Source organism: Zingiber officinale, chromosome 3B (genome assembly GCF_018446385.1).
Source record: "Zingiber officinale cultivar Zhangliang chromosome 3B, Zo_v1.1, whole genome shotgun sequence".
NCBI classification, from domain to species: Eukaryota; Viridiplantae; Streptophyta; class Magnoliopsida; order Zingiberales; family Zingiberaceae; genus Zingiber; species Zingiber officinale.
This window is the reverse complement of record NC_055991.1, coordinates 2,328,844-2,473,022: the sequence shown is the minus strand read 5'-3', so window position 1 is coordinate 2,473,022 and position 144,179 is coordinate 2,328,844. Positions and strand designations below refer to the sequence as shown.

The following is a 144,179-nucleotide window of genomic DNA, read 5'->3' as shown; positions in this document are numbered from 1 at the left end:
TGTTTGAGGGACGAGGTACTGTGGAAGAGTATGCAGGTGGACAAGAAGGAGGCGCGTGACATTTTCGAGGGACGAGAAGCCAGGAGCGAAAGCATGCTCGAGAAGGCCGAAAGGTGAGTTCAGGTGAGCCCTATTCCAGATGGCCGCGATCACCCAAGCAAGAGGAACCAGAGTGGAAGACCCGGATCGAGGCGAGCGAAATTAGAGTGGAAGGCCCGGACTGGAAAAAGTCAACTTGGTTGACTTTTCTAGTCTGGGCGCCCGGAATCCCTCCAGGCGTCCGGAACAGGATTTTATACAGATCACATTTGATCACAATCCGTTGCGAAAGGGATAAAATTTTATCCCTCTCTAGACGCCTGGAACCCTTCCAGGCGCCCCGAGCAGGGCTATATAAGTAGCCTTGCTCCCAAAGCTAAACAACAAGCATTATTCAAGCAACACTTGTACACGCTTCTTTGTCTGTTTTAGCTTCGTCTTTCTATGCTTCATTGCTGTAAAGAGGCTTCTCCGCCTGAAAAAGAAATTAGCACGACTTTATTTCTTGGATTAACAACCTCCCCGGTTGTAACCAAGTAAAATTCTTTGTGTCTATGTCTTTTCAATTTATTTCTTATTTTGTCTATGCAAGTGTTTTATTCTAAGTTATAAGTCCGAGAAAAATATTTGTTTTGTTTAATTTGTGCAGGGGTTATTCATCCCCCCCCCCCACCTCTAGCTAGCCGCCAAGGATCCTAACAAGTGGTATCAGAACCAGAACGCTTCAAGAGGACTAACCGCCAAATGTAGCACATGAGATGGCCGGACCGAGCATCTGCCCACCAAAGTTTGAGGGGGAGTTCACGAGCTAGAAAAAAAATGGAGGTATTCTTTAAAAATGACTTTGAATTACTTTTAATAATGAAATTTGGTTTTGTAGCACCCGAAGACAAGGAAGAATACCAGTGGACGAAAAAGGAGCAGGCCGACTTCGTGGCAAATGATAAAGTAGAGTTCCATCTGTTAAGCGTCCTACCGCCACAAGAAGTCAACCAGATTAGCGCCTACGACTCAAAAGGAGCTTTGGGAGAAGTTGCTTGAGCGACACGAAGGGACGTCCGAAGCCAAGCTCGCGAGACGGGATCTGCTAAGGAATCAGTTAAGCAACATAAAACTAGAAGCAGAAGAAACCGTTGCACATCTTCACTCGAGAATAAAGGAACTAATCACCGGACTCACGAATCTCGAAAAAAAAGGTAAGCAACTGAGATTCGCTAAGGTACACGCTTAATGCATTTCCTAGATCTACTGAGTGGGCATCATTAGTGTTGGTAAGCAACCGGATCTCTGATACCACTTGTTAAGACCCTTGACGGCCGACCAGAGGGGGGGTGAATAGCCCCTGCACAAATAAAAATTAAAATACCTTTCTCGGACAAATAACTTAATTAAAGAACACTTGCATTAAATAATAAATAAACTGAAAAGCAGAGGCTCAGAGGTTTTACTTGGTTACAACCGGAGAGGTTGTTAATCTAAGGAATAGAGTAGTATTAGTTTCTTCTTTAGGCAGAGAAACCTCTTTACAACAATGAAAGCACAGAAAATAAGAAGCTAAACAAAAACTGAGATGTGTATAAGTGTTGTTGCAAGAATGCTTGTTGTTTTTTTAGCTTCTAGGACCAAGGTTGTATTTATAGCCTTGGTCGGGGCGCTTGGAAATGTTCCAGACACCTGGAATGGGATAAAAACTTATCCCCGACGCAACAGTCAAAGACCACGTTGAAATGGCTAAAACTTGAGTTTCGGGCGTCTGGAATCATTCCGGGCACCCCGGACTGCTCCGAGCGCCTGGAATCATTCCGAGCGCCCCGAAGGGGGAAAGTCAACATTTTGTTGACTTTCTCTTCGGGTCTCCAGCTTCGGCTCCGCTTGCTTCGATCTGGGTTTTCTCGCTTGCTTGGGTGATTTCGGTCATCCGAAATAGGGCTCACCCGAACCCAACTTCCGACCTTCTTGAGCAACCTTCCGCTCCGGCTTCTCGTCCCTCGGAAACGCCGCGCCTCCTTCTCGTCCGCCCGCGTACTCTTCCGCAGCACCTCGTCCCTCAGATCCACCGAGCCCGTCGACTTTCTCCCATGCCGTCCTTCTTGTTAACTACGTCTTTTGCTCGACTCCCTGTGCTCCTAAGTTCCTGCATACTTAGACACAAAATTAAACACAACAGGACCTAACTTAACTTGTTTGATCACATCAAAAATAACCTTGGGATACCAACAATCTCCCCCTTTTTGATGTGAGTAATCCAAGTTAAGTTAGGATAAACTAATATAAAGTAAAAATAATAAATTTACAATTAAAGTGCAAAAATTTTAAAAGGTTAAACTACCTCCCCTAGACTTAATCTTTCTTTCTCCCCCTTTGATCACATAAAAAATGAGGTACTAAAAAAAATCTAATGGTTAAATTTTTCAAAAAATAGTAAAGTTTTTTTAAAAAAAAATTGAAAAAACTTATTAAGTTTTTGAAAATTTTGAAAAATAATTTTGATAGCACTAAAAAATTACAATAATTTTAGAAAAACTTTTCTAAAATATCAATAATTTCCTTAGTTTGCAAAAATTAATTTTGTAGAAATAATTTTGGTTAAATAAAAAGAACTTTAAGTTTTTTTCCTTTTTTTAAAACAAATTTTAAGTTAAAAAATTTTGATTAACTATTTTAAGCACTAATTACAATTAAATGTTTTATCAGTTAGTCAATTAAACATTTTATTTTATTAATTGGCTTCCAGGTTGTGGTGAGGCACTAGGCCTTCTTGGTTATTGGAGCAACAACCACTTTCTAAACAAAGTCTCTTAAAGAAATTCAAACATTTAATTTTATCGCTGAAAGCGCTAAGTCTAGTTAAAGTTCAAGTTAGACAAGACTTTGAAATCCAATATAGATTCCAGCCAACTAGATAATTAAGAATTTTTTAGGAACATATTTCTTTGAAAATTTTCTAATTTGTCCCTTATGAAATCTAAGATGTCAGCTTAGACTATTATAATTTTGAGTTCTAACATTCAAGCATGCATGATTTTTCAATTTTTTTATTTCATTTTGTAAATTTTCATTTTCCAATTTAATTTTATCAAATTCTTCTAATGGACAAAATTTTGCTAGAATTAATTTTAACTCTTTAATTTCTTTTTCTAACTTGTAATAATTTTTTGATAAGTATTTTATAAACTTAAATGACTTATCAGGAGGAAGAGTGTTGGTGCAACCTTAGGTCAAGATTGACCTGGTTGACCCGACTCGAGGTGACTTGACTCGAGTTGTATTTTGATGTTTGACTTGGGAAGATTGTCGGTGCAACCTTAGGTCAAGGTTGACCTAGTTGAGTTGCATGTTGATGTTTGACACTCGTGAGAGAGTTCTATTCTTGATGTGAGACAAGAATAAATGGTTGGGAGATTATTGGTGCAACCCTAGGTCAAGGTTGACCTGGTTGACCTGAAAAGTCCAAGTATGGAGACTTGGCACTGGAAAAGTCCAAGTATAGAGACTTGGCACGGAGAAGTCCAAGCAGGGAGCTTGGCACGAGGGAAAGTCCTAACTGGGATGTTAGGCAGCTGGAAAGTCCTGGTGAGTGAAGCGGTGGGAAAGTCCTAACTGGATGTTAGGCGGTTGGAAAGTCCCGTGAGTGAAGCCAAAGGAGAAAGTCCTAACTGGATGTTAGGCGGTTGGAAAGTCCTCGTGAGTGAAGCATAGGAAAGTCCTAACTGGATATTAGGCGAGGTGAAAGTCCCGTGAGTGAAGCCGGGATGAGAAAGTCCTAACTGGGATGTTAGGTAGTGTGGAAATCCTGGTGAGGCTGGTGGAAAGTCCCGTGAGTGAAGCCGCAAGGGAAAATCCAGATAGATCAAGGGTGATCGGACATCCGTGTTGAGAAGTCCAAGTGAGTGAAGCTTGGCATATGGAGTCGGAGAGGGCTCGGTGGCTCGTTTCTTCGAACTAGGTTAGAGAGGGCACTCTAAACCTAGAGTTGGATCGGTCTGCAGACCGATCCAGGAAACTCAGAGTTTCGATCGGTCCGTGACCGATCGATTCCATTCGAGCCTATTGTGGAGTTCCCGATCGATCCTCGAACCGATCAGCGACGATCAGTGAAGAAGAGCACCGATCGGTCCAGGACCGATCAGGTGCCCGATCGGTCTCCACGACCGATCAGAGACGCAGCCACTTCGAGCTCGGATCGGTCCGGGACCGATCAGGAGGCCCTGATCGGTCCCCACGATCGATCAGCCGATCGGTCAGAGCTGAACCCGCGTTCAGCGCGTCGTCGAATCGCGCTAGTTTCTTCATTGTCTTCTTCACGGTATAAAGGGTCGAGAGTCAGAACAACGCTTCTTCCTCTTCTTCTCTGCGACCAGTGCTGCTGGTGCTTGAGCTTTGTTGAGCTCTTCTTCGAAGCTTCGCGTGAGCTTCATTCCACGATTGGATCAGCTGCTGCTGAGTTGCTTGTTGGCATCCGTCCGTGAAGTTGTTGCTTCATCTGGGACTTCAGTCGACAACGAGAAGGCAAGCTAGTGTGGTTGCATTCATATTGTCTTGTATTTCTTGTTGTATCTCGTGTACTCTTTGCTTGCTGTTGCAAGATTTTGTGGCGAGGTTTCTCCACCCAGAAGGAGTATATTTTAGCCGGGTTTCCGGGGATTCATCCACCGACGGATTGATAGGGCTCGTCCACCTTACGGACACGCCGAGGAGTAGGAGTATCATCTCCGAACCTCGTACATCGCTGTGTTAAGGTTTGATATTCTTCCTTTCGTTTCTAGTTTATTTTTCCGTTGCGCTAACGAAGTGTAGGAAGAAACGCGAGCGATTTGGGGTCGGCTATTCACACCCCCCCTCTCTAGCCGTACGAAGGATCCTAACAAGTGGTATCAGAGCGAGGTCGCTCTTCATCGGATCAACACCCGTGGGAGCAAAGCTAGAGATGGATCAACTCGGAGAAGACATCACCATTCCACCCTTCTACGATCGCGACGACTTCGCGTATTGGAAGGTAAGGATGAAGTATTTCCTTATGACTAACATTGAAAATTGGACTTGTGTACAATTAGGTTTCACTCTTCCGATGGATAAAGAAGGAAAACCTTTTGAGAAGAAGAAGTGGACGAAGGAGCAAATCCACCAATCCACAATCAACGACGAGGTAATGAAAATATTTGAATTCTCATTACCTAACGATATATTGTGTAGGATAGATGGATACAACAATGCCAAGGAGTTGTGGAACAACTTGGCTAAGTTCCATGAGGGGAACTCCACTTCAAGCCATGAAGAGGAGTCAAGTGAGCCAAGTAGCTCACATCATGGAGAAGAGGAATTAGAAGTTGAGGGCTACTCAACATATAAGGAAGAAGAGGAGGAGAGTTCTTCTTCAAGAATGGAGCAAGAGGAAGAAGCTTCTATCTCCGGAAGGGATGAAGAAGAAAGCATACATCCCACCTCAACCCTAGGTAACTCAAGCATTTCAATTTCAAATAAATTACACATAATGTGCTTTGAGTGTAGGGAGTATGGACATTACAAGAGTAAATGTCCAAAGAGGGTTAGAAAGACTCCACGGCACCAAAGGTCAAGGAAGCCGGAGTCCCAACACGCAAGGGCAAGGAGCACGTGGTGTGCTTCCAATGCAAGCGAAGGGGACATTATCGGAGCCAATGTCCGAGAGGGAGGCAATCTCACAAGGACAAGAGATCGAGCACATGTATAGGGGGAGCTAGGGCAAACCCTAAGGTAATCTCTAAGGCACATTCTTGCAATTCTAGTAGGATGCATGCTAGTAGCCTTATTGCTATTGTCAAGAATGATAAGCATGTTAATTATAGAAATCGATACACATGCTTAGGTGCCAAACATGTGAGCCTAGATAAGGATAACACTAGGAAAGCCAACCCTAGAATTAACTCATCTAAGGCTAAGGAAAATCTAGGTAGAAATCCCAAATCATCTAGACATATGCCTAGGAATACCTCAAAGAAAAATGACAAATTAACACTTGAGGTATTAGAGAGGGAAAATCAAGTCTTGAGGTCAAGACTTGATAATTTAGAAAAGGCTCTTAAAAACATGGAGAAGTCATCTCTAGGGTTTAAGAGTCAAAAACCCAAGTCTAAGGACAAGAAAGGTTTGGGTCACAAACCTAAGTCCCAAGTGGTCAAGCCCACTTATCATAGTGTTCCATACGATTATGGAACAAAACCTAGGGCTAGGAAGACCACCACCAAGGTCACAAGGGGAGTCACCCCTAGAGTTGATCTTGATGAGTCCCAAATGACCAAGGCTTCAAAGCCTAGGAGGGTCATTAGGAGGGTTGCTAGGGAAGTCATCCCTAGTGAATATTTAGTGAACCCAATGAGCTTACATAGATATTGGGTTCCTAGGAGTATCTTCTCTATCCCATAGATGGGTTAGAGAGTGTCAACTCCAATTAGAAGGGTAGTTAACCCAACTTTGAGGAAATTGACACTCAAGGAGCATTTTCAAGGTTTTGATAACCTTTGAAAATGAAAAAGAATTATTATTTACTCCTTGAAGAGTAAATTGTGCCATATTTGAAAAATATCGATTTTAATCTTATTTGGCACAATTTAAGAAAACCTAGAGAAATACCATAATTGGGATTTTGGTTTTCTCTTAGGGATATATGGGCAATCTAGGGTTAGATTTTAAGTTAGCTAAGGCTAAGGATACTTAGATAGGGAATTTAGGTATTTTATTTGTGCTAACTTGCCATGATTGGTTGCCATATGCCATGCCATGACATCATATTCATTTTATTATCATTTGAAATGTCATGATAATGCTTAGGCTAGTTTATATGTCATGCTTTATTTAAGTTTTCAAACTTTATGCCATGACATCATGACATTGGCACATGTTTTTACTTATGATATCATTATATGCCATGTCATCATCTCTTGCATTATAATCAATGAAATTGATTTGAGGACAAACATATAATTTGATATTGAGATCAAATTGGTGTTTAGAAAATGCATGAGAACTTAGCCTAAGTTGACCTTAACCTATATCTCACATCAAATTGACTTGAATGTGGTTTGATACACCTTAGATGTGTGTGAGATATTAGGATCATGAGTTAGGATCAAGGTGCATTGTCATTGTACCTAGATGACCCTAATTCAAGAAATTAAGGATCATAGGGAAAGCTTGTGTACAAGTCATGTACATCTAGCCCTAAGATTATGGTCCTAAATTCAAATGGTTTTAAAAGTATTTTAAAATTGATTTGAAAAATCTTGATGAAGCTTTCCTAGTGATAGCATTCATCATTGAACATTGTGATACAAAGTTGAGTTAAACTTGAACTATTTCAAAGTTTTTGAACTTTGTATCAAGATTGAAAAATGGAAACTATATTCATAGAAAACTATTTTTCCTTGATAGTGTATGATATGAGGAATGTATCCTCAAAGTTTCGTAATTTTTAGAATTTTCTGTAATTTTCTGTGAGTTTCTGAACTTCTCCCGGAGAGAAAATCAGAAATCTCTGATTTCAGTGGCTGGATCGGTCCGGGGACCGATCCAGGGAAGATCTGATCGGTCTGCGGACCGATCCAGAGTATTGTGGATCGGTCTGCAGACCGATCCAATGAGTTCCAGTAGCACGAGTGAGATCTGGTGAAGGGCTGATCGGTCTGGGGACCGATCAGGGCGTGCCGAATTTCTGATTTTTCAGCTGTTGTCTGAAATTTCAGTTATGGAAGTGGTGTTTTTGGATTTCTAAAGGTTTGGAACTCTCAAAGACATTGTTGGTGCAATGGTCAAAGGGGGAGTTGACCTTTAGGGGGAGTTTTACCTAATTGTCAAGGGGGAGTTGACTTTTAGGGGGAGTTTTACCCTTAAGACTTTTGAGGATTAGTGATATGGGATTATCACTAAGTTGATTGTTGAGTTTAGTATCAAGGGGGAAATTAAGAGTTTCAATGAAAGGTATGGGACTTTCATTAGGAAGAAACTTTTGACCTTGATACCCTCCTTTTTCTTTTTGATGTGTGTCAAAAAGGGGAGAGTGTTCATTGGAGAGTTATTGGAGAACCCAAGTTAGGTTATCGGGTTAACCTAAGCTAGGGGAAGAATGTCAAGGAATGTTCGAGGAAGAACATTGGAATTCTTTTTGATGTGTGTCAAAAAGGGGGAGAATTATTGGAGAACCTAAGTTAGGTTATCGGGTTAACCTAAGGGGAGAATGTCCAGAGAATGTTCAAGGAAAGAACATTGGACATTGGAAGATGAGTGGAAAACCTAAGTTAGGTTATCGGGTTAACCTAACTTGATTATGGGTTTTGTCAAACATCAAAAAGGGGGAGATTGTTGGTGCAACCTTAGGTCAAGATTGACCTGGTTGACCCGACTCGAGGTGACTTGACTCGAGTTGTATTTTGATGTTTGACTTGGGAAGATTGTCGGTGCAACCTTAGGTCAAGGTTGACCTAGTTGAGTTGCATGTTGATGTTTGACACTCGTGAGAGAGTTCTATTCTTGATGTGAGACAAGAATAAATGGTTGGGAGATTATTGGTGCAACCCTAGGTCAAGGTTGACCTGGTTGACCTGAAAAGTCCAAGTATGGAGACTTGGCACTGGAAAAGTCCAAGTATAGAGACTTGGCACGGAGAAGTCCAAGCAGGGAGCTTGGCACGAGGGAAAGTCCTAACTGGATGTTAGGCGAAAGTGAGTGAAGCCAAGCAGTGGGAAAGTCCTAACTGGATGTTAGGCGGTTGGAAAGTCCCGTGAGTGAAGCCAAGTGAGAAAGTCCTAACTGGATGTTAGGCGTTGGAAAGTCCTGGTGAGTGAAGCAGTGGGAAAGTCCTAACTGGATATTAGGCGTGGAAAGTCCTCGTGAGTGAAGCAAGGAGAAAGTCCTAACTGGGATGTTAGGTAGTGTGGAAATCCTGGTGAGTGAAAGGTGGAAAGTCCCGTGAGTGAAGCCAAGCAAGGGAAAATCCAGATAGATCAAGGGTGATCGGACATCCGTGTTGAGAAGTCCAAGTGAGTGAAGCTTGGCATATGGAGTCGGAGAGGGCTCGGTAGCTCGTTCTTGAACTAGGTTAGAGAGGGCACTCTAAACCTAGGAGTTGGATCGGTCTGCAGGACCGATCAGCGCATTCCTCGATCGGTCCGGTGACCGATCGGCCATTCTAAAATGTGTGGAGTTCCTGATCGGTCCCTGAACCGATCAGGCGACGATCAGAAGTGAAGAAAGAAGCACCTGATCGGTCCAGGGACCGATCAGGTGTATGCCTGATCGGTCTCCACGACCGATCAGGAGACGAGTGCGCTCACGGCTGGGAGAGCTGGGATCGGTCTGGGGACCGATCAGCACAGGGCCTGATCGGTCCCCACGACCGATCAGGCTGAAGCCTGATCGGTCCAGGTTCTAGCCGTTGCGTTGCGTTGCAACGGCTAGTTTCTTCGCTGTCTTCTTCACAGGTATAAAGGGGTCGAGAGCTGCTGCTGTAACAACGCTTCTTCCTCTTCTTCTCTGCGACAGAGCTGCTGTTCTGGTGCTTGAGCTTTGTTGAGCTCTTCTTCGCAAGCTTCGCGTGAGCTTCATTCCACGACTGGATCAGCTGCTGCTGAGTTGCTTGTTGGCATCCGTCCGTGAAGTTGTTGCTTCATCTGGGACTTCAGTCGACAACGAGAAGGCAAGCTAGTGTGGTTGCATTCATATTGTCTTGTATTTCTTGTTGTATCTCGTGTACTCTTTGCTTGCTGTTGCAAGATTTTGTGGCGAGGTTTCTCCACCCAGAAGGAGTATATTTTAGCCGGGTTTCCGGGGATTCATCCACCGACGGATTGACAGGGCTCGTCCACCTTACGGACACGCCGAGGAGTAGGAGTATCATCTCCGAACCTCGTACATCGCTGTGTTAAGGTTTGATATTCTTCCTTTCGTTTCTAGTTTATTTTTCCGTTGCGCTAACGAAGTGTAGGAAGAAACGCGAGCGATTTGGGGTCGGCTATTCACACCCCCCCTCTCTAGCCGTACGAAGGATCCTAACAAGTGGTATCAGAGCGAGGTCGCTCTTCATCGGATCAACACCCGTGGGAGCAAAGCTAGAGATGGATCAACTCGGAGAAGACATCACCATTCCACCCTTCTACGATCGCGACGACTTCGCGTATTGGAAGGTAAGGATGAAGTATTTCCTTATGACTAACATTGAAAATTGGACTTGTGTACAATTAGGTTTCACTCTTCCGATGGATAAAGAAGGAAAACCTTTTGAGAAGAAGAAGTGGACGAAGGAGCAAATCCACCAATCCACAATCAACGACGAGGTAATGAAAATATTTGAATTCTCATTACCTAACGATATTAATTTTAACTCTTTAATTTCTTTTTCTAACTTGTAATAATTTTTTGATAAGTATTTTATAAACTTAAATGACTTATCAGGAGGAAGAGATCGTACTTGACTTACCTTGTCGATCTGCTTATCTGTAGCTCCCCCTGAAGTGCTGCTTCCTTCCGATGTCGCTCCCCTTTCATCGATGCTCTCGATGCTCATTTCGGACAAGTTTGCTTCGTTTTCATCGTCTTGATAGCTTGCCATCAGCGCAAGTCCGGAGAAAGCCTCAATCTCATATTCGGACGATATTTCATCCCACGTCGCCTTCAGGTTTTTGTGCTTGTTCGTTTGGACGGGCTTCTTGTTCTTGCCTTTGTCCTTGTTCTTCAATTTAGGACAGTTGTCTTTAACGTGCCCTTCTTCATTGCAGTGGTAGCATCTGATTTTTTTTCTCTTTCTACCCTGCAGATGGTTAGTTTTTCTAGATTTAAATAACTTTTTAAATTGATTTACCATCATCACCGTTTTCTCGTCGTCGAAAGAAGATTCTAACTCTTGTTCATCCATCTTCATCTTGAGGGTAATATTATGCTTGGGCTCCTTCTTTAAATTTGTGCATCTCGATTTATGGACTTCACACGTTGAAAATAGCTCTTCTAAGGTAACAGATTCTAAGTCCTTAGAGATATAGTAGGCATCTACTAATGATGCTCATTTCGTATTTCTAGGGAAAGCATTTAGAGCGTACCTTAGCGAATCTCGGTTGCTTACCTTTTCTCTGAGATTCGAAAGTTTGGTGATGAGCTCCTTAATCCTCGAGTGAAGGTGTGCAATGGATTCATCTTCTTCAAATCGAAGGTTGGTGAGCTGGTTGCGAAGTAAATCCCGTCTCGCGAGCTTGGTTTCGAACGTCCCTTTGTGTAGCTCAAGGAACTTCTCCCAAAGCTCCTTTGCTGAGTTGTAGGCGCTGATCCGATTAACTTCTTGTGGCGGTAGGACACTCAGCAGATAGAACTGTGCTTTGTCGTTTGACACGTAGTCGGTCTACTCCTTTTTCGTCCATTGATATTCTTCCTTATCTTCGGGTGCTACAAAACCAAACTTCATTATTAAAATCAATTTAAAATCAGTTTTAAAGAATACCTACATTCTCTTTTTCTAACTCGCGAACTCCCCCTCGAACTTCGGTGGGTATATACTCGGTCCGACCATCGATTTGATCTTCGATCGGCGGTTAGTCCTCCTGAAGTATCCTGGCTCTGATACCACTTACTAGGACCCTTGGTGGCTGGCTAGAGGGGGGTGAATAGCCCCTACACAAATAAAAACAAAAATACCTTTATCGAACAAATAACTTAATTAAAGAACACTTGCATTAAATAATAAATAAACTGAAAAGCAGAGACTCAGAAGTTTTACTTGGTTACAACCGGGGTGGTTGTTAATCTAAGAAATAGAGTAGCACTAGTTTTTCCTTTAGGTGGAGAAGCCTCTTTACAGCAGTGAAAACACAGAAATTAAGAAGCTAAACAAAAATTGATATGTGTACAAGTGTTATTGCAAAAATGCTTGTTGCTTTTTTAACTTCTGGGACCAAGACTGTATTTATAGCCTTGGTCGGGGCGCTTGGAAGGGTTCCAGGTGCTTGGAGTGGGATAAAAACTTATCCCTAACGCAACGGTCAAAGACCACATTGAAATGGCTAAAACTTGGGTTCCAGGTGCCCGAACTGCTCCGGGCACCCGGAATCGTTTCGGGCGCTCGGACTGCTCCGGGCGCCTAGAATCGTTTCAGGCGCTCGGACTGTTCTGGGTGCCCTGAATCGTTTCAGGAGCCTGGACTGCTCTGGGCGCCCAGAATCATTTCGAGCGCTCGAACTGCTCTGGGTGCCCGGAATCGTTTCGAGCGCCCGGACTTCTCCGGGCGCCTGGAATCGTTTCGGGCTCCTCGGACTACTCCGAGCGCCCGGAATCGTTCCAGGCGCCCTGAAGGGGGAAAGTCAATATTTTGTTGACTTTCTCTCCGAGCCTTCATCTTTGGCTCCACTTGTTTCGGTCCATATTTTTTTGCTGGGTTGGGTGATTCTAACTCTTGTTCATCCATCTTCATCTTGAGGGCAATATTATGCTTTGGCTCCTTCTTTAAATTTATGCATCTCGATTTATGGACTTCACACGTTGAAAATAACTCTTCTAAGGTAACAGATTCTAAGTCCTTAGAGATATAGTAGGCATCTACTAATGATGCTCATTTCGTATTTCTAGGGAAAGCATTTAGAGCGTACCTTAGCGAATCTCGGTTGCTTACCTTTTCTCTGAGATTCGAAAGTCTGGTGATGAGCTCCTTAATCCTCGAGTGAAGGTGTGCAATGGATTCATCTTCTTCAAATCGAAGGTTGGTGAGCTGGTTGCGAAGTAAATCCCATCTCGCGAGCTTAGTTTCGAACGTCCCTTTGTGTAGCTCAAGGAACTTCTCCCAAAGCTCCTTTGCTGAGTTATAGGCGCTGATCCGATTAACTTCTTGTGGCGGTAGGACACTCAGCAGATAGAACTGTGCTTTGCCGTTTGACACGTAGTCAGTCTACTCCTTTTTCGTCCATTGATATTCTTCCTTATCTTCGGGTGCTACAAAACCAAACTTCATTATTAAAATCAATTCAAAATCAGTTTTAAAGAATACCTACATTCTCTTTTTCCAACTCGCGAACTCCCCCTCGAACTTCGGTGGGTATATACTCGGTCCGACCATCGATTCGATCTTCGATCGACGGTTAGTCCTCCTGAAGTGTCCTGGCTCTGATACCACTTACTAGGACCCTTGGTGGCCGGCTAGAGGGGGGTGAATAGCCCCTACACAAATAAAAACAAAAATACCTTTATCGAACAAATAACTTAATTAAAGAACACTTGCATTAAATAATAAATAAATTGAAAAGCAGAGACTCAGAAGTTTTACTTTGTTACAACCGGGGTAGTTGTTAATCTAAGAAATAGAGTAGCACTAGTTTTTCCTTTAGGTGGAGAAGCCTCTTTACAGCAGTGAAAACACAGAAATTAAGAAGCTAAACAAAAACTAAGATGTGTACAAGCGTTATTGCAAAAATGTTTGTTGCTTTTTTAACTTCTGGGACCAAGACTATATTTATAGCCTTGGTCGGGGCGCTTGGAAGGGTTCCAAGTACTTGGAGTGGGATAAAAACTTATCCCTGACGCAACGGTCAAAGACCACATTGAAATGACTAAAACTTGGGTTCCAGGCGCCCAAACTGCTCCGGGCACCCGGAATCGTTTCGGGCGCTCGGACTGCTCCGGGCGCCCGGAATCGTTTCAGGTGCTCGGACTGTTCTGGGTGCCCTGAATCATTTCAGGAGCCTGGACTGCTCTGGGCGCCCGAAATCATTTCGAGCGCTCGAACTGCTTCGGGTGCACGGATTCGTTTTGAGCGCCCGGACTTCTCCGAGCGCCTGGAATCGTTTCGGGCTCCTCGGACTACTCCGAGTGCCCGGAATCGTTCCAGGCGCCCTGAAGGGGGAAAGTCAATATTTTGTTGACTTTCTCTCCGAGCCTTCATCTTTGGCTCCACTTGCTTCGGTCCATATTTTTTTGCTGGGTTGGGTGATTTCGGCCATCCGGAATAGAGATCACCCGAACCCAACTTCCGACCTTCTCGATCAACCTTTCTCTCTGGCTTCTCGTCCCTTAGACACACCGAGCCTCCTTCTCGTCCGCCCCGTGTACTCTTCCGCAACACCTCATCCCTCAGACGCACCGAGCCTGTTGGCTCTCTCCCGCCGTCCTTCTCACTAGCTACATCTTTTGCTCAACTCCCTGTGCTCCTAAGTTCTTGCACACTTGGGCACAAAGTTAAACACAACAGGACCTAACTTAACTTATTTGATCACATCAAAAATAACCTTGGGGTACCAACAATTAGTAGATGTTTACTATATTTCTAAAGATTTAAAAGCTGTCACCTTAGAAGAAATGTTTTCAACATTTGAAGTCCATGAAATGAGATGTGCAAATTTGAAAAAGGAGCCGAAGCACAATATTGCCCTCAAGGTTAAGATGGACGAACAAGATTCAGAATCTTCTCTAGACGACGATGAAACGGTAATGATGGTAAGATAATTTTAAAAATTATTTAAATTTAGAAAAACTAACCATCCGCAGGGTAGAAAGAAAAGAACAATCAGATGCTACCACTGTAATGAAGAAGAGCATGTTAAAGAAACTGCCTAAGTTAAAGATCAAGAACAAGAACAAAGGAAAGAACAAGAAGCTCGTTCAAAAGGACAAGTACAAGACTCTAAAGGTGACATGAGACGAAACATCGTCTGAATCAAAAATTGAAGTCATCGCCGAACTTGCATTAGTAGCAAGTCATCAAGAAGACAAAAATGAAGCAAGCTCATCCGAAATAAGCATTGAGAGCATCAATAAAGGGGGAACAATATCGGAAGAAAGCAACAGTTCAGGGGGAGCTACGGATAACGAGATTGACAAGGTAAGTCAAGTACGATCTCTTCCTCCCGATAAGTTATTTAAATTTGTTAAATTATTATCTAAAGATTGTTGCAAACTAGAAAAAGAAAATAAAGAATTAATTCTAACCAAATCTTGTCTATTAGAAGATTTTGAGATATTAAATTTGAAAAATGATAAATTGAAGACATAAGTAGAAAACTTGAAGAACCATACATGTTTAACTGTTCAAACTCAAAATTTTAAAAGACTAAGCTAGTATCTTAGATTTCACAGGGGTCAAATAAAAAAAATTGCCAAAAGTTATGTGTCCCTAAAATTTCTGATTAATCCTATAGGAAGGAACTTGTATTGGATTCTCAAATCTTATATAAATTGAACTCTAATTAGACTTAGGGCTTTTAGCGAGAAAATTAAATATTTGATTTCCTTAAGAGGCTTTATCTAGAAAGTGGTTGTTGCTTCAATAACCAAGAAGGTCTAGTGTCTCGCCACAGCCTAGAACCCAATTAATGAAATAAAATGTTTAATTGACTAACTAATAAAGCATTTAATTGTAATTAAATAATACTTTAAATAGTTACTCAAACATTTTTTTTGATGTTTTTAACTTAGAATTTAAAAAAAAAACTTGAAGTTTTTTCAAAAATTATTTGTCTATCAAAGTTTTTTTGAAGTAACAGCTTTACTTCACCAAAATTACTCAAATTTTTTTTGCAAATTTGTTTAACTTAAGAAATTGTATTTGCAAAACTTAAAGTTTTTAAAATTATTTACGTTGTAAATTATTTTCAATTTTTTTTTCAAAATTTTCAAAAACTTGATAAGTTTTTTATTAGAAAACCAGAGTTTTTTTATATATAACTAAAAAACTTTCTTATTTTTAAAAAGTTACCCTTAGATTTTTTTTGGTACCCTATTTTTTATGTGATCAAAGGGGGAGAAGGGAAGATTAAGTCTAGGAGAAGGTAGTTTAAACTGTTTTAAATTTTTGCACTTTTAATTGCTTTTACTTTATGTTAGTTTACCCTAACTTAGCTTGGGTTGCTCACATCAAAAAGGGGGAGATTGTTGGTATCCCAAGGTTATTTTTGATGTGATCAAACAAGTTATGTTAGGTTCTGTTGTGTTTAATCTTGTGTCTAAGTGTGTAGGAACTTAGGAGCACAAGATGTCGAGAAAAAGACGTAGCTAGCGAGAAGGATCGCACGGGAGAGAGCCGACAGGCTCGGTGCGTCTTAGGGACAAGGTGCTGCGGAAGAGTACGCGGGCGAATGAGAAGGAGGCGCGCGACGTTTCCGAGAGATGAGAAGCCAAGAGCGAAAGCTTGCTCGAGAAGGCCGGAAGTTGGGTTCGGGTGAGCCCAATTCTAGATGGCCGACATCACCCAAGCAAGAGAAACCGGAGCGAAATACTCGGATCGAGGAGAGCGAAGCCGGAGCGAAAGACCCGGATTGGAAAAAGCCAACTTGGTTGACTTTCCTCGTCCGGGCGCTTGGAACAGGATTTTATCCGGATCGCATTTGACCGCGATCCGTTGCAAAGGGGATAAAATTTTATCCCCCTCCAGGCGCTCCGAGCAGGGCTATATAAGCAACCCTACTCCCAAAGCTAAACAACAACAAGAATTATTCAAGAAACATTTGTACACGCTTCTTTGTCTGTTTTAGCTTCGTCTTTCTCTGCTTCATTACTGTAAAGAGGTCTCTCCGCCTGAAGGAGAAATTAGTGCAATTTTATTCCTTGGATTAACAACCTATTCGGTTGTAACCAAGTAAAATTCTCTATCTCTGTCTTTTCAGTTTATTTTTTATTTTATCTATGCAAATGTTTTATTCTAAGTTATAAGTCCAAGAAAGATATTTGTTTTCTTTAATTTGTGGGCTATTCACCCCCCTCTAGCCAACCACCAAGAGTCCTAACATAAGAAACCTTGCAGTAACTCATGTTGAATTTCTTCATCAAATCAACAACATATTTTTCTTGAGAAACAAAGATTCTTCCATTCTCTTGCTTCACTTGCATCCCAAAAAACTATTTCATAAGTTCTAGATCTGTCATCTCAAATTAGCTTATCATGGCTTTTTAAAAATATTTAATCATCGTGAGATTTTGCCCATATATATCAAATTATCAACATAAAGGCATGCTATAAGAAATTTATTGTACCTTTTGTTTTCACATATAATGATGGCTCACTTGGACTTCTTTGGAATCCATTTTTTAAAATATAATTATCAATTTTGCTATTCCATGCTCGTGGAGCTTGCTTTAACTCATAAAGAGCTTTTTTAAGTCAATATACCATATTTCTTGACTTGTAATTACATATCCTCGTGGTTGTTGGACATATACTTCAATTTCTCCATTCAAAAATGCAAATTTAATGTCTAGTTAATATATCAGCAACTTGAGTTGAGCATCAAGAGTCATAAGCGTATGAATAGTTTCCATATGAACAATCGGTGCAAATGTCTCACCGAAGTCAATTCTAGGCCGTTGACCATAGCCCTTGGCAACAACGCGAGTTTTATGCTTTTCAATAGAGTCATCTTCGTTGTACTTAGTTTTGAAGACCCATTTTAAGCTGATAATGTCTTTGGATGGTGGTTTTTCAACAATCTGCCAAGTGTTATTTTTTCGATCATTTTTATTTCTTCGTTCATGGCTTCTACCCAAACTTCTTCTTTAACAGTATCCTCATAATTTTGGGGTTCACTAGCAACAAAAGTAACATCGCATGCTTCATATATTTCTTGTAATGAATGAGTCTTTCTTGCTGGTGAGTCAGCTGTATTCGAAACCAACTGATCATGACTTGATGATGAAGAACTTAGAGTTTCTTGATTTGGAGAAATTAAATGAGTGACTTCATCATCTTGGGAAGGTGCTGCATGTGAATCAAACTCTGTCTTCCCATTCCCATGCACTTTCTTCATCAAAATTACATCTCTTGATATTATCAACTCTTGAGTGTTAGGATTAAGCAACCTATAGCCTTTGAAATGATAACTATATCCAATAAAGATGCATTTCTCTCCCTTTCCATCAAACTTTTTTCTATTATGGGAAAGAATATAATAATAAACCAAAGAACCAAAGATCTTAAGATGACCAACCTTTGGTTTTCTTTGGAACAATGTTTTATATAATGTCATTTTTTGGATAGCCTTAGTTGGAGATATGTTCAAAAATATACTATTGTATTAACAACTTCTGCCTAGTAGATATTGGGCAAACTTTTAGCTTTCAGCATGCTTTGAGTCATCTCCTCAATGCTACAATTTTTATGCTTTTCAATGTCATTTTGTTAAGGACTTTGTCTAATAGTAAGATGCCTTGTTATGCCCTTTTCTTTGCAATAATTCCAAAATGGCTTTGAAATAAATTCTCCTCCTCGATCTATTCTCAAGCCTTTATGGGTTGTCCAGTTTCTCTTTCAACATAAGCCATAAATTGAAGAAATTTAGAGAAAACCTCATATTTCATCTCAAGAAAATATACCCACATCATCCTTGAATAATCTTCAACAAATAAAAGAAAAAATCTTCTATTGTTCAAGGAAAAAGTTTTGGTTGAACCACAAATATTAGTATGCAAAAATTCTAGTAGCTCTCGATAAAAATTTAGGAAATGACATTCTATAGATTTTTCCATAAACACATCCTTCACAAACTCTTCCACTTACATCAATAGAAGGTAGCCCAATAGTAAAGCTCTCATAATTTAAATGTCCAGACCTTATATGTCAAAGCATTGAATCATTTATGACTTTAGACTTTAAAACTAAATTTCTTTATGAGACATACACATTGGGAATTCTCTATGTGATGTCATAAGTATTACAGTTATTGTTTGATCATTTTCCTTGTCAATAATTGTGCATCTATCCCTATCACATGCCAGCATATAACCATTTTCTACCAATTGACCCACACTCAATAAATTTTGAAATAATTCAGGAACATAAAGCACATCTTTGATAAGTTTAGAAGTACATCCTTTTGTTTTCATGGTAATATCACCTTTGCCTTCCACCTTCACATGCTTTCCATCTCTAAGCTTCACTTTGGATTTAAATGAATCATCTAGTAGACAAAACTAGACTTTATACTTATCATATGGCGACTGCACCAGCTATCGAGGTATCATATATGTATCTCAATCTTCTTGCGTATTCATGCAAGAGTAGAATAATTGTTTTGAGGATTCATCATCTTCAATTAAGTTGGCTTGATTTTTCTACTTCTTTGGGCAATTGATGTAAAGATGGTTAGAGTCTTCACAATCATTACATTGTCGAAACCAACAATCTTTGCTTTCATAATTGCTCTTTTTACATATGTGGCATCGTCTGAATCTTTGTTGCTAGACTGATTTGTCTTCCACTCTTTGCCTTTTTATTCACTTCTTGAATTAGAATTCCAATGTTGATAATTTGGTCGTCTGAATCGATCTTCATTCTTTTTGTCTGTCGCAATCATTTTAGATTGAAGAGTCTACTCTAATGGTTTCTCAATATATCTAGTCATTATATTCTGATGAGTTTCAAGAGAATCCATTAGTTCATACATAATGAGCATAGACAAATCTTTAGATTCCTCAATGACAGTAACATGTATCAAATTAACTATCTTAGTAATTTTTGAAAAAATATCACGTACCCTTTTAGTTGACAAATTATCAAAATTGGTCTATAGAGTCCGTAATTTGATGATAGTGATTTTCTCTAAACCTTAAAATTCTTTATTCAGAACTTCTCAAGCATCCTTAGCCTTTTTTATACCGAAAATGCGAGGATTAACTTGCTCAATCCTTGCTGGATGTATCGTAGTGCAAAACATCCTTTATGGTATTCTCTTTATATTGTCATTGTTGAGCATTTGTCTATATTGGAGGAGTTGTTGACAGTTCTTTGTAGCTTTGTTTAATTACTTCCCAGAGATCTCGTGAGACGAAAAATATTTTCATCTAACTATTTCAATAATCATATTACTCTCCATCAAAAATTAGAACTTGACTTGGAGAGTATTGGAAGAGTCACTACAAGGAAACATGGCTTCAAAGACGAAACAATCTATCTTTGAAGTCCATTTTTCTATCTCAAATAAAAGTTTGAGATGGAAAATTTCGTCTCAAAAATATGTTATTGAAGGTGTCGTCTCTGATTTTGAAATAGAAATTTTCTATTTTTAATTTTAGAGACAGATTATAAAATTGTTTATAAATCCATTTTTAATTTGGTCAAATACCATATTAGTTTCAAATACAAATTCCGTCTTTCATTTTATCTCAAATCCATCATTATTTGATCTCAAATAACATATAAAATATAGTTTTATTTCATTTATAAATCCATATATACAAAAATTTCCATTTATGAATCCATTTACAATTCTATGTATAAATTCATTTCTAATTTTATTACTAAATGTATATTATAATCAAATTCTTATATTTCACATCCACATATCATTTTGTGAAAAACAATAACATATACATATTTCTCAATCCACAAAAGATATCACAATATTAGCATTTATATAAATAAATATTTATATCATTCATGTAAACTGAATTATTGATAATTAATAAAATCATAAGAAATCGAATAAATTTTCAAATCTCAAAAGTATCAAACAACGAGTACATAAATAAATGTGAAATCCCACAACTAATCTAACTTTCACATCATTTATAACATTGTTCATGGAAGTCAATCCTCTTGTAAATATATGATTCATATATCCCACCTCTTGAATCATTTTACGAACCATCTCTTCCAAATTTTCTTCTATCTTTCTACTTTCCTCAATAAGCTTCTCTTCTCTCTGTCTACTTTCTATGATAGCAAGTTCTAATTGCTTCTTACCCTCAATTATTTCTTGCTCCATTCTCTTGGTAGATGCACGCATGTCTTCAATTTCTTTTAATAGTTCTTTATTTTCCTCATTTGAACACATCTCATTACTTGCTTATATAAGTGAATTTCCATTATATACTCTTCCAAAATGACGATTGCATCCATATCCATACACCCTCCCCTTCGATGGGCAGTCCACCACATCACACCATGAGTTGAGATCAAATGAACGTTCAACAGATGGATCATCAACATTTTGTTTCTCTTTGTATTTTTCCTACCAATATTAAAATAAATTATGTTGTCTAATAAATATAAAAACAAATCAATAAAATCAATACTACTTTGCAATTAATATTAGTATAATCAAATTCCAAATTCAATAATGTTCTTGTCTAACTGCCCACATCAATAATTTAGTAACATGACTAAAGTAATCAACTTTTTTTGTACAAGTTAAACTCTATTGTCAAAATATTTATGCTAATAGTTCAAGAATAGTATCATCCCAATAAGGAATAATCTGTGTAATAGACAAAATAAAGGCCAAATGCATAAACATTTTAAATTGAACAAAAAATTAGCCACCAATAGAGTATTTCCATTAGCATTGTAGGGGATACTCACTTTAACAGTGCAATATACTCACTTTAGCTGATTTGTTGTCTACAAATTCTCTAGTACCTTGCCTTCTTTTATGCATCCGTTTAAAAGCTTCAAAGTTATCAACATCTCATCCCAAATCTTTCATCTACAATTAAATATATACAACATTTCAATATAATATCAAATAAAAATGGAATTACATTTTAATGAAATATGAATTCCAAATTTAATAAGAGATGTGACTGTTGGATAATTACTTAGAAAAAAAGGTTTACCATTCTCTCACGGTGTATTCTAAAAGAAATAGAACCCCCTGCATGCTTTGTAATAGATCTGTCCTTCATTGTCATTCGATTATTTCGTGCAACTTCACACTTTATCTTCTAATGTTCTTTATTCCAATGATTGTTAACTAAATTATTCCATACCTTTGAATCCATCCACTCCAGTCCCCTACCTATTATATCTAACATGGTTGGTTCCCTTTCTAACTCTTTGTACGCTGATGATAATACTGCTTGTTTAGCCAAATGAATGGATGATCTATATCTTTCATCGGCATTTTCATCCCACACCTTTTCATTTCTCTATCAGTAATATTATCCCATTTGTATCTCAGCTGCAACATTTCCATTCAGCAATTCATGGTTACAATAATATCAAAACTAAACTAAAACCAATTCAAAAATTATCACTTACCTTAAAATTGTCCCAAAGTATATTCTTATTATCATTAGGCACCTTTTTCCAAGTTGGCCAAGTTTTTGTAATGGCTCATTTGATATCGTTTGTTATATCATGAGCAACCTCAATCTCAACAAATCTAATATAAGGAAATTGAAAAATGTATAGCTATAATACTAACTAATCACAAAAATACTGGTACTTATAAAATTTAAAAGATGAGAAGTTTTACTTACTTTCATCACTGTTTGGTGGTATCCGAGACCCTCGATTAGGTCCTCTTCGACGAACAACTGATGAATTATCTTCATAACAAGCATCACTTGTGATATCGTTTTCTGATGGTGGCCTTCTTACCTCCTCATCCTATGACAATTAAATAAATTATATACATGATTTACTAAACATATATAAGGATACATGAATAAAAAAATAGCTATTTTATGTGAAATACAAAGACAATGATCTCGTGAAACTTCACAATGTTTGTATTGACATTATAAAAAGTTCATGCTCCCGTGTCTCACTATTTGATATTGTTAGGACCAAAAGTAGCTAGAGGGGGGGGGGGTGAATAGCTCGTCGCGTGCTCGTCGCTTGGCGTTGCTTGTTTCTTCAAGGATATGCAGCGGAAAATACAGAAACAAATACAACCACGCTAACACTAGTTGGTTTACTTGGTATCCACCTCACAAGAGGTGACTAATCCAAGGATCCACACCACGCACGCACCCTCCACTATGAAAACACTCCTTTTCGGTAACTACCGAGGGCGGAGAAGCCCTACAAGACTCTCAGTACAAGAAGAAAGGAAAGGGAAACAAAACACAAGCGCAAAGCTTACAATGAGTACAGAAAACCCTAACTCTAGCTTCTCTTCTTGCCTTTGATCCGCCTCTTGACTTGGAAAGCTTCCAAGATCCTTCAAGAACTGGCGATCTGATCTTTGAGAGCGCTGTGGAGAAGTTGGCGAGAGATCTGGAGTGAATCGGTGAAAGAATACTCGCAGCCATCGCACGCCTGCTGCTATAAACGACGCCAACGGTCGGATCCCGATCGATTCAAATGTTCCGAATCGATCGGGGAGGCTTTGGATCGATCCACGGATCGATCCAGAGCGCCTCTGTGCTCTGGAAACGTGCCTGGATCGATCCACGGATCGATCCAGCGCTTATCGCGCGAAGAAGCATCGTCCCGATCGATCGGCTGATCGATCAGGACCTCTGGATCGATCCACGGATCGATCCAGAAGCTCTCTGTTCGCTGGGAAGAATCTGGATCGATCCACTGATCGATCCAGAGCCTGGATCGATCCACGGATCGATCCAGCACTTGGTTTTTGCCCAAAACCAAGTCCCAAACCTCCCTAACCAACATCCGGTCAACCTTGACCTGTTGGTACATCATGCCTAGCATCTGGTCACTCCCTTGACCTGCCAGGACTCCCCACCAAGTGTCCGGTCAATCCCTTTGACCCACTTGGACTTTTACTCGTCGTGCCAAGTATCCGGTCACTCCCTTGACCTACTTGGACTTCCCAACACCAGATGTCCGATCATCCTTGATCCATCTGGATTTCCTTCCTTGCCAAGTATCCAGCCAATCCTTTGACCTACTTGGACTTCCACCAGATGTCTGGTCAACCTTGACCCATCTGGATTTCCTTCCTTGCCAAGTATCCAGTCAATCCTTTGACCTACTCGGACTTCCCAACACCAGATGTCCGATCATCCTTGATCCATCTGGATTTCCTTTGTCTGGCTTCACTCACCAGGACTTTCACCTAGCTTCACTCACTAGGGTTTTCCATCTGCCTAGCTTCACTCACTAGGACTTTCACCTGGCTTCACTCACCAGGATTTCCTTCTGCCTAGCTTCACTCACTAGGACTTTCACCTGGCTTCACTCACCAGGATTTCCTTCTGCCTAGCTTCACTCACTAGGACTTCCTTCTGCCTAACATGCCAGTTAGGACTTCCTTCTGCCTAACATGCCAGTTAGGACTTCCCAGTCAAGTATCCGGTCAACCTTGACCTACTTGACTCTTCTTCGATCAATATCTTATTGTCAAACATCTAAACCCAAACCAAGACTCAGCTTGGTTAACCAGGTCAACCTTGACCTGAGGGATGTTGCACCAACAGATATGTTGTTGATTATTGGTGACACATGTTGCCTTCGTGTAACATCATTAGAGGAAATACTATTCAACTCAATGTTTTGTTCAGATTGTGTGTGATTCACCGATATCAAGTTTGTATTCTCATGTTGCAGCCTAAGTGGTTGCCATCTTCTCCATCCTCTCTCACTTGATCTTCCTCTGCTGGAAACAATTTCTTTCCCTCTGTTGGACATACTGCATAAATATAACAAATAGTCAATTGAAATACTTGAAAAAAGAAAAATACATACTATAAATGAATTTTATACAAAAATGTACATGCAAATCCTGAATTATTATTTGATATATATATATATAACAAAATAATTCCTATAATTAAGAATAAAAATTACAATTAAAAATTTTTTAGAAATAAATAAATTTAATCATCAGTTTCTATTTCATTGACATTATTATCAGAGTCATGGTTTGTTTCAGATTGTGTTTCTTCATCTGATTCGAAGTCTTCAAGTTCTTCCTCTTTACCATCTAAAATAACTCCCTTGCTGTTCACATGTTGAAGCTCCTCAATTTCCTTAGAATCTAACTCTTCTTCCTCATCAAAAACAATGTTAACCTCATCAATGTTTGCATCTCTAATAATAGGATGTGGAACAGATGTATCCTCTTCTTGGAAAGCAGATTCAACATTTGGTGGAACACTTTCATCTGTTCTTGACGTAAAGGGATATCAAATTTTTCTCCAGCTTTCACTTTGCATACTACCATCAAGTTGTTCCTCTCTCGTTTGGTGCTAGGAGATATAGTATAATACACTTATTGAGCTTGGGCAGCCAATATAAAAGGGTCATTTGTGTTCAACTTTGATTTATGATTAATTTCTACAAGACCCAACTATGCACTTTGACCCCTTTATCAGATGTGTCATACCAGTGACACTTAAACAAAACAATCTCATCCCTAAGACCATAAAATTCTAATACTATAATTTCTTCCAATACGAAATCCACTTCATACTCATTAATGGTGCTCCCTAACACACATACACCATAATTTGATGTTGCTTTATAACGCCCATATTCCACAATCTCAAATTTAAATCCATTCACAAAGAATTCTTTATAACATGACATCCATCGATTTGGACCATATGCTAGCTTTTTCATGTCATCATCAACCCCACAAGGATTTTCTTGAATCTATCAAAAAAAAAATTAAATGGATTAAAAAAATATTTATACATTGTTGAAAATTGATGAATATTTTAAAACTAAGTAATATACTACTTACGTGAGAGAGTAACCACTGAGGAAATTGTTGATCACATAAAAATTGAAGTTCCATGTCAGTCATACTTGGAATTTGTTGTTTCTTTTCTTCAATAAATTTCCTATATGTATCAAATTGTTAATGATTTTAATTTATATTTACAAATAAATATATAAAGAACAATAATTAAAACAAAACTTACGTTACAAATGGAATTATCTTGTCACAATTGATCAAAATGTATCTATGGATAGCTTTTAACTCATCGTCTTGTAGATATCTAGTTGTAAATCAAGAGCTAAGTGCTCATCTTGGGTGAGTAAATATTGACAGCTTGCAAGAAGAATCTATTACTCCACCATCATCATTTTGTGGAATTCGATTTAGTCGTGATTATACTTGTGGTTCAAAGTACGATGAACAAAATGTCGTAACTTCCTCTATGATATAAGTTTCAACAATCGAAGTTTCCACATGAGCTCTATTTCCCACTTTTTTCTTTAAATGGTATACAAACCTTCAAAGAGTTTATATTTTTATTAGGTATATGAACAAATCAATATAAATTAGTGAATTTAGATGTAAAAATACCTCTCGAAAAGATACATCCATCTATATTGTACATGTCCACTAACTTTAGTTTCATATGCAAGGTGAATTGGCAAATGCTCCATGGAATCAAAAAAAGCTGGAGGAAAAAATCCTTTCAAGTTTTCATAGTATTTCAATAATATTTGATTCAATTTGCTGCATATGCTCCACCCTCAACATGATTGCACATATATCTCTAAAATAATTGCTTAGTTCTGTTAATACTTCCCAAATTGATTTTGGAAGTAGATCACGAAATGTAGCAGACAACAATCTTTGCATAAATATGTAACAATCATGACTTTTCATCCCACTAAACTTGTGTTCACGCTCATTTACACAATGAGATATGTTCGCGGAATATCATCTAGGAGTTTCAATGATTTTGCCCAATTACACATTTCTTTCATTTGCAATTTACTCAAAGTGTATGCTGCTTTTGGTTTGTAAAATTTATCATTTGTGCCCTCAATTAAATGCAACTCTGGATGGCTACAATGCTGCTCTAGATCTTTTCTAGCTTTAACATTATCCTTTGTCTTGTCTTTGACATCCATGATAGTATTGAAAACATTATCAAACATATTTTTCTCAATATGCATCACATCTAAATTATATCAAATAAGATTTGTCTTCCAATAAGGTAACTCCCAGAATATACATCTTTTCACTCAATTATGTGTTCTGCCAAACCCATTAATCGGTTGGATGTCGTTTGGTGGTTTCCCAAATGTTACATGTGGAAGCCTAATTATTCTTTCACAAATTTGTTCACCCCTTAAACGAAGAGGCGGATAATCTTTTTCAATTTTACCCTTTCGAAACTTATACACATGTCTTCTAAAAGGATGATCACGAGGTAAGAATTGACGATGACAATCAAACTAAGAAATCTTTCTTCCATATTGAAGTTGGAATGACTTTGTATGCTCCATACGGTAAGGACATGCCAACCGACCATAAGTACTCCATATAGACAATATTCCATATGCTGAAAAATCACTAATTGTCCACAAAAGTACTGCCTTCATTAGAAAGTTTTATTTACTGCACACATCATATGTTTCGACACCAGTGGCCCATAATATTTTTAATTCATCTATTAGAGGGCGTAAGAACACATCAATATTTTTTCTAGGACTCTTTGGTCCAGGAATAACCATGTTAAGGAACATGAAGGGCTTTTACATGCACATCCATGGAGGGAGATTATACATTATAATAATCACTGGCTAACATGATTAAGAGGTACTTTAATGGCCAAATGGACTGATCCATCAGTGCATAACCCAAGGCACACATTACGTGAATTTGAGGCAAAAGAAGGATAAGTGTGATCAAAATGCTTCCATGCCTTAGCATGAGATGGGTGTGTCATTTTCCCATCTTTACAATGATTTTTTGCATGACAAGTCATCTGTTTAGAAGTATAGGAAGATGTATAAAGCCTCTTAAGTCTAAGTATCAATGGCAAGTATCGTAAGACACTGAAAGACACTTCTTTCCGTACTCTCGATTTTCTTGGTTTGTATCTAGGATGAAAGCAAATGAGGCATTCTTTGTGGTCTTTGTATTCTTCATAATATAAAATACAATTGTTCACACACACATCAATTTCACATAACCGAGTCTGAGATTGGCAAGTTACTTCTTTGTTTTATACAAATTGGGCTGCAATTTTCAGTTTCTGGTAACATGCCTTTAACAATTGACATGAGTTTATCATAGCACGCCTCGGGCATATTAAACTCAGACTTGAGATTTAATAGTTGAGTCATAGCTGAAAATTTAATTATTGTAGTTTTTGCAATCATCCCATAACAGTTCATCAACATCCTTTAGTAAGTCAAAGAACTTTTGTGCATCCAATATTTAATGAAGTCCAATCAAAACCTTGGTCAATCCCCTCCATGACCATAGTTTTGTAACGAGATCCTTCTTCATTTGAACTCTTTCACTATTAATAGAATGAGAAACTTTCTTCAATGGTTCACCATGTGCATGCCATAGATTATTGCCACCGGTGAATCCATTTTTGACAAGATGATAATGCATGTCTTTTCCAATAAAAAATATCTATTACGACAATCACTGCATGAACACCTTATCTTGTTGTCACTACTGACACAATCTGGGTGTTCATAGGCAAACTTCAAATAGTCTTTAACCCCTTCTACAAACTTATCAACAAGATAACCATTATCATCTTTTCGATGCCACGTCCAATCATGATTTTTAGACATACTTTCTGCTTTATAGATGGTAGTTAACACACGTATACTTATCATAAATAATAATAATAAAAAAATAACTTTGTAACATTAAACTAGAAAACATCAACTTTAGTATAATATCTTCTCATTGTACACAAACATAAACTGAAAAACTAAATAAATAATGATATTTGTATTATTAAAGTATATGCTAATCACAATGTAAACTATCAATTATCATAAAATCATGCTACAATAAACATGAACTGAGAGAGAGATTGACCTTCTCAATTAACAAGATCTATAACAACACAAGAATTTTAACCCAATATTTCACACAAATACCATACTTTACCTATCATATGATAAGAACGAATAAAATAAAATAATCACATCATGAAATTGCAGAATTTTTGAAATTTTATCCCAAAATTTCAACTTGTGCATTAATTTCATATGCTATCCAGAACAGTGTCACTTTTTACCCAAATTAATCAGTACTTAGTAATAAAGTATATAAGTTCAACTTCATCTTTAATTTCTCAAGAATATCCACAGGTTACAAACTAAACACAAGAGAAAATTCCAACCATCCATTTTTGCATATGTACAATATATATCTCTGTTCCAAGGTCACAGACACTAACAACCAGATTAGAATTTAGAGATAATTTGATATTAATAATACTGTAATTATAGCCACATGGAAGTATTGAGTACTACAGCAACATAATAGTTCCCATGGTAGTGAATTTTACATTGATCATATGTAAAAACTTTCAAACTAATAACCCCTTCGCCAACCAAGAGGATATCAAACTATAAAAATCCGGATATATTCTACCCGTATGACAATACGATTCCCACAAATAATGGTTAGAAAGCAAGCAACCCATCAAAGAATAAAAAACATGTACCTTAATGTGCGCGAACTGCGTCCCTTGCATCAAGTGCTACAAGCATACGTCGTAGTACTTCGATCCGCGCAACTCCTCCTCCTACCGGACGCTCCCTTGTGACTCCAACCCTTGCAAGGCCCTCCCCCACAGACCTTGTGGCGTCGGCAGCTACTGCGAATACTAATATGCCTACGACGACAGGTCGAAGATCGTGTTGAATAAGTGTGAATGGAGAAGAGGAGGAAGAGAAGAAATTTTATTGTGCATGGGACTTTAGTCCCACATTGAGAATTTCTTAGCATCTTTGTTGGTTTATATTGATTCACATACATTAAAGATGTGAACAAATGCATTGGGAGAGATTCTTTCTCACGCATGGGTGCGTAGGGGGGGTGCAAATCCAGAGCTCGGATTGCATTGAACTAAGTTGACTCGTGCGCGACTTGCGCACACAGGTGGACCACAGGCAAAAGGTTACGCAGATAACACAACGAAGAAGGCAGAAACTCTCCTCCACAATCCCCTCCTCTGTCGTGCAGCTCTTGTTCGGCGGATGCCACTCAGTTCCTCGCAGGCCTCGATCAGCTTGCCCGGTCAGAATTTGAAGAATTTGACCTCACTTTCGACTCTTCCGGCGAGTACGGTTATTATGAAATTGCAGAATTTGAAGCCCTCCCAACCGTGCCTCTTCCGATTAATTGTTCTTTGAAAATCTTTAATTTAGGGTAACATTTTAATATTTTAAATAATTTATAGAAGAAAACATAAGGGTTATGGGAAAAAATAATAGAGTGTTTTAATATTTTAATTTGTTAAAATAATTTGTTAAACATTTTAATTTATTTATTAGTAAAATAGAACAGCGGAACATTGATTTAACCTATATTTACGTATATTTCATAGACGGATTACGGAGAAGAGCATCATACTCTTCGTGCATGACCTTTATCCAATTTAAAATCTTTGAGCGCCTACGTGACAGAGGAGGGTTCACAAGGTTATGGAAGGCTAGTATGAATAAGGTACTTTGGATTTGATTTGTAGATGACATTTTTAGAGCGAGTTTGCATGGGATGTTGGTTTAGAGAAGCGAGAGGAGGATAGAGAGGCAGTGGGTTAAAGGGTCGATTGCCACCTGCCATATGTACTTTGTAAAATGATCAATAAAGATTAATATTTGAGTCCATCAAATGATGATATAGGAGATGTTCAAACATCAGAAAAGATAATATTCAAAGGAGCATGAGACGAAATACTAGATTTATGAAAAGATAATTTATGACTCTTATTAATATTACACAACGTGCATGAAAAATTAGGCAAAGTATATATCCGCAAGAATGAAAGATCCAAGGATAATAAAAAGCATTGCAAAACACCTAATGATGGATGAGCTAAACGACTATGCCATAAGAAATATATGACGAGACAGACACAGAAAAGCCTGAAGGGGATGATAGCGTAGACGTAAATTTTGGCTAGTAATAGACACCATCTCTATTGATCTCGCTGACCAATGTTGCTCCCGTACGACGATCCAATACCTGAAAATAAGAATCAAAGAAAAGAAATGTAATAGGATTAGTAGCACAAAGTACAACCATAGAAATCAAATTTTTTGACATAGATGACACAAATAAAACATTAGAGAAAACTAAAAGGAAAGATGGAGTGGAGAAAGAGAAAGAACCAGTGTGTGTAATGGGTAGTTTAGAATCATCACCGATGACGACGCTATCATTCTTAGAGTAAGGCTCATGCAACGAGAGAGTATTGAGATCAGTGGTGACATGATGAGAGGCACCAGATTCAACAACCCATTCCCGAGAATCAGACGGAGGTGTAAAATGAACTACAGTATGCGTAAACAATGCACTATACACGGGACGCGAAGCACGCTGAGGAGCCGGTTGAAGCAGAGGAAGCATCGAGGCAGTCATATGATCACACTGGCGAGCAGAGTGACCTTGGACACCACAGATCTGACAACCGCCCAAGATAACTATTGGGGCTGGACACAATTGGATGTGCAGGAGGACGCGCAAACAAGCCAGGAGTAGACAGGCGTAGCTGATGAGGCATAGACGGAACCTGCTAGCGACCACCATGATAGTTTGAATACTGGTTACGAGAATTCTCTGCTGGAGCCACAAGAGCCGTCATTGGCGTCATAGATGGAGATGGTGTCGAGAATTTTAACTAGGCTTCATAGCAGAGGAGCTGCTCGAATAACCCATTAAAGGTAATAGGGGCACCACGAACTTGCAAAGCATGTGAGATATTGTAGTAATCTTGGCTAAGACCATTCAGGACACGAATGGAAAGCTCATCAAAGTCAACTTTGACATTCATAAGCGCAAGAGCGTCAATATTTTTTTTTGATGTTTTGCGTATAATCAGTAATAGATCTATTACCCTGTTGAGGGCTGGCAAGATTTTGACGATGAGTCATAATCTTGCCACATGAGGGAGCAACGTAGGTTCTCTTTGGCATCTATCATGCGTCTCTAGATGAAGTTGATGAAGAAATAAACTGCATAAGAGTAGGATACATCGAACCTATAATAGCATTGAGGAGAAGTTGATCCTAATGGAGCCAGAGAATATGATCAAGATTCACCTGAGAGAGTGTGACATCTGTAGGCGTTATCTGCGCAGAGGGCATGGACGTGAGCCATCAACAAAACCTAGTAAGTCATATCCGAATAAAAGAGGTGTGAACTACAAGCGCCAGGTAGAGTAATTGGAGTGCTTGAGCATTGACGTTGAGAACCACAAGGGCGAAAGATGTGAATCAGGAATATTTGTGAGAGATAGCCGATGAGTGGTGTCGTCGGCGACATCCATTATATAAGACGACCAGTGGGTATTGTGAAGAAAAGAAAAAAATATTGTATTTACTAATAATAATTATTCCCTAATAAAACACACAAAAAACAATACTTTGCCTTCAGAAGAGAGAAGATACATGCGTTGCCGCCTGATTTCTTGACTGAAACATAGAACTTGTCATCATTTCATCAAATTGAGATAGGGATGAGTAGACACACAACAACATCTTGCAGCCTCCTACTTATATCATAACTGACAAAGGTGGGTGTAGATAAACTCTATCAAAGATTATTAGGGTATGTTTGGTAAGAGTTTATTTTTGATAATCTTGATTATCTATTTACCTCAAAAAAAAATTTTATTTTAGAGTTAATGAAATTTTTTAATAAAAAAATCCCTAAAATTTTTTATAATGAAAATGGAAAAAAAACGTAAACTTTACCTTAGTTGATTCTTCAACTAAGTGGTTGAGTAAAAAAAAAAAAGGTAACCTAAAAAATGTAAACTAAAAAATATAACTAAAACAATATTGAAATTAGTTACTAAAAACAAAAAAATATTAAAACAGGTTATATATAAAAAGGATAAAAATATAAAGTTAAAAAATAATAATAAAGTTAAAAAAATTAATATGTATAATTGCTTTTTTAACGGAATATAATATAATAAAATATTAAATTAAATTATATATTAAAAATAAATAAATTTTTATTATATTGAATCAAATAATATTAAATTATATTTTATTTTCTATAATTTTACTTATATAGTTACTTAGTAACCATATAATTATATAATATTTAAACTAAAGACATCAATACGTTTTTAGCCTGGTATCCAAGAGAATCTCAAGAGTAATTGCAGGCAGAGACTTGTGGGCCTTTTTGACTTCCCTCCGCAGTCTTGTGATCGATCTTACACAAGTGCTCAATAATGCCTCGCTTTATGTGATGTCCCCCACGTATTACAGTGGTCGGAGCGTATCATTGCTGCTTTTAACAAGATTCCATGTGAAAAGGTTGAATTCTTATAAATTTGGATAATTCTCCACTGGCCTTTTATGATGCAGAAGAAGAAAAGATGTGGCTCAAAACCCAGACATCGACTGTTCGTATAAATCACTGTCTCTCTCTGAAATAAGAGAGAAGGAAAGGCAGACAAACATAAGTGTTTTTTTATGCTCGCATTGTTTCTTAGCCAGAGATGTGGACGTTGCTTGATTTCCAAATAGGAATCCTCTGCTTATTCAAATTGGAGCACCAGGAACGGTATTCCTAAAACTGCAGCACAGTTGCGTTTGCTAGGGAGAGGCAGTGAGCTTCAAAGGTACAGCAGTTGCGTTTGGTGGTACTTCGATGGAAGTAGCAGCATCCTGGAGAACTTCGAGAGAGGGTTGAGGTATGATATGATTAGATATGGTTCTCTCGGCTGAAAATTTTGTGGCGTGGAACGATTTCCCCAAGGGTCTCAAGGTTCTACTCATGGAGAAAGATGAGTCCTCTGCTTTAGAAACCAAATCCAAGCTTGAGGAAATGGATTACAAAGGTAAAACCTTAAGTTGTGTCTGCTAATCGGATTGATGAAGTGCCCTTTAAGAAATTCTATTCGTGTGATTTAGTTTCACTGTATCATAACGAGGAGGATGCAATGGAGGCAGTTTCAAAGCAGGTCGACAACTTCCATGTTGCCATTGTCGAGGTAATGGCTTAGATAAAGTGACCTTTCAGGTGAAGTTAATTAGTGTTCATGAAATTTAACTTTTGCAGGTGACAAGTAGTGATCATTGTGGGAGTTTTAAGATCCTTGAAATAGCTCAAGACCTTCCTACCATTGGTTAGTACTTTAGCATGTTCCTTGAAATTCATACATGATCAGCCTAAATAGGTTCAGATCTCTACAGAGCAGTCTAACTTTACATGACTGACAACTTTTTCTGTTGCAGTTATTTCTAATGTTCAGTGCTTGAACACCATGATGAAATGCATAGCAGTGAGTCCATCAAACTCTTGGCATGTGATAACTCAGATCGAACAAGATTTCTGAATTCATCTGATTATTTCTGCAGCTTGGTGCTGCAGAGTTTCTCCAGAAGCCACTCTCTGAAGACAAGCTCAGGAGCATATGGCAACATGCAGTACACAAGGTGCATCATTTGACATCCCATATAGGACATACAATTCACACAGCATTGATTGAAGTCAATAAATTCTCTAAGTTAGAGTCGTCCTGCACAGGCCTTCAATGCCAAATCCTTGAAGCTTATCAAAGATCAAAACAACCCCGAAACCAAAGAAAAAGATGAAGATGAAGCTGCAACAGTTACTGACAGGCTATCGGCACCTTCAACTCCCCAGTTGGAACAAGGAGGGAGGTTTCAGCCAGATGAAGAATTCCAGGAAACAACAAACTGCTCGGCCTTGCCTTGTAGTTCTTCTTGTTTGCATAGTGCAGACAACTCGCAGTCCGATTCGGATGGACAAAGGAAGAAGAAACTGCTGCCCAATCCTTCATCTCTAAATGGTGCCAGAAACAGAAGGAAGAAAATAAAGGTAGTGATCCACAAGATGATGTTCAGTTACAGTGATAACAACAGCTAACAGAAATCGATAGCGCAGGTGGATTGGACTGCAGAGCTCCACAGGAGGTTCGTGCAGGCAGTGGAACAGCTTGGAGCAGAGCAGGCCATTCCTTCTAAGATTTTACAACTCATGCAGGTGGAGGGCTTGACGAGGCACAACGTAGCGAGTCACTTGCAGAAGTACAGAATGCAGAAGAGACACGTACTGCCCAAAGACGAAGACCGGAATCCAATCATGGCCTATCCTTCTTCATTTCATCCACACTCAGCTCAGATGTATCCAGTTTGGGGTCATCCAAGCTACCATGGCGTTCAGATTTGGGGTACTCCTACAAGAGGCTTATGGCATCCCCCTACCCAAACTTGGCCCTGGAAATCATATCCTCTGGTTGCTGATGCATGGGGCTGTCCTGTTCGTGCGCAGTATCCCATGTCTTCGCCAGTGAGCTCCCATCTTTCTTTAATTCGACAATAGCAATTGCTGAATTCTCAAAGCAGAGCAAATTGAATTGCAGAGGTCCGTGATGGGCAGCGGTCTCGAAGTTGGTGGAGAAAGAAACGAGGAGGTGATCGACCGCGCGGTGAGAGAGGCCATGAGTAAGCCTTGGCTCCCCCTCCCTCTAGGCCTCAAGCCGCCTTCCACCGACGCCGTGCTGGCGGAGCTCCACCGCATGGGGATCGCCGGGACGCCCTTCACTGACCGTCGGCCGTGAGGGGGCTGTGGCTGCCACACGACCTCACGCTGTAAATAAAAGGCGGCGGTTGTTGCTGGATCATCATGACGTTGGATTTTGTACTGGATTCTATCCTCCATGAATTCACATATATTTCTGCTATCATACATAAATCAACAAACAAAAGATCCAAAAGAACAAATCACATATTAATTAGTGTTTTGATTACTAACTTGTTTCTTCTAAATGTACAATTAGTAAAAGATGATGAAAAAAAATAAACATCCACTAAGTTTTTTTTTTATCTTTTCAGTAGAGATTTATGTGGCCAAACAACAACTAAGAGTACAAATGTTGTTAGTCAGGAAATAAATCCATCACTTGCTTCTTTAAATTTGTTTCTTGCATCAAATTTCCAATTCCTTTTTATTGGATTTTCATGTTCATAAGATGTATGTGCTTCTCTTGCATCCTTCTTCCATTTTCTACCACTATACATTTGCGACTCCGATCGTAAAATCGGCATATGTTGAGTGTATGGTATCGGAGGAACTTCAAGTTGCCAAGAATACAAATGAGAGGAGTTTAGATGCATCAATGATGCTTTATTTTGCAAACTTGGTGACTGCCATAGGAAGAATGAGCTCCTCGTCTCTGATTTAAGACGCTTCCTTGCTCGATATCGGCGTTGTCGCTCTCTATTCTTTAGACGCCGAGCCAATATGTCATCACTAGCTAGCATTGTGGCAAAATGATCTGTATGAAGCTGAATTACATCAAAGATTTTCACAAGAATATATATATTATTCATATGCATTGAGTACTATCATATGAATCTCCATATTTTCATTGCATGATGGATGATCCATGCTCCCAAATTCTCATCTGGAGATTTAGACAATCTTTTCTCTGTAGACATCACATGAACTACTGCAAACATAATGCTCAATATTGAATGATAAGCTAAACTATCCTTAAGAATCCTATCATACAAGCTTATACTCCTAAAGCACTAATAGATAATGAATAATTTCTCTTTCCACAAAGCATTAATTAATAGTTGAGGTGTCCTAAAAGTTCCAAAGAGGCAATTAGATGAGGGATCATAATTCCCTTACCTTATGTAAAATACAAGTTAAGAAAAAAAATTGCAAGATTATGGAGAAAAAAGAGACCTAGGACTTATTCTTCTCCTCAATATTAAAAAATATGCCAAGCAATGACAAGATATATGAGGTGATAATGGGGAAAATGAAGAATAGGTGTTAAGCATTAATGCTACACGTAGAAAATGAAAGGGTGGTGAGCAACAATGAATGGCTAAATATTCGGATGTACAAATTATTTTGTCATAATTTTGGAAGGCTTAAATCTATGGACATCGTCAATGATATAAATTTATAAAATATTGCCAAAAATAAAAGATGGCGTGCTGAATTATAGATGGTAAACTTAAATCAAAGGTTTGTTTTTTTTTTAATTTTGAAAAAAGTAATTATTGCTTTATTTTTTTAGAAAGCAAAATATATATATATAACTCAAGTATAATTACTTTTTTTTTTAAAATAATCCAATTGTATCATGATTCTATCCGAGATCGTGAAGCTGAAAAGCTGGGGATGATATGACTCGACTAACTGGAAGAAGACCTTGCTCCTTTTTATCGCCGCATCACAAGCCTCCCCCTCAAATCTAGTCCAAGGAGGCCACAAATCCGACTGACTAGACAAATGATGCCTTAGGTAGTTTCCCCATCCGCTTGGACTGTGCTCGGTCATCGTCCGCTCGGATTGTGCTGGGTCCCTTACCTGGATTAGAGCATAAGCCAATGCCGATCGGCTTCGTAGTATCAGATGGACGTTCGGCCATGTGACTCGTTATCTGTGCCGATCGGGACAATGAGCTGCCACAATTGGAAAATCTTCCTTTCCCTGGTCTCGGTTGTCATCATCCATATTTCTCGAAGACTGTGCAAATCCCTGCACATTAAGGTCAAGCACGCGACCATACTTTTTAATTAAGGTCATTAAATGCAGTCCGCTGACCGCATGCCATGTGTCTCACTTTCTGTCGCCGCATGCCTAATATGACAGGCGGATATCTGCTGCTGACATGACCAGAGCCTTTTTGAATTTGACAGTCAGATCTTCTGACCGATTTTCACTGTTAGGACCGTTGGCCGACAAGAAGGGGGATTGAATAGCCCCTGTACAAAATCAAACCAAAGAACCTTTCTCGGATATATAAATAACTTAATTAAAGAACACATGCATTAAATAATAAATAAACTGAAAAAATAGAGGCTCAGCGGTTTTACTTTGTTACAACTGTTGGTGCGGAAAACATCCTACGATCAAACCAAGTTTTGATAATGGCAAAGGGTTCAAAGTTAAGGTTATTTGTGGTCTAACAAATTACAATGAGATTGCAGGAAAGTCCTAAGGGTACTTAGACAAAAGTCCTAGCTGTGGTTAGGCAGGTAGAAAACCCTAGGAGGTGGTAACCCTAGGTGGTGAAAACCCTAAGGGGCGGCAACCTTAATTCCTAGGGGGTGGTAATTACCCTGGGTGAAAGAAAACCCTAGGGGGTGGTAACCCTAGGTCTTAGGGGATGGTAACCCTAGGTCTTAGGGGGTGATAACCCTAGGCTAAGGAAAACCCTAGGGGGTGGTAACTCTAAGTCTTAGGGGGTGGTAACCCTAGGCGAAAAAGTCCAGTCGGTTTGAAAGACCGGTCTGGCAACAGGTAAATTCTCCTAAGTGGAGTAGGTAAGGAAGCGCTCCCCGGTGAGGGAACAATAGGCGTCGGTTCGACCTAGGGTTTTCGAATGGAAATCCGAAGTCAGAACCGGACAGTCAAAGGCTGTTATAATTTCATATTACATTGTTTTTGCCTGGACTAACTTTGTTTTGCAGAAAACAAGGAGCTGGAGAAAGTTGGTCCGGGCGCCAGAAAGGGGTCCGAGCGCCCATAATTGGTCCGGGCTCCCCGAGCTGGTTCGGGCGCTTGGAGTCGGTCCGGGTGCCGGGAGTCAGTCCGGGTGCCGGGAGTCAGTCCGGCGCCCAGAGTCGGTCCGAGTGCCCAGAATCCAAAAGTTATTGGGAAGCTGATGTGGCGCTCGCGAAGTGACCGAGCCACATGGTCCAGGCGTGCGCTCGGAACAGCCTATATAAGGAGCTTCAACCAAAAGCTGCAGAACAACATAATGAACGACTTTCGCTTCTTTGAGCTGCTCAGAAAACACCTCCTCGACGCTCAAAAGTTGCTCCAACAACCAACGTGCTGAAGATTCATATTTCCGAGTTGTTGGTATTCTTTAAAAGTTTTCTTATTACTTGTAATCAATCATTATACTTGTACTTATTCCAAATTGATTATTGTTTGCCCATCAAAAGCACTCTTATATGCGGGCCTTGAAGTAGGAGTCGCCACAAGCTCCGAACCAAGTAAAATCTTGGTGTTTGCGTTGTGTGTTTTCTTTTCCGTTGTGTGTTTTACTTGGAGTTTTCCAAAACGAACGAAACAACCACAAGCGCTAGCGCTTTCGATCCTATAATTGGTATCAGAGCAGGGTCACTTCGAATTGGTGAAACCACCATTCAAGCAGTTTTTTCGTGGTAATTTTTTTTATTTTTCGGAGTCGATTGGAATCAGTATAATTGCCGCCTTCTGATATGTTTTCATCGCAATCAAAATTTTCGCTCGAAGCTGGTGCAACATAACACCACTCAAGTTCGTGTATTTATTTTTAATCCCGCACTACTAATCCAAGACCAATTCTTGGAACAAAGCTTCTTATTTTTGTTTGTGCGAGATTTTCTTCCTCAATGGCCCATCAAGAAGACTACAGCACAACCTGCCTACCTCTTTTCTCCGGCGAGGACTTTGGCTACTGGAAGAGCCGGATGGAATACCACCTCAAGACGCAAGTTGAGATGTGGATAATTATCCAAACTGGATTCGAGCTTCCACGAGACGACACTGGAAAACCAGTCTCATGCGTGAACTGGGACACCAGCTTAATGAAGAAGATTGAAGCCGACGCCAAAGCAACTTGCAAGCTACAATGCGGGCTGACAAAAGAAGAACTGAACAAAGTTGGCCCTTTCTTAAGCGCGAAAGAGCTGTGGGAAAAATTGATCGAGCTGCACAAAGGCACCTCCGATACAAAAGTAAGTAAGCACGATTTAATTTTGAATAAATTATATAACATAAAAAATGTAGGAAGGTGAGACGTCTAGCCAACTTCATGCGCGGATTCAAGATCTACTGAATGGACTCCACGCGATCGGACAGGAGGTAGGAAATTGAGACATAATTAAGTATACACTAAAGGCTTTTTCGAGGAATACTTTATGGGCATCTATAGTAGATGTTTACAAAGTATCCAAGGATCTTTCATTAATTAAGTTAGATGAGTTATTTTCAGAATTTAAGTTACATGAACAGATTAATGCACATCCAACCGAGAAATGTATTATTTTGGTTAAAGGTACAAGCAGAACTCGGGAACCAAAAGCAAAGCACAGAACCGAACCCGAGTCCTAAGACGAATCAGACTCAGAAGATGACGACGACGAGATCACGGCGGAGATTGTCAACCTAGTACGCAAACTCTACAAAAAGAAGAAAGGATTCACGAAGAAGGACATCAAGAAGGCACTTCAATCTAAGACAGTGCAAGCCAGTCCAAAAGTCAAGTTCGATGTAACCTGCTACGGCTGCAACCAAAAGGGACACATCAAAGCCAGCTGTCTGAACCAACATGAAGCAAAGAAGCAAAGGAAAAAGAAAGTACTACAATCAACATGGGATGAGTCTTCTTCAGAAGACTCCGACGAAGAGCTCGAATAGACGACCTTCCTCGCACTGACGGCCCGGGAACAACTCGAAGATTCAGAAACCAAGAGCGAATCGGAAACTAAGTCTGAGCGAAGCCACGGATCCGTATCCATTTCTGAAGGGCCTAACCCCACTGTAAGAGATTCTCATTTAATTAAGTTGCGTAATTTAGTTAATTACCATATGCATAAATTAGCCAAATCCAACCTCCGAGTCAAGTCACTCCAAAAGGAGGTAACAATCCTTAAGGAGGAGACTAAATTAAGTTCTTTGGTTAAATCAGTTCAAATTGGAAGTTCAACTTAAGTCCAACAACTTGAGGAAGAAAATTTCAATTTGAAAACTCAAGTCAAAGAACTTAAAGACACGTTGGAACAGTTCACTTTGGGTTCCAAGAATCTTGATCTGATTCTTGGAAAACAGAGAGCCGTCTACAACCGATCCAGACTTGGATTTAAGGCTAAACGAAAATACAAGTCTTACCTATCACTTGTAAATAAAACTAATAAAAAGGTAGTCCAAGCATGGGTTCCCAAGTCAAACTTGATTAATCAAGTTGGACTTGGTTAATATTGGGTCCTGAAGGATCAAATCCATTACCTTGATAGACTTTATCGAGGCTATAATCCAGGGGGAGCCAATAGAAAAACCATTTTTCCTTATAAATAGAATTGTTTGATGTTTGTCTTACTATTTTTATTATACATGCTTAGATTAGGCTAGATAAGGACCTAGGCGTGATTTACACTTGACTAATTAGACCTAGGGGTTTCAAAAAAAAATAATTAAATATCTAATTTCTTTGAAAGACTTTGTCTAGAAGTGGTGGATGATCTCATATCCAAGAAGGCCTAGTGCCTCGACACAGCTTGGAAGCCCATCTTTGAAATGAATATTTAATTGACTAATTGAAAAATCTAAGTCTAACTCAAATGTAAATTAATCCTTAGATGATAACCTAACTCAAAGATTAAACAAAACCATCTCACAAAAACTTATAAGGTTCCCTGATTGATAATTTTAAAAATAGTGAGATGGACCTAAGTAAAATTTAAATAAATTAACCTAATTGATTACTTAACCTAATTAATTAACTTAACTTAATTAATTAACTTAACCTAATTAATTTAAATAACTTAACCTAATTGATCCTGTCCGAAATCTGAGTCCGACGGAGGCCAGGTGAGTTGCTACTGTCGTTGACCGAGGGGTAATTGAGATGTCTTTCTCGTATGCGCTTCCTCAGATGAGCTCCTATGTGGCGCTAATGGACAACGAGGACTGAGCCGACGGTACCTAAGCTCAGCGCACACTCAAACGAGCACACGGGCGTTAGAGGCCAGAAACCAGGGGAAAAGTCCTTGGAGCAGGCCCTTCGACGCTCAAGTCAGATACTTTTTCCCCAGAAAGACAGTTATGAAAGAGAAAGAAAGTAGAAAACAAGTGTGAATGTGCGAGAGAGCGTACCTGTATGAGGGAAAGAACCTCCCTTTTTATATGACAATGCGTACCTTCTGGAGGCTGATATTGATGTTAGAGAATGTCAGGTGTCAGGTCTTGTTGGGCGATGGAGGACACGTGGCATCCTCCTATAGGCAGGAAGAAGGTTCCATTTGTAGGTGGTTATAGACCGTTGGAATATTTCCTGACACTCTAGCAGTTATTCTCTAATAGGCGGTTATGATTCCTTGACCTTGTTGTCATGTAGCGCCTTTTGTCCCGACCGGATATGAATAAGGCAGCTCGGGATGATTATAACACCTGGCCTAAACCTTGAGGGGGGGGGGCGCAGGAACTATAGAGAGAATATCTAACAGCCGACCAACCCGACCCAAGTCAGGTGCCACCCCAACTGTCTATCAGGCCATAGACCAAGGTATCTCCAGATCGGGAGTACGGGTCTGTGAGAACCCGCCCGGGAATCATGTTGCCGACGTCGTCACCCTGTCCTACTTCTCTTTCCAGACCTTCTGATTATTACATCCCCTTGACTTCTAACTATCACGTCCCCTTGACTTCTGACTGTCACATCCTTTTGACTTTTAAGTACCACATTCCCTTGATGGACCCCACTATTATACACCGTATCGTTAAAATTTTCTAGTTTGCAGAAAAGTTAAAAATTTTCATCGAAAGAAAATAACTGACATGTTGTCGAAAGAGAAAGCTACCTTATAATGTGTGAGAACATACTCAAATAGTTTGAAATCTAAGACACATAGCTTAATTTACTTTGGTTGGTGTAGGTCGATACCTTGTAAACCAAGAACTAATCAAAGTCCTTTTTAACAAAAAAGAAGAAAATGTGTGGCTCATAGTCTTTCAGAGTTGATGCATTTGATGGGTTTCTGTCTTACTGATCGTGCCTCCGGTGATGAGGTTAGTGGCATAAGGGTGGTGTAAGCACAATGCACTGTGTCTACATAATTGCAATTAACTGCTCGTTGTATATGTCCTCTATCTTTGTATTTGTATCGTGCTCTTCTTGGGGCGAAAAAGAAAGGCCACTGTACTTGGGTTAGGTGGGCGTTGGTCTGCATCACTTAGCTTGTTTCAGCGAATCTTTCATTAATTGAAACTGTGTGTTTGATATCCCTGGCCTGGGCCAATACGGTTCACTCAGTTCCGAGCTCGGGTTGTGCCTGACATGACGTATTTAAAGTCGAGTCGTCAAACATAACATGGAAAAGATCAGATTGAATAGGCCAAAGTTAGCTTGCTCATCCCTCAAGTATCCATTCATTAGTGTAAATCCTCTGTTTTTTTATCTTTTTTTTTTATATTTTATCTTGCTTTTTAACTAGTACTTAGGAATGATATGAGATAAAATGGAGTAAGTGATAAGCATTTAATTTATATATTTGTCATATAATGGAGAAATTAACTGTCTTAATTTTCTCTGATCGGCCAGATATCTCGATGAAGAAATTAGGAAACATGCAGTTATTTAAATTTTTGTGCTGCAACTCAATAATTTTATCCGACGGAGAAAATAACTTCAAATGATTACAATTCACCATTGCAAATCAAATCCACACGAGGAAAAATAAAGCAATTCTTATAATGAATTGCCACGAAATCCAAGTTTTAGACACACAAATCATGAATTATATATCAAGCTGATATTTAATAAGAAAAAACATAGAATTACTTGTAGAAACGTTTAAGGGTATCCAATGACCTGGAGATTCCCGTGACGGAGAAGGGCAAGGCGAAGAGGAAGGGAACCAGTAGGAGCTCGAGCAGCAGCGTCGCCAAGTCGGTGGGGGACTTCCTGTTCCCCCATAGATTTGCAGGTATATGTTGCAAGCGAAGGCAACGATGAAGGCGGCCACGGAAATGATCAGCAAGAAGCACGCCACCAGGTAGTGCCGCGGCAACTTCCGCCGGAAGTCCTGATTCATGAACGTCGTAATGGCCAGCATAAGGAACATGACCAGCGAGGTCGCGGCGCAGGAGAAGCCCACCACGTACACGTGGGAGAAGATCTTAAAGGCCAGTTGGTTGCTGTCCCGGTTGTGCTCGCTGGGGATGTAGAAGCTGGAGGACAACACCACCGCTGCCAACAGCGGGGAGCACGTCCGGCCAATATCTTTCAGTTGTTTCCTGCATTCCTCCAGCATATCCTCGTGCTCGTCGTCGAACACCTCCTGGGCGGTCTTCCCCTTTTTGTTTCGGTAGTTCGACAGCCCTTCAGGAACGATACGGTTCATCGTCTGTACGTAGAAACACCGCCGCCGGTGATTACAGCTATTATTTTTGACGTTAATTTAGCACACTATTCATAAAATATTAATTTCGTCCATTATTTTTTACGTTGATTTGATGATGATGAATTTTGAAGTTAATTTAATTATCGATCGAGTGCTAGATTTGAAGATTTTACTAATTTATAAGTACTTGCTACCTGGAACCATTCGAGTTCATCTTGCAGGCACAGGGGGCCTGCTAATTCCTTCTTGCGGTTCTGGGAATTGTAGGAAGCTGCGATATGGAGAACGGTGTTGTCGGTGAGGGGCTCCAGAGCGGTGAACAACCACGGCGGCAGCAGCTTGTTAGCTTTGATGGTCTCCACGACTAGCTTCCGGCGATGCTTGACGGCTGCCTGGATCACGTTGCTGCCATCGTAATCGACGAAGGTGGCTGACCATGGGGACAGTTTGAGGATTTCGATCACGAATTCGTCGATGCCGAGCCTGATGCCTGTGATCAACGGAGACAGCTCCCATCTTTTATTACCGTCCGCGTCCACCGACCCGTGCGACTGGGAGCTCTCCGCCTGCTTTTGCTCCTGCTCTTTCAGCTCCTGCTCTTCCAGCTCCCGCGTAAACTTAGCCATCAATTCACCATGCTCAGCAGTATTGCTCGAGATGCTTCTTTGAGCTTTGGTTCCCCCGAAGTAGAATGATGAGTCGTCGACGTCGCTCGGGACTAAGAGTTTGAGGAGCATTATTTTCATTTCGTAGTCTTCCACATCTCCCCTGTCGATCAATATATATATATATATATATTAAGGATTCGGCAACGAATAAACATTATTAATTATTTTTTAAAAACATTTTCTCGGAAACGAAACTCACGTAGATTGTTTTGGACTTGGATGATGCAACACTTTCTCTCTTCCAAAAACAGTAGAAGTTCTTTGTTGTGACGCCGTCCAACAGCTGTCATCGAACAAGTTAATTTTATTTTAGATGTTAAATACTCAATGACATCAAAAAGGTCAAAAGTAAAATTCAGACCGATGTTAAATTTGTCATATCGTTAGTCATACTAGAAATATATACCCTAAAAGACTTAATTGGTCTCTGGTAAAATGTAAAATTTATCTCGAAATTGGACATTTTGATATTTAATGTCCTAGTCCATTTGACTCAAATTTCATTGGTGGTCCTACAACCTCAAGACAACCATCTATTTCACAAGCATATCCTAAAGTCCTCTCATCTGTGCCTACTTGTAGTAAAACCCTAGAGTTTTCATCTACTGATTGGTATATTGACACTGGAGCAACTCATCATGTCACATCATATTATAATATCCTTACAGACGTAATATCATATTATGACTCAGATACGGTTCAAGTAAGCGATGGTTCAGGTTTGTAAATTGTTCATCTTGGAAACACATATGTTCATTTATCTAATCGAACTTTTCACATGCGCAATGTCTTTCATGTTCCATCTATCACTAAAAATTTACTTTCTACACGTTAGTTTTGTCTTGATAACAATGTCATTTGGGTTTATAAGAGAAAGATATCTCCATTGGTATAATACCTTTTGGGTAGAGCCTAAGAGCAAAACCATGAGGGCTTAGGTCCAAAGTGGATAATATCATGCCATTGTGGAGATATCTAAATTATTTTCGATCCTACAATTGGTATCAGAGTCCAAACTGCCAGAATGACTAACCGCCAATTGTGCACAAGATCCATGGTCCAATCGAACCATGTGGGTGGAATATTGACCTCGAACGAAGAAGTAGAGGCTCCCGTGTCCGGATCAAGAGAACCAGACATTAGACAGGAGGTCCTAGTAGGTCGGATGGACCGAGGCGCAGGAAGTCCTAGTTGCGGCTAGGCAAAGAAGTCCTAGTAGGTCGAGTGGACCGAAGGGGCAGGAAGTCTTAGTTGCGGCTAGGCAAGGAAGTCCTAGTAGGTCGGGTGGACCGAGGGGCAGGAAGTCCTAGTGGGTCGAGGATCGGACGTTAGGGAGCTTGTGGTCCTTTGTTTGAGGGGGGATTGTTGGGGTTGTAAGGTTGCAAACATAGTCCCATATTGAAAACACATGGGAAAGATCATGAGTTTATAAGAAAAAGATATCTCCATTGGTATGAGGCCTTTTAGGTAGAGCCCAAGAGCAAAACCATGAGAGCTTAGGCCCAAAGTGGGCAATATCATGCCATTGTGGAGATATCTAAATTCTTTTCGATCCTACATTGTTCATCGAGTTTCTTGTCCTCACACTCCAGAACAAAATGGCTCTGCTGAGAGAAAACATAGACATATAGTTGAAACTGCCTTAGCTCTTCTTTATCATACATCGGTTCCACGTAAATTTTGGGATGAAGCTGTTAGCACTACAGTATATCTCATAAATCAACTTCCTACTCCATTACTCAATCATAAGTGTCATTTTGAAAAACTTTATAATCAAACCCCTTGATCCTGTCCGAGAGTCAAGGCGATGGATGTTGGGGGGCATAACGCTCCCGTTGCCAGTGCGTGGACATCGAATCAAAGGGCCGGACTTGCAACCACAACAAGGTCAGTGCCGATCCAGGGAAGGGGTCCCCGGCGATGACCCTCTGACGCTCAAGGCAGCCTCTGGTGAAGTAAGAAGAAACAGGAACAATAGTGAAACAGTGGCGCAACAGTAACGATAGCTAAAGCATACCCCCGCTGATGCTTGGACCCCTCCTTTATATATGACTCCGGAAGCGCGTGTGCACGTTTCCCAAGGTGAGCGTACTTCCCAAAGCCTTCCCTGAAAAGACATATCAGTAAAGTGCCTCTGACACCATACCTTAAAGGACCGAGCATATCTCTAAAGTGACAGTGGAAGCTTCCATCATACAATCCTCTGTCTGACCATGCCGCTTGTCCACGGCACGAACTCCTAGGGCAATATCCAAAGATCTCCTGCTTTTGTCCTGTAGTTGGCCAAGCGGAAGAGCTGCTCGGCGGGAAACCCATTGTCAGGCCGGCCAAGCAGGTGGGCGCTCGGGCAGAAGTCTATTGCCTCAATCGTGGTCATGGCCGAACGGGGAGCCGCTCGGCCAGAGGCTCGCTGTCTGTATGCTCGGGTAATGTTTCAGATTGTTGATTGGCCGAGCGGGGAAGCCGCTCGGCACAAGTGTGTCGCCCGGCTGAGCGGGATAGCCGCTCGGCTTATACATATTTTCCCTTGAGTGTCTGTTGTTTGGTGCTTCGTATCGAAGGCAGCTAGCAAATCGAAGCCACCTTCCCAGTTAGGCATGCCTCTCCCAACTGGTCGATGCCATGTACGCATTGACCTCGTTGACTTTGACTTCTTTGACCTCCATCATGGTCGCTCGGTGGGGCCCCCATTACCACCGCATCACCCCTGATTACACTTTCCTTCAAATTTTTGGTTGCGCATGTTATCCATGGTTACGCCCCTATTCTAAACACAAACTTGACTCTCGTTCACTACAATGTGTTTTTCTTGGTTATAGCAATTTGCACCATGGTTATTGTTGCTTACATATACCAACAGGACGAATTTATATTTCACGACATGTTACTTTTGATGAGTCTCTATTCCCTTTTTCGATAGCTTTTACTATCTCTCCTCCAGATACAAGTGACATCTTCTTGATGTCACCTAATATTGTCTGAAGTGATGGCATCCTAGGTCCTGCTCCGGAACTCTATAATAACTCTCCTATACCATCAGAATCACCTCAGGTTCCTGCTCCAATCTTGGAAGCCTCGCCGGTCGAAGATAATATGCTCTCTAGTTCTGGATCCTCGGATAATGCAAGTCCGTCATCTACATCACCATGTCAGCCTACTTCCTCGTCGCCATCAACAAGTGATTCAGATGATAATGCTCCTCGTTGCATGCTTCCCATTAGTGACATTTATGAGCATTGTCCACCAAATGCAACTCGATATCCCCTTCCACGAGTTCTAATGGTCTCTTCAAAATCTATTGAACCAACTTATTTTACACAAGAAAGCAAGGATCCAAACTGGCATAGTGCAATGACTACAGAATTTGATGCACTTCTTCGAAATGGAACATAGAGTCTAGTTCCACGCACTCCTTCAATGAATGTTGCGGGCTCTAAATGGGTATTCCGTCTTAAGCATCAAGCTGATGGTTCTCTTGAATGACACAAAGCTCTACTTGTAGCTAAAGGATTTAGTCAAGCTGAATGGTTCCGTCTCAAGGATTTTCTAGATCAAATACTGACTCATCTCTATTTCACAAATATAATGATGGATCTATGATATTTTTTCTTATTTATGTGGACGACATTCTGATAACCGACACTGATCACAAGGGTATCACAACTTTATTAAATCTTCTCAATCAAGAATTTTCTACTCGAGATTTGGGTATTACTCGTTTTTTTCTTGGATTGAGCTTATTCCACATGAGGATGACTATCTTCTCTCTCAGAGCAAATATATTACTGGACTTTTTCAAAGAGACAAAATGGATGGAGCACGTCTGGTCTCTACATCAATTGCTATAAACAACTCTCCAACTTCATCCTCTCCTGCTATGTCTGATCCATAGATTTATCGAAATATTGTTGGAGCCTTACAATATGTCACTATCACACATCTTGATATTACTTTTACGGTAAATCGTGTTTGTTAATTCATGCATGCTCTAATTGAACAAAATTGGGATAATGTAAAAAAGAATACTTCGATATCTCAAAGGTACTATTCTACATGGTCTTTTTTTATATCGCCAATCGTCTCGAGATTTACATGCATATAGTGATGTGGATTGGGCAAGTTCTCCTGAAGATAGACGCTCTACTAGTGGATATGCAATATTTCTTGGACGAAATCTTATCTCATGGAATTCGAAAAAACAACCTACAGTATCTCGTTCAAGCACCGAGGCAGAATATAAAGCTGTAGCAAATACAACGTCAGAAATTATTTTGCTTCAATCACTTCTCTTTTAACTTCATCTTGCATCAAATATTGTACCAAAAATTTGGTGTGACAATATTGGAGCAACATATCTCACAGCAAATCCAATCTTTCATGCTCGTACAAAATATGTGGAAATTGATTTTCATTTTGTTCGTGAACGTGTGGCAACTCAGCAATTATCCGTCTCTTATATTTCGGTTGAAGATCAAATCGATGATATCTTTACTAAACCATTATCCAGACAACGTTTCAACAAGTTAGCAAGCAAACTCAACATCAAAAATCTCCTGTTAAGTTTGTCGGGGGTAAAAGAGATAAAATAGAATTATCATAATTGACCGGATCAAATCACCAAATCAAATCAAATTAGTATTTGGATTATTCTAATAATTCTGTTATAATTATTAGAATAATTCTCAGAATTATTCTTAGAATAATTCTCAGAATTATTCTTAGAATAATTCTCAGAATTATTCTTAGAATAATTCTATTATTTATTAATTAGTCAATTGACCAAGTACTTTTTGAACATTATATATTGTATTGTCTTTAGGGCAAATATCAATCAACAATAGATTTTATTGCTCTCTCCCTATTCTTCTCATTATAGTCCAGACCTACACCCTCGCTGTCAGCTTCGTCGGAACCCCCTCTCCTGCCGCCGTTCCTAAGCACAGATTCGGCTACTGCTGTCGTAGGCCCTACTGTGGCCAATCTGATGGCGTTCCACTTTCGTTGTGTTCCGGCTTTCGCGCTGATTTGTGTGTGTTATGTCCCGACCATCGCACCGATTTGATTTACGTGTCATGTTCCGTCTTGCGTGTCGATGTCCTCTCTCAGCCTGCGTGTCGATGTCCTATCTCGGCCTGCGTACCGATGTCATATCCCAATCTATATGTCGCTGCTAGGTTCTAGCCTGCATGTTGTCTTACGGATCCAGGTCGCGCTCTACTAGGTGCTGTCAGATCTAGCTCCTCATCCGTCTTGCATTCGTTAACTCTTTCGGGTCATGACAATTCGAGCAGCATCCCGACCAGCTCATCGATCCACCAGAGGGCGCCCCCTAGGCCAGGGTGTGTTCTTCATTCTTATTCTATACGCATTTCATTATTATACGTCTTAGCATGTTTCTTATATATTCATCGGATCTGCCTCGAGCATCGGGGTACCAGAGACTGGGACGACTCGATCGCTGGCTGTAGGTAGCATTGACCAGAGGACTTCTGATAACTTGGTTAACATAGAAGTCATCTCAGCATACCCCCCCCCCCTCTGGGATATCATGATTCGGTCAATATTCCCTTCACTTCACCCGATGGCCCCTCTGACTCAGATTCCGGGCAGGACCACCAATTTCCTCTATTTCTATGCATATGTCCCTGAAAAAAAGCAACCACTAATAAAGTATATATATATATAAGAGGAGGGGCAGGGTGGTCTTTTCACTGTATAGGGTTTTAAGGAGGAAGTGGGAACACTGTTTAGGGGGAGCTCCGTTGGTTTCGGCCCGCCGCCAGGAGACTTTACGAAGGAGGCTCCATCGCAGTCCGCTCTTAGCCAGCGTCGATGGCCGCTCTTCTCCTTTCCTTTTCCTCGATGCCAACGCCACTCTGTCATTGCCTCTCTCTTCACGCCGCTGTCGTCGCCACCTTCTCTCTCATCGTCGGTGAACCATCTCCTCTCTCTTTCTCTCGCTTCCTCTCTTCTCATGGCCAGCACTGCCTTCCGTCCTCTCACCGGCCGACATCGCCAGGGGACTGGGCTGCCTCCTCTCCTTCTCCTCCTATCGCCACAGCCACCTCGAGCAGGGGGAGGGGAAAGCTCTTTTCTTCCTCGCGCTGCCGCCTTAGGGGCATTCGACGGGACTCGTCGCTCGCTGGACCACCCGCGCCGCACGCACGTCACACACCTGTCGCCAACCACGCACAGTAGCCCCTTCGCCGGCAGTCTCCACTTGTCGCAAACTCCTTGGCCGGCAGTCACCACACGCCGGCAGTACATGTGTCGTCAGTCCCCGCACCGATCTCGTACCTATTTCAGCTTTGTGTTGTAGTTGTATTTAGACCTTCATACCGTTGTTACTATCCGGCGCTCAACCTGTCATTATCTCGGTCTCCGGGGTCGTTCTGGCATCCTGGCCTACGCGCCAATATTATATCCCGACCTGCGTGTCGATATATTGTCCCGACTTGCGTGCCGACATAGCATCTGATTTCTTGCTACTGTGTTCGGCTCCTCGTCGTCAGATCCAACTCTCCAACCTGATCAGAGTCATCAGTTCTTCCAGGTCACGATAACTCGACCAGCCCCCCCCCCGCGGGGCCAGGGTATGTCCCTGTACTCATCTTGTATTTATTTAGTTGTTCTACAATTATTCGACTGCTTATATGTTCGTGGGACCCGCCTCGAGCATCGGGGTACCAGAGACCGGGGCAACCCTGTCGTTGACTGCAGGTAGCGTTACCGAAGGTCTTCCGATGACTTAGTCAACACAAGAGACAGCTCACCATCCGGGTCATGGAGATGCGGTCATCATTCTAAGCATATCACACTGGCAGTTCCGTCTTCTCAGATTCCTGACAGGAACATAATTGGCATCGTCTGTGGGAACTTCGCCTAATCTGGAACGTGAAGATGGACGACGCTGGAAAATTCTACCATACTCATGACTTTAGTGGGTTTCGACGAGCGTACCATATTCTCCTCACTCCACGGATATTCGAGAGTCGAGGAATTGAGTCAGATCCTCTGCTGGACGGCAGATCAGTTTTTCCGTTATATTTTTTCTTTCGATCATAGCATTTGCCATAGTTCTCCAGTCGAACACTCTCGTGTCGATTGGTCAAGTTTGTCTTATATTAGAGTCACAGGCTCGTGTCGAAGACTCCCGTGCCGAGCGGCGGAGCTTGTCATATATTAGAGCCACAGGTTCGATGTCGAAAACTCCTGTGTCGATCGACCGGGTTTACATTATATTAGAGCCATAGGCTCGATGTCGAAGACTCCCGTGCCAATCGACTAGATTTACATTATATTAGAGCCACAGGCTCGGTATCAAAGACTCCCGTGTCGATCGACCGGATTTACATTATATTAGAGCCACAGGCTCGATGTTGAAGACTCCAGTGCCAATCGGCCGGGTTTACATTATATTAGAGTCATAGGCTCGGTGTCGAAGACTCCTGTGCCAATTGACCCGGTTTATATTATATTAGAGCCACAGGCTCGAAGTCAGAGACTCCCGAGCCGATCGGCCGGGTTTGAGTTATATTAGAGCCACAAGCTTTAGAAGTCGAGTGACAACTATAAACTCATGTGAAGACCGTCGAGCGGAGACGTTAAACCCAGGTCTCCACCAACCGTCGAGCGCCGACGTTAAACTTGTTGGAACCCCAAGGTGTTTTGATGTGATCAAACAAGCTAAGTTAGGTCCTGCGTTTGTTTAACCCTTGTGTCTAAGTGTGCAGAAGCTTAGGAACACAGGAAGTCGAGCGGAAGACGCGGCTAGCGAGAAGGACGGTACGGGGAGAGAGCCGACGGGCTCGGTGCGTCCGAGGGACGAGGTGTCCGCGGAAGAGTACACCGGTGGACGAGAAGAGCGTGCGCGGCGCTCGAGGGATGAGAAACCGGGAAGGAAGGCTGCTCGAGGAGAAGGCCGGAACATGGGTTCGGGTGAGCCCTATTCCGGAAGGCCGAGATCACCCAAGCTAGTGGAGTCGGAGCGAACAGACCCGGACCAAGACGAGCCGAACTGAGACGAGTTGAACCGGAGTCGAAAAGTCAACTTATGTTGACCTTAGGGCTCCGGGCGCCCGGAATCGACTTTTCAACAGGATCGAGTTTTGACTCGATCCAACCGTTGGGGGATAAAATTTATCCCCCCCAGGGCGCCCGGAACCCTTCCAGGCGCCCGGACCAAGACTATAAATATAGCCTTGGTCCAGAAGCTTAAATAGAACGAACTACTTGTAATCCAGTGCTTTCATTTGTTATTTCTTTCTGTGCTTTCAACGCTGTAAGAGGCTACTCCGCCCAGAGGAGAATCAATTAGTGCACCTTCTTTGCCTTGGATTAGCAATCCTCTTATTGCAAACCAAGTAATTCCTCTGTGTCTACTTTCTGTTTTAATTAGTCTCTGCCTTTTTAATTACAAGTTCTTTTAAGTTAGTTGAATATCCGAGAAGGGTTGTTGGTTTTATTTTGTAGGGCAATTCACCCCTCCCCTCTTGCCGGCCTCCAAAGGGACCTACAAAACTTAGGTCTCCACCAACCGTCGAGTGGCGACGTTAAACCCAGGTCTCCACCAACGGTCGAGCGACGACATTAAACCCAAGTGTTCTTCAAATCGTCAAGCGGCGACGTTAAACTCAGGTCTCCACCATCGGATCTCATATCTTCCCCATTCAGGGTCGAGTGATCGTCACATATCGGATCTCCTATCTCCCCCGTTCGGGGTCGAGCGGTCTTCACTTATCACATACCAGTCTTATTGGATATTCTATCTCCCCCGTTCGGGGTCGAGCGGCCTTCACTAGTCACAGACCAGTCTTATTGGATATTCTCTCTCCCCCATTCGAGGTCGAGCGGTCTTTACTAGTCGCGGACCAACATATTAGATATTCTATCTCCCCCGTTCGGGGTCGAGCGGTCTTCATTGGTCGCGGACCAACATATCAGATATTCTATCTCCCCCGTTCGAGGTCAAGCGGTCTTCACTGGTCTCGGACCAGCATATCATATTTCCTTATCTCCCCCATTCGGGGTTTCAAGTGATCTTCACTGGTCTTGGACCAGCTCATCGAATCTCATATCTCCCCCGTTCGAGGTCAAGCGGTCTTCACCTTCACTGGTAACGGACTAGCTCATCGGATCTCATATCTCCCCCGTTCGGGATCGAGCGGTCTTCACCTTCACTGATCACAAACCAGCTCATCGGATCTCATATCTCCCCCGTTCGAGGACGAGCGGTCTTCACTAGTCTCGGACTAGTATACCATATTTCTTTATCTCCCCCGTTCGGGGTTGAGTGATCTTCACTGGTCTCGGACCAGCTCATCGGATCTCATATCTCCCCCATTCGAGGTCGAGAGGTCTTCAGTGGTCACGGAACATATCAGAGCAGCTTATCTCCCCCATTCGGGGTCGATCTATCTCCAATGGTCGCGAACAAGAGTATCTCCACTGGTTTCGGGTTAGAATATCTCATAGGCTTTGCGCCCGCACAACTCACGACTTTTTCTCATAGGCTGTGCTCATCTTGTATTTATTTAGTTGTTCTACAATTATTCGGCTGCTTGTATATTCGTGGGACCTGTCTCGAGCATCGGAGTACTAGAGACCGAGGCAACCCGGTCGCTGGCTACAGGTAGCGTTGACCGGAGGTCTTCCGATGACTTGGTCAATACAAGAGACAGCTCACCATCCGGCTCAATAAGATGCGGTCAACATTCTAGGCACATCACACCAGCAGTTCCGTCTTCTCAGATTCTCGACAGGAACAATATATATAGTTTATTTTTTTTTTACTCTAGAGTTAAGAATTTTGCAAAATATAGTGTTAAATTTAACAAAATTTAAAACTTAAAAATGCTAGATGTTCACGGGGTATAATATTATGTATTTAGGATATTTAGAATCTCATATTTAAAGAATTTTTAATTTAAAAAAAAAATAAAATAATTTTTTTTAAAATGGATTAAGAAAAAAAATCGAGACGCCTAATCAATTCCAGATGCCTAGACTAAGTTGGCACAGACCGTTTTGCAGCAAACAGTCCACAAGGTTAATGTATATAAATTTATTGACATAACCGGAGCTTAAAAAAAATAAACAAAACAAAAAAGTAAAAGTAATTCATACCCTACGATGCCAGTTTCTTCATCTGGTTTCCTTTGCTTCTTCTTTTTCGAAGATCGATCTGAAACACACAGATGAATGTAACTCAACTAATCAATGTATATATAACCAAGCATTCATCCCTTGCTAGCTAATTAATTATATAACATGCTATCCCAACTAATACACAACACCAATTTTCAGGGCTAAATGGGCTTTACCTTTACAAAGAAGAGAATTCAAAATTCCAGTTTCAGGCGTTTTTTCGAATAAGTCCACCATTAAGTGCAACGGGGTGGCCCCATAAGCATTTCGTGTCGGTATCGACTCTGGAAATTGCTTTGCGATGACCCAAGCGTCCTCTGCGCGTAAATGACTTGGCCATTTTAATTAATAATAGCAATTCGTCAAATAGATAATTAAGATAGATAAAGGAGCGAGCAGTTGTTTAAGAATAATTAAATAATAAACTCGATCGTGTAATTCTTTATTACAAAAGTGAAACATATAAAATTAAAGCTAATATGGAGAGTACTACTTGTCTTCTTGCGCATGATGGCGTAGTGCAAGATGTTGGAGCCGTCATTGGTGCGAACCTTGGCCATTTCCTTGCCTACCGCCTGGATCATGATGTTGAACACGTCTAGGTGGCCGTGCAGCACCGCCTTGTGCAGCGGGGTCTCCCCTTTCCTATCGATTGCCGAACCAGACAGCTAAGTGAGTAGTAGTATCTGGTTAGCCTATCGACTCGATCGATCGTTAATTAACACGCACCTGTTTATCATGCCCGCGAGCCCTTTGTTCTTCTCTAACAAGGCCTTCGCCACCTCTCCGCGGCCCATCTCGGCCGCGATGTGCAGAGGGGTGTCTCCGTCTTTGTTCTGGTGGTCCAAGGCTTCCGGAAGGTAGATGATGGCGATGGCCAGGGGGTTCTCCTGATTCTTCTCCCTGGCGATCACCTCGTGGAGCACCGAGTCGTTCATCAGGTTCAACGGCGCCTTGTTGGAACGCGCTTCCTGACACACCCTCTTCGCAAGATCATCATAAAACGCCCTCGTCGAAAGATCATCATTAAACGGTGGGGTTTCATCAATGAGTTCCACCACTTTTGTGTACTTGTCCTTATCGAAGTTATGAGTTCGATCCTCCTCCTCCTTCTTCTCTTTCTCCGGCAACTTCGGCTGCGGCACTTCCATGGCCATAGATGTATAGGAAATTCCTTATATCCTGCGATATGTTTCACTTCAACAATCGATGTCTGTGTATGTATATATATATATACACGAGTCATGCGCGCGATCGAGCAGGTTAATTAAAGCGTAAAGCCATGCATGCATGCACAGAGAATAAATTAAATTAATCGCAGGCACGCATTCTCTTTATCTGATCTGATCTGATCTCTTCCGTCGCCGAAGTGCTTCTTGTCACAAAAAAGCTTCGTTTAACTTTCAACTTTTTTCTTTTTCTTTTTCTTTTGTTTTTTCATTTTTTTTAAGGTCAAGTTTCCCTTAATTTTCATAATTTAGTGATTTTCATCAACTTCCTCTCTATCATTTTTCATATTTTATTAAATTTAAACATCACTTTTTATTCATCTTACCATTTTCATTATCTTTTATTTTTTTATTATTTTTCTCTCTTAGTTATTTTTTTCTCTCTTTCTATATAGTATCTATTTTTCATTACTCAATTCATACCCTTTATTTTTTTTCTCTTCTAAATTAAATATTTTTTTAATATTTAAGAAACTACTATTTATGATTTTTTTTAATTAAAATATAAAATTTAAGATAAATTTTATATTTACGGTGGATTCTCTTGGTCATCAAATTTCCGTAACCTTGCTAATTTAGAGTACCGCAGGCTCTTCGTCACAGCTTTGCTTCTTGTCGGGGGTTGCATTAAGTTCTGCCAGACAAAAAAAAACAAAGAAAATAAAGGGCATTGTTTAACTTTCAACTTGTCGGCTAGTATTATTATTTACCATACGGATTTAAATTTTATATTAATAATGGTTACTTATTGTTTTAATATTTTTAGAATTTTATTATTGTCTCAATTATCTAAATATACTTGTTCCTATCCGGAATCTGAGTTAAATGAATTATCGGATGAGATGGATAAAATGTTGATTGAATCACGATGTCACGAAGGGGGGGGGAGGTATACCGAGATGTCTTCTATGTTGACCAAGTCGTCAGAAGTCTTCTGGTCAACGCTACCTACCGCCAACGACCGGGTCACCCCGGTCTTTGGTACCCTGATGCTCGAGACAGATCCAACGAATATATAAGTAACAGACTAAGATGTATAATGATGAAATAAATACAGAGTTAATACGGAGAACGTGTCCTGGCCCAGAGGGGCGCCCTCGGGTGGATGGGTGAGCTAGTCGAGACGCTGCTCGAGTTGTCGTGACCCGGAAGAGCAGATGACTCCGAGTAGGATGAATAGTTGGATCTGATGGCTCCTAGTCAAGTATAACCTAGATCCGGCTAGAATACGACACGCAGATCGGGACCTAACAGCGACATGCAGGCCGGGATATGATATCGGCACGCAAGCCGGAATATGACTCTGGCACGCAGGCCGAGATAGGACACTAGCACACAGATCGGGATAGGACATCGGCGCGCATGCCGAAATAAGATCTCGGCACACAGGCCAGGACACGACACACGGACGGGATCAGTACATAGGTTGGAACACAATGCACAAGTCAGATCGACCCGAAGGTCGGAATACAATAACAGCACGAAGGTCGGGAACAACAACGGCTCACAAGCTGGAGACAGTCTAAATGAAAGGGACCAAGCGGAATGCTGGATCGTCGTCAGACATATATGACCAGATGGATTGGAGGGGCATGCGCTAACAAGGACGGTCCGGAGGACATCGTCAGCCGCCGGAGACGGTGTCGCCCCGCTGTGGATGGTGTCGACCGGCTATGAATGGCGTCGACCAGTTGTGAGCGGTGTCAGCCACGGCCGGTAGGATCGGTCGGCAGCGTCGCGACACGAGAGAAGCGGTATGGGCTGTCGGCGGGTGTGTGAGAGAGAGGCAGCGCTAGAAAGGGGAGAGCAGCGGGGCAATGCTGGTCGACGAAGCATCGTTTGCTGTGGATGCGATGAAGGCGGCGTCGAGGGTTGTGCAGTGGCTCCGAGGTTGTTGGCTGACGGAGGCAGCGGTGTCACGGCAAGGGAGGCGATGAGGGTTCTTGCGGCGGCGACATTTTGCAGGGGAGAGGAAGGAGGTGCGGCGTGAGCGATGCCTGCAAGGAAAAGAGCCTTAGACAGCGGCATTGGCGGGGAGAAAGGAAGGTTGACGACAAAGGTGGGAGAGGGAGGCGACAGCCTCCTCCCCTTGGCGATGGCATGGTCGTCAGCGACGAGGACTTGAGAGAGGGAGAAGATGAGGGGGGAGGGATGATGAGATTGCTGGTGTGCGTGCGATGAGAGGAGTTGACGGATGACCAACAATGAGGGACTCGCCTGAGGGCGTGCTCTCCCTGGCGGCGGGGGAAGAAAATAAGAAAAAACCTCCTCATGAACAGTGCTTCCTCTGTCCTTAAAGCCCTACCTAGTGTAAAGACCCAAATACCACTCCTTCTCCTAGTTTCTTTTCCACCCATAAGATACATCCACATTAATACTCTTTATAGTTTTATTGTATTTATTTTAATTGCACTGAATTAAATTCAACTTATAGTAGAGATGACTTGAGCGGATAATCTCATGCTGCTAGTAGGGGCTAGTTTTTGCTCCAAGCTGAGAAGATCGGTTGGGCCACTAGTCTGTGTTGCCGAGCGGGCGGATCGGCCAAGCACCTTGAAACAGATTCGCCCCCACCTCCGGCTGTGCTTCGAGGCTTATTTGGGTGATTTGTTTCCCAGGATACAACTGAGTGGTACCCTAATGCTACCGCGGGCAATCTGCCGAGCGCACAAGTCAACTTGGTTCAGTGCAATCCAAGCCCTGGATTTGCACCCCCCCCCCTACGCACCCACGCGTGAGAGAGAGTCTCTCCCCATGCATCTGTTCACATCCTCAATGCATGTGAATCAATATAAACCAACAAACTTGCCTTGAAACTTCCAATGCGAGACTAAAATCTCATTCACAATGGAGTTTCTTCTGTTCCACCTCTTCTCCATTCACACTTATTCAACAGTAATTTCATAATTCTATAAATATTGTGGAAATATTAACTCACAAATTTTGACCCACAAATTTTAATGATCATTATAGATTCACCTCCTCCCAAGATTCACCTCCTCCCAAGAGTATATTGACAATACTTAGGAAGCTAACAAGTTACAAGTTTGAGAACTCCATGTATTTTGAGCAAATTTTAATGATTGTTATGGATTCACCTTATAGATTTGAGCAATTTTTCTCTCAGATAGCATAAACTTAAACCTTAATTATGTTATTCTCATTTTTTTTATATGCTTTTGTGCTATTCTAGCTACCAAATTAATGAGTAAAACTTGATCACGTGAAGAAAGTTATTTAAAACATTTTAAAGACACTAATTTTGAATGGAAGATTGAGTGGTTTAAGATGGAAAAATTGAACAGGTAGTAGTGATAGAACCATCTCTAATTAATACTCAATAATTTAGAATTCGGGTGGCAAAACTACATCACAGGCAATTAAAACATTATTTGATGGCAACAAAGAACTTCAAGTTAATCAATGTTGTATTAAAAGTCAATGGGTTCAAGTCGGATACGAGGATTGGCCCATGGGTCCAGTTCAACTAGCACAAATTAAACAAGGTGGCCCATGGGTGTAGTGGCCCGTCACTAAGATGGACATGGACTTAATTTTTATTTAGGGTTTAATAATAATTATTAAATATATTAAAATGGTACTTAATAGATAATCAATATTTAAATTAATATCAAGATTTTTATATTTTTAAGATTTTTTAAATAAAAAAGCTAATACCAATATTTAAATTAATTATATTATATATATAATCTAACTTAGAGCCAACTTAAAGTCTAAGCTAAGATAATATTAAAATCCTAGTCAAGATTTTATCATACATATATCTATTCTAATTTTATCTTACAAGATAAATACTATATGTGTTTTAACTTTGTGTTTATAAGATAAATACTATATATGTTATAATTTTGTTTTAAGGATAAATACTATATATGTTCGAACTTTGTTTTGCAAGATAAACAATGGGTTCCATCGATGGATCATATGGATCAGTCAAGGGATTAGTGACTTCAACAACATAAGATCAGAGAGAAAAAGAAACATTGGGTTTCGTCGACTGATAAGCATGTTCTGTAGAATTGAGACGTGCTAGAGTGAGGGGGGTGAATAGCACATGTGGCTATTTCTCGTTTTTCATAAAAACACAGAATGAATCGCAGTGGAATAAAGAAAGAGAAGTAAAATAATATTAACATGTTTCTTTTATTTGGTTCGGAGTCTGTGACGACTCCTACTCCAAGGCTTGCGATCGTTGATCGGTTTTGTTGGGCAATCACTATAGATTCGGAAAGTTACAAGAATGATTACAAAGATGAAGCGTACAAGTACTGCATAAAAAGAAATTGGTTACCGACGACTTGGAGAAATTAATCTTCTGGCATGATCATTGTCAGAGCAACACTTAGATGTTTCCGGAGTGCACGCAAGGGCTCAAGTTCTTCTGAAAATCGTTGTTTCAAAGTGTTGGGTCGAGGCTTCCTTTTATAGCCAAGTTGAGCCTGATCTAGATCCACTGATCTCAAGATCAGATTTGACTCGACGCTAATCGATCGATCAATCCCCTTGATCGGTCTACTGAACCTTCTGAACCTGCCCAGCTTCCCGTCCATATTCTGCCGCTTTGGATAAAGCCTTCGTTCAGTCGACCGATCCCGCTGGCTTATCTGGTTCGATCAACCCGATCCGATCGAGTTAGTGCTTATCCACTGTTCGGTCGACTAAATACGAGGTTCGACCGACTGAACACAAGGTTCGGTCTATTGATCCTTGGTTGAAACTTAGCCACAAGATGATCTGATCTTTGGGGTTTGGTCGACCGATTCGGAGGTTCGGTAGACCAATCAAGGTCGCAAACTTCAACATGCAGAATGTTAGTTTCCTGCAGAACATAGTTTAGAAAAATAGTCAAATAGTATAAAATATAACTTTGACAGTCTCCGGACTATCCGGTCATGATTTTGAGTTTCGCTGAAACTCTAGGTTGGACCGACGCCTACCATTCCCTCTTCGGGAAACACAACCTCACTTACTCCTCTCAGGAGAAACTACCTTTTGTCAGACCGATCCTCCAGACCATCTGGACATTTGCTCAGCGTTCAAGCCTTCAGGACTTCATGTTGAACGTCAACTCCTCAACTCGTCTAGTTTTCCACCTGGTGTCCGCGACTCTCAGGATTTTCACCTAGAGTTCTCGACTCTAGGATTTCGCCCAAAGTCCTCGACCCACTAAGACTCTGCCCAATCCCCCGGACCAGGACTTCGTTGGATAACCGCAGCTAGAACTTTTCTATTACCTAAGGTTACCTTCCCTTAGGACCTAGGGTTACCTCCCCCTAGGGTTTTTCACCTGCCTAGAATCCACTAGGACTTTTACCTAAGAACACTTAGGACTTTCCTGCAAGCTCGGTCACACTTGTTAGATCACAAAACAACTTAACTTTGAACTCCTTTGCTATTATCAAAACACAGATTCGATCATCTGGTACTCCCTGCACCAACATGTTCAGTCGACGGATTATTAAATTTATCGAGATCAGAGTTGATTTGCCAAATTCAGCAAAAAGGAAAGCTTGGGTTTAGTCAACGGATAAAGTGGTTCATTCGATGGATCAAGTTAATTTCATATCAAGAAGCTGGACGTGAACCTGAGAAGATACTTTGGGTTTCGTCGATAGATCAGCATGATCAATCGACGGAACAATGACAATTTTGGAAGATTTGCTAAATCAGTGGGATCAGATCGACTGGTGGTTTGGCTACAAAAGCAGTTTCGAGGTCAGATGCTCGACATTAGTTTAGACAAGAGCCAACTCTTTCACTTTGTGCTCTCATTCTCTGTGCTAAGATCATCTTCGAGGAAGCCTCCATGCGAGAGCAGCCAACAACGAGCTTCAATTTCTTCTCCACTATTGTCGGTATACTTTGTTTATTCTTATTGCATAATTGAGATTAGTAAAAGTTGTTACTATCTCTTTCATTTTTTATTCAATCTCTCCTTTCGAAGTTTCGAAGGAGATTTTAGTAAATTGCCTAACGTATACTATCCAAGGGATCGTAGGTTTTGGAGTAGGAGTCAGTTGGGCTCCAAACTAAGTAAAAAATCCAAGTGTGATCTCTCTCTTTGTTTTCTTTATTTATATTCTATTGCATACTCATTTTCCAATCAATTTTGTTTAAAATAAAAGTTTTTAAGCGATAAGATTTACCCTCTATCTTGTTCTCAACGATCCTATAATTGATATCAGAGCAAGGACTCTTGATTTTGGTGCAACCACCAATCAAAAATTTACTTTTCTTTTCAGTTTTATTATTCATTTTTTCCCTTCTATTGCACTACTTATGCCAAGATGAAGTCTTGGAAATTATCTCTCTTTAAAAAATTGTCGTTGCAAGCATAATGGCACAGTCCGAGGGATATTCCACTGTATGTCCTCCACTCTTTAGCGGGAAGATTTCCCATATTGGAAAAGAAGAATGGAAGTCTTCCTCAAGATGGGCATCGACCAATGATTCGCTATCTAGCGCACAACACCGGTCAACTAGATCGGAGAAATTTTTGACCCAGAGAAATGGATAGACAAAATGAAAAAGAAAGCACAAATTGACTCGAAGACACTCAACACTCTACAATGTGGCTTAATAAAAGAGGAACTCAACCGAGTCAGTCCCTGGAATAATGCAAAAGAATTGTGGGATAAGTTAGTCGAACTACATGAAAGGACAAATGACACAAAGATAACAAAATGTGACCTTCTATTAAATTCCTTACTAAATATTAAAATGTTAGATGGTGAGTCAACAAACCATCCACACACGAGAATGAAAGATATTCTCAATGAACTACATCTCATCGGTCACCTACTCAAGAACTGTGGCATAATCAGGTACACTCTTAACTTGTTCCCTTGAAACTCCTTATGATGATGATTAACTAGGTTGGGTAACATCGAGCCTGGGGTGACCGGTCCGGTTCCACGGAAGTTTCCCACCGACCACCAGGGTAAATAGGGAAGCGCACGTGGCGGTCAGCCCAGAAGTCCAACATCCTTTGATTACGCCCCCCATTTGGAGGAAAAATTCCTACAAATACGTCGTAGCTGGGGTTCGAACCACGAGTGCCTGGGAGACAATCTAGATGTCCTACCACGACACCATGGCTCCGGGGACCCTTGAAACTCCTTATGAGCATATGCTTATAAAGTCTCAAGGGACCTTTCTAAAATTCGATTAGATGAACTTTTTTGTGAACTTGAACTACACGAGCAATCTAACTTGAGTCAAATCGCGAAAGGTATTATCTTTGTTGCAGGACCAAGCAAGGAGCCAAAATCAAAAGTTTGATTCAAGCACGAATATGAAGACATGTTTGATTCCGACTCAACCAAAGAACAACTAGTAAACATAAATACTATATCTATTCTAACTTTGTTTTACAAGATAAATATTATATCTGTTCAAATTTTGTTTTACAGGATAAATACTGTATTTGTTCTAACTTTGTTTTGCAAGATAAATACTATATTTGTTCTAATATTATTTTTTTGGTGTTCCATCAAGGGTAAAATAGGCTCGATTGGCAGATCCTCAGAAGGTTCCGTCGATGGATCATATGGATCAGTGACTTCATCAAGTTAAGATCAGAGAGAAAGGAAACAATGGGTTCCGTCGACAGATCATATGGATCAATCAATGGATCCGTGACTTCATCGACATAAGATCAGAGAGAAAAGCAAACATCGGGTTTCGTCGATTAATAAGCATGTTTAGTCGATGGATCATCAGATTAGCTGAGATCGGAGTTGATCAGTCAGATTCAGCGAAAAAGAAAGCCTGGGTTCAGTCAATGAATAAAGTGGTTCAGTCAACATATTAAGCTAATTTCATATCAAGAAGCTGGATGCGAACTCGGGAAGATACTTTTTGTTTCGTCGATGGATTAGCATGATCAGTCAACAAAACAGTGACAATTTTGGAAGATTAGCTGAATCAGTGGGATCTGACTGACTGGTGGTTCGGTTATAAAAGAACCCTCGAGGTCAGAGGTTCGACATTAGTTTTGACAAGAACCAATTCTTCCACTTCGTGCTCTTGTTCTCTACGCTAAGATCATCTTCGAGCAAGCCTCTGCACCAAGAACAACACCAACAATGAGCTTCAATTTCTTCTCTACTATTGTCGGTATACTTTGTTTATTCTTATTGCATAATTAAGAGAGTAGTAAAAGTTATTACTATCTCTTTCATTTTGTATTCGATCTCTCCTTTCGAAGTTTTGAAGGAGATTCTAGTGAATTGCCTAATGTATACGGTCCAAGGGATCTTGGGTCTTGGAGTAGGAGTCGGCTTGACTCTGAACCAAGTAAAAATCCAAGTGTGATCTCTCTCTCTCTTTTTTTTTTCTTTATTTCTATTCTACAACATACTCGTTTTTTGATAAATTTTGTTTAAAAGAAAAGTTTTAAAGTGACTAGATTCACCTCCTCTCTTATTCTCAACGGTCTTATACAAAGTTCTCTCTAGTGCTTTGATGATTTTCTATAGTAAAATAGCTCAAGTGGTCCTCCTTAGTATTAGTCTTTCTTCGGATCTTTTTATTATCCTTAATCTTTTACAAGAAGAGATAAATATTCTACAAATAACCATTAAAGAGGTTTCTGTTAATTTAGAAGAAAAAAGAATAGAGTAGGATTAATGCTATTATAATTATAAGAATAAATAATCTCTTAGTATTATTGCTTAAGTATAGTACAAGATTATGACGTTTCATAATATTATTTATTCTACGACCATTTCATTTTTTCTTCACATTGTTTTCAAAAGATAGAATATTTGAATAGTAGTAATAAAATACAAGGATAAAAAAACTAGAGTTGAATAATTAACATATTGTTAATGAGAATTTTGCATATGTTAAGAAAATAAGTCCAGTCCAATTGTAATTAGTTACAAAGCCAAAGTTTTAACACTAAAATATCTGATCAAAGTAACAACAAAAAGTCCTACAAACCAATTATTATATGAAAAAGGTTAGAAAAACTTAAAACTATAGTCTTAGAACAAATTAGTTAGGAGGCCATGCATCTATAATTATTAGTTAAGAGGCCATGCATCTATAATTTTCAATCAACTTTAAAAGAATCGTAAAATAAATAATAAAAGTTATCTTCAATGAAATCCAAGATTCAATTAGATAAGAATATCGAAACATTTTTAACTCATCAAATTTAATGCACTACCTTAAACAGAAATTACTATTACCACCTATCTAAGCATGAGATTAGATCATAACCATATCATTCTTTTTCCAACTTGAATGGTGCGGTAGTGGTGTAGAGGGGTGTCAGGGTGGTGGGGACGACAAGCAGGGCCCCCTGTTGCATCTCCAACTCGTTCAGCTATTGCTCATGGTCCATCTCCATAATAAGAGGAACTACAAGGATGAGAAAGATGGAGCCAACCCACGCGTGTTTTCCGGTGCTATGAAAGTGCTTCGTAGTCATGGTGGCAGCCTTGGCGGCGGCGGCGGCCCTACCTCGCACGACAATCATAGATTCCTAGACTGTTAGTATTAGCCCTAGTATCAATCATGAGATGATTGACAAGACACTTTTTATATTATATTTCATTAATTAATAAAAGGCAAAGTTATTTATTATATTTACTTTAATTCAATGTTGAATGAATAAGTATAATAATGTCCTAGGATAGTAGATTCTAATCTACAACATATCAATTGGTTGAATTGATTGTGAAATATTATAGATTTATATAGAACACTACTCTTAACTATTACTAGTCAAACATTAATATATAAAGACAATATTAATGTGTTGAGACTAGCATGTAGGTCAACGGATGCCTTAATCTCACAAGTCATGGATATAAGATATCATGTTAACATATAGGTATATATTAGAGAATATGTGCTGAATGATCCGTCATGAGAATATTTCATGGATCATTATATGAGTATCATAAACATTCTCATGTGACTATTGGTATGAATAATCCTTAGACCTGAAGTCACTATGGTTTCCTACATAAGGAGTTGTATACTTTGGTATCAGCAAACGTCACCTGTAACAAGGTGGACTATAAAGTTGATTACTGGGTATGCAATAAGTTATGCGGAGGGATGTGAATAATGTAGATGAGATCTATCTCTTCCATATGATGGAAGCGATATCTATGGGTCTCTTGATTAGTAGGACACAAGAATGCATGACCATGCTTAAATAAGTCAATATGAGATATTGAGCTTATTTGTATGAGTGCCTACTTAGAGATCAAGAAACACAAAGAATTATCAAAGGATGACACAATCTATGCCTCATTAATCAATCTAGATATCAAGGATAAAAGAATTAAGTCATACAAGATAATAAATACGGAAAGGTTAAGTCAGATCTCGACATTCTCGTTACTTGAGTAGCAATTATGCTTTACTAGATGTCACTCATTGTTTATGTATCTAAAAATGATTTTAGAGACATTGCCAAAGTTACGAGAACCTATTGGTCACACACAAATAACAAGTTGATTTGGAGATGAGTTCATATGATGAATCATTGGATTAAGTCTAATTCAAATTGGACTCATTGAGTTAGACTCAATTGGATCCAACTATTGAATTGAGTCCAATTTTAATGAGACTCATTGAGTCAATTCGGATTAATAATGATTAATGAGTTAGACTCATTGAGTGATTTAATGAATTTGAATTCATTAAGGAAAAGAAACTGTTTAATTTAGAATTGATCATGTATTGAATGAAGAGCAAAAGGTGATCAATTTTGAATTGATCATGCATTAGAATTGACCATGCATTGGATGAAGACAAATATTAATGTCAATTAAGGCAATTGACATTAAGGCAATTTCATGAATGAGTACAAATTAAAAGGGGGTTTGATTCATTTTCATGAATAGAGATTTTGTGTTCTTGCTCTTCCTCTTCTCTCTTCCACCTTTGGCCGAACCTCCTTTTGTGGTTGTTAACACAACATTGGTTGGTTCTCTTCTTCACTTCTTGAGTTCGTGAGACGGGCGGAAGATTTATTCATGGATACCATTAGAGGCACGAACACGTGATCATGTTGAGATCCTTGCTGTAAGGAGTTTGTGTACACACACCAAAGATATAACTCCTTTTAACAAACTTAGTATATAGTTTTCCTTCGCATGGATCTTCTGGAAAGGAATTAGCTTTTTCACTATGCTTCTTGTGTGTTTAGAGCTCTAGTTCCTTACATAGACGAAACTCAACATGCAGGAGAGCAAGCCATCAGCCCACTTTGTAAGTGAACTTTTCAAAGGAGACGAAAGATTGAGGAGATTAATTTTTTTTTTTTTTAGAAAAAAATAGAGTGGTTGAGGGTTTTTTTCCCAGATGAATAGTAAAAAGGAAGAGGGGGGGGGGGGTATTATAGGAATTAAAATGAGCAGGATACGTGATTTGGTTAATTTCAAATGGGTATGTTTTTTGGATAATATGCAAAAGTAGCTACGTTATTTGGTAAATCACCGAAACAAAGTTAATCAGAATTTTGGCATCCATAACACACATTTACAATATTAATTGCTAATTTGTTGGTTCTAAGTTTATCTTTTTAGTAGAGATTTATGTGGCAAACAACAACTAAGAATACAAATGTCGCTAGTCAGCAAACAAATCCAACACTTGCTTCTTTAAATTTGTTTCTTGCATCAAATTTCCAATTCCTTTTTATTGGATTTTCATGTTCATAAGATGTGTGTGCTTCTCTTGCACCCTTCTTCCATTTTCTACCACTACATTTGTGACTCTGACCGTAAATAAGTGTATGGTATCGGAGGAACTTCAAGTTGCCAAGAATACAAATGAGAGGAGTTTAGATGCATCAATGATGCTTCATTTTGCAAACTTGGCGACTGCCATAGGAAGAATGAGCTCCTCGTCTCTGATTTAAGACGCTTCCTTGCTCGATATCGGCGTTGTCGCTCCTTATTCTTTAGACGCCGAGCCAATATGTCATCACTAGCAAGCATTGTGGCAAAATGATCTGTATGAAGCTGAATTACATCAAAGATTTTCACAAGAATATATATATATTATTAACATGCATTGAGTACTATCAGATGAATCTCCATATTTTCATTGCATGATGGATGATCCATGCTTCCAAATTCTCATCTAGAGATTTAGACAATCTTTTTTCGGTAGACATCACATAAACTACTGCAAACATAATGCTCAATATTGAATGATAAGCTAAACTATCCTTAAGAATCCTATCATACAAGCTTATACTCCTAAAGCACTAATAGATAATGAATAATTTCTCTTTCCACAAAGCATTAATTAATAGTTGAGGTGTCCTTAAAGTTCCAAAGAGGCAATTAGATGAGGATCATAATTCCCTTACCTTATGTAAAATACAAGTTAAGAGAAAAAAATGGCAAGATTATGGAGAAAAAAAAGAGACCTAGGACTTATTCTTCTCCTCAATATTAAAAAATATGCCAAGCAATGACAAGATATATGAGGTGATAATGGGGAAACTGAAGAATAGGTGTTAAGCATTAATGCTATACACGTAGAAAATGAAAGGGTGGTGAGCAACAATGAATGGCTAAATATTCGGATGTACAAATTTATTTTGTCATATATAATTTTGGGAGGCTTAAATCTATGGTAGATGGTCAATGATAGAAAATATAAAATGTTGCCCAAAAATAATAGATGGCGTGCTGAATTATAGATGGTAAACTTTAAACAAGTTTTTTTTTTTAATTTTAGAAAAAAATAATTATATTTAGTTTTTATTTTTACCTTCCTTCTATATTTCTTTTTTGAGAAAGCAATTTTTTTTAAAAATGATCAAAACATGATTTCTACATCCACTTTTGTTTTTAAAAATAGATCTTTATTTTCTATGTCCTTATTTTCAATTTTGCTGTGGTAGCTCTGAAACATAATTGCTACAATATAAAATAAATATTGTAAATCATAATATTATTAATATTGATTAGAACTTGGCAGAGTCAAGATTTATGGACGGAGTTAGTATTTATTTTTATTAGTTAAATATTTATTATAAAATATTAAATTATCTTTTTTTTTTTAAAGACGAAGGGGAGTCTGTCATTTATACGTGTTCATGTATTACACGACTATAAGCTAAGCCATTTATAATTTTTGTGGAGTAGTCTCATCTCAATTTTTTCTAAGTTTAATTAAAAATGTATAAAATTATAAAAATATTAAAGACTTATATTATAAAAAACATAAAAAGTAGAAATAATATTAAAAAATTATAACTATTTTCTAGCCGAATTCTTCTTCCTCCCTGCTGTTGCGTGATCGCTAGTATTGAGTAAAATTAAAATTAAAGCTTTCATATTATAATAGTAATAAACTATAATTATTATAATCACGTTGAAAATAAAAGACCACCGCTTGACAATTCTAATAAATAAAAGGAGTGTCTTTAGGGTCTTGGTGTCACAGTAAAATATTTAGATTGTCATTTAAATATCTATAGTTTGAATCCTAATTATAACGTATTTATAGTAATTTTTTTTCAAATAAAGAATGTAATCAAAATATGTTAAATTTCTGAATTGATGTCTTGTACCGTGAAAAACTTCCATCAGATCATACCATCACCAAATTATTATTTTTTAATAAATAAAAAAAAAGAGTGCTTCTTTCTCAAATTTTATTATATTATAGTAAGCTTTCTTCTAATATATATTTTTTATTAATTAATAAATCTTTTGACGTGTATTCTAAGGAGTTTAACATGTTGAAAAGCATGATTCCAACTTGATCACCTACATTTTCTACTAACTTCATGAGAGGCTGACAAACGTCGACCAACGTCCTTCAAACTTGATCGTGTCAATCTTTCAAGATACTCTAAAGTCAACGCAATCTAAGAGGGATGGTGAGGAGGGTCCTGATTGAAAGCAACATGACACTGTTCATGGTAGCTGCCGGCCGGCTCTGGTCTCAGCCCAAGCTCCTCCTCCAAGCACACGAACCAGTTATCGCAGGGATAGTTGCTGATCTCCAATGCCGGAGCAAATGAACAGGCATCATCGTCCTCATTAATCATCATGCTCCAAATGTTTGGATCGATCACTTCGTCCGAAATCAAAGGTTGATGATCTCTGGTGACCAATTCTTCTTGGGCGAGGGGATCACGGTTCATCTCCTTGACTAGTTCTATCGATGAAGAGGAGCTTGGCGTTATGTTGGAGTGGCTATCGTACTCGAGCATGCTCCACAAGTCCATGTTAGCGTCGATGGGGATTTCGATCAGCTCGTCGTCGACGAGACAAGTGTTCGAGTTAAGAATTTCAGTGCAATCTCCTTCTTTGTCAGGCTTGCTTCGATCTTGCTCATGGCACGAGGCAGAGGAGGAAGAAATTGTGAATGGCGAGGCCAATCTCTTCTTCAAATGTGTGTTCCACACGTTCTTGATCTCGTTATCAGTTCTTCCTGGTAACAAAGATGCAATCTTGGACCATCTGAACAAAGCAAGATGTTGCATCGAGAGATTGAGTTAATCTGCTTAATTAAGGTGGTTAGTAATTGTAAACATGAGCTTACTTGTTCCCTAACAAGCCATGTAGCTTGATGATGGCTTCTTCTTCTTCCTTGGTGAAGTTGCCTCGTTTGATGTCTGGGCGAAGGTAATTAATCCACCTCAACCTGCAGCTCTTGCCGCACCTCAACAAACCTTAAAAGACACACACAACTCCATGTCAATCTGAACAAGCTGGTAACCACTAAAGTGAAACAGAGAGCAAATTTATGATCATGTTTGTCACCTGCAAGTTTCGGAAGAGCTCGCCAGTTTCCATGGCCATGCTTATGGATGTAAGCGACCAATCTCATGTCCTCCTCCTGCGTCCATGAGCCTTTGTTCAGGCCGACCTTGGCGCAGCATGGAGCTCGGCCTCGTCCCATTTGTCTCTCTTCCGCTCTCTCTCTCTCTCTCTCTCTCTGTTGTAATCTTCAGTAGCTGATTCATGCATATATACAACACTGGAAGAATGAGACAGGGGAGGAAGAAATTCAGGTGGCACTATGACAGGATCGATTTCACCAACCTCGGACCCACATTGGACAATGGGCAACAGCAACATCTGAAAGGACTCGAGAGCCTCCATTGGAGTGATGAAGGAGATTCTGTTGATAGTACAAATCAAGTTACTGCAAGATTTACCTTCGAACTCTTCAACTGACGCACCAACTTCTGATTGACATTAATCATCTACTTTAAAGTGTACTAGATATTGAAGGGCATGTCCTGCAAATGATTTCGCTGTGGTCTTCAGATTAAATTTTATCATTTTATTAGATAAGCATTTGGTCAGGAGTACGTGTCACTTGAGACTGCCTCCCAATCCATGTATGGTTTCGGTTAATTAATTGGTCGACTTCAGTGGAGAAATTTGTATGTGTACTCTGTACTCTCCTTCTCCATCCATTCACATTTTCAACGTTCGTTTACCAACACTCTTCACCTCCTCGCTTCCAACCAAACTTTGACATGGTTTCGAGATTCCATTACATAATTAATTTGCAGCCTCGTCGTCATACATGAAGCACACCTCATCCGCAAATTAAAGCTAATATCGATCGGCCTTTTGTAGTATGAATACCATTCAGTTTCAGAGTAACTCGCTGAACGTAGCCATATATTGGTGTGAAAGAATTCGACTAACTTGTTGACTCTCTGTTTTTCCATGTTAGATTGGGGACAATCAACTTAACAAAGAAAAAAGAGGTCAAACATGAGCAGTGACCAGTGAGTTTATTGTCAATGACTCAATGGGGAAAAAACTTAAGCCAATTGCCACACAGTGTTAAAGCTCGCAAGTCTAAATTTTGACCTCCAAGCATGCATTCTGCACTGAGCACAAGTATGTCATAGCTGGGTCCGTATTCATCGTGATTTATTCCCTCTCATACTTGTGGGGCCGGGGTGAGGGGGCCGCTGGGTTGGCGGTTCCAACCTTTGCAGCATGCACTGAGCACAAGTAAACAGGGGAGTATACATTGAGAAAATGTATGGCTCATAGTCTTTCAGAGTTGATGCATTTGATGGGTTACTGATCGTGTCTCTTGTGATGAGGTTAGTGACAAAAAAGAAGAATATTGGAGAGCTCCCTTGCAGTTAACTGCTTGTTGTATATGTCCTCTTTCTTTGTATTTGTATGGAGTCATGGGGGCAAAAAGAAGGCAAATGTAGTTGGGTTTGGTGCTCGATATCCCAGGCCTGGACCACTCATGTTCATTCTGTCCCGAGATTGGGTTGTGCCTGACATGAACTATTTAAAGTCGTGTCGTCAAACATAACATGGAAAAGATCAGATCGAATAGGTAAAAGTTAGCATGCTCATCCCTCTAAGTATCTCCATTCATATGCAAATCCTCTGTTTTTTATTTTTCTATATTATCTTGTTTTTTAACCAGTACTTATTGCAGCAAAAATATGAAAAATCCTGATCTGAGGCGGGCGCTCCAAGATTGTCCCATGCTACGTGGAACCATGGAAGGGTGATAAATTATAAAGGGTTCATCCAAAATAATGACCCTTTTATGGAGTCAGATGACCAGCGAGACTTTTAATTAGTACTTATAAATTGAAATAAAAAGTCATATTAAAAATCCTAAGCGGATATAATTAAATTTTTAATGTAACTTAGTCTTGATTATATGATTACATTTGGTAATGTATATGTAATTTTTTTATTAAAAGGTAATTATATTTTTTATTTGGTATTCATTATTTTTTATAAGGAATATAATTCGTATTATTATAAAATAATAAAAATATCATGTGACCTTTACCAGATGCGACGGTCGGTGGCGGCAGTGGTTGCACTTCTGCCAGAGGCGGCGGTGGCTTGCGGTACTAGCCAACGGTGACCGGAGGTAGCGCTCGGTGGTGGTGGCAACGACGTCGGTGACCGACGGCGGTGGTCGACGGCGCCTGGAGGTGGTGGCCGGTGGTGGCGCCCAAAGGCGGTGGTGGCCGACAGTGCCAGGAGGCGACGGTGCTCGAGGCGGTGAGCGGCGGATGGTGGTCGACGATAGCAGCCAACGGTGGTGCCCGGAGGCGGTGGCCGACAACCGACGACCGACGGTCGGCCGACAACGACCAACGATCGGCCGACGGCGATCGGCGGTCGGCCGGCAACGGCCGACCGGCGACCAACGGCTACGGCGGAAGTGAAGTCAGTGATCGGTTAATGCCGAAAATGGACTAAGGGTATATTTAATTTTAGTTAAACGGTGACCTTATAATGTAATCAGATTACATTGTGTCTGTCATGTAATCTAGATTACAAAACTTTATTCCCTTTGTAATCCAGATTACATTACATTATAACTTTAAAATTGTACTAAACAAAGTAATCAATATTGTAATGTAATCTTGATTACATTACAAGGCAGATTACACCATACCAAACGTAGCCTAAGTGGTCAGTATCATTGGTCCCATTACAAGATACAGATAGATAAATCATATTAAGGTATTTTGCTCTAGTGTAGTGACACTTTGCATGTAGGAGGTTAGACACCTAACTGGACACAGTGCATCAAAACATAGCAGGGCCTCCTATGCTCGTTCTCGCTAGTTGCATCTTTCGCTCGACCTCCTGTGTTCCTAAATTCCTGCACACTTAGACACAAGACATTAAAACATAGCAGGACCTAACATGACTTGGTTGATAACATCAAAACTACCACGGGGTACTTACAATACTGAATTCTTTTACATTCCGAACAACTAATGTAAAGGAATTTAGTCTTTTACATTCAAGGGTTCTATACCAATTGAAGGATCGAAAAGAATTTATATATCTCCACAATGATATAATATTGTCCACTTTGGGCCTAAGCCCTCATGATTTTGCTCTTGGGTTCTATCCAAAAGGTCTCATGTCAATGGAGATATCTTTTTCTTATAAGCTCGTAATCTTTCCCTTGTGTTTTCAATGTAGAACTATATTTGTAACCTTGCAATCCCAACAATCTCCCCTCAAACAAAGGACCACATAGTCCTCCTCAAGTATCAGGTCACTCTTAATTTGCTTAGGGTCTCCCCTCAAGCATCGAGTCACTCTTGACCTGCTCAGGGTCTCCCCTACTTTGTTTAAGGTTTCACCCTCATGGTTTGATCATGGATCATGACTCTGGGTTGTGCTTCTTCTGGTGAGTAATCCAGTGAAGAGTGACCTCACTCTGATACCAATTGTTGGTCCTCTTGGCAATCGGTTAGAAGGGGGTTGAATAGTCTAAAATAAAAATAAAACCTTTCTCGTCTTTTCAAGCTAAATTAAGAAACACTTACATTAAAAAAACTTAATTAAAGAAAGAAAGAGACATATCATTTACTTGGTTACAACCTACGTGGTTATTAATCCGAGGCAAGTAAAGCTTACTAAAAAGTCTCCTTTAGGCGTAGAAGCATCTTAAGGCAGTTGAAGCACTCAATTACAAAGCTAAACAGAAAGAGAATTGATTGCAAGTGTTGTTCTTTAGCTTATGGGATCAAGACTGTATTTATAGTCTTGATCAAGGCGCTTGGAAGGGTTCCAGGCACCAAAACGTGGATAGAATTTTATCCTCGTCCCAACGGATCGCACCACGTCGCGATGTGATAGAATTTCTAGTTCGAGTCTTCCGCTCCGGTTCCGCTCCCTTGGATGATTTCGGCCATCCAGAATAGTGCTCACCCGAACCCACCTTCCGGCCTTCTCGAGCAACCTTCCACTCCGGCTTCTTGTCTCTCGAAAACGCCGTGCTCTTCTTTCTCGTTCTCCAGTGTACTCTTCCACAGCACCTCATCCCTCGGATGCACTGAGCTCGTTGACTCTCTCCCGTACCGTCCTTCGCGCTAGCTATGTCTTTCGCTCGACCTCTTATGCTCCTAAGTTCTTGTATACTTAGACACATGACATCAAAATATAACAGGACCTAACCTGACTTGGTTGATCATATCAAAACTACCACGGGACACTTAGATTTAACTTTTCATTTCTTAACAAGTGTTTGTTTAACTTAGTCCAAAGATCGAGAACGAGTATTTTTATAATTTCAGACAATTCACCCCCTTTTATCGGGCGCCTGGGGACCTACAATTGGTATTAGAGCGAGGATGCTTTAGAAGGACTAACCTCCTACCGAAGTAAAGAAATCAATGGCCAGACCAAGCCTCAATCTGCCAAAGTTCGAGGGGGAGTTCACACACTGGAAACGTTGAATGGAGATATTTCTAAGAACAGATTTTAAAATTCATTTGATAATAAAGTATGGTTTTGTAGTTCCTAAGGATCAACAAGGAGAAGAGAAAGAAGAAAATCAATAGACGAAGAAGGAACAAAGTGACTTCGTAGCCAATAGCAAAGCGGAATACCACTTGCTAATTGTGTTACCACCTTAAGAAGTCAACCGCATTGGAATCTACTTATTAACCAAAGAACTTTGGGAAAAATTCTTGGAGATCCATGAATGTACATCCAAAGCGAAACTCGCACGACGAGACATTCTTCGAAACCAACTAGCAAACATCCGTTTGGAAAAAGGTGAGACAATAGCTCAACTACACGCAAAGATCAAGGAGCTAATCACCAGACTGATCGATCTCGATGAAACGGTAACCAACCGGGACTTGGTCTACTATGTGCTCCATGCCTTTCAAGAACTCCAGAGTGGACCTCGATCATAGCCTACTACATATCAAAATACCTAGAGGTAAGTACAATAAAAAGTCTATTTTCGACATTAGAATTACACGAATCTAGATGTGCAGGCACAAGAAAAGATTCAAGCCAAAACTTGGCACTAAGAGCCACCAAAAAGGATGAACTCAAGTCATACTCAAATATTGATGCAGACTAAGAAGCTTATATGGTAATAAAATTTTAAAAGATTTTCAAATCTAACAAATTTAAAGAAATACATGTTGGATCGTGATGTACGTGAGGAGGAGGGGGGAGGTGAATCATGTGGTTTTCAAAAATGTTTCTTTTTCAATTTTAAAAAATACGAGTACGCAGCGAAAAGTAAGAGAAGAAACACGAGGAGAACACAAGCGATTTTTACTTGGTTTGGAGCCTTCGGCAACTCCTGCTCCAAGGCATAGGTTCAGCGGACCTATCGATGGATAATTCACTAAAAAACCTCTTCCGGTAACCCTGGAAGAGAGAATCGAGTACAAGAGAAGTTAGGTCAAGTGCAATACATTGCACTTGTCCTTTTATAGTAATTAAGTATAAACACAGATATTACCAATACTTTTTAGGAATTAAAATGAGGCACTTTGTGTTAATGTCTATTTGCCGGGCGCGATCGGAACTCCTTGGAGCAGTCATCGGGCTTAACAGCTTCACAGTAGAGTCGCAGCAGGAACTGTAAGCAATCGAAAGCTTCAATGCACATGTAGTAGCTCGTATGTACTTGATAATGAAGTGCCTACTCGAGACTTCCTTATAAAGGGTTTGGAGGGCACCTTTCATAAGCATGGAAGGCACCTTCAATAAGACAAACTCTATCCCGAGCAAATCGACACTTATCTGTGACTGATTCTAAAAATTATCCTGCTGAGGGTGCCTTCCATAACCATGGAAAGCGCCTTCTATGAACAGTACCGAGGCACCTTCTATAGCTATGGAAGGCGCCTTCGGGTACTGTTCACCCGAAGGCAATGTTTCTTTCTTGCCCTGCAAACATTTGTTAGTCAAAATAACCTATAAGACAAGTGTTAGCACAAATATGAATAGTAGTAATTAGTTCATGTTAGTGCGAGAAGCATCCGACGATCGAACCTGTGTTTTGATTATGTCAAAGGGTTCAAAGTTAAGTTGTTTTGTTATCTAAAATGCTTGAATGAGTTTGTAGGAAAGTCTTAAGTGTACTTAGGCAAAAGTCCTAGCTGCAGTTAGGTAGGTGGAAAACTCTAGGGGGAGGTAAGCATAGGTCTTAGAGGATGGTAACCCTAGGTGAAGAAAAGTCCTAGCTACGATTAGGCAAAGGAAAAACCTCAGGGAGCAGTAACCCTAGATCCTAGGGGTGGTAACCCTAGGCGAAAAGTCTTGGAGGGTCGAGAGCTTCGGAAAAAATCCTAGGGGGTGGTAACCCTTGGTTGAAATCCTGATGTCACGAACCAGGTGGAAGACTGGATGGGTCGTGGAGCGGACGTCTAGCATAAAGACCAGAAGCATCGAACACTGAGCAAAAGTCCATTCAGTCTGGAAGACCAAACTGACAAAAGGTAACTTCTCCTGAGAGTAGGTGAGGATGCGTTCCCCGGAAGAGAGAACAGTTGGCGTCGGTTCGACCTAGGATTTCCGGTCGAAAATCCGAAGTTAGAATCGGACAGTCCGGTGACTATTAGACATTTACATTTATGCTATTATTATGTGCTAACTTTGTGTTGCAGGGTATGCTTGGTATTTTGGGACTAACATATCTTGCAGGGATAAAATAACGTGATTTTCCTTGGATGAATAGTACCCGAGGCGCCCTCCATGGAGCTTGGAGGCGCCTCGGGTGCAAGAGCTGGGGAAACTGGAGGCACCCTCATGGAGTGCTGAGGCACCTCAGACGGGCTTGGAGGCGCCTTCAAGGGCATCGGAGGCGCCCTCAGGTGGATAGGCTGCGAAGGAGTCAAAGCTCATCCACGCTGCGAATCCGTCGGTAATGGAGGCTCCCTCAACGGCTTATATAAGCCTGTGTCTACTAGCAGTTTGAAATAACACAGTTTTGGCAATCCTTCTTCAGCGCACTGCTAACGAGACGATCTGGCTGAGCTACAACAAGACCCCGACGACCCAAAGCTGTGAAGTTTCAATTCCTTGTTGTCAATATAGCTTTTTTAGTACAGTTTTGTAATAATCTCTTGTAACCTTTTGTGCAATTATAGTTGTTGCCCAAAGTAAACGCTCAATGAGTGTGGGCCTTGGAGTAGGAGTCACCACAGGCTCCGAACCAAGTAAATCCCTGTGTTTGCTGGTGTCCTTATGTGCATTGTTTCTTTATTATTCCGTTGCGTTATTCGATAAGTTTTAAACCAAAATGTGAAAGCCACGAACACTATTCACCCCCCCTTTTAGCGCGTTTCGATCCAACAATTGGTATCAGAGTGGTGTCGTTTTGATTTGGTACAACCACCAATCAAGTATTTTTTTTCGTAGTGATTTTCAGTTTTTCAGAGTCGATCGGAATCGGTATTATTGTCGCCTTCTGATCTAGTTTTTTTTTGTAATCAAAATTTTCCTCGAAGTTGGTGCAACACCACTCGAGTTCGTGTAATTTGTTTTTAACCCGCACTACTAAATCCAAGATCTAGTCTTGGAATCTTCGTTGTTTATTTTTCTGTGTGTGAGATTCATTTCTCAAATGGCCCATCAAGAAGGCTACAGCACAACCCGCCCTCTTCTCTTCACCGGCGAAGATTTTAGATACTAGATAGGCCGAATGGAGTCATACCTCTAGACCCAGTTCGAGATGTGAATGATCGTCAAGACTAGGATCTTGCTTCCACTCGATAGCTCGGGAAAGACAGTTTCATGCAAGAGCTGGGACGCAAGTACAATAAAAAAGGTCGAAACCAACGCCAAAGTGACCTGCACCCTCCAATGTGGATTAACGAAGGAGGAGTTGAACCGCGTCGACCCGTTTTCGAGCGCCAAAGAATTGTGGGAAAAGTTGATCGAGTTACACGAGGGCACGTCTGACACAAAGGTAAGTAAGCGTGACTTACTGTTTAATAATCTATATAACATTAAAATGCAGGAAGGTTAGACGGCTAGCCAGCTTCATGCCCGTATACAAGATCTGCTCAACGGACTCCACGCAATCGGACAGAAAGTGGAGAACCGCGACATCCTAAGGTACGCCCTAAACGCCTTTCCGAGGAATACCTTATGGGCATCCATGGTAGATGCTTACAAGGTATCCAAGGATTTATCTTTAATTAAACTTGACGAATTATTTTCTGAATTTAAATTACATGAACAAATTAACACTCAATCGTCCGAGAAGGGTATAGCTTTGATTGTAGGTACAAGCAGAGCGCATGAACCAAAAGCAAGACGCAGAATCGAACCGGAGTCAGAAGAAGGATCGGACTCAGACGATGATGACGATGAAATTACCGCTGAGCTCGTGAAACTGGTCTGGAAGATGTACAAGAAAAAGAAAAAGGCGATTCAAACGAACACGAAGGTCAAGACTGAAGTTACTTGTTACGACTGCAACCAGAAGGAGCACTACAAGCCGGATTGTCTAAATCAAAGGCAACGAAGAAGGAAGGTGTTGAAGGCAATATGGTTCGGGTCATCAGACGAATCTGAATCCGACGAAGAAGAACAAGCAAGCTTTCTCGCTCTACCGGTACAAGCAAATATTATCAAAACCGAGTCCGAGTTCGAGTCCGAAACCGAGAGCGAATCAGAAACCGAGTCCAAGCGAAACCACGGATCCGTATCTGTTTCCAAAGGACCTAACCAAACTTTAAGCTCTCATATTTCTAGTATTAATTTAGAAAATTTAGTTTCTTATTTGTTAAAGAAATTAGTTAAATCCAACGTCGGGGTCAAATCACTCCAAAAGGAGGTAACTGTTGGTTGCTACTCGGAATATCGTACCGGTTCCCCTGTACAAAAATTTTGTACAAGTCCTGAACCACTCCTAACAACCTATTGTGTTCTTTAGAAATTAAATTTGGAATCGCAAACATTATTGATTCCAAATTCAACTTATCTGTTCTTAGAGGTTTAGACTTGGATTGCAAATGATACTTAACATTATTAATCCAAATCCACCCATGTTACAAATTTGATTAAATATTAATTTCAGAGATTGGCTTCCAGGTTAAACATGGCGAGACACTAGATCTTCTTGGGTATGGGATCATTCGCCACTTCTTAGACAAAGCCTTTCAACAAAATTCAATATTTAATCTCCTTACAGTAACCCTAGATTTAACCATTAAGAACAATCGAATCACAAGATCGAAAAACAAAAGAAATACAAAATTGAATCATAAATTCGAAACCTAGAATCGTTAGCCTCTTGTGTTTGATATTTCAAAATCCATACAAAGAAAACTAGTATGATGCGGAACAAGACAACTAGTTATATCTTTCTTTGTAGCTTATAGACCTCACGATCTTCTATTGTATTCCTCTTCTTATCTCGGACATCGTGTGGGTGACGATCTACGGAGATGAGAATCCACCCAAGCCTCCTTCTTCTCCTTGTAAGTTTCGGTCACCAACAACCTCCTTGAGATGAAGAACTTTGGCCACCAACTAAGCTTCAAGGGACGCTAAGAAACAAAGCCTCCTATCTCTCCTTCTTCCTCTAGCAAGATCCGGCCACCAACAACTCCTAGAGATGAAGAACCGTTGGCCACCAAGGAAGAACAATAGGGGAAGAAGAAGGATGAGGGCCGACCACCACCAAGGAAGAGAAGAGAGGAATAATAGACGTGTTGTTGTAAGGTGAGGCACCGCTACCCTATCTTTTATATTCCTTGGTCTTAGCAAATAAGGAAAGTTTTAAACATAATTAAAACTTCCTTATATTCCTTTGCCAATGAACAAAAGGAAAATTTAATTAAAATTTCCTTTTATTCTTTTAATGGACGACCCCTACAAGTCCTCCAAACAAAGAAAGTTTAAATACAAAATTAAAACTTCCTAATTTGTTTCCGGAAATTTTTAAAATAAAAATTTCTCTCTTTAAAATTCCCTTCATGGTTGGTTATAAAAAGAAACTTTTATAAATTAGAATCTCTCTATTAAAACATGTGGATGATTAAAGTTTTCTCCAAAATTAAAATCTCCTTTTAACTACAAATAAGGAAAGATATCAAACCTTTCTTTTAATCATTTGTAGAAACTATAAAAGCAAAGATTTAATTTAAAACTTTCTTTTAAAAACATGGTTTCCACATAAGGAAAGATTTTAAAATTAAAATCTCCTTTTAATTTTATTGTGGTCGGCCACCTATGCAAATCCTTTTTCCCTATAATTCTCAAAAAAAGAATCAAGTCCTTTCAATTGTTTCATTGTAACATCAATTCGCATCGTTTCAGATTGTAAGGATTTATTGATCGAGTTTATATTGTAGAGAATATCATACCAAATGCAAGCTTAACAAAAATTCAAAGTTGCTAATTTCATGTGTTGCTAATAATCTAGCATCCCTTGATAATCTTGCATCATCAGTTAAATCAGCTACCTTAAGTAAATTAGGAAGCATGCGGTTATTTGGATTGAGTGAAAAATGTTAGTAAAATAATTTTTTTTTCAACTTTTGTTTGGATAATCACTTTAAAAGTCCTCCGTAAATTTGTATTGCAATTCAATACTTTTATCATTCGGAATTATATTACTTCAAATGATTACAACTCATCAATGCCAATCAAATCCACACTAAGAAAAACAAAGCAATTCTTATCATGAATTGCCACGAAATCAACAAGTTTTTGACACACAAATGAAATCATGAATTACTTGGCGAGACGTTTAAGGGTACTGAATCTCCAGGAGGTTCCAGTGAGGGAGAGCGCCAAGGCACAGAGGACGGGGACGAGGAGGAGCTCCAGCAGCAGCTTCGTCAAGTCGGCACGGGACTTCCTCTGCTTGCCGTAGATTTGCAGGTACATGTTGCAGGCGAAGGCGATGATAAAGGCGGCCAGGGACATGGTCAGCAAGAAGCACGCCGTCACGTAGTGCCATGGCACCACCCGCCGGAAGTGCCGCTGATTGAACGGCCTCAAGGCCAGCATCAGGAACATGACCAGCGAGGTGGCTGCGAAGGAGAACCCCACCACGTACACGTGGGAGAAGATCTTGAAGGCCAATCGGTTGCTCTCCCGGTTGTCCTCGCCGGGGATGTAGAAGCTGGAGGTGAACACCACCGCTGCCAACAGCGGGGAGCAGGCTCGGCCAGTCTCCGCTAGCTTGTCACTGCACACCTTCAGCGTCCTCTCGTGCTTCTCGTCGAACATCTCCTGGGCGGTCATCCATTTTCTGTTTCGGTAGTCCCACAGGTTTGAAGGAACGACGTCCTTTTTGAGCATCTATGAATTGAAATTAAACATTTTTGACGTTAATTTGTTTAGCACAACATCAACATTCATAAGTTATTTTTGAATGATGAATTTATAAGTTTATCGATCGATCGAGTGCTAGATTTAATTTGTAGATATATATATAATTGCTACCTCAAACCATTCGAGTTCATCTTGCAGACGTAGGGGATTTGCTTCCGTATCGGAGATCTTGTTGGAAGCTGCGATATGCAGAAGGGTGTTGTTGGTGTCGGACTCCAGATCGGTGAACAACCACGTCGGCAGCCGCTCGTCCTCTTTGATGACCTGCACGACCCGCCTCCGACCATACTTGACGGCGGCCTGGAGCACGTTCGTGCCGTCGTAATCGACGTAGGTGGCTAACCATGGGGAGAGTTGGAGTATTTTGATGACGAAGTCGTCGAGGCCCAGCTTGACGCCGGTGATCAGCGGAGACTCCTCCCATCTTATCCTATATTTCACGTCCGGCGCCTCGTCCTGCCGATCAGTACTTTCTTCTGCAATCGACACAGCGGAATCTGTTCTGGGAAGCCGCATATGGCTACCTCTAGCTATGGAGGGCCGCTTGATTGAGCTTTGACTTGTGAACCCCATGACGTAGAATTCGAAGCCTTGGGCCTGCCGGAGTAAGCGTTCCAGGAGTTTCATGCTCATTTCGTAGTTTGACATATTCTCCTCTCTCGCTTTCACCATTCTTTTTCCTGAAGTGTTAATTTCAGCAACTAATATAATTAATAAACATTACATTACTAATTATTGTTTTAAAAAATTAATTATTTTTAATTTTCACGGAAACGAAACGAAACTCACGTACGCTACGTCGATTGCTAATGACTTGGACGATCCAACATTTTCGCCCAGCATCAATAAATTTAGTATTAATTACTTTAAAAAGCACAATTAATTAATTAGTTGATAGCAAAAATATACATAACCATATACAAATAGACAACAAATACGAAATGTATGTGTACATATGATAAGTACCTGCAGGAAGGCGCCACCACCAATTTACTCGATCTGGGTCTGGGAGCATAATTCCCTGAAAAGCGCCAAACCCATATCAATTTTAATCCTACTATATATATCAATTTCAAATTTAATGCAAGTAATTCATACGGCTGTGATGCCTCTTTCTTCATCTATTGTCCCTTCTTCCTCCAAACTGGCGATCTTTTGATTCTTTTCCAAAGGAATATCTGAAACACATGCACACACCAGGCAATTTACCATTAATGTCTGGTATATTCAGCGATCGATCAGAACATTCATACAATCTCAACTAATTAATTTTCAGTATATATATATATATATATATATATATATAGACACACACACTACACACACACCAGTTTTCAGGGTTGGACGATGAGCTTTCCAATTGTTAAGAAGAAGAAGAAGAGAATTCAAAATTCCAGTTTCGGGTGGTTTTCTGAAATAGATCGCCATCATTTGCAACGGGGAGGCCCCATCAGCATTTCGTGTCAATATCAAATCTGGAAATTTCGTTGCGATGTCCAAAGCTACCTCTGCACATAATTAAATGACTTGGCGATTGATTTCGTAGCTAGCTAGCAATTGTTTAAAAATAATTAAATAAACTTAATTGTCTAATTATATTCTTAATTACAAATGTGAAATATATAAAAGCGATCGATGTGATCGAATTGAAGCGATGGAGTACCTGTCTGGTAGTGCATGATGGCGCAGTGCAAGATGGTGAAGCCGTCGTCGGTGCGATCGTTGGCTATTTCGGAGCCAACCAAATCAATGATGCTGTAGAACACCTCCAAGCGGCCGTACTTCGCCGCCTCGTGCAGCGGCGTCTCCCCCTTCCTATCGATTGCCCGCTGTATGGTAAGTGAACACTAGTACGTACATGGTTACGTTAGATGATCGACTCGATATATCGTTAGCACACACCTGTTCCTCTCGTGCGCGAGGCTTTGGTCCCTCCGTAACAAGGCTATCGCCACCATGCTATCGCCCTCCCTGGCCGCAATGTGCAGCGGCGTGTTGCCGGAGTAGTTCCGGTGGCGGAGATTAATGCGGCTGTTGATGTCATCCGGGATATTGATAATGGCGACGGCCAGGCTGGTCTTCCTCCTGGCGATCACCTCGTGGAGCACCGAGTTGCCATTAAGGTTCAACGGCTCCTCGTTGCTACACGCTTCCTCAACCACCCTTTTCGGAAGATCAGATGTTGGTTCTTCATCAATGAGCTTCGCCACTTTTTCGTACTTTTTCTGATCGTATTTATGAGGTCGATCCTCGTCCTCTGACAACGACAGCAGCTGCGGCGGCGGCGCCTGCAGAGCCGGCAGCTGTGCCTGCAGCAACCATGTCGGCGACCACGGCGGCGACTGCGACTGTGGCCGTTGAAATGATGGCAACTGCGACTGCGACTGTGGCCGTTGAAATGATGGCAACGGCGCCTGCGACCGCGGCCGTCGAAACGGCAACAATGCCAACCACGGCCTCATCCGCGACCGCGGCGGCATCTCCGACCGCGGCGGCGTCTCCGACCGCGGCGGCGACTCCGACCGCGCCGGCGTCTCCGACCGCGGCGGCGACTCCGACCGCGGCGGCGACTCCGACCGCGGCGGCGACTCCGACCGCGGCGGCGTCGCCCACCGCCGCTGTCGCCGCGGCGGCGACTGCCACCGCGCCATGTATATATATATATATATATTTTTTTTCACTTCTACAGTGCTACAGTTCTACAATTGTTGTGTATATAAACACACAAGTCGTTAGCGCGATCGAGCACGACAATTAAAGCGTAAAGCCATGCATGCACAGAGAATAAATTAATTCCACGCCAGCACATATTCTCACTAGCGAATCCGATCTCTTCCGTCGCCGCTTTGCTTCTTGTCGGGGGATCGCTTTCTTCTTGTCCGGTGATGGCATTAGCCAGCTACTGCCAGCTAAAAACGCATCGTTTAACCTTCAACTTAACTCTATTTTTCTTAGAGGGTAAAATAACTCTATTTTGCCCCCTTTATTATAAAAAAAATAATATTTAATCCTCTAGAAATCTCAATTATATCCCTATCTTTTTTTTTATTTTTCAATAATAATAAAAGAGAAAAGTACATTGAATTAATTATTATATCTTTTAGTAAAAATACTTACAAAATATATATATATATATATATATAAAAGAAAAATGATGCAAAAATAAGAATATAATTATCTTTACTATTTCTTACATCTGACTTTTTGGTCAAATTAGAATTAAATGATATTTTTTAAATAACAGGAGATCACCTTTATTTTTGGATTGAAAAGGAGAAGATTATACATACCTTGGATTAGTCATCTAAAGGAGATGGAAACTAAGTAAATTGAAGAGTTAATCTTATTTTCTTATTGTTTTTCATTTCATTATTTCTTTTATGCTTCTACTAACAAATTGTAGGTCAAATTAAAGAATGACAATTCACCCCCTTCTAGCTGGACGCAAAGGTCCTATCACGAACTTCCAAAGCTTAGGTTATTACTTCAGGCACAAGTGCAAGGATGATCGGCTTAAAGCACCGATCAGATCTCTGAGGGCTCATTCCCTATTCTTCAGAAGCAAGTATCGTAACATATGGACGGTCAGCCATAGAACCGGTCGGACCTATGAGACTTGGGTCTCTTTCACTTCATAATCAAATCCTCAACATCACAATATACAGTCGAACGATTTTACAAGACTCAATGTTTTGCCTCCTATATATCAATCTGTCCAAATAATGTATATCTGGTCGGCTAAAAGTTCGGCGGACAATATAATATTATCAGATAATCATAATAACATATCAAAGACTAACAATCATTTAACAATCATTTGTCAAAGAATTTTTCTCAATTAAAAAATCTTCTCACGAACAATCATATAACCATCCATCTAACACACCATCTCTCTAACTTTTATATAGGATCACACTTTAATTTTTTTTTATTTATTTTTCTTATTTCGTTGGTCATCAGAGAATTTTGACCGTCGGAGGGTGTCTTCCTTTTTACATTGATTCTTTGGGGATGGGATGGGATGGATGGAGATGGGATGAGGATGGGATGAACTGACCAATATATTAGCAGATAGTGTTAGATGTCAAAGTAAAAATAATGAAATTATCGAAGAGCACAAGCGTAAAGCCCTGCATGTACAGGGAATAAATTAAATCGATCGAGCACGACAATGAAAGTGTAAAGCCATGCATGCGCAGGGAATAAATTAAAGCGTAAAGGAATGCACATGCACACACACACACGCACAAGGAATGAATAATTAAATCTACGCCGGCAGCATTACTAATTTAGAACAGACAAAATCAAAAGCATTGTTTAATCTTCAACTTTTACCTTCTTTATTTATTTCTTTCTGTTTTTGAAAAGTTCATAAAATCAATTTATTTCATTTTCAATATAATTTTTCTCTCATATACCATATACTTAAACGTTATATTAACACATGTGTAGTAAGTACTCCATACTTATAAATGGGATTTGATAAGAATACATCAAATCCATACAATAATATAACATAAAGACAACATGATGGATTGATTAATCAAAAAAAATTTCAATAATACATGGTAGCTGAATCTCGAACTCTATATCCTTAATTGATTAATAAACTTTAAAATTATTTTTAGTATAAAAAGAAAAAAAAATAATATTAACGTAATTTAATTTTAGGATTTATCAAATTAATTGAGAATTAGTTGTTGATAAAATAAAATAGTAAGATTATTTCCAAATTTTTTATATACTTTTGTGCTATTCTACCAAATGAGTAAAAGGTCGAACCCACATTCGACAATGGGCAGCAACATCTGTAAGGACTCGAAAGCATCCATTGAAGTGATGAGGAGACCGATTTGGCTGATAGTACAAGTTACTGCAAGATTCACGTTCAAACTCTTCAACTGTCGCACCAATTTCTGATTGACATCAATCATCTTATCGAAAGTGTATTAGTTTGATTGAAGGAAGGACCGGTCCTACAAATGATTTTAGCTGTGATCTTCATATTTTATTAGGGCAGCATTTGGAGTACGTGTTATAAGAAGAAGAATAGGGAGAGAGTATGAAATAATATAAAAATAATAAAATTTATTGTTCATTGATGTTTGTCATAAGAACAATATAATATATAATGTTCACAAAGTAGTTGGTCAATTGACCAATTAATAAATAACAGAATTATTCTAAAAATAATTTTAAAAATAATTCTGAAAATAATTATAACAGAATTATTAGAATAATCCAAATACTAATATGATTTGATTTGGTAATTTGATCCGGTCAATTCTGTTAATTCTTTTTATCTCTTTTACCCCTCCAACAAACTTAACGGGAGATCTTTGACGTTGAGTTTGCTTGCTAACTTGTTGAAACATTGTCTGGATAATGACTTAGTAAAGATATCAGCAATTTGATCTTCAGCAAAAATATAAGAGACGGATAACTGCTGAGTTGCCACACGTTCACGAACAAAATGAAAATCAATTTTCATATGTTTTGTACGAGCATGAAAGATTAGATTTGCTGTGAGATATGTTGCTCCAATATTGTCATACCAAATTTTTGGTGCAATATTTGATGCAAGATGAAGTTCAGAGAGAAGTGATTGAAGCCAAAAAATTTCTGACGTTGTATTTGCTATAGCTTCATATTATGCCTCAGTGCTTGAACGAGATACCGTAGGTTGCTTTTTCGAATTCCATGAGATAAGATTTCGTCCCATAAATATTGCATATCCACTAGTAGAGCGTCTATCTTCAGGAGAACTTGCCCAATCCGCATCAATATATGCATGTAAATCTCGAGACGATTGGCGATATAAAAGAAGACAATGTAAAATAATACCTTTGAGATAACGAAGTATTCTGTTTACATTATCTTAATTTTGTTTAGTTGGAGCATGCATGAATTGACAAGCACGATTTACTGCAAAAGTAATATCAGGGCGTGTGATAGTGACATATTGTAAGGCTCCAATAATACTTCGATAAATCTGTGGATCAGACAGAGCAGGAGACGATGAAGTTGGAGAGTTGTTTATAGCAATTGGTGTAGAGAGTGGATGTGCTCCATCCATTTTGGCTCTTTGAAGAAGTCCAGTAATGTACTTGCTCTGAGAGAGAAGATAGTCATCCTCATGTGGAATAAACTCAATACCAAGAAAAAAATAAGCAATACCCAAATCTCGATTAGGAAATTCTTAATTGAGAAGACTTAATAATGTTGTGATACCCTTGTGATTATTGCCGGTAATCAGAATGTCGTCCACATAAATAAGAAAAAATATCATAGATCCATCATTATATTTGTGAAAAAGAGACGAGTCAGTCTTTGATCCAGAAAATTGTTGAGCTTGTAACCAATTAGATAGTCGATGAAACTATGCACGAGGAGCTTGTCGAAGACCATATAAGGATTTCTTAAGTTGGAAAACATGAGATGGAAATTGTGGATGAATGAACCCAGGTGGTTGTTCCATAAATAAGTTTCCTCAAGATGACCATGGAGAAACACATTTGAAATGTTCAATTGTCGTACAAGCCAATTAAAACTAATAGGTATTGATAATAATAGTATGGCAGATGTAATTTTGATGACTGGGCTAAAAGTGTCATTAAAGTCAATACCTGGTTGTTGACTAAATCCTTTAGCTACAAGTCCATCTTTGTGCCGTTCAAGAGAACCATCAGCTCGATGCTTAAGACGGAATACCCATTTAGAACCCACAACATTCATTGAGGGAATGCGCGGAACTAGACTTAATGTTCCATTGCGAAGAAGTGCATCAAATTATGTAGTCATTGCACTACACCAGTTTGGATCTTTGCTTGCTTGTGTAAAACAAGTTAGTTTAATAGATTTTGAAGAGACCACTAGAACTCGTGGAAGGGGATATCGAGTTGCATTTGGTGGGCAACGTTCATAAATATCACTAACGGGAAGCATGCGACGAGGAGCAATATCATCTGAATCACTTGTTGATGGCGACGAGGAAGTAGGTTGATTTGGTGATGTAGATGACGGACTTGCATTATCCGAGGATCCAGAACTAGAGAGCATATTATCTTCAATCGACAAGGCTTCCAAGATTGGAGCAGCAACCTGAGGTGATTCTGATGGTATAGGGAAGTTATTAGAGAACCCTGGAGCAGGACCTAGGATGCCATCACTTCTGACAATATAGGTGGCATTAAGAATGTGTCACTTGTATCTGGAGAAGAGATCGAAAAAACTACCGAAAAAGGGAATAGAGACTCATCAAAAGTAACATGTTGTGAAATATAAATTTGTCCTATTGGTATATGCAAGCAACGATAACCATGGTGCAAATTTCTATAACCAAGAAAACCACATTGTAGTAAACGAGAGTCAAGTTTGTGTTTAGAATAGGGGTGTAACCATGGAGAACATGTGTAACCAAAAATTCGAAGGAAAATGTAATAAGGGGTTTGATTATAAAGTTGTTCAAAAGGACACTTATGATTGAGCAATGAAGTAGGAAGTCGATTTATGAGATATACTACAGTGCTAACAGCTTCATCCCAAAATTTATGTTGAACCGATGCATGATGAAGAAGAGCTAAGGCAGTTTCAACTATATGTCTATGTTTTCTCTCAGCAGAACCATTTTGTTCTGGAGTGTGAAGACAAGAAACTCGATGAATAATTCCACAAGAGACAAGATGACGATGGAGAGCTTGATATTCGCCTCCCCAATCAGAATGAAAAGAGAGTATTTTACGATTAAAATATCGTTCAACTTGAATTTGAAAATTACATAATATATAAAATAAATTAGATTTCCTTCTTATAGAATAGAGCCAAGTATATTTACTAAAATGATCAATAAAGGTAACATAATATTGGAAACCTTGATTAGACAAAATAGGTGCAGGGCCCCAAACATCAAAATGAATTATTTCAAGTGGAAAATTAGAAACATGATCAGATGAGGAGAAATGTAGTTTATGACTTTTAGATTCCATGCAGGTCCTTCATGAATGAGATGGAGAGAAGGTAATGGAAATAGGTAAACCATACCTATTGATGATTGACTGAACAATATGAAGGGAAGGCAGACCAAGTTGAGCATGTCAAGCTGGTTTATTTGTGCGTTCACCAACAAAAGCTTTGATTGAAGAACTCTGAAGATAGTAGAGGCCATTTTTGATTCTCCCATAAAACACAATAGCATTTGTTCCTCTATCCTTTATAAGATAATGATTATGATGAAACTCAAAAATGATATTGTTATCAAGACAAAACTGACGTGTAAAAAGTAAATTTTTAGTGATAGATGGAACATGAAAGACATTGTGCATGTGAAAAGTTCGATTAGATAAATGAACATATGTGTTTCCAAGATTAGCAATTTGCAAACCTGAACCATCGCATACTTGAACCATATCTGAGTCATAAAATGACATTACGTCTGTAAGGATATTATAATCTGATGTGACATGATGAGTTGCTCCAGTGTCAATATACCAATCAGTAGATGAAAACTCTGGGGTTTTACCACATACTTGTGAAATAGATGGTTGTCTTGAGACGGTAGGACCACCAATGAAATTTGAGTCAAATTGACTAGGACATTGAATACCAAAATGTCCATTCCCAAGACAAAGTTGACATTTTATCCGAGACCAATCAAGTCTTTTAAGGCATAGATTTTCAGTATGACCAACGATGTGACAAATCTGACATCGGTCTGAACTTTGCTTTTGGCCTCCTTGATGTCGTTGAGTATTTAACATCTAAAGTAAAATAACTTATCTTGTACATGATGTTGGCTTCTGCATATTGTGAAGGAGAGGAGCTTCAACCTTGTGGTCGGTAGCTGTGGATCCAAAGAAGAAGTCCGGCTTTGTTGTCCGTTGATTTGGTTGGCAATCCAACAGTTTTGGAAGCCGACGAGAAGGGAAGCTACTCGTCGGTACAGAGACAGCAGCACCTGGTTGAGATAGTAACGGCGGCGATGGCTCTTCCGGAGACAGCAGTATCTTTTACGATTTCTTACATCTGACCTTTTGGTCAAATTAGAGTTAAATGATATTTTTTAAATAATAAGAGATCACCTTCGTTCTTGGATTGAAAAGGAGAAGATTATAATGAAGTTTGATTGAGTATGTGTACTTTGGATTAGTCATTTCAAGGTGATGGAGACCAAATAAATTGAGGAGTTAGCCTTGTTTTCTTATTGTTTTCCATTTCATTATTTCTTTTGTGCTTCCGCTAATAAATTGTAGATCAAATTGAAAAAAGACTATTCACCCCTTTTCTAGTCGGACGCAAAGGTCCTATCACGAACTTCCAGAGTTTAGGCTATTACTTCATGCACAAGTGCAAGGATGATCGGCTTAAAGCACCGATCAAATCTCTCAGGGCTCATTCCCCATTCTTCAGAAGCAAGTATCGCAGCATATGGACGGTCAGTCATAGAATCGGTCAGACCTATGAGACTTGGTTATCTTTCACTTCATAATCAATCCTCAACATCACAATATATAGCCGAACGATTTTACAGGACTCAGTGTTTTACCTCTTATGTATCAATCTGTCCAAATAATGTACATCTGGTCGGCTAAAGGTTTGACGGATAATATTATCAGAGAATCATAATAACCTGTCAGAAATTAATAATCGTTTGTCAGAGAATTTTTTCAATTAAAAAATCTTCTCGCGATGAATCATATAACCATCCATCTAACACACCATCTCTCTAACTTTTATATAGGATCACACTTTAATTTTTTATTTATTTATTTTTCTTATTTTGTTGGTTATCAGAGAATTTTGACCATCGGAGGGTGTCTTCCTTCTTACATTGATTCTTTGGGGATGGGATGGATGGAGATGGGATGAGGATGGGATGAACTGACCAATATATTAGCAGATAGTGTTAGATGTCAAAGTAAAAATAATGAAATTATCGAAGAGCACAAGCGTAAAGCCTGTTGGTCCCTTTGGAGGCCGGCAAGAGGGGAGGGGTGAATTGCCCTACAAAATAAAACCAAAAACCCTTCTCGGATATTCAACTAACTTAAAAGAACTTGTAATTAAAAAGGCAAAGACTAATTAAAACAGAAAATAGACACAGAGGAATTACTTGGTTTGCAATCAGAGGATTGCTAATCCAAGGCAAAGAAGACGCACTAATTGATTCTCCTCTAGGCGGAGTAGCCTCTTACAGCGTTGAAAGCACAGAAAGAAATAACACAAATGAAAGCACTGGATTACAAGTAGTTGTTCTTGATTGATAATTGCTTCTGGACCAAGGCTATATTTATAGTCTTGGTCCGGGCGCCTGGAAGGGTTCCGGGCGCCCTTGGGGGGATAAATTTTATCCCCCAACGGTCGGATCGAGTCAAAACTCGATCCTGTTGAAAAGTCGATTCCGGGCGCCCGGAGCCCTAAGGTCAACTTAAGTTGAGTTTTCGACTCCGGTTCAGCTCATCTTGATCCAGCTCATCTCGGTCCGGGTCTGTTCGCTCCGGCTCCGTTTGCTTGGGTGATCTCGGCCTTCCGGAATAGGGCTCACCCGAACCCATGTTCCGGCATTTTCCTCGAGCAGTCTTCCTTCCCGGTTTCTCGTCCCTCGAACGCCGCGCACGTTCTTCTCGTCCGCCTGTGTACTCTTCCGCGGTCATCTCGTCCCTCGGACGCACCGAACCCGTCGGCTCTCTCCCCGTGCCTTCCTTCTCGTTAGCCGCGTCTTCCGCTCGACTTCCTGTGTTCCTAAGCTCCTGCACACTTAGACACAAGGGTTAAACGACGCAGGACCTAGCTTAACTTGTTTGATCACATCAAAACACCTCGGGGTTCCAACAATCTCCCCCTTTTTGATGTGAGCAACCCAAGTTAAGCTAGGGAAAAACAGATGCAATAAAAACAATTTATTTGTAATTAAGTCCAAAGATATTTCATAAAAAAAAATTTATATACCTCCCCCTAGACTTAACATTCTTCTCCCCCTTTGATCACATTAAAAATAGGGGTTCTTTAAACAAGTCTAAGGTAAACAAAATTTTAAGTGAATATTCATAAAAAAAAATTTCTAAGGCAATTAATATTAATTTGTAAGGCAAAAATTTTTAAGTTATTTTTTATAAAAGATTTCTAAGGCAATTTTCAAAGGAAAAATGTATAAGACAATATTCATAGAAAAATTTCTAAGTTAATTAAAAAAAATCTAAGTCAATCATTTTCAGAAATTTTCTAAGTCAATTAAAAAAAATTATTTTCCAAATTTTTTTTTTAATTATAAATTAATTTTAAATATTTTCTAACACACATTGAATAACTCTTTTAAAGCATTAGGTAAATTAAATTAATGCTTTTTCAGTTAGTCAATTAAACTTTTTATTTCGATACTTGGCTTCCAGGTCGTGGCGAGGCACTAGGCCTTCTTGGTTATTGGAGCAACAACCACTTCCTTAGACAAAGCCTCATAATGAAATTAGTCGTTTAATTTCCTTGCTGAAAATGCTAAGTCTAATTTTAAATTAAACAGGTTTTTGGAACCCAGTAAAGGTTCCTACCTACAGGGTTAACCAAGTATTTTCTAGGTACATAGATTTTTGATATATTTCTAATTTGACTTTGATGAAATCTATAATACCAATTTAAACCTCTATAATTTCTAAAAGTAGAAATATTTGAACTTTTATATTTTTTTCAATCTTTCTATTTCTTCTTTTAGTTTTTCATTTTCAATTTTCAATTTATCAAAATCCTCTATAAGACATGATTTTGCTAAAATTCTTTTTGTTTCCAAAATTTCATTTTTTAATTTGATATTTTCATTTTCTAATTTATACATGGATTTAGTCATTGCCTTAATCCCAGAATAAAGTTGATCAGGGGGTAAAAGGCATACCTCACTTACCATATCGGACTTGAAGCCTGAATCTCCCCCTGCTTCGCTGCCTTCATCTGAGGTCGCTCCCCCTTCATCGATGCTAGGTTCTGATGAGCTTTGGCCTTCGTAACTTGCCATCAGCACTATCCCAGCATATTCTTGAGCTTCTGATTCGGATGAAGAAGTGTCGTCCCAAGTTGCTTTTAGGTTGTGTTTCTTGAGTGTCTTCATTTTGACCTTCTTGAGTTCTGGGCAGTCTTCTCTTAGGTGTCCCTCCTTCTGACACTGGTAGCATCGTACCTTTCTTCTACCTTTTTGATTCTTTTTATTCTGCATTTTAAATTTATTAGATCTAAAAACCTTTTTAAAGTTTCTTACCATGTACGCTTCTTGATCGTCTTCGGAGTCTGACTCGGGTTCATCCTTGTTGGTTGCGTTCAGCGCCATAGTCTGGCTTGTGTCCTTTGATATCTCTGCATATCTAGTTTCGTGTAATTCAAGGGTAGAAAACAACTCTTCTAAAGTACTTACCTCCAAGTCTTTTGAGATGTAGTAAGCATCAACGATTGATGTCCACTCCGGAGTTCTTGGAAACGCGTTGAGCGCGTAACGTATAGTGTCCCGGTTTGTTACCGTTTCACCAAGGTTTTCGAGACTAGTAACTAGTTCTTTTACCTGTGCATGTAGACCGGCTACTTTCTCACCTTTCTCCAGACGGATGTTCATCAGTTTGTTACGGAGGATGTCCCTTCTAGCGAGCTTTGCTTCGGACGTGCCTTCGTGGAGTTCCAAGAACTTCTCCCAAAGTTCTTTAGCAGATAAATAGTTTCCGATGCGGTTGACCTCTTGAGGTGGTAACACGCTCAGCAGGTGATGTTCCGCACGGCTGTTTGCTACCGACTCATTCTGCTCCTTCTTTGTCCAATCGCTCTCTTCTTTTTCTTTTCCATCTTTATCTATTGGAGCTACAAAACCATATTTCATAATAAACCGAATTTCAAAATCTGTTTTTAGGAATACCTCCATACGATGCTTCCAGTCTACGAAGTTCCCCTCGAATTTTGGTGGGACGATGCTTGGTCCGGCCATCTTGTTGCTTCGATCGGCGGTTAGTCCTCCTGAAGCGTCCTTGCTCTGATACCACTTGTTGGTCCCTTTGGAGGCCGGCAAAGAGGGGAGGGGTGAATTGCCCTACAAAATAAAACCAAAAACCCTTCTCGGATATTCAACTAACTTAAAAGAACTTGTAATTAAAAAGGCAGAGACTAATTAAAACAGAAAATAGACACAGAGGAATTACTTGGTTTGCAATCAGAGGATTGCTAATCCAAGGCAAAGAAGACGCACTAATTGATTCTTCTCTGGGCGGAGTAGACTCTTACAGCGTTGAAAGCACAGAAAGAAATAACACAAATGAAAGCACTGGATTACAAGTAGTTGTTCTTGATTGATAATTGCTTCTGGACCAAGGCTATATTTATAGTCTTGGTCCGGGCGCCCTAGGGGGGGATAAATTTTATCCCCCAACGGTCGGATCGAGTCAAAACTCGATCCTGTTGAAAAGTCGATTCCGGGCGCCCGGAAGGGTTCCGGGCGCCCCGGTCGGTTCCGGGCGCCCGGAGCCCTAAGGTCAACATAAGTTGACTTTTCGACTCCGGTTCAGCTCGTCTCGATCCAGCTCATCTCGGTCCGGGTCTGTTCGCTCCGGCTCCGTTTGCTTGGGTGATCTCGGCCTTCCGGAATAGGGCTCACCCGAACCCATGTTCCGGTATTTTCCTCGAGCAGCCTTCCTTCTCGGTTTCTCGTCCCTCGAACGCCGCGCACGTTCTTCTCGTCCGCCGGTGTACTCTTCCGCGGTCACCTCGTCCCTCGGACGCACCGAACCCGTCGGCTCTCTCCCCGTGCCTTCCTTCTCGTTAGCCGCGTCTTCCACTCGACTTCCTGTGTTCCTAAGCTCCTGCACACTTAGACACAAGGGTTAAACAATGCAGGACCTAACTTAACTTATTTGATCACATCAAAACACCTCGAGATTTCAACAAAATCCTACAGGCACACTGCACAGGAAATAAATTAAATCGATCGAGCACGACAATGAAAGTGTAAAGCCATGCATGCGCAGGGAATAAATTAAAACGTAAAGGAATGCACATGCACACACACACGCACAAGGAATGAATAATTAAATCTACGCCGGCAGCATTACTAATTTAGAACAGACAAAATCAAAAGCATTGTTTAATCTTCAACTTTTACCTTCTTCATTTATTTCTTTCTGTTTTTGAAAAGTTCATAAAATCAATTTATTTCATTTTCAATATAATTTTTCCCTCATATACCATATACCATGTACTTAAACGTTATATTAACACATGTGTAGTAAGTACTCCATACTTATAAATGGGACTTGATAAGAATACATCAAGCCCATATAATAATATAACGTAAAGACAACTTGACAGTACATATTTCCTAATTAATTAATAAAAAAAAAATTAATAATACATCGCAGCTGAATTTCGAACTTTAGATTTTGAATTGATTAATCAGAAAAATTCTCAATAATACACTGCAGCTGAATCTCGAACTCTATATCTCTAATTGATCAATAAACTTTAAAATTATTTTTAGTATAAAAAGAAAAAAAAATAATATTAACGTAATTTAATTTTAAGATTTATCAAATTAATTAAGAATTAGTTCTTGATAAAATAAAATAGTAAGATCATTTCCAAATTTTTTATATACTTTTGTGCTATTCTACCAAATGAGTAAAATTTGATCATGTGAAACTTACGATGAAGCATCTCTAATGCTCTCCAATAATATAGAATTCGGGTGGGAAAACAACATTTGAGGCAACTAAAACATTTGATGGCAGCAAAGAACTCGAAATTAATCACTCTTACAAGAACATTCAATGGGTTTGAGTCGGATACAGGTATGGGCCTAGTTCAATTAGGCATAAACATGGCCCGTCGTTAAGATGGACTTAGTTTTTATTTACAATTTAAGAATAAATATTAAATATTTTAAATGGTATTTAATAAAAATATTTTAAAAAAACTTATTTTATCGAGTTTTTATATTTTAATATTTTTATTTTAAAATATTTTTTAAAAAAATAGAAGGTTAATATCAACATTTAAATTAATTATATTTTTTTATTTTTTTATTTTTTAAATAATATATTTTTATTTTTTTTTCCTTTTTTATTATTATTTGTATATTTTTTCAACTCAACTCACCAAGCTTGTGTGTCCGAGCTTAGGCCAACACTTTTCACTCAAACCGAAGCTCATGTTAAACAAGACTAATCGCTTTTTCAGAGTGCACTTAGTATGACCTATTTAAAATAGTTTTAAGCAAATTTAAATACAATATGAAAAAATGGTCAAATTAGCATGACTCATTTACACCTCTAATTATCAACATTTAGTACAAATCCTCTGTTTTTCATTCTTTATTTTTTATTTTGTTTTTTAAATAATCATGACGACATTTTAAAGAAAATGTTGCTAAAGATTAAAAAAAAAAAACTAGTTTTAGTCTAGAATAATGGTAAGAAGTGGCTGTGGAACATAAAACATTATATGAGATATAATATTGGAATAAGTGATGAGCATTTAATTTATATATTAATGGAGAGATTAACTGTTTTAATTTTCTTTGATCGCTCAGATATCTCGACGAAGAAATTAGGGAGCGTGCAGTCATGTGGGAAAAAAATGTTTCCTGTTTTTTGAAAAATTTATGACGACATTGGATATATGTGTGTGACAGTGACAAAAATTTTCAAAATTTTTAGAAGGATAAAAACAAATTATTTTTTTATAGCAAAATGAGTCTTTCATTTTTAGACATTCAAATTATCAAACAATAATTCCCATAATTTCTCTGAAAATTGATCACTATTTCAATAGCCCTTATAATTTTTCTTAGTTTTTTTCCAATGATTACCCATATTTTTTTAATATTATCAAAGGGAGAAAAATATGATTAAGTCTAGGGGAAGATCCAAATTATGTTAATTTGCAAATTAATTGCACTTAATTTTTCATATTTATTTATTTTACTATTTTGGATTAACCCCAACTTAATTTGGGTTGATCCATATCAAAAATCGAGAGATTGTAAGTACTCCGGGATTTTAATGTGATCAACTAAGTCAAGTTATGGTTTGCGTACTTGATGTCTTGTGTTTGAGTGTGCAGGGATTTAGAAACACAAGAAGTCGAGCAGAAGACGCGCGAACGAAAAGGATGACACAAGAATCAAGTCGACGGGCTTGATACATCCGAGGGATGAGAAGCTGTGGAAGAGTATATTCGTGGAGCGAGAAAGACGCGTATATCGCTTCCGAGAGACGATAAACTGGAGTGGAAGACTACTGAGGAGAAGGTCGGAGTTGGGTTTGAATAAGCTTAACTCTGGATGGTTGGAGAATCATCCAAACGATTGAAGTAGAAGCAGGACAAGTCAACGTTGACTTGTCCAAGCACTTGGACCATGTACAGGCGCCCGAACCACCTTGGGCGCCTCTTCAAACACAAGCTGCTGCGGATGACGTTGAGGTCCACGTTAGTAGCACTTTGAGCGTCGAGACTGGTCTAGGCGGCCGAACAAGTAACCGTTGCGAGCAAATAAGGGGCACAGCTAGGAGCGTCCGGAGAGGGTCCAAGCGCCCGGAGATGCCACGTCAACAAATGACTATTTTCGACCAATGGACTATAAATAGAGCTCCGGTCTTCTTCATTCGAACAACACACTTACTTTAAACTTCTGTATTCTTTTGTTTTAATTGTTCGCGCTTTCAACACTTTAAGGGGTTACTCCGTCTTCAAAAAAGGAGGTTGTTAGTGAGCTAAAATTTTCCTTGAATTAGCAACAACTCAGATTGCAAACAAGTAAATTCCGTGCGTCCCTTATCTTCTTATTATGTTTTTATTGCTTATTCAGCTAACGTTTATTTATTTTTCATTTACAGACAATTCACTCCTCTTCTTGTCGGCCGTGCGAGACTAATAAATAATGCCTACAAGGCTGAGGGAGTCCGAATTGATACTCAAGTCAATCTCAAGTAAATTATATGAAGCAAATAAAGTCGAGTACATAAAGACTAAATGTAAAACAAACTAGGCCCGCAAGAGTGAGTCGGAGGTGGCATGGAACCAGAAGAGGCGTGTAACCTGAGGGCTAGAGGGATCTAGAGACGGGAACATAACAGCGGCTCGCAGGCCCGAAGCATAACAGCGGCTCGCAGGCTAGATGACGCAAAGGCCGGATGGCTCTCTGGTCGGGACACTATACAGCAGAGGCGGAACACGGTCAGATCAGTGAAAGCGGGGTCTGCGGCAACGGTGGTCGGATCTGTGCTGGGGGCGGCGACAGCCACAGGATCGGTGCTGAGAACGGCTGTGAGGGGAAAGGGGAGGGGCGTAGCCAGCAGTGCCGGATGGAAACCCGGCGCCGACAAAGACTCTGGTCGGCGATCGTGAGGGAGATCGCGTGAGAGGGGGAGCCATCCGCATGAAGGGAGGGGAAGGAGAGGAGCGGCGGCCAGGGAGACGAAGCTGCCGGTGTGCAGAGGGAAGGATTGGCAACGCCGGAGGCGGCGTGGTCCCGCTGACGGCGAAGTAGGCGAGAGACGGAGGAGGCGTGCGAACGCCTCGGCGGCGTGAGCCTCGAAGTCAACGTGCGAGAGAGAGGAGGAAGAGAGGAGATCTCGTTGCCGGCAGCGTGGCCTGCGGTGTCTGTCGTGGAGGGGAGAGGCGGTGTTGGTGGCGGCGTGATCGCGCGTGAGGAAAGAGAAAAAAATATTTCCTTTCCTCCTTCGGCATAAATCCTTCAAAATTCAAAATCATCAAAATCCCTAAAATACCCCTCCCACGTGTCCTCATCCCTCTTCACCGCATCAACTTGCTTTGTCCTTTTTTGGATAATAACTAAAAAAGAAACCTCCAGAAAATTTGTGCTGTCGCTCAATAATTTTATCAGTCGGAATTGCTTCAAATGATTACAATTCATCATTGCCAATCAAATCCACACGAAAGAAAACCAAAGCAATTCTTATCATGAATTGCCACAAAATCAAGTTTTTGACACACAAACATGAAGTATCGAGTTCATATTTAATGAGACATAGAGAACATAGACATATTTAATTTTATCAGTCCTTCAGCGTCTCCTCGTGGTTGTCGTCGAACACCTCCCAGGCGGTCTTCCCTTTACTGTTTCGGTAGTCCAACAGCTTCGGATCAGGAACGATCTTTTTCAGCATCTGTAAAAAGACAGCCGACGGCCACAGCTCTTTGACATTATTTTCGACGTTTATTTAGCACAATATTCATAAATTATTTCGTTCATTATTTTTGACGTTGAATTGATGATGGATTTGTAAGTTTATCGAGTTCTAGATTTGAAGATTCTACTCATTTATAATTGCTACCTCAAACCATTCGAGTTCATCTTGCAGGCGTAGGGGGTTTGCTTCCTTCTCGAAGTTGTTGTTGGAAGCTGCGATATGGAGAAGGGTATTGTTGGTGCCGGACTCCAGAGCGCTGAACAACCACTGCGGTATATTCTCGTCGTCTTTGATGGCTTCCACGACTAGCCTCCGGCCATACTTGACGGCTTCCTGGAGTACGTTCCTGCCTTCGCGATCGACGTAGGTGGCTGACCATGGGGATATTTTGAGGATTTTGATCACGAAGTCTTCGATGCCGAGCTTGATGCCGGTGATCAGCGGAGACTCATCCCATCTCAAAATATCATCCGCGTCCACCGACCTGTGTGAGCTCTTGGCCATCTTCTCTATCACCTCGACAAGCCGATTAACAGTATTAATGCTCGAGTTGTCTCTTATCATATAATCAGCGCGGGGTTTGTTTGAATATCTTTGAGTATTGAATCCCTGGAAGTAGAATGATATGCCATAACCGTCCGGTATTAAGAGTTCCAGGAGCTCCATTCTCATTTCGTAGTTTGACTTCTCTCTCGCTTTCACGATTCTTGCCCCTAAAGAATATATATATATATATATATGGCACGAATAACATTACTAATTATTGTTTTACAGAATTAATTAATTTTAATTTTCTTATCGGAAACGAAACTCACGTAGATTCTTAATGACTTCGAGGATCCAACATTTTCCCCACCATCAATAAATTTAGTAGAGATTAATTAAAAAGAGCGATTAGTTGATAGAAAAATATACCAAAACCTTATACAAATACATAAATTCTGTGTGTGGACATATGATAAGTACCTGGCAGGCGTCCCCACCAACTTCCTGTATTTGGGGTCATACTTTCCTGGAAAGAGTAACCACTAAGTAATTAAATATGTATTTGTCCTTCATTTTCAGGCTTATATATACATATGATAAGTGTTTGAATTTTAAAATATATTTATATATCAATATAATCCTTATTTGTGTTTTTGCTTTTAAGTGTCTAAAATTCACTACTATCTCACTACAAAAAAACAATAATTTAGGGACGAAAGTTTGGGACGAAAAATTTTCGTCCCAAAATCACAATAATTTTGGCGACAAACACAAAATTTATCCAAATTAGAAACGAAATCTGCAACAAAACATTTTCGTTGTAAATTCCCAACGAACATTATTTTCATTGCAAAATTCGTCCCAGAATCTGGAATTCGTTCCATAATCGAAATTTATTTTAAGAAAAAAATGAAAAAATGGGCCAAAATCTGGGACGAATCCAGAATTCGTCCCAGATTTTGGAACGAATCCAGGATTCGTCCCAGATTTTGAGACGAATCCGGAATTCGACCCAAATTTAAGAAAATAAAAAATAAAACACAAATCATTTGGAAGGCCTAAATATGGATCTAACGATCTCAGAATTTTATGAAACAAGTTTCTATGGGTTTTTAATTTTCTCATGATCTTAAAAATATCCTCATCCATAATTTTAACCTCATATATTTAGTATGGTGATTTTTTAACCCGAATTTGACCTAATTCATAATAAAAAATTCACCGCATTTAATATAGTATGTTAAAATTATGAATGAAGATATTTATAAGATCATGAGAAAATTACAAATCCATAGAAACTTGTTTCATGGAATTCCGAAATCGTTAGAATGATTTCTTTTATTTTTTATTTTTCTTAAATTTGGGACGAATCCAGGATTCGTCCCAAATTTAAGAAAAATAAAAAATAAAAGAAAATTTATTTGGAAGGCCTAAATATGGACCTAACGATTTCGGAATTCCATAAAACAAGTTTCCATGGGTTCCTAATTTTCTCATGATCTTAAAAATATCCTAAATTTAAATTTTAACCTAATATATTGAGTGTGGTGATTTTTTAATATGAATATGACCTAATTCGTAATAAAAAATTTACCGCACTCAATATAATATGTTAAAATTATGGATGAAGATATTTTTAAGATTATAAGAAAATTAGGAACCCGTAGAAACTTATTTCATGAAATTCCAAGATCGCTAGGTCCATATTTAGTGAAACATAGATAGTTTAGTATTAATTAAGTATGTTAGCGTTTACGACATGTTTGAATATGTGTTTAAAACTTAAAATATAGATCTACAGGTGTCAGAATTTCATGAAACAAGAGTCTATAGGTTTCTAATTTTCCCTTAATCATAAAAATATCCTCATCCTAAATTTTAAAATAATATATTGAGTTTCATGTTTTTTTACCTGAATTAGGTCAAATTCGGGTTAAAAAATTACCACACTAAATATATGAGATTAAAATTATGGATGAAGATATTTTTAAGATCATGAGAAAATTAGGAACCCAAAGAAACTTGTTTCATGAAATTCCGAGATCGTTAGGTCCATATTTAGACCTTCCGAATGATTTTTCTTTTAATTTTGATTTTTCTTAAATCTGGGACGAATCCTGAATTCGTCCCAGATTTTGGGACGAATCCAGGATTTGTCCCAAATTTTAAAAAATAAAAAAATAAAAAAAATTATTTGGAAGGCCTAAATATGGACCTAACAATCTCGGAATTTCATGAAACAAGTTTCAATGGGTTCCTAATTTTCTCATGATCTTAAAAATATCCTAAATCTAAATTTTAACCTAATATATTGAGTGTGGTGATTTTTTAACATGAAGATGACCTAATTCGTAATAAAAAATTTACCGCACTCAATATAATATGTTAAAATTATGGATGAATATATTTTTAAGATTATAAGAAAATTAGGAACCCGTAGAAACTTATTTCATGAAATTCCGAGATCGTTAGGTCCATATTTAGTGAAACATAGATAGTTTAGTATTAATTAAGTATGTTAACGTTTAAGGCATGTTTGAATATGTGTTTAAAACTTAAAATATAGATTTACAGATGTCAGAATTTCATGAAACAAGAGTCTATAAGTTTCTAATTTTCCCTTAATCATAAATATATCCTCATCCTTAATTTTAAAATAATATATTGAGTTTCGTATTTTTTTTACCTAAATTAGGTCAAATTCGGGTTAAAAAATCACCACACTAAATTATGAGATTAAAATTATGGATGAGGATATTTTTAAGATCATGAGAAAATTAAGAACCCAAAGAAACTTGTTTCATAAAATTCCGAGATCGTTAGGTCCATATTTAGGCCTTCCGAATGATTTTTCTTAAATCTGGGACGAATCCAGGATTTGTCCCAAATTTAATAAAAATAAAAAATAAAAGAAAAATTATTCGGAAGGCCTAAATATGGACCTAACGATCTCGAAATTTCATGAAACAAGTTTATATGGATTTCTAAGTTTCTCATGATCTTAAAAATATCCTAAATCTAAATTTTAACCTAATATATCGTGTGTGATGATTTTTTAACATGAATATGACCTAATTCGTAATAAAAATTCACCGCATTTAATATAGTATGTTAAAATTATAGATGAAGATATTTTTAAGATCATGAGAAAATTATGAACCCATAGAAACTTGTTTCATGAAATTTCGAGATCGTTAGGTTCATATTTAGGCCTTCCGAATGATTTTTCTTTTAATTTTGATTTTTCTTAAATCTGGGACGAATCCAGGATTTGTCCCAAATTTAAGAAAAATAAAAAATAAAAGAAAAATTATTTGGAAGGTCTAAATATGGACCTAACGATCTTGGAATTTTATGAAACAAGTTTCTATGGATTTCTAATTTTCTCATGATCTTAAAAATATCCTAAATCTAAATTTTAACCTAATATATTGAGTGTGGTGATTTTTTAACATGAATATAACCTAATTCATAATAAAAAATTCACCGCATTTAATATAGTATGTTAAAATTATGGATGAAGATATTTTTAAGATCATGAGAAAATTATGAACCCATAGAAACTTGTTTCATGAAATTCTGAGATCGTTAGGTCCATATTTAGGCCTTCCAAATAATTTTTCCTTTATTTTTTATTTTTTAAAATTATGAACCCTTATTCGGAATTTCATGAAACAAGTTTTTATGAGTTCCTAATTTTCTCATGATCTTAAAAATATCCTAAATCTAAATTTTAACCTAATATATTGAGTGTGGTGATTTTTTAACATGAATATGACCTAATTCGTAATAAAAAAATTTACCGTACTCAATATAATATGTTAAAATTATGGATGAAGTTATTTTTAAGATTATAAGAAAATTAGAAACCCGTATAAACTTATTTCATGAAATTCCGAGATCGCACTACAAGAGAACATGGCTTCATAAATAGATTTTTAAAACGAAAATAAAATCTGTTTTAAATTTTAGTAAATTATAAACGGATTAGCTACGAAATTATTAATCCGTTCTACTTTAAAAAAATAATATAGAAAAATATTTTTAAAATGGAATTTAAAATAAATTAGAAACAAAATTTCTAAATTAATTTTTATAAACAAAAATAAATACGGATTAGTAACGTAATTTGATATCAATTCCTATTAGTTTATAAATATGTTTTAAAATATTTTAAACAGAAAAAAAATCGGTTTATAATTTATATAATTTAAGAAAAAAACTATTAAGTAATTATAAATATATTTTATTTTAATTAATAAAAACCCAAACCCTATTCTAATATAAAAGTTTACGTTTTTTTTTCCCCCAAATCTCGCACGGTTGCAAGCCTGCAAGCGCGGCGATTTTCTTCTCCGGCTGCACGATTTTCTTCTCCGGCTGCACGCGATCTTCTTCTCCGGTCCCAAATCAGGCACGGCTCTAAGGCAGGTATGGCTCTGACTTAAGGGGTAAGCAATCTTCTTCTCTGGTCCCAAATCCTGCACGACTCTAAGGCACGCAACGCTCCGGCTTAAGGCGCTCGTGATCTTCTTCTCCGGAGCTCTTTCCACGATCCACCGAACAAGCTCAAGTTCAGGTAATCCTAATTTTCTTCTCCATCCTTCTTCTCCTTCCTAGAACGTGCAGCACTAGTTGCGTCCTACTCATGCGATGGAGGTCATGACCTAATCGCGCGGTGGTTGTCGCACGGGACGCCAATCGCTCGCGCGACCTAATTGCGAGGTGGTTGTGCCTAGCCATTGCCGTAACCACCACATTGTTGTATCCTTGGTCATCTTGGCTGCTGGAAGCGACAGCAAGGTCAGGGACGCCAGCAGATAAAGTCTCAGCTTTCACTTGCTTGGTCGAGGATAACCCCATCGCAAATATGAGGGCACTCGATTCCCTTTTGTGTGAGTTATTCTGCTTTCCTTTCATCACATTAACACACTGTTCAAAGTTAAATCCATTATTTAAAAGATCGTACTTTAGTTTATGGACATTTGAATTATGTGTATGGTCTAGTTTAACTTTCGTAACATTATTTACTATCTTACTTTTTTACAAGTATTAAGATGTACAGTATGTTCATGCTAATCATTTACTTGACAACTGAACGTCATGAGCTTAACCAACACTCATAGTCACCTGCAGCCAAGAAATCTCTTACTATAATTGATTTATTATCACCACAAGCAAGCTTCTAAGTGGTTAACTTTCTTTAAATTGTTTTCTAGGCCTGGGAATCCTTCAAGTATACCTTGGATTAGTAGTTGAAAATGAAGAGTGCAGGAATTTGATTTTTCTCATTGGTGTATGATTCATCAGCTATTTGTTTTTTTTTGGGAACGGTAAATATATATAGATGAATTTAAAGAGACTATATAAGCACTAGATGTATGCAAAACGATAGAAGTCTGCACTTGGTGCATATTCATAACAAACATGACAACAAAAAAAGGAAATGTAGTTTACTAGGAAAGGCACAAGAAGCATAGTTCATTGGGTTGGTACTGGTATCAATATGAGTCTGGCAAAAATTTATGTATCACCCTTATTGGAAAAGAATGATAGAATTGATAAAGTTACAATTTGATATGAAAACTGAAAGACAAAAAAATTGTTTAATGTATGAAATTATATAGAATTGTAATGAGAGGATTTAGATCTAAGTTTACCCTGTTTAGATTCAAGTGCATGAATAAAACACAAAAAAAATTTCCAATGAAAAAAGGAAACATAGTTTACTAGCAACCACGGATTTATATCATGAGCCATGCCAGAGTTTGAGTCTCTATCTAGAATGATATAATTTTGGTATTGCATTATGCCGTGTTGATATGGATGCGATGATGATTTTGTTTGTTCTTGAGTAAATCAATGACCTTGATTGATTAAATTATAATTGATTGGATTATTTAATAAATTAATTAGATATATAGTTCTATCAATACCTTATAAATTTATCTACCGTCTATTAAAATATTATATAATTGATTCAGTGCAATTCTAGAAAGCAACGTACGATAGAATCATTCATGGAGCTCTGATCTAGACTTGGTAGATTGATTAAACATAAGAGGAATCACATAGACCAAAAACAACTAGATAAGGGACTAAATTTGACGAGGAACACGAAGCAACATCTCAAGTTGCTAGTAGTTGTAGGAGGAAGCTAGCTAGTGATAGAGTGCTCAACTTCTTGGTTGTCTTCTGCTTATTGGACTCATCTATCCTCCCTCTCATCTCTCTGTCAACATGAAACAACATGGCCCCAAGTAGAACTCAAGTCTGATGAGCACATTTGGTATTCAAACTGATTTGATCACCTCCCCAAAATTATGTCTCAAATCACAGTTGGACTTGGATTCACAATATTCATTCTAGATTCTTTGTCTCTATGTCATTCCTTTTTGCGGTTGCTGCTAGTTCACCTTTTCCCCTTCTCACTCTATATAATTTTATCTCCTCCACATGATTGACACACAAAATCAAAGGATGAGTTACTTCACAAAATCAAAGGATGAGTTACTTGAAAATATCTTACTTCGGCTAGTTTTTAATGTCATTAGCTAAGGCAAGCTTTGCCTCAATCAATCCTATCAAAACTGTGTGGCCTGTGGCATAATAATGCTTACCTATGTCTTTGATTGGCAATTGGAATGATATGTTTTGCGCGGTCTGATACCGATTGACAATTAAAACCATTCATAGGGTAATGAATTTATTATTATTGTTGTTAAGGTATATATTGTGATTGTTAGTAATACTATCATATTCTTAGGTAGAAATTGCAATCATAATTCATAACAACCAATATCGTTGATTGCTGCAAAATGTTGAACCAGATGATTTGGTGAAAACATTGGTACTATTTTCAATATTATTAGTATTATTGAGGTATCTATTTTGCTATTAATATTATATCCTAAGGTTGAGATTGAAATATAACAACCATGATAGTTGGCCTTTTCTGTAAAATTTCTATTAGATGATTTGGTAAAAATCTTTGTACTAGTTCTAACTGTTTTTCAGTTTGCAGCTCTTGGATCCACTAAATGACTAATTTGCTATCTTATTGTTGAAGCATGTGATTTGATGCATTATATACCAATTGTCTATGCCTAATACCATTCAAGAGTCTTACCCTTATGTACTTTTGGTACTGAAATAACTAAAAAGTTTCTTCATAGAGTTGCAGCTATGGTGACATCCAAGGTAGGGAAATGCTATGCATTTACTGGCTTTGAAGCACTGAAGGAGTTGTTCCTTTTGAGGTAAGATGTCCTCCCTAAATGCACTTCTTTCTATTGTTTCATCCTCATGTTACCATTAATTGGATTTGTGGGTATATATCCTAAATTTATGTTAATATTCTAAAGACTAGCTCCAGTTTGCAGATAGACCAAATACCACATTATTCCAATAATTTAAACATCTGATAAATTTATTAAATATTTGACATTTAGATATAAATACAATGTATCTCATTTGTTCTATTTTATATTGACATATATTATGTATAATTGTAGAAAAAAGATTTGGGACGAGATATGGATGAATTTGAGGTTTTTGAACGAATACATCAAAGAAAGCAAGGTACTGGAGAGTTTGTGGATAACAAATCGGCTCGAGTTAGTGTAAGTCAACATAATTAATTATTCATTAATTTTTTATTATCTTATATTGATTCTTACTTGTTTGTTTTTATATTTGTTAAATTAATATAAACTATTGTAATATGGACAGGAACAATATAAAGAGAGACAAAATGTTGATGATCAGTCTACTCAATCTTCATTCAATCTCAAGTCATGGTGTGATGTGGTGGGCGACCCATGCAAGGTGAGAGTGTACGGATTTGGATGCAATCAACACTTTAGAAGATCATACAATGGAAATTCCAATGAAATGTGCTCCCATGAGAAGAACAAGGAATTATTTCAAGAAATTGAAGACATGCGTGCTACTAACAAGAGGATGGAGGAAGAAATTACTGAAAGTAAAAATAAATTGGAACTTATTATCAAAGAAAATAGACAGATGGAAGAACAACGTATCTAGGAAGGTACGCAAAGAGAAGAAAATCTAAAGGAGATGATTCGTAAAATGATTCAAGAGGTGAGATTTACAAATCATTTATATCTAAGAGGATCTGGTCCTCGTGAGTGTTGTGATAAGTGAAATAAAGATTAAATTACTTTTCTTTGATTAATGGTTAAATGTATTTAGGTGGTGTGAATATTTATTTATTTCAATATTAATTGTATGATATTTTGCATTAAAATTAATTGTTTTAAATATTTTTAATTTGTTTGAAATGTGTTATTGTTAAAAGTATTATGTAGATGAAAAATATAAAAATATAATATAATATAAATTTAGTAATAAATTTTAAAATGATTATATTCGAATTTATAAATAAAATTATAAACAAATTTATAAACAGATTAAAATTATTTTTGATATGTTATTTGAGACAGATTAATTGGGAATTTAAAATAAAATTTAAGACAAAATTTATATACGAATTTATAAATAGAATTATAAATGAATTTATAAACAGATTAAAATTATATTTGTTATGCAATTTGAGACAGACTAATGACGGATTTAAAATAAAATTAGAAACAAAATTTATATTTTTAATTAATTTCATTTGGTCAAATAAAAACAGATTTATAAACAGTTTTTTAATCTGTTTTTGAAATTAGAGACAAAATATATTCGTCTCAAATTTAGCTACGGGGCTTTCACTAACGGATATTTGAAACGGAATATTCCGTCTCAAACATTCTTTAGAAACAGAAAAGTGACTTTCAAAGACAGAATTTTTCGTCACTGAAGTCCTGTTTTCTTGTAGTGTCGTTAGGTCCATATTTAGTGAAACATAGATAGTTTAGTATTAATTAAGTATGTTAGCGTTTAAGGCATGTTTGAATATGTGTTTAAAACTTAAAATATAGATCTACAGATGTTAGAATTTCATGAAACAAGAGTTTATAAGTTTCTAATTTTCCCTTAATCATAAATATATTCTCATCCTTAATTTTAAAATAATATATTGAGTTTCGTGTTTTTTTTACCTGAATTAGGTCAAATTTGGGTTAAAAAATTCCAAAAATAAATATATTTGGTAGAAAATATTTTTATGGATGTATTTACGATCAGGACAATGATACAAACGTATAGAAACTTGTTTCATCAAATTCCGATATTTTTAGGTTCGTATTTAAGGCGTCCCATTTTGTCCTATTTTTTTTAAATAATTAACTTTTTGGGACGAATCTTTGGATTCGTCCCAAAGTTTGGGACGAATCCAGAGATTCGTCCCAAAACTGAAAATATTTTTTAAAAAATAAAATCAAACATCGAAGGTTTATATCTTGACCTAGAGACATCGAAATTTGATGAAACAAGTTTCTGTGCGTTTGTATCGTTGACCTGATCATAAATATGTCATCATCCATAATTTTAAATTATTATTTTTAGTGATTCAAATTTTTAACTCCAAATTAGGTCAATTTGGGATTAAAAAATTCTAAAAATAAATATATTTGGTCAAAAATATTTCTATTGATGTATTTACGATCAGGACTACGATACGAACGTATAGAAACTTGTTTCATCAAATTCCGATGTCTTTAGATCCATATTTATTCCTTTTGATACCACTTGTTAGGACCAAAAGTAGCTAGAGGGGGGGTGAATAGCTCGTCGCGTTCGCTCGGTGCGCTTCGTTGCTTGGCGTTGCTTGTTTCTTCTTGGATGTGCAGCGGAAAATACAGAAACAAATACAACCACGCTAACACTAGGATTTTACTTGGTATCCACCTCCAAAGGAGGTGACTAATCCAAGGATCCACACCACGCACACACCCTCCACTAAATAAACTCTCCTTTATGGTAACTACCAAAGGCGGAGAAGCCCTACAAGACTCAATACAAGAAGAGAGGGAAAGAGTACAAGAAATAGAAGCTTACAAGCTTACAATAAGTGCAGACCCTAACCCTAGTTTCTTCCTCTTGCAATGGATCCGCCTCTTGACTTGGAAAACCTCCAAGATCCTTCAAGAACTGGCGATCACGTGCTTGTAGAGAGCTGTGGAGAAGCTGGCGAAGAGCTGAAGTGAATCGAAGAAGTGATACCGAAGGAATCGAGCGCCTGCGGCCTTTATCGACGCCAACGGTCGGATCCCGATCGATTCAAATGTTCTGAATCGATCGGGGAGGCTTTGGATCGATCCACGGATCGATCCAGAGCGCCTCTGTGCTCTGGAAATAGCGTCTGGATCGATCCACGGATCGATCCAGCGCTTGTCGCGCGAAGCAGCATCGTCCCGATCGATCGGCTGATCGATCGGGACCTCTGGATCGATCCACGGATCGATCCAGAAGCTTTCTGTTCGCTGGGAAGAATCTGGATCGATCCACTGATCGATCCAGAGCCTGGATCGATCCACGGATCGATCCAGCACTTGGTTTTTGCCCAAAACCAAGTCCCAAACCTCCCTAACCAACATCCGGTCAACCTTGACCTGTTGGTGCATCATGCCTAGCATCTGGTCACTCCCTTGACCTGCCAGGACTCCCCACCAAGTGTCCGGTCAATCCCCTTGACTCACTTGGACTTTTACTCGTCGTGCCAAGTATCCGGTCACTCCCTTGACCTACTTGGACTTCCCAACACCAGATGTCCGATCATCCTTGATCCATCTGGTTTTCCTTCCTTGCCAAGTATCCAGTCAATCCTTTGACCTACTTGGACTTCCCAACACCAGATGTCCGATCATCCTTGATCCATCTGGATTTCCCTTGCCTGGCTTCACTCACCAGGACTTTCACCTAGCTTCACTCACTAGGGTTTCCATCTGCCTAGCTTCACTCACTAGGACTTTCACCTGGCTTCACTCACCAGGATTTCCTTCTGCCTAGCTTCACTCACTAGGACTTTCACCTGGCTTCACTCACCAGGATTTCCTTCTGCCTAGCTTCACTCACTAGGACTTTCCTTCTGCCTAACATTCCAGTTAGGACTTCCCAGTCAAGTATCCGGTCAACCTTGACCTACTTGACTCTTCTTCAATCAAGATCTTATTGTCAAACATCTAAACCCTAACCAAGACTCAGCTTGGTTAACCAGGTCACCCTTGACCTGAGGGATATTGCACCAACAATTGCAAATTAGCCTATTATCATGGTATTTGATGCTAATATTTGTTTATTATTTTGTAGGCATCAAAAGGGTCATGGACCCGATCAGATTGGACCACACTTGGGCTCAAATCTAGGGCTAAACGAAGCGATCAAGTCTTGGAGTGTTTTGGACCATCCATTGAAGATCAAGCAGATTCGGGCCATCCGTTGAAGATCTGGTCAATCCAACCTAATGAGAAGCACATCTCAGTCGTTGATGAAGATCTAGAGCTTTCTATTTCGATCTGAGACATCTCCATCGTTGATCAAGCCCGAATTAATATGGACCATCTGATTAGATTTGAAACCGATATATAAGCTTTGAGAAGCTACAGTGAAGCTTGGGCTCGGCTTCGTGACATTTCCACAGTAGCTTCGTCTTCCTCTTCCTTGCGGCCGAGTTCCCTTCCTCATTCCAGATCCACGAGCAAATTTTCTTCATCGTCGGCGATCCCCTAGCTTCCGGTGTTCATCATCCGAGGTTAGATTGCGCAGGAGGGTGTTTCCCAGTCCGTGAGCTCGACTTTGATTCCCATCCGCGATCCAAGCAGAGGGTGGTTCCCATGCGCTGCGATCTTCATCAACCACCGGAGCTCGAAGGGTGGTTCCCAGAAGCATCCGGATTCCATTCCATCTCCATTTCATCTGCTGAATTCGCACCGATCTGATCAATCGGCCGAGTGATGCAAATTTTTAGAGTTGAGCATTGATCTTCGTGTGCTGTGAGTGTTAGCCGATTCGTGAGCCCGAAGGATGTTTTCCAGAGGTTGTGATCGAGAGGATGCACTAGTTGGAAGCTTTGTTCTTCGCTGGTGGTCACCCAAAGGGTGTTTCCCAGAGGTTACTATGCCTTTCGGCAGAATGAAGAAGATTTGTTCCAGATTGGGTTTGTGGAATGCTATAGATTAGGTTTTCATTATCTTTGTCTTTGAATTGTTCATCACATTGCTCAGATCCTCAGATATGATTCTTTACCTTTTCGTTTGGTTTTTGTTTGAATTCCTGCTGCAAATCCATTTCAAATAACTTTCTTTGAATTGGCCATCCGCTCACCGCGCCTCCTTGCGCGCCCTCCACCCGCCCGACCGCCGGCCATCTGCCCACCGCCGGCGGCCTCCGGCTGCCTGGATCCACCCACACTATAGCCCAGGGGGTGAACCCATCGGGGATCGCAGCATGGATTCCGCCGCTACAATGTCCTTATTTTAACGTATAAAATCCTTATATATATATATATATATATATATATATATATATATATATAAACAAAAGAAAAACTTATATTTAAAAAATAAAAAAAAAATATTAAAAAAAATCAAATTGTGGGTCGCGGACGAGTCCGCATGCACATGTATGTATTTTAATATATATATACTAGTGATCGTGCACACGCGTCGCGTGTGTAATATAATACATTAATAGAGTCATTAAGGTAAAGTACATGATTTTTGAAAATCTGAATTATTTGGGTCTTTGAAAATTCGAATTGTTTGGATTTTCGAGTATCACCCTTACGACTTTCCTATGAAAAAATTAATTTAATTTAATATTATATTTATCTTAGTAAAAAAAATTAAGAAAGTATATTTTTTAACATTGTCGGCCTAAAATATTTATAAAAGTTTTTTGATTATAGTGTTGTCAATTCTAAGATGTGGGACTAAAGAGAACTATATTTTTTTATATAAAACAACCAGAGAAAATTAATGATGAGAAAAATTCATAATAATATGTCGCAGCTGAGTTTCGAACTCTAGATCACTGATTGTTTCGCTTGTGGAATTACTAATAAACATTGGAATTATTTTTAGTGTCAATAGAAAAAAGGATATTAACGTAAATTCATTTTAGGCTTCACCAAAATTAATTAGTAAAGGGGGGAGATTTTTAATAAAATAGTAAGATATATATATATATATATATATATATATATATATATATATATATCCGCATAAACAACAAAAAAAAAACAACAACATTAAAAGGGATAATCAATCAAAAACTCATTCCATCACACTCATCAAATAAAAAAAACATCAAAATTTTAAATTGATGAATCAAAATCAAATGAAAATAAAATAAAGTTCATTATTAAAAACCTCCTCTCATCATCAAATGTAGCATATAATGAAGATGGATTGAATTTGATTCATCAATTTAAAATTCTACTCTTTTTTTATTTGGTAAGAGTGGTGGAATGAGTTTATGGCTAGTTATCCTTTTTAGAAATACTAATTTTTTATTGTTTATGTAGGTGTGTGTATGAATTTTGTGAGAATTTTTATTGAAATATATAATTTTTACCAAAAGATATAATGATCATTTAATATGTTTTTTTTCCTCTATAGGTTATTCACAAAATAATAAAAAAGAAAAAGGCACAATTATTATTTATACATTGTCTGCCACATTTAATCATGGGGAGGAGATTTTTAATGATTAACTTTGTTTCATCTTAATTTGATTTTGATTAATCAATTTAGAATTCTGACATTTTTTTTGATTGGGTGAGAATGATTGAATGAGTTTTTAGCTTGTTATCTCTTTTAAAATTGCTCATTTTCTATTGATTATATATATTGATATATGCATAAATTTTATAAGAATTTTTATCAAATGATATAATAGTTAATGCAATATATTTTTTTTTCTTTTATTAATATTGAAAAAAGATACAAAAGATAAGAATATAATTATCTTTTACTATTTCTTACATCTTACTTTTTGGTCAAATTAGAGTTAAATGATATTTTTTAAATAACAGGAGATCACCTTCATTTTTGGATTGAAAAGGAGAAGAATATAATGAACCTTGATTGACTATATATGTTTTGAATTAGTCATATAAAGGAGGTGGAGACCAAGTAAATTAAAGAGTTAACCTTGTCTTCTTATTGCTTTCCATTTCATTATTTTTTTTTTGTGCTTCTAACAAATTGTAGGTCTAATTGAAGAATGACAATTCATCTCCCCCCTTTCCAGTTGGATGCAAAGGTACCTATCACGAACTTCAAGAGCTTAGGTTATTACTTCAGGCACAAGTGCAAGGATGATCGACTTAAAGCACCGATCAGATCTCTCAGGGCTCATTCCCCATTCTTCAGAAGCAAGTATCGTAGCATATAGATGGTCAGCCATAGAACTGGTCGGACCTATGAGACTTGAGTCTCTTTCACTTCATAATCAAATCCTCAACATCACAATATACAGCCGAATGATTTTACAAGACTCAGTGCTTTGCCTCCTATGTATCAATCTGTCCAAATAATGTACATCTGGTCGGTTAAAAGTTCGGCGGACAATATAATATTATTAGAGAATCATAATAACCTGTCAGAGACTAACAATCATTTGTCAAAGAATTTTTCTCAATTAAAAAATCTTCTCACGATCAATCATATAACTATCCATCTAACACACCATCTCTAACTTTTATATAGGATCACACTTTAATTTTTTATTTATTTATTTTTCTTATTTCGTTGGTCATCAGAGGATTTTGACCGTTGGAGGGTGTCTTCCTTCTTACATTGATTCTTTAGGGATGGGATGGATAGAGATGCATGGGATGAGGATGGGATGAACTGGCCAATATATTAGCAGAGAGTGTTAGATGTCAAAGTAAAAAATGAAATTATCGAAGAGCACAAGCGTAAAGCCCTGCATGCACAGGGAATAAATTAAATCGATCGAGCACACGCACACGCACACGCACAAGGAATGAACAATTAAATCTACGCCGGCAGCATTACAAATTTAGACCAGACAAAATCAAAAGCATTGTTTAATCTTCAACTTTTACCTTCTTTATTTCTTTCTGTTTTTGAAAAGTTCATAAAAATCAATTTATTTCATTTTCAATATATTTTTTCTCTCATATACCATGTACTTAAACGTTATATTAACGCATGTGTACTACTTCATACTTATAGAGGTGTAATCGAGTTGAGCCGAGTCAAATTCTTGAATGTTTGAGTTTGACTCGTTTATAATCGAACCGAGCTTGAGCTTTATTTAACGAATATATTCATGGCTCACGAGTTTATTCGAATTTTTATCAAGCCTAAACGAGCTTAATAAATATAAATTATAAATTTAAATATTCATTAAAAATTAAATTATATATTTTTTAAAAATTATAATATTCTTGTTAAAATTTATAATTTTATTCTTGATCTGGTAGTAAGAATATGGGACCCCGTCCTGCGGAGTCAACGCCACGTGGAAGTCAAAATGGCAGTTGTCCATCCGGGGAGGGCCGGGTCCGACCGACCGGTCGGGCGTCCAGTGGAGTCGAACGTTCGGAAATGAAGGGGTCCGACCGACCGGCCGACCGCCTGGGGTTCGACCGATGGTTAAAGGCACCCTGTCAAAATCAGGGTTCCGGCGCTCAGTGGAGAAGGTCGCAGGACTGAGTGGACTGCCCGCTCGGCCAAAGCCATAAGGTGACGTACTGCTAATAGTCTCCACAAAGCACGTGACGGAGAGTCTCCCCAAGTAAACCATCGCATATGTCCGGCCGGATGTTGAGGGAACCGTCCGGCCGGACGCCCGATCTGGAGTAAAGGGGAAAAGGACAAGGGATATCTTTTTCTGACAGCAGGTATGTTTTATGCGTAGATCGTACTCCAAATCTTCTGACGGGGGGTGCTGCTGTCCCATCGAAGACGTGCTTGGACTGTAGCAGTATGAGGTCAGGTAAGCTCACTGATAGGCCTTTACTATGGTATGGGCAGAGGACACGTGTACACCTCGGTATGTGTGCACCTGTTTCTCCACAGCCATATATAAAGCCTCTCATCTTTCGCCAGAGGTACGCTTTCTACGAGTTTTGGAGCCACTTTTTCTCTCTTGAGCTTCGCCTGACTTGAGCGTCGGAGGGTCGTCGCCGGGGACCCCTTCCCGGCCCGACTTCTGTGCAGGTTCGCCGGAGCTTCGTGCCTCCAGTCGAAGATCCACGTCAGCAGTCGGAGAGCGCCCCGTGCCCAGCGTCCGTTGATTCGGCCTTCGGACAGGATCAATTCTAATAAATAAATTTAATATATTTGTCTATGTTTTTCATAAGTAGAGTGTAAAATTTATAAATTCAATATCAAAATTATTAATTTTTTTATTTAAAAATTGATTTATGAACTTAACGAATATGTTCATGAGCTAACGAGTCGAATATTGTGAAATTTGAGCTTGATTTATTTTTCTTAACGAGCCTCATTAAATGAGCTTAAACGAACTTTTATTGAATCGAGTTTTGAATAACTCATGAGCGATTTGACTCATTAATTTTGCTACTGCTAGCTAAAAAAAGGCATCGATGGTTTAACCTTTTGCTTTTGTTTGCGTGACCATCGACTTAAAGTAAAGCGGATTAAAAATAATATACTAAGATATAATAATTTTTACGATATTAAAAATAATAATTTTAATTAAAATAAATATATTTTTAGATGAGATATTATTTTAATGTTTTTTTTTAAAAAAAACAATGTACTTTTATTCATGAAAACCGTTATAAGGAAACTCGTTTCATTTTTATCCTAAATTAATTAAGTATGCCCACTGAGAATTTTCATAAACTATTATCTAGATCCCCGAAAAACCCAATTGAATATTATATATATATATATTAAAGATTTTTTTTTTCAAAATCTATTAACTCTTATTGTTGATATTAGAAAGAGATTATATAGATGTTTAATCTATTTTTTTAATTATATATATATATATTTTAATAGGATGTTAATTTTAATATATTTTTATTAAATAATAACAATTGGATAAAAAGGAAAAAAATTATAAGTATAGAAGATATTTAATCATTTAATGAATATGATTAGACATCTACTAAGTTGGGATTATATTTTTCATCAAATTAAAACGAAGAGTAAAGAAAATTTAGACATCCAACAACAATTAATTTGTTCAACAACTGTGCCCTTTAATTTTATCCAATAGATGGTTTACCATCTTTCCTATAACTTAGAATGGATATACCTAGTCTTCGAGCATGGTATCACAGTAGAATATTCAGGTTGTTATTCAGGTACTTACGGTTCGATCCCCAGCTACGGTGTATTTGTAAAAATTTTCCTCCAAATGAGTAGCGCAATCAAAAGATGTTGGGTGTCGAGGCTGGCCACTACGTGCGCTTTCTGATTTATCCTAATAATCAATGAAAAATTTTCGTGAGACCAAATTGATCATCAAAGATAATTAATGAAGCTAATTGAAAATATATTTTTTTTAGAATGGATATACGATTGTGAGAGACGTCAGTCATCCTTTTAATTAGTTACAGCCAGTCCCCAATTTCGTACTGCTTAATTTCCTGAGACAATAAACACAGTCATGTAATTAACCCCCTGACCACCGACGGTCAGAGATGAAGAATCAGGCAGTAGTTTCTTCTTCATTTGCCCAACCTTATCAGACGATCTTTATTGTCTCCACTATGCAAACAAGCAGAATCACAAGGCAGAGAGCTTTCTTTAACTTCACTTCATTCATCCATTTCTGATCTGTCTGTCGAGTTGAAATGGCATCTTCTTCTACAGCAATGAAAGCGTCTTCAATTTTAGGAGGTGATGTAGAAGGATCCGTAGGTTGTTATTATTATTGATACAGTATGTTAGATATGTATGAATAGAGAAGAGGTGCAAGAGGATAGAAGTTCCATTATGAATGAGACTTTAGTCTCATATTGAGAGTTTTATGGCATGTTAGTTGATTTATATTGATTCACATGTATTGATGATATGAATAAATACATGGAGAAATATTCTCTCTCACGTGTAGGTGCAACGGGGTGCAAATCTATGACTTGCATTGCATTAAACCATGTTGACTCGTATGCGGGCACGACCTGTGCGCGCCGAATTGGTTGTGGCAAAATTTGCCCAAGTGGAATAGCTAACGTTTTGCCACATTGCTTGGTGGAGTGCCCGTGATAGAAGTTGGGTACCACTTCATTCACTTAGCTTGGCTGCTCCTCCCGTCCTGTAATAATTCATTCACTCAACTGTTCCACCCGTCCTGCAACAACTCACATGGACTGTCTGGTTGACCAATCTACTACTTGCTCGCCCTACCCTTCATCCAACAGTGTGTAGTGGGTGGCCTTGGGAGCAGTGTAGGGCATGGAGTTAAGGTGATGTTGTGGTCAGAAGTCAAGAAGAGGTGATAGTCAAGGTCGAAGAGTACTTATCCAAACGGTAATTATCCTTGGTGCATAGATCCCCTCTTACTTCTAGGAGCAACTCCCAATCTTTTGTCAGTCGGCCATAGGGTGGTCGGGCACCCAGGGCTCAGACCCTCACTTCTAGGCGCAACTCCCAATCTCCTCTCTATCGGCTCTATCAATTCCCTGTTTCTCATGGACATGACTCTCAATCTATTCTCGGTCAGTCCTAGTGTCGATCAGACTTCCATGCTCAATTCTCTAATTTTCATAGATATTACTCTCAATCTACTTCCGGTCGATCCCAGAGTCGATCAGATTCCAGGCTCAATTCCATGTTTCTCATGGGCATGACTCTCAATCTACTCCCGGTCGGTCCCAACACAGGTCGAACTTCTAGGCTCAGTTCCATGTTTCTCATAGGCATGACTCTCAATCTACTCTCGGTCAGTCCCAGCGTCAATCAGACTTCCAGGCTCAGTTCCCTATCTCTCAAGGGCATGACTCCTAGTCTCTCCTGATCGGTCACAGAGTCGTCCGAACTATCACAATGAGATAACAATGTAAGGGAATCACAACAACCAATCAGAGAATAACAATCATTTGTCATAGAATATTTTGGTGCTCTGCCACATGCATGCTACGGAGCCTTCCTTCACCCAATGAAAGTATGTCGTACATCCTACATCACTCGGACATACTGTGACACCGGATATTCTCGAACCATCTCATTATTGCGAAGGTTATGAGAGGCGATATAAAAAGGGGGCATCTCCATTGGCCAAGTACGTGCATATACGCATGCATCTACTACTATTCATTTTCTTCTTCGCACTTTTGGCTCTGGTTTTGACTTGAGCGTCGGAGTACCTGCACCAGGGACCCCTCCTTGGTTCTCGTTCTAACGTTCCCGTGCGACTTTCCTTGTGGTTTGCGTAGGCCCATGGTAACACCGATAATGGTCTTTCCTTTGCCCCATATGAAGGTCCGAGGTTTCCGGCACCTCTTCGAGTCTTAATCCTCAGGTCCTCTCTCAATCGACATTCCTACCCTTGTCACCTGCCTCTCCGTCTGACTTAGTTTCCGGACAGGATTACATTTAGCGTTATCTGTGGGAACACATTCACCTGTCTCGGAATGTAAAGATGGAGGATACTGGAAGAATTAATGTCACCATGGCACTTGAGGAATATTCAAGGAGGCCAAGGCACGAGCGGCCTTAAAAAAATTGACCGCATATTCTCACTTGCACTGTGCACTTGTGGCCTTAAAGGACGAGCCCTCCACTTGGATGGAAGGTCCAAGAGGAAGTAGCTATGGGACTTCTCCTGAGCATTTATCAAGCACCTGGAGAAGGCTGCACCAAAATGGAGTGATCTCGGACTTCCTCACTGAGAACTCGCCCCCAAGGGACCCGAAGAGGGGAAAGGCCCTAGCCATTCAGGAGACGCTTGAACAACCCAACATTCCTTTTTCTCAGGAAGTGCTGGATGAGAAACTACCCAGGGGTTTTAGACCCCTGCCTATTGGAGAGTATGGAGGCAACAATGACTCGAATCACCTCTGAAAGTTCCAAAATGCTACCTTACTGCACCAGTATATCGACGCAATAACGAGCCAAATGTTCTTGACCACTCATTCAGGCTCGGCATTGAGATGATTCGATAGGCTACCGGTCGGATCTATCACTGGCATGCTTCAAAGATTTCAAAAATACTTTCCTACATTGTTTTTCCAGTAGCAGGAGGTATCAAAAAATCAACCATAGTCTTTTCATGCTCAAGCAAGGAGCGAACGAGTCCTTGAGGGCGTACATCAAGAGTTTCAACCAAGTGACATTGGATGCCCCGTTTGCCACCTCAGAAATATTAATAAGTGTCTTCTCTTAAGGCCTATTAGAAGGTGATTTCTTTCGAGCCCTCATCAGGAAGCCCGCGAAGGACTTCGATGACCTGTTGGGAAAATCGGCCAAATACATTAATGTAGAGGAAGCTCAGACCACCCGGAGATTAAGAAGAGTTTGGTGGATTGCTTGGTACAGAATCGGGATGTCTTCGCCGGGTCTCCTAAGGAAATAATAGGAGTAGTCCCATCCGTAGTTGAGCACAAGCTCCACCTCATGCTTGACTCTCGGCTGATCAAGTAGAGGAAGAGAGACTTCTCACCGACTAGAATAAGATCATCCGATCGGAGGTAGACAAGCTCTTCGAAACAGGAGACATCTGGGAGGTGAAGTTCCCTTCTTGGCTCGCCAATATCATCTTGGTGGCCAAGTCTAATAATAAGTGGTGAGTCTGCATTGACTTCTGCAACCTCAATAAAGTAAGCCCTAAAGACTGTTACTCTCTCCCCTAGATCGACCAGATAGTTGATTCCACTTCGAGGTGCGAATTGATCTGCATACTAAATGATTATCAAGGATACCATCATATCCCCCTCGCCCAAGAGGATCAGGAGAAGGTTAGCTTCATCACTACGGGCGGTACTTTCTTTTATATAGTTATGCCATTCGGACTAAGAAATGCAGGAGCAACGTATCAACGGATGATGAACAAGATTTTCCAGAAGTGGATTGGGAGGAATGTTGAAGTTTACATAGATGACATCGTCATCAAGTCTATCCGGGAGGTAGACCTCATTATGAATGTGGAAGAAATGGGTGTCATCCTCTGACAGTACGGGTTAAAGTTGAACCCAATGAAGTGTCTGTTTGGAGCTAAAGGGGAAAATTTTATGGGATACTTGGTCACCAATCAAGGGATTAAGGCCAATCAGAAGAAGGTACAGGCGCTCTGAGACATGTAGGCCCCGAGGAATCTCAGGGAAGCCTAGAAGTTGGTGGGTCAGATCACAGCGTTATCAAGATTCATATCCCGATCGAATGACGGGGCTCTCCCATTCTTTTTAAATTGATTAAAAGATACATATTATTTTAGTATTTATTAAAGGAAACATCTTTTCAAATGCACTTCTCGTTCTACCCTCCTGACAAATCTAACTTTTTTTATAATTTTTTTCTAGATCATTTTCCTCTCTCATCTCTTTCTTCTCTTCTATGCATGCAACTTCCCGTTTATTTTTCCTTTTCTCTATTTTCTTTCTTCTCTCTTTGCATGGATGAATAACGTATGGATAATATTTTATAAGGTTTAATTAATTTTTTATAATATTAAAATATATTTAGAGAAGCCGAAATAAATAATGGATAACATATTTGAACTCCTTGCAATCTTAGAAATCCACATGAACTGAAATGAGTGCAATCAGAACTCTTTAGGTCCATCAGTGGGTTTCGGTCGAAACCCACTGATGGACCTAGAGAGCTCCGATTGCACCCATTTCAGTTCCTGTGGATTTCTAAAGTTGCAAAGAGTTCAAATATACTATCTATTATTTATTTTAGCTTCTCGGAGGTGTTCAAATATAATAAGAAAAAATAGCTAAAATTCTCATCATTGGACCTAATATGTATGATATCAGGCCCAACGTGAGTCTGATATGAAATCATATCAAATCCAAAATCCACTGATAGATCTAGAGAGCTCCGATTGTACTCATTTCAGTTCTTGTGGATTTTTAGGATTGTCAGGAATTCAAATATGATATGCATTGTTTATTTTAGCTTCTCGGGGGTGTTAGAATGCAATAAGGAAAAATCGCCAAACATCTCCACGTTGGGCCTGATATGATTCCATATTAGGCCCACGTTGTGCTTGATATGATATATATTAGACCCACATTGGGCCTAATATGATATATATCAAGTCCAAATGGGTGCAATCGAAGCTCTCTAGGTCCATCAGTGGATTTCGACTGAAACCCATTAATGGACCTAAAGAGCTCTAATTGCAACTAAGGTTGTAAGGAGTTCAAATATACTATCCATTATTTATTTTAGCTTCCGGAGGTGTTAAAATATAATAAGAAAAAATCATCAAAATTCGCCATATTGGACCTGATATGTATGATATCAGACCCAATGTGGGTATGATATGGAATCATATCAGACCCAAAATCCATTGATGGAGCTAGAGAGCTCTGATTGCACTCAATTCAGTTCTTGTGAATTTTTGGGATAGCAAGGAGTTCAAATATGATATCCATTATTTATTTTGACTTCTCGGGGGTGTTAGAATGTAATAAATAAAAATCTCCAAACATCTCCATGTTTGGCCTGAAATGATACATATCAAGCTCACATTGGGCCTGATATGATTCCATATCAGGCCCAACGTTGAGAATTTTGACGATTCTTTATTATTACATTTTAACACCTCCGAGAAGCCAAAATAAACAATGGATAGCATATTTAAACTTCTTGCAACCCTGGAAATCCACAGGAACTGAAATGTGTGCAATTAGAACTTTTTAGGTCTATTAGTGGGTTTTTGTCAAAATCCATTGATGGATCTAGAGGACTCCGATTGCACTCATTTCAGTTCTTATGGATTTCTGAGATTGCAAGGAGTTCAAATATGCTATCCAATATTTATTTTAGTTTCTTGGAGGTGTTAAAATGTAATAAGAAATATTCACCAAAATTCTCAACGTTGGGCTTGATATAGAATCATATCAGGCCCAACGTGGGCTTGATATGATTCCATATCAGGCCAACGTGGAAAATTTTGACGATTATTTTTTATTATATTTTAATATCCTCGAGAAGTCAAAATAAATAATAAATAACATATTTGAACTCCTTGCAACCCCAGAAATCCATACGAACTGAAATGGGTACAATCGGAGCTCTCTAGGTCCATAAGTGAGTTTTAGTCAAAATCCACTGATAGACCTAGAGAGCTCTGATTGTACTCTTTTCAGTTCCTGTGGATTTCTGAAATTTCAAGGAGTTCAAATATGTTATCCATTATTTATTTTGGCTTCTTGGGGGTGTTAAAATGTTTTTAGAAGAATCGGTGTACGAAAGAGAGGAAAGGAAAAAGAAGACGGGAAAGAGAACAGTTGTTGCATGCATATGAGGAAAGAGAAGAGAGAGAGAAATGATAGAGAAAACAAATCGAAAAGCAGTAAAATTTGTCAGGAGGGCAGAGTAGGAAGAGCACTGTAAAAAGGTGCATCCTTTGGTAAATAACAAAGTTGTATGTGTCTTTTGGTAAATTCAAAATCCTATATACGCCTTTTGGTAAATTGTCGTTTCCTATATCATTTTTCAAGACATTTGAACTATATTTTAATTGTTTTAATTTAAAAATAATATTGATGATTCGGATGTTGATGGCGTTAATATTTTTCTCCCTCCGTCTCTCAGTGCATGCAAACCTAATATTTTTTCTTAACTCTCCGATTGTAAAAATCTAGCACTTTGTTTTAATGGCAAGATCATTCCCCCATCGAAAGCCTACGCAAGTGACTTCGTGTGTCCCTCAGGCGGCGTCAAGGGTTTTCGACGAAATCCATATTGATCGCCTCTCTGCAGTGAATGGTTTAGGGTTTCCATTAATACTCTCCTTTCAGAATGACACAAGGAAGTGTGGTGGGTGTTTTAGCCTCTACTGTTCAATTATCTACAAAGGTGACATGTTCACCTTAGAAACTCATAGGACCTGACTAGGTAAAAATAGCATTGCTGCTAGATATATTCAGAATAATGTGCATCTAAATTTGGAAAAGCTCAATCAGCTTGGGTTTGGTTGTTAATAATTTAAGTTTTAAAAATTGTAGGCTTCAATTGATGTTGAATAGAATGTTTGGTCACTTTAACAGTTTTTTTTCAAGCATCGTGAATGGTTTAGGGTTTCCATTAATGCTCTCCTTTCAGAATGACACAAGGAAGTGTGGTGGGTGTTTCAGCCTCTACTGTTCAATTATCTACAAAGGTGACATGTTCACCTTAGAAACTCATAGGACCTGACTAGATCAAAATAGCATTGCTGCTAGATATATTCAGAATAATGTGCATCTAAATTTGGAAAAGCTCAATCAGCTTGGGTTTGGTTGTTAATAATTTAAGTTTTAAAAATTGTAGGCTTCAATTGATGTTGAATAGAATGTTTGGTCACTTTAACATTTTTTTTCAAGCATCCACAATGAAAGGAAGGCATCATAGATATGCTATTTTATATGATTGACACATAATGATGATCAAATAGACCTCTTTTAGTATTTTCTTGGACACAACATATCCATGGTATATTATTGGTCAATATATTTCAAAATTGGGATTCAACTTCTCAAACCTTTAGATTCTCAGGTATAACTTATAATTGTGAATTTTAAGCACGAAGTAGTAAGTAGTATAGTAAAATATCTTAATATTTTTTCATTTTAGTAAGCAGATGGCCCCGGTATTGCGATGTCATGTTCAACGAGGGCCTGAAATGATCCTATATTAGGCCTAACGTGGATCTGATATGTTGGGCCTGATATTATCCTATATTAGGCCCATCGTGTCGTAGAAGATAACTAATCATTTAAGTTTTTTTAGTGTATCAATTGCCTTCACTAGAAGAGATATTCTTTGTTGCTTGGTATTACATACCGAGGTGTTTCGATTCCTATCAATTCAACTAAAGCATTAGGTGACCTCTTTCTTGCTTACTCCCCAAATAAAAAAGAAGCTGACAGATCAAGAATTGAGGAGTTACTTAAATTTTATGTCAATCGTGTTGAAGTAGATGATGATGTTTTATTATTTTGCAAATTCTAGATTTTGTACATATCTATTTATGTCTTATTTTCTTCTAGTACATATAAGGTCTCTTTAGGTCTTGTAGATATAGTAGATGATTTTGACAATCTTGTTAGATTCAACTAGGGTGAAGCCATACATCAATTTATGGCTCCACAATTGCCTAAGATTGAGGATATATTCTCATCAACTTAGACATATCACTTCAACACCAACCTTCCTTATCTAAAGGGATTTACTGATCTTTTGGCAGTGAGTTTATTTTTTATGTTAAATTTGATAATATTTTACGGACATTTATGAATATGTAACACTTGTTATGATGAATCAGGCATGATTTTTAGAGCAGGTTCCAATCCAGAAACCATACAATATTGAAGGAGTACAAATAAACAAATGGAGAATATTCCTTCACATATTATCTATGATCCCATCATCCATCAAGCATATAATAGGTGGCATATGACAGTCGGATGAGTTAGACTACCATATACTCTACAGATGTTCAGTATTTGCTCATCATCTAAATTATACCTTGCATTTAAGCCTCCAGGTTGCCTAGAATATCAATCCACGACTAAAGAAAATTATAATCTCACGTGAAATAATAACACTAAAATCATAAGACAAGTGAGTAATCATGACATAGCACATTGACATAAAAGAAATAATCAAGGCACCCAACCAATTTTTATATTGATTAAAAAAATAAATACACAATATAAAAATAAGGAAGAAAATGCATAATAAAAAACAAGAAAGAAAATATAAAAAGGAAAAAAAAAAGTCTAAAGTAACTTATATGCTAATCAATTAATATTAATCGAAAATAGTCTTCGGTAATGGTGCCAAAAACTTGATGTGTACAATCCATAAGTGCACGATTATCGTTAAGTAATAAAAGATATTGAATCCATAAGGATTAGATATAAGCACTAGAGATTAATCACAACGAATTAGCTATACGATCAATGATTGAGAATTTATGACTAAAGTAAAGAGAAGATTGAGAGAAAGAGCAAGAAAGAGAAAAGAGATTGAGAGAGAGAGAGTCGAGGATTTTGGTTGAAGGAAACGTTCTAGGAGTTCGGTTTCATTGTGATGCTAATCAATGTACTAAGGATCACCAATTATCCATCCTCTGTCTCAATGCACATGTAGGAAGTTTAATTCATTACCGATACTTCCCCGCGGTGGCAATGTTGGAGTGACATCTTTATTAACATCCAATGTTATCTAGTGGAAGTGATTCCTATAAAGTCTGATTCAAAGAATTCCCTTGTCATTAGGGCTCCCCGGTCATACATCTATAAGAATACATAAATCACTTGATAATATAATATAGAAATAACCCAATAAGCCTAATTCTACACTTCCTTGTAGAGATTTACTCCCCCTTTCAAGGCGATGCTTTAGATGTCCGGTTAAAGAGTTACCCTTATCATTAGAGCCCCCAATCATACAATTTAGGACATCTCCTCTATGGGGTGAACAAAATCATACCATCATTCAATTATACATGAGATTTAAGCACAACAAACCACACAAACATAAGATCGAATGAATACAAGGCATAAACAATGTCATATAGAAAAGAAATTAATAAATCTAAGAATATACATTAATCACACATCACAATTACACTCCCTTAATCCTAGAACAATAAGATCTACTCCATAATATAAAGGAAAAAAAAATCCAATCTCAAGACCCAATCTAAAGAAAATAAGGAAGAAGAAGCTTATCCAAGACATCAAGTGATTTTCGGATACAATCTCACGCTTCCGGAGTCGAAGGAGATGATGAAAACGACTTCAAATCTTCAATCAGAGTGCAGAGAGGGCATAGATCTGAACTAAGATGATTTTTCCAAAGGGAAGAACCTTCCTCCCTTGAAAAAGGGGAAGAACTCCCCTTAATAGAGCAGGGCACGACCCGTGTCATGGTCGTGCCCTTTAGCATGGCCTGACCTTGCCGCATTGCTTGCGTGACACGGTTGTGCCTTTTGGTATGATCGTGGTTTGATTCCGCTCAGTTGGAAATGACACGACATTGTCTTTTGGCATAGCCAAGGCTTGATCTAGTTCTGGTTGCTTGGCACAATCATGCCTTTTGGCACGACCCTAACTTGATTGAGTTATGTTGAGTAGGCACAACCGTGTGAAACCACACGGCCAGAGGTGGACTCTTCTCTGGATGGATGACACGACCAAGTGCTGCTTGGTTACGGATGAAGGGCCACGGTTGTGTGAAACCACATGATCAAAGCTCTGCTCTCTTCTTTTGTCTCTCCGAAGTATATTTCAACATCGATTTCACTCCCAAAATGCATCCTGTTAATAGAAAACCAAAAAAAGTAGATCTTCAATAAAGCGAGTAATTATGCTGAAAATATGACAAAAAGGAGTTAAAATGCATAGAACATACGCAAAGAAAGCAAGTGAATATACCTTAAAATATGCATAAAAGTATATATATTCTACACACATTAGTAAGAGATTAGGAGAATGTATAATCGATTACGGCGCTCGAAGAAGCCCTAAAAAAGGGTTTTCATGACTGTTGCTCAGGAATTCCTCTCTCACTTCTTCACGACAACTCATCGTCGGTTTTTGGAAGCTTGGAGTTGAAGTGTGGTTGCATTTCTAAGCTTACAAAAGACTTCTATATCAACAAGAGACTAAGCGAGAAGAAGTTTTTCACTTGTAATATCGTATTTACATTTTGCATTGTATTGTATTCTTATTGATTGTGTTGAGAGTGTTGTACAAAGTTTCTCTACCTCCGAAGTGTTTTTGAGAATGAGAGTATTTTTATAGTGGAGAATGTGCTCATGTGTGGATCGTTGGATTAGTCACCTCATTGAAGTGGATACCAAGTAAATCCTTTGTGTTAATATTGATGGAGTTTTCACTTCGTCTTTTCACTGCAAGTTCATCATCTACAAATTGAGTGAGCTATTCACCCACCCCTCTAACTCCGAAGTGATCCAACACGAATAAGATTAAGTGTAGCCTGGCCTGTCACCAAGATGGACATAATTTTTATTTACACATTAAGAATAACTATAATTTTTATTTTAAATGATACTTAATAAAAATATCAATATCGATCATATTAACTTTATGTTTTAAGATTTTTTTTATTGATTTTAAAATAATTTCTTTTAAAAAAATTAACATCAAGATTTATTAATTATATATATATACCTTTTCCCCTTTTATTATTATTTTTGTGCTCAGGCTTTGGCCAACACTTGAACCCAAGCTCATGTTAAACAAGAGACTTGACCTATTTAAAATCATGTCAGGCAAACACCATATGAAAAAAGAAAAATCAGATCGAATATGTCAAAGTTAGCATGACTCATCTACACCTCTAATTCATTAGTACAAATCCTCTGTTTTTTATTCTTTATTTATTTTATTTTATTTTTTAGATAGTCCTTATGGTATTTTTTGCAGAAAAAAAAATATCGCAAAAGAAAAAAAAAATGTTAGCGTAGAATAATGGTAAGAAGCTAAGTGGACATGGAACTTAAAACAGAGGTGATGAATATAAAACATGGTATGAGATATAACGGAGTAACTAGTAAGTGATGAGCATTTGATTTATATATTTTTCATATAATGGAGAAATTATGTGTCTTAATTTTTTTTGATCGGCCAGATATCGATGAAGAAATTAGGAAGCATGCAGTAATGTGGATTGTGGATTGAGTGAAAAAAAAATGTTAGTAAAACTAATTTCTTTGCTTTTTGTTTTTTTTTTTGGATAATAACTGTAAAAGAAACCCATTCTCCATAATATCTATTTTTCAACTCAATAATTTTATCAGTCGGAGTTACTTCAAATGATTGCAATATAATTCACCATTGCCTATCAAATCCACACGAAGAAAAACAAAGCAATTCTTGTCATGAATTGCCACAAAATCAACAAGCTTTTGACTCACAAATAATCATGAATTATGAAAGCTAGAACAAAAAATCACTTGGTGAGACGTCCAATGACCGAACCAAATCTCCTGGAGGGTAGCTCCAGCGAGGAAGACCACCAAGGCACAAAGAGAATAAATTAAATCCACGCAGTCGCAGGCATGCATGCATTCTCTTTAGCTCGTCGCCGCTTTGCTTCTTGTCGGGCGATGGCATTAGCTACTGCCAGCCCAAACAAAAAACTTATCATTTAATGAACCTTCAACTTTTACTTTTTATTGTGACCACCAGCTTTCCCTAACTTTTAGTACAAACGAAAGATTGTATTACAAAATTCTCGGTCGACTAGACAATATATGTTTCTGCAACCAGAGGATATGATTTCCAGGCCAAGTTTGGGTAGGGGATGCCATGTCGTGTAGCATCTTGCCTGATCAGTGCCCCAAATATGAACACCATAGTAGTTTGGATGACCCCAAACAGGATACGTATGAGCTGAGTGTGGAGGAAATGGAGGAGAGTAAGCTGTGCTGTAGCTTTTGAAGGTCACACTACCTCTCCCTAGCAAACATTAGGGATACCATTCTTAGTACTCCACCCATCTTGAGTATTGGAAATTATAGAAAATAATCAAAATTTTCCAGCCATCAAATCATGGATTAAAAAGTATTTAATAAGATTGATTTGATTGAGAATAATTTTATTTTTGATATATTAGTTTTTTTCTTTCCTTATTTATTCTTTCCTTATTTATTAATTTTCATTATTTAAAAGTGTGTATTTTGTTCAAGAATAATATTATTTGAGAATTTTTTCATTGTATCAGAGTAAGTTCAAATAAACACATACGATTCTTCTCGTCCGAAGACAACTATGATATCCACCGATTTTTCTATTCAATCTATGGTTGAAAAAAACCTGTCCCTATTTTTTTTTTTTTTTTTTTTTTTTTTACAGTGGTGCTTCATCCTTGTAAATTATGATCTATAAGCTAAATCATCATAATTATTTACAATGAACGTACTTAGTAAAGATAGTTATATACGGTAGAGGGAAGTTGAATTATATATATATCCACATCAAGTGATGCATCGTACCATGGATGGCTAAGAATTCAATTGTGCTTGTCTGGCTAATTAATTTCATAGAACCCAACATTAGTCGTCGTTATCTTTGGTTCAAGACAGCCAAGGAAATGTTAGACGTCGCTTGGAAGATGTATTCCGATCTAGGCAATACCTCTCAGATTTATGAGCTACAATCAAAGTTGAAAGAATTAAAACAAGTTTCATACTTTGTAATACAATACTTCTCGACTCTTCTCAATTCACATCAAACGATGCATTGTACAAGATTTGGATGACCAAGAATTCAATTGTGTTAGCCTGGCTAATTAATTTATATGGAACCTAACATCTGTCGTGGTTATCTTTGGTTCAAGACGGCCAAGGAGGTGTTAGACGTAGCTCAGAAGATGTATTTCGATCTAGGCAATACCTCTTAGGTTTTTGAGCTACGATCGAAGTTGAAAGAATTAAAACAAGGTTCAAATTTTGTAATACAATACTTCTCGATCAAGCAATGCATTGTATCAGATTTGGATGGCCAAGAATTCAATTGTGCTAGCCTAGCTAATTAATTTATGGAACCCAACATTAGTCGTCGTTATCTTTGGGTCAAGACGGCCAAGGAGGTGTCAGATGTAGCTCGAAAGATGTATTCTGATCTAGGCAATACCTCTCAGATTTTTTAGCTACAATCAAAGCTGAAAGAATTAAAATAAGGTTCAAATTTTGTAATACAATACTTCTCTAATCTTCAAGATCTTAAACAGAAACTTGATCTATTCTTTGAAGAAGATTCATCGTGTGTTGATTGTAGTGTAAAAATTCACCGTGATAATGAAAAGGAGTGTGCATTTGATTTTTTTGGCCGGTCTTAATCATAATTTGGATGAGGTATATGGTTATATTGTTCAACGTGACCCATTCCCATCTTATGAAGAAGCCTTCACAGAATTACGACAGGAAGAAGTTTGTCATAAGGTCATGTTTACTAATGAGATTATAGGACCATAATCCATTACAATAGATGTTTCTGCTTTGGTTTCCACAAAAAAACTAAGCACCAAATTAGCATCAAAACAAACTTCTATGGTGTGAATACTACATCCGGCCATACCACACCGAGCATAAATATTGGAAAATATATGGCAAACCAACATTATATATAGGGTTGTACATAAGCAGAGCCGAGCCGAGCCGAGCTTTGGGGTGTTCAAACTTGTTTGATAAGGTAATTGAGGCAAGCGGAGTCGAGCTTACAATGAACCAAACTTTTGAAATAATTATTTAAGCTTGACTTGATTTATTTTTTATGAGCTTGAACTTATTTGAAGCTTGGCTTGAACTTGGTTCGTTTAAATGGTATCAAGCTCTCAATTTAAGCTTGTTTGATTGTTTGAAACTTTTAGTTATTTGATTGATTATTGAGGTTGATAATTTAAACTTATTTATTTTATTTTATTATTTATTTAGTATATTGATAAAAGTTTATTAATGAATTCACGAACGTTGTTCACGAACGTTAATGAATTGAACACATATGTGTTCAAGATTGTTTGTTTAGTTTAACAAGTTGTTTAAGGTTATTTGTTTAATTAATCTTATGTATATTGAACGAACATAAACAAGTGTTGGTGAAATTTGCACTAATGATCTAACTCAGGTTTTGATAAATGACAAGTGGATTAAAGTTAGAGTGTTTGTGGTCTAATTGTTTTACCAAGTGTGCAGGAGTTGACGGATCTGAAGGACCTGACATCATGCTGAAATCCAGCTAGGTCTGTGAGACCCGATAACTGGTGCGAAGTCCAGATAGGTCCGCGGGATCTGATATCTAGTGATAAGTCCGGTTGGGTCTGCGAAACCTGACAACCGATCGAAGTCCAGCTGGGTTCGCGGGACCTGACAACTGGCGGAAATACCTGGTGTGTAAAAGACAAGTCAAACAACTACAGTTGGTAAGTAGAGGTAAGTAACTAGAGGAGAGATCCAATTGGGGCGCATTCCTGGTTGAGTGAACTGTAGGTGTCGATCCAATTTAGGTTCATTTGGGCAACTTAAGTTGAGACCTTGACTAGATCCTGTTCTCGGGGAGACAGGATTTAATTACTATTTCTATCTTATTGTGTTGTGCTAACTCTATTTTGCAGGGTGTTTTTTATGCTTGGACTGACTTTTTATTGCAGGGAAGAAAAGAAACACAAACCTATTAATTAAAACTCAAACCTAAAATACAAAATGAAATCAAACAAATCAAACTCAAATAAAAAAACTAAATTTAAATCAAATAACTATAAAGTTAATTTAAATTTAAGTTACAATCAAGTTTACTATAACTATAAAACATATCGATACAAACTTAAAACCTAAACCAAAAATTCAATAATTCAGGGGGAGACTCTAAATTAGTTGGCATCTCCAAAATAATAATTTACTCGGCTGGGTAATCAGGACTAAGTTAAAAAGGGATAAAAGTTTAACTTGAAAAATGACACTGGAGAAGTTTTGGATGATAGTAGGTTAGGAGAACTCTATCTTTGCATGTCTAGGAAGATATGACTTTGACCTAGTGCATTTGACTTAGTAGAACTAATTGAAACTACCCCTTACTAATCTTAATTGGTTAGAACAAAGTTTTGTATTAAGTTCAGTGGATAGGATTATTTAGAAAATTTCAAAAGCGTGGTTACTCTAATGATGTCAAGGTGACTCACCATAGCTTACAAATTTATTCAAAGAATGCATGTTTGTTGAACCCAAAGCTAAACTTGAATCTAACATAAGTTAAATCAAATCCTGAAATTTAACTTAACTCATCTCACAAAATCATAAGACTCCTTTGTTTGAAAACTTAGACTGGTGAGATGAATAAGGTTAAATTAATTCAAAATAAATAAAATTAAATCCAATAAAAATAAAAATAAATTAAAAATTAAATTAAAAAATTAAATTTTAAAAATAAATTAAAAAATAGATTAGATTAAATTAAATTAGATTAGATTAAATTAAATTAAATTAAGTTCACATTTGAGCTAAAAGTTTGTTTCTCCTAATTTTTTTTAGGAATCTAAATGAATATTGAGTAGTGGTTGCTCTCGACACATGACCGGGGATCAAATAATGTTCACAAAATTAACCTTCAACAGACTAAGAACAGTTGCCTTTGGAAACAACGACAAACTGAAGGTAATTGGAATATGTAACATTGAACTAGAAGCTAATTTTATTATTAATAAAGTACTCCTTATTGAAAATTTCAAATTTAACATATTTAGTATTAGTCAATTGTGTGATTCAGAATATAAGATTAGATTTACATTCACTGAATGCTTAATTAAACATATAAAAGACCCTACATTAAAATTAACATGACTTAGGAATAATAACATTTATATAATTAATCTAGTCAGCTCCTCACTTAAGCGTCACTTGACACAAAAAGAGGAAACCTAGCTATGGCATAAGAGAATGTCCTACACTAACACTTTAGAAACCTCACCAAACTAAATGACTTAGTTAGAGGACTACTAAAATTATCTAACTTAGACTCAACAATTTATAATACTTATCAACAAGGAAAATAGACCAAATCAATACACAAACTAACTAATTAAATTCAAATCAATTAAACTCTTAAATTATTACACTTAGATTTATTTGACTCACATGGGATTAAATCTATTAATGGGAACTTATACTATCTAGTAATAATTGATAATTACTCAAGATTCACTTGAGTAAAATTCTTAAAAAATAAAGATGAAATATTTAAAATATTTAGTAATTTTGTAAACAAACTAAAAATAAAAAAGACTCAAAAATCAAAAGAATTAAGAGTAATAATTGTGGGAAATTTAAAAATCATATGTTTACTAAATTCTGCTTAGAAAATGAGTACCATTAAGAATTTTTGTGTCCTAATACACCTTAACAAAATGGAATAGTAGAAAGAAAAAAATAGAACTCTCAAAGAAGCAACTAGAAAAATGCTTAATGATACCAATTACCAAAATATTTCTAGGTAGAAGTTGTTGGTATAACCTACTATATACAAAATAGAACAACAATAAATAAAAAATATAATAAAATTCCATTTGAGATTTACTATAATAAATTACCTAGTATTAAATATTTTAAGGTATTTTAATGTCCTATTTACGTATTAAATATAAGAGAATACTTAGAAAAATTTACCTCAAAAGTAAAAAATAGAATCTTTGTAGGGTATTCCTTAAACAGTAGAGGATATAGAATTTATAATAAAGCTACTCTAAGAATTGAGGAAACTATTGGTGCAGTTAGCACTAATGGTCTAACTCATATTTTGATGAATGACAAAGTAGGTTAAGTTAGATTTGTTATAATCTAACACTTTGATTGAGTGTACAGGAGAAGTCCAGATAGGTCGACGGGCCGACCAGATATCTAGAACGAAGCCCAGCTAGGTCGATGAGCCGACCGGATAGCTGACACGAAGTCCAACTAGGTCGACGGACCGATCAGATAGCAGGCACAAAGTCCAGACAGGTCAACGGGCTGACTGGATGTCTGGCACGAAGTTCAGCTAGGTCAACGGGTCGACCGGATAGCTAGCATGAAGTCCAGACAGGTCGACGGGCTGACCGGATGTCTGGCAAACTGATAAGTTAAGGTAAGTCACTGGAGGGGAGTGACTTGGTGAGGACGCATTCCCCATTTGAGGGAACAGTAGACGTCGATCCAACTTAGAACTATTTTGGGAATCTAAGTTGAGATCGTGACTAAATTTCGGTCTCGGTGAGATGGAATCTAATTACTATTTTTATTATTATTGCACTAACACTTTATTTTGTAGGGTAGTATAATTTACATTTTGTCTCGGACTAACATTTTCTTACAGGAAATTGAGTTGTTGGAAAATGGTGGTCCGGGCGCTCGGAAGGGATCAGAGTGCCCGGAATGTAAATTCTATCTTGACGCAACGTGGAGTGCACTGATTGGTTGGACCGACATCATGGTCTAGGCACCCGGAAGGGATCCGGGCGCCTGGAGCTTCCTATATAAGGAGGCCATCACCTGGAGCAAAACACAACTGCTTCCTACGACTGCTCTATTGCGCTCTACTCTTGCGATGCGACGACGCTTCTCCGACAACTTGCGGCTCAAGTTATTTTTAATTGTTGTCGGTATATTTTTTTTCTTTTTAAACAAGTTCTTGTACTTTCATTTGTAAACACTTTTCGAACTGCTAGTGAATTGCCCAACGAAAGTACTCGACGAGTGCGGGCCTTGGAGTAGGAGTCGATGAAGGCTCCAAACCAAGTAAAACTGATTCATGTTAGCATTATGTTTTGTGCTTTTTCCGCTGCTTACTCTAATTCAATAATGAATTTTCGATCGCTATTCACCCCCCCCCCCTCTTCTAGCAACTTCCACGATCCAACAGAAACGACCAATGTAAAATTTAACAAAATTACTAAGGAATCTAACTCAACTCAACCTTAATACTAATCAATTGATTTCATTAGAGGTAGCACTGATCTAGGGGGATAAAATAAAAACCCAATAAACGAACATGAAAATAAACAAAATCAATCACAAGAAAATGAACAAACATAAACTGAGTATAGAACAATAAGAGTTAGCACAGACCACCCAATTGAACAAATTATAGGTGACTCAAACCTAAGAGTTCAAATTAGATCATCCTTAAGAAACCTAAGTTAAATATCTTTGATTTCTAAAATCGAACCCAAAATAGTAGAACAATCCCTACTTGACTTAGACCGGATAATAGTCATGCAAGAAGAACTAGCCCAATTTGAAAGAAATATAGTCTGAGATTTAGTACCATTACCTAATAATAAAAATGTAATAGAAACAAAATGGGTATTTAGAAATAAACTAAATGAAAATGGAGAAATTGTTAGAAACAAAGCTAGACTAGTTGCTAAAGGGTTTAATCAAGTAGAGGAACTTGAATATGATGAAACATATGCTCTAGTAGCCATACTTGAATTTATTAGAATGCTACTAAGCTATGTAGCCCATAAATGATTTAAGCTTTATCAAATGAATGCAAAATCTACCTTCTTAAATGGGTTAATAAAAGAAGAAGTTTATGTAAGTCAACCACTTGGGTTTTAAAGTCTAGATCATCCTGATTATATCTTTAAACTAAAGAAAGTCCTGTATGGTCTTAAACAAGCACCTAGGGCATGGTATGAAAGGTTGGCCTCCTATCTAATTTTCAAAGGGTTCAACTAAGGTCAAATTGATCCAACTCTATTTGTAAAATCACTCAAACAAGATATCTTCATAACCCAAGTATATGTAAACGACATAATTTTTTGTTCAACAAACTCAGAATTTTTATAAAAATTTATAACTTTAATGGAACAAGAATTTGAAATGAGTCTAGTAGGTAAACTAACCTATTTCTTAGGATTACAAATTAAACAAACAAATGAAGGAAATTATGTTTAACAGCAAAAATACATAAAAGAATTACTTAAAAAATTTAGAACGAAAAATATCAAAGAAATAAAAACATCAATGGCGACCAACACAACCCTAGATAGTGATCCAAATATAAATTAGATCTAAAATATTATAGGAGTATCATAGACAACCTTTTATACTTAACTGCAAGTTGACCTAATATTTTATTTACAGTTAGTATGTGTGCTAGATATCAAAGTTATGCTAAGGAATCCCACTTAACTAATGTAAAAAGAATTTTTAGATATTTGAAAGGCACACCAAATGTAGGAATTTAGTACCCTAAAACACCTAATTTTAAATTAATAGGTTACTCTGACTCAGATTATGCTAACAGTAAACTAGATCGTAAAAGTATAATGTTAGGACCAAAAGTAGCTAGAGGGGGGGGTGAATAGCTCGTCGCGTTCGCTCGGTGCGCTTCGTTGCTTGGCGTTGCTTGTTTCTTCTTGGATGTGCAGCGGAAAATACAGAAACAAGCACAAAACGCTAACACTAGGATTTTACTTGGTATCCACCTCACAAGAGGTGACTAATCCAAGGATCCACACCAACGCACACACCCTCCACTATGAATAACACTCCTTTATGGTAACTACCAAAGGCGGAGAAGCCCTACAACACTCTCAATACAAGAAGAAGAAAGGGAAATACAAGTTAAGCAAAAGCTTACAAGATGTGCAGTAAAAACCCTAACCCTAACTTCTTCCTCTTGCAATAGATCCGCCTCTTGACTTGGAAAGCCTCCAAGAACCTTCAAGAACTGGCGATCACGCGCTTGTAGAGAGCTGTGGAGGAGCTGGAATGAATCTGAGAAGAGCTCGTGAAGAGATGCCGAAGACCACGCTCGCCTGCGGCTTTAAACACGACGCAACGGTCGGATCCCGATCGATTCAAATGTTCCGAATCGATCGGGGAGGCTTTGGATCGATCCACGGATCGATCCAGAGCGCCTCTGTGCTCTGGAAACGCGCCTGGATCGATCCACGGATCGATCCAGCGCTTATCGCGCGAAGCAGCATCGTCCCGATCGATCGGCTGATCGATCGGGACCTCTGGATCGATCCACGGATCGATCCAGAAGCTTTCTGTTCGCTGGGAAGAATCTGGATCGATCCACTGATCGATCCACAGCCTGGATCGATCCACGGATCGATCCAGCACTTGGTTTTTGCCCAAAACCAAGTCCCAAACCTCCCTAACCAACATCCGGTCAACCTTGACCTGTTGGTACATCATGCCTCGCATCTGGTCACTCCCTTGACCTGCCAGGACTCCCCACCAAGTGTCCGGTCAATCCCTTTGACCCACTTGGACTTTTACTCGTCGTGCCAAGTATCCGGTCACTCCATTGACCTACTTGGACTTCTACCAGATGTCTGGTCAACCTTGACCCATCTGGACTTCCTTCCTTGCCAAGTATCCAGTCAATCCCTTTGACCTACTTGGACCTCCCAACACCAGATGTCCGATCATCCTTGATCCATCTGGATTTCCTTCCTTGCCTGGCTTCACTCACCAGGACTTTTACCTAGCTTCACTCACTAGGGTTTTCCATCTGCCTAGCTTCACTCACTAGGACTTTCACCTGGCTTCACTCACCAGGATTTCCTTCTGCCTAGCTTCACTCACTAGGACTTTCACCTGGATTCACTCACCAGGATTTCCTTCTGCCTAGCTTCACTCACTAGGACTTTCACCTGGCTTCACTCACCAGGATTTCCTTCTGCCTAGCTTCACTCACTAGGACTTCCTTCTGCCTAACTTGCCAGTTAGGACTTCCCAGTCAAGTATCCAGTCAACCTTGACCTACTTGACTCTTCTTCAATCAAGATCTTATTGTCAAACATCTAAACCCTAACCAAGACTCAGCTTGGTTAACCAGGTCACCCTTGACCTGAGGGATATTGCACCAACAATCTCCCCCTTTTTGATGTTTGACAATACCAAAAAAACACTTACAATCCCACATGTAAGTTAGGCTAATCCTATAGCCTCCTTCCTTTGACCTACTTGGACCTCCCAACACCAGATGTCCGATCATCCTTGATCCATCTGGATTTCCTTCCTTGCCTGGCTTCACTCACCAGGACTTTTACCTAGCTTCACTCACTAGGGTTTTCCATCTGCCTAGCTTCACTCACTAGGACTTTCACCTGGCTTCACTCACCAGGATTTCCTTCTGCCTAGCTTCACTCACTAGGACTTTCACCTGGCTTCACTCACCAGGATTTCCTTCTGCCTAGCTTCACTCACTAGGACTTCCTTCTGCCTAACTTGCCAGTTAGGACTTCCCAATCAAGTATCCAGTCAACCTTGACCTACTTGACTCTTCTTCAATCAAGATCTTATTGTCAAACATCTAAACCCTAACCAAGACTCAGCTTGATTAACCAGGTCACCCTTGACCTGAGGGATATTGCACCAACAATCTCCCCCTTTTTGATGTTTGACAATACCACAAAAACACTTACAATCCCACATGTAAGTTAGGCTAATCCTATAGCCTCCTTCTTCATGCCACTAGGTAATGAACCCATAAATTAAGCTTTCCATTCTCCCCCTTAGAGGGCAAACTCCCTCTAGGTAATGAAGACCTAACTTACTTCCTTTCATTCTCCCCCTATTGGCACACATCAATCCCCTACAAAAACATCAACCCGTCTTTGAACACACATCAACCTATGCTCCAATTTTGGGCACACTTCAACAACTCCATTTGTTGAAGACTCTCCCCCTGAAGAGTTGCTCATCGTGATCACAATTTCACTCATTGTGATCAACTCAATATTGAAGGTCCCATACCCTTCATTATCTTTAACTTCTCCCTCAATGTTGACAAATACCCAACCTTGAGCATTTTCAACCACTTGAGTTGCCACTTGAAATGATGAGGATATCCACTCCCCATTTATCCCCATTTCAAGTTTAAATGCTCAACCTTGAGCAAGTTCACAATGGATCCATCCAGGCTATGGATAGATCATGTCTTTAAAGAGTCCTCCCCTAAAGACATGGTGGTATCATCATTGCACCAACAATGACTTGGAATCCCTAAACCTTTAGGAAACCCAGTTTAGAAGTTTTGAGGTTCAAATGTTCAAAATTTGAAACAAACCTCAACCTAAACTTCAACTTAGCCTTCCTTTACCATTCCATCCTTGTTTTCAACACGAAAACACCCTTTTATGTATACAAATGTATTTTCAGGGTTTGGAATGGTTACCTAGACTAAAATAGGTTCAAAGTGCTGAAATCAGGCTTTCCCACAAATCAAGCAGAATCGATTGAGTTGGGTTCAATCGATTGAACCTTTACGAATCGATCCACCGATCGATTCAGACTACTGGATCGATCGGCTGATCGATCCAGCGAGCCTCTGCTCGCGAGTTGCCCGAATCGATCCATGGATCGATTCAGCACTCAATCGATCCATGAATCGATCGAGCTCCGATAGTTGCTGAAATTCCATTTCAGTCAACTTCGAAACCCTAGAAAATTCTACAAAATCCAAAAATTATGAAATTTCGTGTAGACATTGTTTAGGGCATATATTATCAAGGAAAAATAGTTTTCTATGAAAATACATCATATTTTCAAAGATTGACACAAACTTGAAAACTTGCAAAAACTTTAGTGTTTTCTTCAAGTTTGTGTCTAACTATTCAATGGTGATTACTATCAAAAGATAGCCTTCACCAAGGTTTTCCAAAAACATTTTAAAAACATTTTCAAAACCAATATCCCATCATGTTCCTTGGGCATAATGCACATGACTTGTACATTAGCTTTCCCAATGATGGGAAAACACATAACTGTGTGTTTTGATGAACCTAAAACTCAAAAGAATGCACTAAATCAACATCTTGAGTTTTGTTCATCATCCTAACATCTCACTTGTATCTAATGTGCACTAAAACACATACAAGTCATCTTATAGTTCTTGTGAGATGTAAGATTTTGGTTTTGCCCTATTCTAGGGATCATGCATATCTATCTAGGCATTTCAAAGATATTAGACATCCACCTAGGATGTCACTTGTTAATAAGTGTTGTTAAATGCCATTTATCCTTAATTACAAGGAATTAAACTAATGCATGATAATGTTATGGCATACATCAAAAGGAAATAATTTTCAAAAGAAAATATCCTATAACTACATGATGTATGAATGTCATGACATGGTATTTTTGTATTTTTCATGATAAGTCATGAATGCAAAATACAAATAAGATAAAATATGATGTCATGGCATATTATGAGCAAACAATCATGGCAAGGTTTAGCATAAATAAAATATACCTAGATTACCTATCTAAGTATCCTTAAAACCTTAGCTAAACTTACAACTTAAACCTAGATTGCCCTTAAGTGCGTCAAGAAAACGCCAAAACCTAAATTGGCATTTCTAATTCCCTTGATTAATTTATGCCAATTGAAATTAAGCATATTCCTCAAATGTTGGCATATTTCATTTTTCCACAAGAGTAGTACTTTAAAGTTAAGGCCCGGATTGCCTTAAATTTCCTAAGAACATACCAAAATCCCAACTTGGTAGCTCTTATGAATTTCCCAATATGTGCCTTTTAAGATTAAAATCAAATTTTCACCACTAGGCACATTTTACTCTTTCAAGGAGTAAATAATAGTTCCATTTCATTTTCAAAGGTTAACAAAAACCTTGAAAATGCTCCTTGAGTGTCAATTTCCTCAAAGTTGGGTTAACTACCCTTCTAATTGGAGTTGACACTCTCTAACCCATTTATGGGGTAGAGAAGATGCTCCTAGGAACCCAACACCTATTGGTGCTCCTTGGATGCTCTAGGTACTCACTAGGGATAACTTCCTAGATACCTTCCTAGTGACCTTGTTGGGCTTCTTAGAAGCCTTGGTCACATTTTCTAGGTCAACCCTAGGGATAGCCTCCTTGTGACCTTGTTAGTGACTTTCTTAGACTTCTTAGAAGTCTTAGTCACTTTGGTTGCAAAAATACTCTTAGGGATGACTTCCCTAGTATTCTTGACTTGACCACTAAACCTAGGGTTTGTTCCATAACTATATGGAACCCTATGATAACTAGGCACATCCTTCTTAGCCTTTGGTTTGTATCCCAAACCTCTATGGCTATTTGATGGCTTTGACTTTCCTAGCCCTAGGTTTTGCTCATTTTGCCCTTTTAGGATATTTTCCATCCTTTTTAGGGTCTTTTCCATTTTATCAAGTCTTGATCTCAAGACTTGATTTTCTATCATTAAATCCTTAGAATTTGGTTTTTCATTAAGTCCATGAGCATTTTGGTTTCTCGGCTTGTATCTAAAATCCTTAGAGTTATTGCCTAGACTTTTACCTACATTCCTAACCCTAGGAGTGATAGTCTTAGCATGTAGGGCCACATGCTTTTCCTTAAAGCCCTCATGCTTTCTATTCTTATGGTAAATTGCATTAAAATGATAAAAATTTGAACTATCATGCTTTTTACCATTTTGCAAAGGAATAGGCTCAATGAAAGTTACCTTCCTTTTTACCTTGGAGGCTCCCCCTTGACTAGTGCCTCCTTGAGCCTTGACCTTCTTCTTCCCCTTGGGGCATTGACTACGATAATGCCCCTTTTGATTGCAAGAGAAGCATATAATATGCTCCTTGCTCTTCTTTGTGTTGGGGATGGTCTCCTTGGGCTTCACCTTGCCCTTTTGTGCCACTTGGCCCTTCTTCTTGGCTAATTTAGGGCACTTGCTCTTGTAGTGCCCATGTTCCCTACATTCAAAGCATATAATATGATTTTTATTATTAATTGAAATATTTATACCTTTGCTTGTAGGGGTGGCATCTTTTTCTTTGGATCCGGAGGTAGAGACTTCCTCTTGATCGGACCTTGATTCTCCTCCATTTGATTTTTCTTGACTTGTGGAGGTAGAATCTTCTTCCTCCTCTTCATCTCTTGACCCGGATGTAGAAGCTTCTCCTTCTTCTTGATCCGGCGTCACCAAGGATTGCTCCCCCTCAATCCTAGAGGTGGAGGCTTCATCATCTTGAATATGAAACAAGGAATATGCTCCCTCCTTGTTCCCTTCGTTGCATTCCCTTGAGGATGAAGCTTCTTGGATTTCCTCTTCTTCGGAGGTTGAGCATCTCTCAACCTCGGAATCCTCCTCTTGGTCTTGCTCCAAAGAGTCTCCCTCTCTGGATTCTTTTTGATCTCGTACAGTGGAGGGGATCTCTTCATGAAGCTTGGCCAATTTGCTCCAAAGCTCCTTGGCATCTTTGAATTCTCCAACTTGAGCCAAGATGTGGCTAGGCAATAAGTTGACCAAAAGCTTGGTCACTTTGTCATTTGCCTCGCCCCTTTGAATTTGCTCCGAGCTCCATCTGCTTTTCTTTAGAAGCTTGCCCTTGGAGTTCGTTGGAGCTTTGAAGCCTTCCATTAGAGCAAACCATTGCTCTATCTCCATCATAAGAAAGTTTTCGATTCTTGATCTCCAAGAATCAAAACTTGTAGAAGTGTATGGTGGAGCCACCCTTGTGTCAAATCCAAGTCCATCTTGGAATTGCATCTTGAAGTTGAGCTTGATAAAATCTTGAACTTGAAGAATTTGCTCCAACTTCTTCACCCTCTAGCTTTTCTTGATATGCTTGACCCTTCCGACGATGATTCCGGTGAAGAGCGGCCTCGCTCTGATACCACTTGTTAGGACCAAAAGTAGCTGGAGGGGGGGTGAACAGCTCGTCGCGTTCGCTCGGTGCGCTTCGTTGCTTGGCGTTGCTTGTTTCTTCTTGGATGTGCAGCGGAAAATACAGAAACAAGCACAAAACGCTAACACTAGGATTTTACTTGGTATCCACTTCACAAGAGGTGACTAATCCAAGGATCAACACCAACGCACACACCCTCCACTATGAATAACACTCCTTTATGGTAACTACCAAAGGCGGAGAAGCCCTACAACACTCTCAATACAAGAAGAAGAAAGGGAAATACAAGTTAAGCAAAAGCTTACAAGATGTGCAGTAAAAACCCTAACCCTAACTTCTTCCTCTTGCAATAGATCCGCCTCTTGACTTGGAAAGCCTCCAAGAACCTTCAAGAACTGGCGATCACGCGCTTGTAGAGAGCTGTGGAGGAGCTGGAATGAATCTGAGAAGAGCTCGTGAAGAGATGCCGAAGACCACGCTCGCCTGCGGCTTTAAACAC

General features: G+C 38.8%; 6 protein-coding genes across 9 annotated transcripts; 3 read left to right on the top strand and 3 right to left on the bottom strand.

Moving 5' to 3' along the window:
• The first annotated feature begins 33,061 nt into the window (after positions 1-33,061).
• On the top strand, positions 33,062-35,460 carry LOC121968007 (two-component response regulator-like APRR2). 2 transcript variants are annotated; one of them, XM_042518532.1, is made up of 8 exons: positions 33,062-33,462; positions 33,536-33,615; positions 33,684-33,750; positions 33,860-33,906; positions 33,983-34,060; positions 34,137-34,466; positions 34,533-34,937; positions 35,011-35,460. In XM_042518532.1, the coding sequence occupies exons 1-8, from the start codon at positions 33,333-33,335 to the stop codon at positions 35,206-35,208; spliced, it is 1,335 nt and encodes a 444-aa protein (XP_042374466.1). In that variant the 5' UTR covers positions 33,062-33,332; the 3' UTR covers positions 35,209-35,460. The 2 variants fall into 2 exon arrangements, with proteins under 2 accessions (XP_042374466.1, XP_042374467.1); XM_042518533.1 differs by having other exon boundaries at positions 34,152-34,466; positions 35,011-35,456.
• A 3,643-nt stretch (positions 35,461-39,103) lies between these two features.
• Positions 39,104-39,479, top strand: LOC121967949. The gene is made up of 2 exons (XM_042518486.1): positions 39,104-39,340; positions 39,393-39,479. The coding sequence occupies exons 1-2, from the start codon at positions 39,104-39,106 to the stop codon at positions 39,477-39,479; spliced, it is 324 nt and encodes a 107-aa protein (XP_042374420.1).
• Positions 39,480-42,976: 3,497 nt separating this feature from the next.
• LOC121968005 lies at positions 42,977-55,744 on the bottom strand. Its single transcript, XM_042518531.1, has 7 exons — positions 55,267-55,744; positions 55,031-55,182; positions 54,714-54,854; positions 54,517-54,574; positions 44,591-44,674; positions 43,918-44,491; positions 42,977-43,726 (listed from the first exon to the last, which is right to left on the bottom strand). Exons 1-7 carry the CDS (start codon positions 55,692-55,694, stop codon positions 43,118-43,120), a joined length of 2,046 nt encoding a protein of 681 aa, XP_042374465.1. The 5' UTR covers positions 55,695-55,744; the 3' UTR covers positions 42,977-43,117.
• A 13,857-nt stretch (positions 55,745-69,601) lies between these two features.
• On the bottom strand, positions 69,602-70,691 carry LOC121968004 (myb-related protein Zm1-like). The gene is made up of 3 exons (XM_042518530.1): positions 70,544-70,691; positions 70,323-70,452; positions 69,602-70,240 (listed from the first exon to the last, which is right to left on the bottom strand). Exons 1-3 carry the CDS (start codon positions 70,680-70,682, stop codon positions 69,643-69,645), a joined length of 867 nt encoding a protein of 288 aa, XP_042374464.1. The 5' UTR covers positions 70,683-70,691; the 3' UTR covers positions 69,602-69,642.
• Positions 70,692-81,156: 10,465 nt separating this feature from the next.
• On the bottom strand, positions 81,157-84,364 carry LOC121968003. The gene is made up of 8 exons (XM_042518529.1): positions 83,759-84,364; positions 83,520-83,671; positions 83,185-83,364; positions 82,955-83,034; positions 82,823-82,877; positions 82,646-82,720; positions 81,968-82,536; positions 81,157-81,823 (listed from the first exon to the last, which is right to left on the bottom strand). The coding sequence occupies exons 1-8, from the start codon at positions 84,334-84,336 to the stop codon at positions 81,251-81,253; spliced, it is 2,262 nt and encodes a 753-aa protein (XP_042374463.1). The 5' UTR covers positions 84,337-84,364; the 3' UTR covers positions 81,157-81,250.
• Positions 84,365-104,804: 20,440 nt separating this feature from the next.
• Positions 104,805-108,775, top strand: LOC122055502. Of its 3 annotated transcripts, none has more exons than XR_006132882.1 (4): positions 104,805-105,401; positions 107,682-107,765; positions 108,021-108,128; positions 108,238-108,775. XR_006132882.1 is itself a non-coding variant. In XM_042616968.1 (4 exons), the coding sequence occupies exons 1-4, from the start codon at positions 105,377-105,379 to the stop codon at positions 108,335-108,337; spliced, it is 288 nt and encodes a 95-aa protein (XP_042472902.1). In that variant the 5' UTR covers positions 104,805-105,376; the 3' UTR covers positions 108,338-108,775. The 3 variants fall into 3 exon arrangements, 2 of the variants coding, with proteins under 2 accessions (XP_042472902.1, XP_042472901.1); XM_042616968.1 differs by having other exon boundaries at positions 107,711-107,765; XM_042616967.1 differs by having other exon boundaries at positions 107,690-107,765.
• Positions 108,776-144,179: the final 35,404 nt, after the last annotated feature.

Excerpts from the sequence above, each read along its gene's own strand:
- LOC121968003 (XM_042518529.1), bottom strand. The coding sequence starts at position 84,336 with ATGCCGCCGCGGTCGCGGATGAGGCCGTGGTTGGCATTGTTGCCGTTT. Across the intron at positions 83,672-83,758 it reads CTCGCGCACGAGAGGAACAG|GAAGGGGGAGACGCCGCTGC; the intron begins GTGTGTGCTAAC and ends GGCAATCGATAG. Across the intron at positions 82,878-82,954 it reads AAGAAAGAGGCATCACAGCC|GGAATTATGCTCCCAGACCC; the intron begins GTATGAATTACT and ends GGCGCTTTTCAG.
- LOC122055502 (XM_042616967.1), top strand. The coding sequence starts at position 105,377 with ATGAGGGCACTCGATTCCCTTTTGT. Across the intron at positions 105,402-107,689 it reads GGCACTCGATTCCCTTTTGT|CTATGGTGACATCCAAGGTA; the intron begins GTGAGTTATTCT and ends ATAGAGTTGCAG. Across the intron at positions 108,129-108,237 it reads ACAAATCGGCTCGAGTTAGT|GAACAATATAAAGAGAGACA; the intron begins GTAAGTCAACAT and ends TAATATGGACAG.
- LOC121967949 (XM_042518486.1), top strand. The coding sequence starts at position 39,104 with ATGTGGATAATTATCCAAACTGGATTCGAGCTTCCACGAGACGACACT. Across the intron at positions 39,341-39,392 it reads AAGGCACCTCCGATACAAAA|GAAGGTGAGACGTCTAGCCA; the intron begins GTAAGTAAGCAC and ends TAAAAAATGTAG.
- LOC121968005 (XM_042518531.1), bottom strand. The coding sequence starts at position 55,694 with ATGGCCATGGAAGTGCCGCAGCCGAAGTTGCCGGAGAAAGAGAAGAAG. Across the intron at positions 55,183-55,266 it reads CTCGCGGGCATGATAAACAG|GAAAGGGGAGACCCCGCTGC; the intron begins GTGCGTGTTAAT and ends GGCAATCGATAG. Across the intron at positions 54,855-55,030 it reads CATCATGCGCAAGAAGACAA|AGGACGCTTGGGTCATCGCA; the intron begins GTAGTACTCTCC and ends ATTTACGCGCAG.
- LOC121968004 (XM_042518530.1), bottom strand. The coding sequence starts at position 70,682 with ATGGGACGAGGCCGAGCTCCATGCTGCGCCAAGGTCGGCCTGAACAAA. Across the intron at positions 70,453-70,543 it reads AGCTCTTCCGAAACTTGCAG|GTTTGTTGAGGTGCGGCAAG; the intron begins GTGACAAACATG and ends GTGTCTTTTAAG. Across the intron at positions 70,241-70,322 it reads CATGGCTTGTTAGGGAACAA|ATGGTCCAAGATTGCATCTT; the intron begins GTAAGCTCATGT and ends TGCTTTGTTCAG.
- LOC121968007 (XM_042518532.1), top strand. The coding sequence starts at position 33,333 with ATGGTTCTCTCGGCTGAAAATTTTGTGGCGTGGAACGATTTCCCCAAG. Across the intron at positions 33,463-33,535 it reads TGAGGAAATGGATTACAAAG|TTTCACTGTATCATAACGAG; the intron begins GTAAAACCTTAA and ends CGTGTGATTTAG. Across the intron at positions 33,751-33,859 it reads TCAAGACCTTCCTACCATTG|TTATTTCTAATGTTCAGTGC; the intron begins GTTAGTACTTTA and ends TTTCTGTTGCAG.